This window comes from Barbatula barbatula (assembly GCF_947034865.1).
Source record: "Barbatula barbatula genome assembly, chromosome: 3".
In the NCBI taxonomy this organism is placed as follows: domain Eukaryota; kingdom Metazoa; phylum Chordata; class Actinopteri; order Cypriniformes; family Nemacheilidae; genus Barbatula; species Barbatula barbatula.
Window position 1 is genome coordinate 19,788,912 of NC_136764.1, and position 142,282 is coordinate 19,931,193.

At 37.9% G+C, this 142,282-nt stretch overlaps 12 protein-coding genes across 28 annotated transcripts; 5 read left to right on the forward strand and 7 right to left on the reverse strand.

Moving 5' to 3' along the window:
• Positions 1-304: 304 nt before the first annotated feature.
• Positions 305-23,873, reverse strand: glis1a (GLIS family zinc finger 1a). The gene is made up of 9 exons (XM_079451647.1): positions 23,285-23,873; positions 15,343-16,377; positions 9,675-9,836; positions 7,524-7,634; positions 6,688-6,832; positions 5,341-5,452; positions 1,674-1,795; positions 967-1,074; positions 305-889 (listed from the first exon to the last, which is right to left on the reverse strand). Exons 2-9 carry the CDS (start codon positions 16,234-16,236, stop codon positions 780-782), a joined length of 1,764 nt encoding a protein of 587 aa, XP_079307773.1. The 5' UTR covers positions 16,237-16,377; positions 23,285-23,873; the 3' UTR covers positions 305-779.
• Positions 23,845-30,133, reverse strand: ndc1 (NDC1 transmembrane nucleoporin). 3 transcript variants are annotated; one of them, XM_079451643.1, is made up of 18 exons: positions 29,952-30,133; positions 29,564-29,684; positions 29,345-29,446; positions 29,044-29,218; positions 28,587-28,716; positions 28,309-28,417; positions 28,171-28,222; positions 27,937-28,069; positions 27,745-27,837; positions 27,546-27,627; positions 27,150-27,314; positions 26,774-27,034; positions 26,138-26,250; positions 25,887-25,937; positions 25,380-25,443; positions 25,191-25,291; positions 24,767-24,927; positions 23,845-24,601 (listed from the first exon to the last, which is right to left on the reverse strand). In XM_079451643.1, the coding sequence occupies exons 1-18, from the start codon at positions 29,988-29,990 to the stop codon at positions 24,538-24,540; spliced, it is 2,016 nt and encodes a 671-aa protein (XP_079307769.1). In that variant the 5' UTR covers positions 29,991-30,133; the 3' UTR covers positions 23,845-24,537. The 3 variants fall into 3 exon arrangements, with proteins under 3 accessions (XP_079307769.1, XP_079307770.1, XP_079307771.1); XM_079451644.1 differs by having other exon boundaries at positions 24,018-24,601; positions 28,309-28,393; positions 29,952-30,082; XM_079451645.1 differs by lacking the exon at positions 28,309-28,417 and having other exon boundaries at positions 24,018-24,601; positions 28,171-28,208; positions 29,952-30,067.
• Positions 30,134-30,304: 171 nt separating this feature from the next.
• yipf1 (Yip1 domain family, member 1) lies at positions 30,305-35,398 on the reverse strand. The gene is made up of 9 exons (XM_079451793.1): positions 34,939-35,398; positions 34,808-34,857; positions 34,614-34,735; positions 34,459-34,539; positions 34,102-34,189; positions 33,909-34,025; positions 33,518-33,684; positions 33,211-33,393; positions 30,305-32,838 (listed from the first exon to the last, which is right to left on the reverse strand). Exons 2-9 carry the CDS (start codon positions 34,839-34,841, stop codon positions 32,743-32,745), a joined length of 888 nt encoding a protein of 295 aa, XP_079307919.1. The 5' UTR covers positions 34,842-34,857; positions 34,939-35,398; the 3' UTR covers positions 30,305-32,742.
• LOC306891500 (uncharacterized protein) lies at positions 30,548-31,294 on the reverse strand (the record flags this gene model as incomplete). Its single annotated transcript, XM_079451794.1, has 1 exon — positions 30,548-31,294. One exon carries the CDS (start codon positions 31,292-31,294, stop codon positions 30,548-30,550), a length of 747 nt encoding a protein of 248 aa, XP_079307920.1.
• A 20-nt stretch (positions 35,399-35,418) lies between the features above and the next one.
• lrrc42 (leucine rich repeat containing 42) lies at positions 35,419-37,865 on the forward strand. Its single transcript, XM_079451795.1, has 7 exons — positions 35,419-36,014; positions 36,127-36,258; positions 36,338-36,456; positions 36,586-36,671; positions 36,779-36,892; positions 36,999-37,077; positions 37,208-37,865. Exons 1-7 carry the CDS (start codon positions 35,602-35,604, stop codon positions 37,489-37,491), a joined length of 1,227 nt encoding a protein of 408 aa, XP_079307921.1. The 5' UTR covers positions 35,419-35,601; the 3' UTR covers positions 37,492-37,865.
• Positions 37,513-41,547, reverse strand: tmem59 (transmembrane protein 59). 2 transcript variants are annotated; one of them, XM_079451797.1, is made up of 8 exons: positions 41,294-41,547; positions 40,987-41,092; positions 40,794-40,888; positions 40,544-40,696; positions 40,367-40,442; positions 40,033-40,159; positions 39,838-39,955; positions 37,513-38,582 (listed from the first exon to the last, which is right to left on the reverse strand). In XM_079451797.1, exons 1-8 carry the CDS (start codon positions 41,447-41,449, stop codon positions 38,424-38,426), a joined length of 990 nt encoding a protein of 329 aa, XP_079307923.1. In that variant the 5' UTR covers positions 41,450-41,547; the 3' UTR covers positions 37,513-38,423. The 2 variants fall into 2 exon arrangements, with proteins under 2 accessions (XP_079307923.1, XP_079307922.1); XM_079451796.1 differs by having other exon boundaries at positions 37,682-38,582; positions 40,033-40,162.
• Positions 41,548-41,709: 162 nt separating this feature from the next.
• u2surp (U2 snRNP-associated SURP domain containing) lies at positions 41,710-51,786 on the reverse strand. Of its 5 annotated transcripts, none has more exons than XM_079453243.1 (26): positions 51,422-51,786; positions 50,442-50,540; positions 50,115-50,226; positions 49,818-49,939; positions 49,670-49,737; positions 49,499-49,587; positions 49,304-49,339; positions 49,100-49,182; positions 48,848-49,013; positions 48,549-48,760; positions 47,889-47,932; positions 46,663-46,767; positions 46,471-46,537; positions 46,215-46,396; positions 45,936-46,098; positions 45,776-45,855; positions 45,588-45,675; positions 45,350-45,496; positions 45,064-45,244; positions 44,633-44,707; positions 44,441-44,504; positions 44,170-44,326; positions 43,979-44,089; positions 43,779-43,900; positions 42,294-42,461; positions 41,710-42,198 (listed from the first exon to the last, which is right to left on the reverse strand). In XM_079453243.1, exons 1-26 carry the CDS (start codon positions 51,464-51,466, stop codon positions 42,060-42,062), a joined length of 2,925 nt encoding a protein of 974 aa, XP_079309369.1. In that variant the 5' UTR covers positions 51,467-51,786; the 3' UTR covers positions 41,710-42,059. The 5 variants fall into 5 exon arrangements, with proteins under 5 accessions (XP_079309369.1, XP_079309370.1, XP_079309371.1 ...); XM_079453244.1 differs by having other exon boundaries at positions 45,359-45,496; positions 51,422-51,759; XM_079453245.1 differs by lacking the exon at positions 47,889-47,932 and having other exon boundaries at positions 51,422-51,522.
• A 2,209-nt stretch (positions 51,787-53,995) lies between these two features.
• Positions 53,996-57,361, forward strand: ttpa (tocopherol (alpha) transfer protein). Its single transcript, XM_079453248.1, has 5 exons — positions 53,996-54,359; positions 55,456-55,609; positions 55,694-55,887; positions 55,957-56,067; positions 56,172-57,361. The coding sequence occupies exons 1-5, from the start codon at positions 54,165-54,167 to the stop codon at positions 56,379-56,381; spliced, it is 864 nt and encodes a 287-aa protein (XP_079309374.1). The 5' UTR covers positions 53,996-54,164; the 3' UTR covers positions 56,382-57,361.
• Positions 57,362-58,532: 1,171 nt separating this feature from the next.
• Positions 58,533-76,179, forward strand: asph (aspartate beta-hydroxylase). 5 transcript variants are annotated; one of them, XM_079453202.1, is made up of 12 exons: positions 58,533-58,767; positions 63,830-63,985; positions 64,609-64,653; positions 65,204-65,272; positions 71,010-71,078; positions 72,533-72,595; positions 72,869-72,924; positions 73,072-73,200; positions 73,255-73,747; positions 73,984-74,028; positions 74,132-74,173; positions 74,274-76,175. In XM_079453202.1, exons 1-12 carry the CDS (start codon positions 58,566-58,568, stop codon positions 74,279-74,281), a joined length of 1,377 nt encoding a protein of 458 aa, XP_079309328.1. In that variant the 5' UTR covers positions 58,533-58,565; the 3' UTR covers positions 74,282-76,175. The 5 variants fall into 5 exon arrangements, with proteins under 5 accessions (XP_079309328.1, XP_079309329.1, XP_079309327.1 ...); XM_079453203.1 differs by having other exon boundaries at positions 73,093-73,200; XM_079453201.1 differs by having other exon boundaries at positions 72,869-73,200.
• Positions 67,835-70,671, forward strand: LOC306892456 (uncharacterized protein; the record flags this gene model as incomplete). Its single annotated transcript, XM_079453582.1, has 3 exons — positions 67,835-67,844; positions 67,990-68,019; positions 69,540-70,671. 3 exons carry the CDS (start codon positions 67,835-67,837, stop codon positions 69,977-69,979), a joined length of 480 nt encoding a protein of 159 aa, XP_079309708.1. The 3' UTR covers positions 69,980-70,671.
• Positions 76,180-77,260: 1,081 nt separating the features above from the next.
• On the forward strand, positions 77,261-84,205 carry impa1 (inositol monophosphatase 1). Its single transcript, XM_079453533.1, has 9 exons — positions 77,261-77,733; positions 78,541-78,612; positions 78,689-78,822; positions 78,934-79,038; positions 79,966-80,011; positions 82,815-82,923; positions 83,007-83,115; positions 83,207-83,358; positions 83,508-84,205. Exons 2-9 carry the CDS (start codon positions 78,550-78,552, stop codon positions 83,636-83,638), a joined length of 849 nt encoding a protein of 282 aa, XP_079309659.1. The 5' UTR covers positions 77,261-77,733; positions 78,541-78,549; the 3' UTR covers positions 83,639-84,205.
• On the reverse strand, positions 83,966-92,278 carry LOC306892420 (uncharacterized protein). 6 transcript variants are annotated; one of them, XM_079453526.1, is made up of 22 exons: positions 92,031-92,272; positions 91,167-91,257; positions 90,934-90,999; positions 90,482-90,648; positions 90,251-90,390; positions 90,072-90,163; positions 89,361-89,531; positions 89,164-89,268; positions 88,712-88,800; positions 88,555-88,645; positions 87,731-87,762; positions 87,396-87,608; positions 87,123-87,302; positions 86,348-86,446; positions 86,180-86,269; positions 85,932-86,046; positions 85,729-85,847; positions 85,515-85,628; positions 85,345-85,408; positions 84,974-85,067; positions 84,694-84,862; positions 83,966-84,526 (listed from the first exon to the last, which is right to left on the reverse strand). In XM_079453526.1, exons 1-22 carry the CDS (start codon positions 92,073-92,075, stop codon positions 84,356-84,358), a joined length of 2,517 nt encoding a protein of 838 aa, XP_079309652.1. In that variant the 5' UTR covers positions 92,076-92,272; the 3' UTR covers positions 83,966-84,355. The 6 variants fall into 6 exon arrangements, with proteins under 6 accessions (XP_079309652.1, XP_079309651.1, XP_079309650.1 ...); XM_079453525.1 differs by having other exon boundaries at positions 87,396-87,578; positions 87,671-87,762; XM_079453524.1 differs by having other exon boundaries at positions 87,671-87,762.
• Between the last annotated feature and the right edge of the window lie 50,004 nt (positions 92,279-142,282).

A 142,282-nucleotide genomic window follows, 5' to 3' on the forward strand; every position in this document is an offset into this window, starting at 1 on the left:
CTGTTCAAAACTTGTAGCCTATATGGTTGTTTCTTCTATGTTACACAGAATATATTTTGATAAAATATCAGTTGTTTTGTGACTATACAAAATTTTTTTTATAGTGTTATCAACATTTTTGAAACCATCGTCTGTGTTCTTCAGAAAGAATGTCTTACAGTTTTCGAATGAGTATGTGAGTAAATACTGAAATAATTTTCAATTATGGCAAACAATCACAATGAAGCATTAATTCATGTATTAGTTTATGCACCAGATCATGATTATTTGTGACCAATAAAAAAGAACCGAATAAATCCATATTCAATAACTGCATGCTCTATGTAATTTATTTATTTGACAGATGACCAAATGGTGCCACCATGTGATGTGTTACTGGAATCACATATATGAACAAATACAAAAAAGTATATAACAAATGGTGTCATGTGACCACCTCAATGTAAACAGCATCTCTCATCAACACCATAGGCACATTTAACACAGAAAAGTACAGTGTCTATGCAGAAAACAAGCTGCAGCATCAGTACCGAAGCAGGGGAATTTCAGCACCGCCATCATTCACGGAGACTTATCTCTGACTGCTTGAGGAATCTCAGAAAGAGGAATGGCCCCAACACAGTGATGAGTGCATTCATGTGCAGATTACTGTTTAGAGAACCTTCATACAGGTTCACTTACTCAAGGACCCCTGCCTTCATGTACCCCCCACTTTACAAATCACTCCTACGCTGCTGTTTCCAGGTAAAGCTGATCAAAGCTGGTGCTTACTTCTCTGGCTACAGAGAGCAGATCTGACTGAGGCAACGGTCATAGATGCCAACCGGAACAGAGCAGGGAGGGGGGTGATTTCCACAAGCTGCCCAGGGGTCCTGGGTCAGACCGTAGCCTGCCAACAGAGAGAAAAGTTGCAGAATTGGACCAGGAATGGAGGTGAGGAGCTGATGTGAGATGACTGACACTTACCAGATGAGTTTACACAAGTAAAAGCAAATCCATTTTGGTCAAAATTGTGCTGGTCCTCTCTTCCGTTAATGGAAATGTGCTCGGGCCGATTACAAGAGGCCTGAAAATCTAGCCAAAGAGACAAACATGGAGAATTAGCTAAACACAATAAACTGTTTTATTTGAGCAACGCTTGATATTAGTTGATTTTATTATGTGGCTGCGAAACCAAATTTACACATCCTTATTTTCCCAATAAAAATATCTTTTTTTACATGAAATCACATCAATATTTAATTAAAGGATTTCTGGACCATCCTTAAATTCTCATTGTGTTTACAAAGGGATCTAAACATCTCCTTTCCAGCCCAGTTCTGGTTAACATGCACATGGATCTGATTAAATGATTTCGAGCTGTCGTTGAACACTGATTTAATAGAGCCAGATTTAAATCATTACCACTTGTTATTATAATTTAACCACGTAGACAATAGGAAACTAGCAAAGGCAACCATAAATTTTTAACGGCAACAATGGCTCCCTTCATGAAACACTCTCTGTGTTCCCGTAAGAGAAGACCTTAACAGGAACAGCACCTCCGTCTTACTTTATAAAGTTAATGCATATTCCAACATTAGTGCCAACCGGTTGGTTTTCTGGAATATATTCCAGAAAACAAACTGGGAATGCCATCACCAATTATTTCTTTTTCAAAACGCTTTACTTACCTTGGTGATTTAGTGGTACTTCATTAAACATTTGGTTGAGTTTTTGATGTGGGCTTTCAGAGACAGACTGTAGTTCATTGGTACCGCTAACCATGTTGAATCCACAAACCAACTGAGAAATGCTGAAAGAACAAAGCAATTGACTTAAAATTAGAAAACAATTGTATCTATAATAAACATGCCAAATGTAGAGCATTGTTCAGATTATGGAAGAACACACATAGGCTATTTATCAAATGTTTATCCACTGTACGGGGAAATGATCTGCCATTTGTTTATAGGTAAATGTACTCTATGATCAAAACCCTCACAATAAGATATGGCGTCACACTCAAAAGAATAAAACTTCACGCGGATATTTAACTACATTATTCTCGTTATGTAGAAATCAATGCAAGAATCTATTCTTCCAAATGTTTCCAAAACATGGCTATATCCTCATGGGGGGAACCACACAACACTCACAGCTAGGCCGTGAAAGAGCCATGGTGATACACTTCATGTGGAGTCCAGCATTCAGACTGATGACATGGTTCCAGTGGCCTGAGGGAGTTTGGCCTAAATTAGTTCACTGTTACTTGTAAACAAGATGCTCTTGTCAATATGACTCACATCCTTTCAAAAGATTCTACACCACAGTGCCGACCAACCAGCTACAAAATGCTATTTAAGAACAATCTGCCCTTTACTTTCTCCACCTCCTATAACGTAGACATTATATGGTATGTGACAAAAAACCCGAAAAGATAATGCATGAAGACGGGGGAATAGAGGGAAATGAAGAAGGTAGAAATATGTCCTTAGTACAGTGTGATTAAAAACATACAAGGTGTGATTATATTTGCAAGCTATTTAAACAAACAAATAAACAAAAATATATATTTAATAAAAAGTACTTATTTTAAACAACTTTTTGGGCTTTTTTTTTATCAAGTGACATGATGTTTTAAATGATACTCTATATACTGAAATATTTATTGCTCTGCTTTGCTATCTGGAAGCCAATTATATTGAGTTTACTCAAATGAAAACTTTGAAAACGTTTCCGTTCATTGAAATCAAATCAAATATTGACCTAAAAATTATTGGAAGAACTGAACTTAAAGAAATTTTTAAATATTCCATAAAAAATAAACTGAAATAAGTTTAAAGCTTTAAAATTATAATAATAAACAAAACCTCAAATAAAAATTTATTAATCTCATGTAGCAACATAAAAAAATTGTTTATTAGTTAAAATGTTCAAACGTAAGAATTCAGCTTAACAATCCAGAGCTGACTTTTCAGCTCAGAGTTTGGTAAAGTAAGCTGAATTATACAGTCATCATATGCCTTGGGTACGATGTCAGACTTCAATGGCCTCAGCAGTACCGCATGAGCAGAATAAGTGTTGTGTGTGGGAGCCCTGCAGATCCGCCTTGTGTGTTGAACTGATGGCTGTGTCCCGTAGAGCGACTGTCAGCACAAAACTCAGAAAACAGCTACACTTGATATTTGCCGTTATAGCCTCTCTATAAGCACAGTCCAGCAGCCAGCTGCCAGCACAGCCCACGGGCAGGAATGAGAAGAATCTTTCATGCTGCCTTTAAAAATCCCATATCACACTGATTCTCTGCTGGATTGACAGTGTGTTATTTTTAGCTAGACGAGTGAAAGACTTGTTCGAGGATGGTAAGGTTTCCGGTCATGCTCAAGAAGCTCACTAAAAAATGAATAGAATGGCCACCTTTTGTAGATCTGATGGTCGTGTATACATAAGTACACAGGTGGAAGAAAAATTAGCATTACTACCAAGCACAAACCCATTGGTCAACATAATGTGACTGTTAAAATTGCTCCTAAAAATACTAAATGTTTAAAAGATGTTGAACAAGTTTTGCAATGCAATGAAAATGGAACCAATACTAGGCTGCAATGATTCATATAATCAACAAGAAATAGCCTATGGTCTTGGATCAAAGCCATTTAAAAAAGTTGTTTACAAATCTGTGGAATGAGCTTTTACAGTCACGATTAAGGTCTTACGTATACAAATGACACTAATGCCACAAAGATAAAGAGCTTTCATGAGCGTGTCTGATTATACAGCATAATATACGGTCTCAGTCCAAGCATGCAACATCTCCAAAACGCACCTCAATGTGTCAAATCCTCATTCCAAACGATTACACAATGAGAGTTTATTTCATTACTTATGAGAAGTTGATGCTTGACATGATCATTAAAACAACATCTCTAGATTAGGTAAAAATATATTTAAATGTAAAGTGTTCATTTTGTGTGCTACGATGACTATTGGGATTTGAAAATCGCAAAAGACAAGAACAACTGCCAAATGAACAAATGTAAAATCAAATTTATATACGAGGTCTTTACTCATTTTCCAAATAAAACAAAAGGATGTATGCAATTGTTTGAGTGTATACTAACAGAAAATGCCAAAGAACTCAACAAATGATACCCTTGCCACACAAATAACCCAAAGCTATCTATTGTAGTGTTATTTCAAAAGAAAACTCATATACACACATTAAGATTTTGAAATAACAATAATACAGAGCAATCAAAGCATCTTAAATAGTTCATGCAATGAGGTCAGATTGTGACGCCAAGGTTTAGGAAAGATAATTTAGTCAAAAACCGTGTAAAATCTTTCAGAATTAATTTGGGAGAAATTGGCTTTCCGCTCATGTTGACTTTATTTTGGCGTCACAAACCTCTTTCAATGTTTCTGTCACATAGTGAAACTTAAGATAGCTGAACATTGGCAGCATGTTGCAGTCTTAAGTCAGATTTGCTGATATGGTGTTATTTGGTGAAACATTTCATGTTTACTGCCACATTACTTGGTGTTTGTCACATCACTTCAATAGTGATTGCTGTATACATAACGCAAATTATCACATCTAGTGAGCTCAAAAAGTCGGAGATTACATGATTAGATTGAATATCATGGATTGAATTTTAAACATCTTATATGTATTTGATAATTAAAACAAAATCTAAAATTTGTGTTTATTTTCAATTCATATTTTTGGTATGCTGATGATAATATCTTAATATTAATATTTGTTCTTTTACTAAAAGAACTAATATTTTCCCTAGTGGCCTAATACTTGTAGACTTATTGCCCCCTATATAACATGTTCGGTAAAGAATTAGATCATATAAACAAATTTGCAAGAAAACATCTTAATGATAAAATCAAAACCTTCTCAATCTGCAAATATCTGCACAACAGTGAAACAGTAATGACAACAATAAAGGTCATGGCTTGACTGTGTGTTTTAAAAAGACTCACGCAAATGCTCAATGATAATATTTTTCAAATTAAAAAACATGTGTTGCTTCATAATGTCATAATGACACTGGCCTTGCTCTTTTCATAAGTCTCATGTGTTTCTAAATGCTCTGACTTAGGCAAATATGTGCATGGCAGATGGACTTTTTCATCCAGTGACAAATAGTCAATTAGCCACAAGTAAAATTGTTGCCACATGCATCAAACAAGCAAACGGCTTTGTTTTATGCAGTCTGTTTGAGAAAAAATATACGTTTCGGAACCTTCCCAAGTTTTTCCGAATTCAGTCAACAGCTGTCAAACTTGGATGTCCTGCCAGAGATTTGGATTGCAACACTTATCATAATAGTCACGTAATAAACTCACCTCGGCCGATTGATCTGGTTGTGACGCTCCATGTTACAGTGTCTGTTTGACTGTTCCAGAACGATGGATCTTGCTTTGTTTCCGCTGCCGGATTCATTGTCCTCTGAATATGCTGTAAACCCAGAAAAGCACAAATTACTTTTTTATTTCATTCTCTCTAAATTGGAGTTGTAGTTTTCAGTTCAAGAAATACATTATTCATTGATCAAATTAAATTTAGTCTGCTTTTAAATTTGATGCACCATAGCATGAACTACATTCAAACATGGTGTAACATTTTAATTTCTGATCCTCCTAGACATTCAAATCAGCTTAAAAATGAGTAACACAGACAGTGATGCCCGCTCAAGTTATTATACCTCTCACAGAAATGATTGAAACTGAAACACTGAGCTGTTTGTTTCTCATTCTGCAGAATTAGAGCGCTGAAATATCTGTGGCTTCTGTCTGCCTGCCACATCTCTCAGAAAAGCAGCGAGCCGTCTGAGACAATTAGTGCTGACAGCACTCCTGGATTTACACTTCAGGTGTCGGTTAGTTGCCTTGCAACATCTGACAGCTTCTTGACTCAGTCACAAGCATTTGAAGGCAAAGTGTGTAGAATGGAAAGATTCTGGAGAGTGTGAGGGACATGCGTGGAATGGCCGCTTGGCCGCGGAAGGTGCCCCCCGTGACCGAGCAAACACTGAGCTTTTGAGCGTGTCGGAACGGCTGATGTCAGAAATAGTACGTAGTGCAAATCATGGGTATAGGGAAATAAAGGGAGTGGACGGAGTCGCTTGTCTGAGCACCAGCATCTGTAATGTTTCATGTTTGATGCTTATACACATATTAAATTCAAGTTAAGGTTAAGTTGATCTTAAAGGTCCAATGTGAATTTTTTGGGAGGATCTGTTGACAGAAATGCAATATAATACACATAGCTTTGTGTTCAGAGGTGTGTAAAGACCTTCAACAATGAAGCGTTATGTTTTTATGACCCTGGAATGAGTTTTTTCTATGTACATTCCCTTGCATGGAATTCACCATGTTGTTTTTTGTACAGTAGCCCGAAACAGACCAACTGCTCTACAGAGCACGTTTCGTAAATAGGTAATCTCCTTTGGCAAAGAAGTGAAAACGTGACGACATCTTAGTCGTTTGAGAGCTGCCATAGTGCTTTTAAAGGGAGTAGGAGCAGTGGAGTGGGCCGCTCACTCCACTAGATGCCGCTACATTTCAAACACTGGACCTTTATTTGTCATTCCTTCTTTGTGACAAATTGATGTCAAAAGTTTCACAGGCCTCCTATTGTAGTCAGCAATTCAGTGAGGTTAGACCCAAAGCCCCATATGAGAGTGTGCTTACCAGTGAAGCTTTCCTGGTGAATGTTAGTGAGAGAGCCAGAACACCTGTGGTCTGGGCTGTGTACAGCAGGAATAGAGCCATGGAGATGCTGCAGGCCAAGGCACACATCCACAAGTTCCTGCTCCACCTTATTGCGTAGATGGCCCTGTCAAAGCACACAACACATACAAATACACAAAATATCTTCATTGATGTCCTGCTATGACAAAGAGGACGCCACAACCTTTCCTGAAGCTCAACTGGTAGGGCGTAGTCTTTACCACACCAAGCTTATGGGTATGTATTCCTAAAAAAAATTAACTTTAATAATAGATGCGTTGGATATGAGGCATCCACCAAAAACATCCAGTAAATGTAAACCCGCTGCTCATAACACATTTTTCCCAGCAGGTACAGCTTGACTGAAAACACATCAGAGTCTCATTGAGGCTGCAACAACTTTCTGTTGTTAATTCGTCTTCGCATTCATTGAAGCATGTTTGCTATTTGCATGTCACATCTGGCCTCTTGAGGAAACAGAACTGCGCTGCTTATTAACTGTATTACGGGAACACATGTGTTCTTGCTTAGAATGCCAAAGCCAGGGGTATACACAAAGATCTCCTTCATCCTCCTTTGTTCACAGAGCAATAAAGCCCATAAAACAATAGGCCTTTTCATCAAGGATCATGGGGATGAAGATTACTGATGAAGTTAATGTATCAAACAATGTGACTTCATTTATCAGCTTATCTAATTAGATGCATATCGTGGGGGGTTTATTTCAGAGCATTAAGGTTTTGAGTAGAGCTGAAGTTGTTTCATCTGTAAAACTAACATACACTTAAAATTGTTACCTTGTCCTGTGTCTGCAGGGCTTTTCCGGAGTGGGATTTGACGTGTTTGCGCAGGGAACTGGGGTCCGTGTAGCGTTTGGTGCAACCTGGGAGCTGACATGCATATGGTTTCTGAATAAAGAAAAAATGTACAACAAAAGAGATGTTCAAAAGTTTCGTTTGTAACCTTGTATCTCCATTTGTTATGAATAATTTTTTTTAGAAAGGGTTTTGCATATTTTTAACCAATAAAAAGTGCTGCAAAGAGCTCGTCAACATTGACAACACTGTGTTTAGTTATTGGAAAATGCAGTGTCTTTTTCCTCGTAAAATGGCAGTTTTGGAGAGTTTTCAGTCTGTCAGCGACGATTTGTTTATTTAAAAGCAACGAGCCTACGAATTAAAGTATAAGATACAAAATACCATTTGAAAGTTTAGAATTATTACAAAAGTAAAAAGTCTGTATATTGATTTTTGTAGACAAACAAGAGAACCAAGATATTGTCTCAAAAAGCATTATTTGAACAGTAAAATGAATAAAATCAGTAAGTTTTATATACCTCCACTGCCCTCCATTGTACCTCCATCAAACACAACTCTTCATTTAAACTGAAGCGTTTAATTTTCTTTAAGAATACAAAAACTATAAACAGAATAATGCATCATGTTATGAAAATGCAGAAATAAGGGACTCTCTAAACTCCAAGTGCGTGCACAGTACGAAAAGTGTATTTCTGGTCAAAACCTGAGGTTTTCAGATGTTTCGCATAGCTACATCAAACAAATCCTCCACAGGATGTGACACAGGTGCAGAGTGATACACAAAAAAGATTTTGTAAATATTAGGAAATTGTTGCATCTGTCCAGTCCAAATATTAAACACACATGTCATCCTGAGCTACACAAATTCTGAAAACAATAATTAATGATGATGTGCCTCTAGCAACATACTTTGGACATCATATGTTTCAGCTGCACGTTCAGAAAGTATGATGGTCAAAAGTGAGGAAAAAAGAGAAGCTTTATTGGACTTAGATCTACACTTTCCCAAGATCACACACAATGGGGATTAAACCATTGTTTATATTAATAACACAAGTGACATTATGATAACATCCATGTACATGACTTACACAGATGTGTTCATGTTTGTGCAGTCTTAATACATTTAGCATTATAATCAAAACCTTGTGGACAGCATTGAACGAAACCTCCCTGCTTAAATAAATCCGTTCTGTTGACTTAAGTGTGCTGAGGAAACCGATATGGCCGGTGGACTCTTAGTTACACAGTATTGCAGATTGGCATAAGAGCCACAGTGGCAGAGATGTGAAGCCAGACTGGTAGCTGGTGGACTAGTGTTTCTCTCATTAAAATGAAAAGAGATCTCTCTGCAATGCTACACTAATTCCTAACTCTGAACGTAGTGTAAATAAAACCCTGTTATTTTAGGGGTCTACTTTTTCTGGAAAAAGGGACGAGTAAGCATTCCCTGCTTATTTGTTTTCATTAGTTGTGCTTTGGTTGATACATACCCTTATGCCTCAGAGTGGGAAAACAGAGGCAAAGATGAAAATCAAGAAAAAAACTAAGAAAGAACTTGTCAAGTGTGTTGAGTAGCCACTTCTTTCAGTGGACTTTTATAATAATGGATAGGACCTTTTGCGGGTTGCAGATATTATAAAGTTCACATATAGCCTACAGAATACATTGGGATCCTAATTAAAAACTAAAGAAATTGGTTTCTGTAAAGGTTTAAAAACTTTATGTCAAACCCACAATATGTGAGATTTTGCTTCTATTTTTAGGTTGCAAATAATACATACTAAAATTTTGCCTTGACCATATTTACTTTTTATTACTAAGTTCAACGTTCAGATTTTCTTGTTTCATTTTTAAACCATGCTAGAATGATTTGAATCAATGGGTGCATGCCAAAGGAAGATATATACCAAATACTAGGCAATACAAGACATTTTAAATATCATATGAATATTTTAGTCTACCTTTTTATTCAAATGGTTGACAACATACATTTTTATGTAAAATGAATTAATTCTGAAATATGTTACATTTGAAAGTATTCATATTTTCAATATCGGTGTATCTACAAGCTTTTACTGATAGCTTTAGTTTTTTAACCTGAAGGACAGAAAGAATGGCCATACATACAGTGTCCAAGTGTGTGCGCTGGTGTTTGGCCCGATCGCTGGAATTGCTGAAGGCTTTCATACAGCCGGGATGTTGACATATGTAAGGCTTCTCTCCAGTGTGGCTGCGTAGGTGGATCTTTAAGTTCTCCAGACGGGAAAATGCTTTGTTGCATCCCTCAAACTATGAAGAAACAAACACACATAATCATATGAATATAGAGTCCTTGCAACAGCACAAAACTATAAAATCTCCGTATTCAACACTACAGAAGCACATACACATGCAAATTATGACATAGGATCAAAGCATGCCACTTTGCACACGTACAAGTTAAAGAAACTGCAGTAAATGAGAAACAGAAAATGTCAATAATGGTTTGCGGGAAATATTCATTCATTATTGTGATTCCAGTGCCTTAGTGAAGAATTCAGTCACCACAAATGTAAAAATGCAAGCAGTGTTTGATAGAGAGTTAATGAGAAAGTGGTTAAAAAGGTCATGAAAGCATTATATTGCCATTTTAATACTAGATACGATGCCAAATTTAGAACAGAAAAGTTTTTTATGTACAGTTATGTTTGTTAAGATTTTAAAAGCGTACATCTTTTAAAGTGCCTGAAAACATATGGCAAAGTTTTTCTATAGGAACAAATGATTGTGACATGACATTAATGGGATAATTCTGCCATAATTTATTACTTCTTTCTTTCCAAATTTTAAATATGAAGAATATTCACTTAATTTCTTGCTAAGTGGATGAGGACCAGGGGCTAAACGTAAGTAATAAGAAAATTAGAAATACACTTTTTTTAACGCTATGGTCACTTTCGTTGTATAATAAAGAGCTATAACACTTCCATTGTGTTGCAAAGATGAAAGTCAAAGCAGTTTTCTAAAGGGTTAGTAAATGATGACAGAATTTTCATCTGTGACTAAACAGTTCTTTCATCTGAAAAATGTGTTGTGAGACTATAGATGACAAGCCACAAAAACTGACATCATCCTCTTGTTGTAAATCACAATAAGTGTCAGTTCATGCACATTTTAGGCCTCTTCTGAAGATGTGCAAATAGGTACACATGCGCATGCCACTCCACACAGTTTATTAAACAGAGCATGTACAAAGCTGCTTCCTGTTAGAATGCCTTTGCTAAGATGTTTGAGTTGGACACAGGCCAGCAAGGGAGTCAGTTATAAGACCAGCAGATTCAAGGTGACAGCAGCAGTCATGCAGACTTTTGCTTGGAGCAATTCTGTAAAATTATAAAACACATTTTGTCGTTCACAGGTGTGATGTCATGATGAGGTTATATGAAAAATGAACAGGGTTTCATTGAGCATCTTTTATGTCACTGCATTTATAACTTTAACATTTAGACTGTGTATGCATTTATGTTTATATTTATCCATGTAGCTGATGCTTTAATCCCAAATGACTAACAAATGCACATTTGAGCAGACTATTACAGCACATAATGAAGCGAGTGTTGCAGATCAGAAAGAACTGTAACATATTCTGGTCAAACATTTGTAGATCAAGTGTTTTTATCCCCATATGTACGTACTGCAGATTAGTAAAAATCCAAACTGTGTAAATGAAAAAACAATCTGTTTTAAAAGTATGTGATGTCGATAATATGATAATGTGTGATCATTATCTCACCATCTTGTCACTTCAAACATGTCTGACTTTCTTTCTTTTACAAAACACAAAAGAAGATCATCTGAAAATTGTTGGAAACTGAACAGCAACAGTACCCATTCACTTCTATTGTAAGGACACAAAACCAATGCAGGTGAAGGGGGACCAGCGCTGTTCGGGTTCACAACATTCTTCAAAATATCTTCTTTTGTAGTCTGCAGAAGAAAGAAAGTCATACAGATTTGAAATGACAAGAGGGTCAGTAAGTAATGACAGCATGTTCACTTTAAAATTTATTTTATATTTTCTTAAAAATATTTACAAATGTTAAATTATAATGTTATAAATGGATTTGTATCAATTTATTTAAGTAAACACTTACATGTTTTTTATATAAATTAATATTAGTTATTATATTGGTAACATGTAGGTTTAAAGCGCTATGTTTTATATTAAATTAAACAACAGAATCTGCATAATGAGACAATACCAGAAATGTCCTTAACTGTACATTAACATTATAGAAGACAATTTTACTTTCTTACACTAAAAATGTGAATTATTAGATTTGTAGAAAGGGCTCAGTAGGGCTGATACTGTTGCGTTTAAGCAGATTCTATCTCTTCTCTACACTCTTTCTTCTAACAATATGGCTGTTTACATAAAAAACTTTCAAAATTACATTTACTATCTATCTAGTTTTGATTGATGGACATTCATCTGTCGGGTTCAGCCTGCAAGTTCATTGTTCAAATAGTGAAGATGTTTTTCAACAGGATGCCAGTGAAGAGCCACACATGTATTTGATATCTTACCAAATGATCATCCTCTGGGACCCGTTTCAATAAGGAGGTTCAAGCAACACTGAGTTAAAATATGAACTCTGAGTTGATTTACTCAGATAACCGCTACTCTGAGTTTTCTGTTTCAGAACAGCTGGTTTCAATCAGTTCAATCCACTCTGAGTAAGTTTACTCGAGGTTACGCGTGTTCACTGCGGCTTTAAAAAGCCATCATCAATTGAGCGAAGATAACACGATTCACCATGGCAACGCCACGTGACAAAAAGCGCTCCGTTTATTTCTCGCCAGTCGAATTGGAGGCACTATATATCTATCTATATATATATATATATCTATATATATATACACACATATAAACATATATACCTACGACTTTTGTCATGTAGGTGCAATCCTTCTGCAATAAAAAGAACATGGCAGCAGCTGAGAATAAAATATAAAAACATCATTCAGTCCGATGAGTTTAAATGCTCTTGGTAGTAGGATGCCTGACTGGGAAATGTTTGATATATTTAATAAACTGGCCTTGAAAGTTTTGAGTATATGAGAACCGAGCACTGTGGCTGTAGAAGACAAAAAACTGGCCATGCTTGCCCCTGCTCCAGCTATGTCTAATGGGGGCCAGCTAGAGATGCTCTAGCGACGGATGCAATAGGGACTGCGGTCGTTAGGCTCGTGGTTAGAGCGCCCGTCCCTCGTTCGGACCGACGGCAGTTCGAAGCCAGAACAGAACGGGGCGAGTGGGACCTTTTAAATGTGTACCCAATCACATTGGGAAATCCTAAAGGGTATTTGAATTATTAGAGTTGGCAGCAAGAGCACATTTATTTGATCAGCTTATTCAGAAAGACGTTCACCATTCACCTGCAATCTTATGAAACTCCTCTTTGATGGCTCTCACAGGAAACTTAACACACATGTATATAAAGTGCTTGAGAGCGATTCACACTTTTCTTACTGCTCTGCATACAGTTGCCTTGCTAACGTGTTCTGCATCCCCGGTGTTATAAAGAAAGCTTCCATTAGTAAAGAAACGTAAAGCCATACAGAGAATCTGCTCAGATGTAAGAGCGCAGCCACGACGAGTGAGGTTTGTGATGTAAGGATGAAGCAGAGTGTGGATATATTTAATGGACTGTAAAGAAAAACTGTATCGCTCAAATAACAAATCCTCCGGATATGATAAAACATCCAAACGTGGCTTCACCATATATTCTCTCCCGACGTAAATGTAACTCTCTCTGAATGAATGCAGCTTCCTCGTCTACGGGTTCCTGAATAAACGGACATTTAATGTCTGTGTTACGAACTTGTGTGCGATTAAGGAAAACGATTGAAAAAACTAACGGCGAAGGCAATTTCAACACCGCTCGTGCTTCTAAAAGGGGCGGAGATTGTAACAAACCTCGGGTTAGTGGAATAAAACCTGCTCCTGACCAGGTTAGGTTCACAGAGTAGGTTACTATGGTTACTCACTCTAAGTATAAGATACCTTGATTTCTGAAACAGGCTTGACTTACCCCGCGGTCACGGGTTTGATATACCTCGCGTTCTGAAACTGAAAACCCAGAGTATCCCGTTTTCTGGGGTTAACTTACTCTGAGTTTGCACTTACCCTGCTTTCTGAAACGGGTCCCTGGTCACCACAGTTTAGAGAGAAAAATAAAACAAAAATAAAAACACTAAACAGCAAATAGATTAAATTATATCCCCTGGCTATCTGACATCACTAAAAGGAAACACGTTTCTTATGCGGTTCATTGTGAAGAAAATAAATAACAGCTTTATCAAAGGATTCAATTAATATGGTTTTAGGACACTGTTATCCATGCCTACAATAATATCTTTACGCATGTAATGTATTTATATCTGTTAACAGGAAAATCATTATATAACTGTATGTGTATTATATTTCCATGTTTACAAATCTCAAACATAGATCAAAACGGATGAAACATTGGGATTTATGGTTATTATAACTAAGCACTGGGCATAACTAAGCATAACAGAAAGTTCTGAAGTGTAAGAATCCTTCTTCACAGTTGTCATGGAAAGATTTTATTCAATTTATCATTGCACATTATCAATCTCCATGAAGCCTATTCTCACAAATAGAATTTGCAACTATAAACAACTTTCACATTTCTTAATCTCCAAAATCTGCACTGGATTTTTTGGGAGTTGGAGAGAAATTGAATCCACATGTCAGTCTCTCTCTATTACAAACTCTTACATCATAGAATTGGCAAAGCTTAAACTAAAAGTCTCATCCCGGTTGTTAATCCTTGTTGATTTATTGGAGCAGTATGTAATAATTAAACATAAAGTGTAATGCATGTAAATGCCTGTTTATTGTGGCAAATGCCTCCAAATATCGCATAAAACTTTATAGAATTATAAATATTACAATTATATTATTAAACATAAAAGAGTTACTAAAAAATGAAACAATAAATATAAAAACTATCAAATCGAATAAGAAAATTCTGTATACCTGGCCACCATTGACTATCATAGCAAAATATTTTGAAGAATGTATGAAAGTAAACAATGGCAATATTGCACATTTTCCTGCTATGGTAGTCAATGGTGGTCAAGAACTGTTTGGTAACAAGCATTCCTCCATACCTTTCTTTGTGTCCATTAGAAAAAAGTAAATCTAAACAACTTGTTTTGGGGGGTGAACTATCCTTTCAAATATATTTTAATTGTTAAATACAGCCAATTCATGAAAAACTATATTCTTATCATATTGTGTAAATTTGATGATGGATGATCTGTATCTGAACGTATTAAAGGTCCAGTCAGTGAAATAAAGCGACAAGGTTGCGAATTGCAACCAAACGCTCACGCCACCCCTCCCTTTCGAAAAACCCTAGGACGGCTGACAGAACATGGCGAATTACATGCAATGGGACCCGCGGTGTAGATAGAAGTATCTGTAGATAGAAATTACCTCATTCTAAGGAAATAAAAACATAGCGCTTCACCGTGTAAGCTCTTTATACACCTCTGAAGGTATAGCCAAAAACTACACACTGGACCTTTAAGTTAAATCGCTTCATTACATTTGAGTTAATTCAACTCCAATTGTATTTCCAATTGTCTCACAAAGCTTATTTTATTCTACTTAAAAATTAAAGCCGCTTTGAATTTTTTTCACTGTGGGGGGTTCCAAGCAAAATTTATTTAGCTTTGTATTGATAATGGACAAAATTTTGGATATGAAAGTTGAACTCACCATGCACTTGTTTGGTTTCTCACCAGAATGGACTCTCATGTGAATGAGCAGCTTGTATCGAGCATTAAAAGGTTTGTGTCGACGGACACATCCGGCCCAGAAGCAAGTAAAGTCCTCTCCTTTCCTCTGGTCTATGTGAACCTTCTCTATGTGTCTCACTAGTTCTTCTTTCTGCCCATAAGTAGCCCTACAATCCATCCACTGACATGGCTGTCCATCACTTTGATACCCATTAATTATACCATCTCCAATAAACCTCCTAGGTCCCAAAGCATTCTTGCATTGCTGTAGTGTAGAAAGTTCTTTAGCATCTCTATTGTGAACATTAAAGTGCTGAGTTCCCTCCTTATCTTTGTTTGAGTCAGTGCAGAGATACTGAAGCAGCTTTTCTTTGTTTTCGAAGTGCAGATGCTTCTTAGTCATATTCTTGCAAATATGATATTTAGAAACATGTTCTAACTGGCCCTCAGTTGGACCACAGAGAGTGGAAAGAGATGGAGATGTCAGCTGAAACTCCGACATGGAGCCAGATGAATGGCTTGAAGTAGGAGAAGAGAAAGATGGAGAAAAGGTGCAAAAAGACGAAGAAGAGGAGAATAATAAGGAGGACAATGTATCGGGGTCATGATGTATGTTACTTCCAACTGAGGATGTGTCGCTTTTTACTCCACTGATATACGACACAATGGCTCTATCTATGGAACAGACCAAGTCAAGATCGTCTGCTGCTACTGAGACTGGCGACTCAAAAGAGCTGCACATCTTCAGGTCTTCTCCGTGAATCTCTTGATTTAAATGCTGGTTTACACACGACAGGTATTCCTCATCATTGCCTTTAACAGGACCACAGTGTTCCAACTGTGCAACTGCCGGACTGAGCCGAGTAGGTCTCATAACGTTCTTTGAGTTTCTTTCCTATACAAATGGAATTGTTGGAGCACATCCCCTTAAACCTTCATTGTAAAATCACTTTCTGTAGGCTTGGGTCTCTCCAATGTTTTTTCAATAGTGCATCTGTGGTCATCTCCAAAGTACCTGCAAATAAACATTAGATTAGAATATGGACGATAACATTGATCCTGTTTACACCTGGCAAGTAGTTTTTAAGTGATCCTTTTACAAATCATAAGTGGGAAACCCATGTGTAAGTATTCTTTGTAGATGAACTGTCCCTTTCAGTGAATATTAACAAGTTCAATCTTTAATGCACTGGAACACCTCTCACGTCACCACACCTGGCAGTGTCCTCCATACTGTAGCTGTTGAAAGCCTGCAGACCGCTGAGGTCAGAATGACTGCACATGGTTGAATGCATTAGTATTGCATTTTCACTGCCACTTTATGTTTTGCTTCTCTTTAGGTGTGCAGGTAGCAATGTTCAGACACAGCGGCCCAGTGAAGATGAACAGAGACACATTTGTGCCCTGGCAGATTGGTTGGAAGCTCTGGCAGTAGTGGATGCAGAGATCTGGTACTAAAGGCAAAGTTTTCTAATGTACCACATCCTTCAGCTAATGAGAAGCAGGCCTGTAACAGTGAGGACGGGCTCTTCAAAAGCACCTTCTGTCCAACAGGCACACTACTGTGCTACTTTAACACTCCACACACATTTATTTAAGTGATCTAGTGATGTGCTGCCATGATGGTTTGGTAAACTTATTTAAAGTTGAGAAAGATTTCTTAAAAGCCATGATATAGCTGCTGCGTTGACTGCATGCATCAAAAAAGCTAAACATTGACCAGAACAGGACTGGAATATTAAGAAAATTATATTTTCTCCATAAGTTTTTAATACTATTGTGAATAAAGATAACTATATAATAGAAAGGAAAATGTATCTCTGCTACATAAGAGGTTTTACATACACTATAGAAATTACAGTATAACTGGCAGCAGGTAACTTATTGTAGATTTACGTATTTTACTAGCAACAGTTTGTTCAAAATGATAATTAAAGATCTTTATCCTTACAGAAAAACACTTTAAACCCCAATTAGACAAAAACAGAATTTATGTGGATTCAGGTTCCCAGAATGCTGTGCACGAATATGTTATTTTATCGTTATTTTCTGCAAAGATAAAGGCTTGTTAATGTTTAATATTCATTTATCTTTGAGCAAACCGCTGCAAATAATTTACATAAATATAAATCTACAGTAAGTTACTAGCAACTAGCTGCATAACTACAGCAAAAACATTTACAGTGTAGAGAAGTTACGTTATGTATAGCTTTAAGATTCTTGGTAAAAAGATTGCTTTAAAACATGCATCTTCAGCTTGCAAACCAGTTTTCTCAAGATTGGACAGAGAAATGGTGAAAATCTGCCACCTTGAATCAAACACGATATTAAACACTTCAACTTAAACATTTTGGAATGACACTGAAAGACAAAACGTTATCACTTAACATTAGTGAACTAACAATAAGCCATTTGAGTTTAATGTTGGTTAATGTAATTTTCTAATATTTTAAATATTAATGTTAGTTAATATAAATATTTGTGTAAGTTCATTGCGCATCAATTGATGTTAATAGTTTCAACTGTTGATTTAAAAAATGTCAATGCTGAAATGAACATGAATTATTAAATGCTGTAGTAGCATTGTTGATTGTTGGTTCATGTTAGCTAATGCATTAACTAGTGTTAAAAAATACTGTATAACCTTATTGTAAAGTGGTATTGAAATAACCTGCCAAAAACTTGCGTTGACAAATTCATATAAGAAACTCATATGCTTCCATTTAAAGAAGTATTTTCCTATTTAATACCAGCACAATTTACTGAACACAGCTGCGTAATTTAAGGCTGGGAAATGAGCACTTGTTAAGCAGTAAAAACTTATTTCTTCATTTAAAATTTATTAGAAACTTACAAAGCACTTCTTGTCAAGAACAAGTACACAGCAAGGTCATAATTTTAAGAGTGGCATCTCACGGCATATTTAGATTTATTAAACAAATGAAAATTACATGCTTTTCTTTCTTTGTGTTATGCTGTGTAATTCATCATCAGCCCAAATTGTGATAAGCATGTTTATCATCTGAATGGCAACGAATAAAGAACATAAGTGAACCTGCATTGTAATTACCCAAATTTATTAGCTGGCAGCTGTTAACTGTGAACTGCATTGAAGGAAAAACTAAATGAATTGTTGTGTTTTCGGGTTGAAAAGTATTGTGTCATTTTCAACACTGCCACTTTCAACAAGCCAGAAATCTTTGAAGTGTGTTCAAGTTTAAAGTCCATTCGAAGCCAAACTAGCAGAAATACAGTTATGCATTCGACAGGCGTTTATACCCGAACATACAGTGCATTCAGCCCATTATAATCAGTATGCAGTTGACTCAGAATCAAACTTGTGATCTTGGTATTCTCTACTGACAGACCTACATTTACATTTAGTCATTTAGCAGACGCTTTTATCCAAAGCGACTTACAAATGAGGTGAACAATGGAAGCAATTGAAACAACGTAAGGACATGTATACTGTGCTAGCGTTGTATACTGTGCTAGGCTTTAATGGACTAGTTTGAAGCACTTATGTATTTTGTTGCTTATGTTGTTATAATTGCTTCCAATGTTTCCTCATCTGTAAGTCGCTTTGGATAAAAGCGTCTGCCAAATGAGTAAATGTAAATGTAAAAATTGCAATAAAACAGATCTCATATAGCCGACCAAAGTATACTGAGCTAAGTGTCTTTTTTTTGAAAGAGTAGAAAAGAGATAGAAGTCAGAACTGATCGGTCAGGTGCTGACAGACGAGATGTGTTTTTAGCAGATTCTTAAAGATAGCTGCAGCATCATGTGAGAGCGATTTTTTACCTTTTTTGGGATGGTACCACAAGACGTCATTTCACATTTCAACAGAAGGATTATCCATCACTCTTCATTGGCTATAAAGCAAGATTGACTGTAAAGCACTTACAAAGTATTGTATATCTTCGTATGAATCCAACTTAAATTGTAGTATCATCATAACAAATAATGAATCAAGCATTTATTAAAATGAATTTAAATTCTAATTTGTAGCTACTTGTTTCCTTCTAATAAAAAGAAATAACACATTGCATCAAAAATAAAGAACAGATACAGATTTTTTTTATACTTCATACTTAATTTTGTTCTCTTTTCATGAAATACCATAAAATCTAAGTGGTCTTAAACACTATCCAGACACATTTCCTCTTGAGCCATTAGAGATTTATGCCATAAAGACAAAAAATTGATTATGATGTTGTGTTGACATACTCATTCACTGAAACACTGAAAAAAAACAGCTTATAGGATTTACTTTATTTTTAAATTAGTACATTTTACTTTAAAAAAACTGTGTGCAAAACTTGATGTAAGTTATATTAATTTTGCAAACAGTTTTTTAAAGTAAAATGTTCGTAAACAAAAAATAATAAAGCCTATTAGATGTTTTTTTACTACGTTACTCAAATTAATTTTCGTCAAAACCCGTTGAATACCACACTCTGCCTGGTCTGAAATATCTTGCTGAAAGTAAATGTAGGAGCATGATACACGCAGAGTTTTTCATCCGAACTCTTCATTTGGACCGGAGTCGATTACATCTTGCCAATTGGTCTATATGGTATATTCTATACATACAGAATGTATTCAATAGCCAACAGTATGTCATTGGTAGTCAAAAAAGCTCCAAAAATAACAGTAAATTGTCTGTGTCCATTGGCCTTATTGTGGCAACAAGACAAATAAAATGTTCTTTATACAGTTACAAAAGACATCTGGATACATAGACTTGTGTCTCATAGAAGACATCGACACACAATAAAAAAAGATCCTAGCTTATCATATTACCGACTGGTGTTATTAGGCATTGATGAAAGGACGCATTACGGAACGACTACGTCAGACCACACTGCCACTTCCAAACATTTATAAGCAAGTGCATATCTGTGAGAACACTCAGCTGAACTCCGAAACCAGAACATTCCACCGAAATGACAGTGGTTGAATCCAAACCACCAGACATGGACAGAGCTTCTCCACAAAATGTGGTGGGTAGACAGTATGTGGAGCTGGTACTTCTGCATACTACCCATCTGCCAATGGCTTGGCGTTGAAGCAGATTATACCTCTATAAAATACACCCTGTTAATTGGTTATGACTTGAATTTTATATTTCAATAAAAATATTCTGGTTCTGGTTAAAAAACGACTATGATTACCGAGTTGCAAAATGAAATGTTTAAATTAGGAGCAACCCGAGATGTCACAGGGAATAAACAGACGACAGCCGATTTCATTTGAGTCACAATTTGTTTGCTTTGCATGTATAGTGTAACATCTTTAGCCACACTGAGCCATGTACAGTACTAACAGTAGCCAAGCGTCTCTGTTAAAGCTCCTTCGGTTAGAAAAAGCTCCTATGTTTCCAATCAGGCTTCCAAACCTCAACTCCTTCACCCTTTCTGAATGTAAATAAAGCTTTAAACGTAAATGTGTGCTTGAGACGTGTAAAAGGAGACACAGTTTCACCTATTAAATACGCCACACAAATAAAACCTGAATGATTAAGACCTAGAAGTGAAGCGTTTCTGGGATGGTACATTGGTGTTTTTGGGAACCTCACAGGAAAAATATTTAATGATCCCCACATCTTATTGGTCTTAGATCATATTTCCAAGCATTCCATGAAAGTAAATGGAATCCTGGCTTTTAAGTATACGTGAGGCAAGAATCACTGTGACATTCAATCCCCAGTCAACAGGAAGCAAGTCCTGCTTTACTGTCACTGTCAACACCATCATTATCACATTCAATTAACTTTAAGAGTGAAAACAAACCACAGCAATACACATAACATCAGTAGTACAATGCTTTTAAGCATAATGGATTCAACAGACACTGAAGCATTTGTTTACAGGAAGATTTTTAGAATATTAATCGGCTGATGAAATATTTAACTGCAGTGATTTATAGCCCCAAAACAATGCTGGCTTACAATATGCAAAGTGTAATGGAACACTGTGGCATCACTAACTTTATTATGTATTATCATCACAGGACACTAATGGACACTCGAACATGAAGAATTTAGCTTTTTTAGACATTAAAAACAGCACTATTGAAAAATGTAATGTAACAGTAATAGGTTGTGTTAGTGGTGTATTTGTTAAAGAAATATTATCTATGATAGCTTTGAATTCTCATCATCTTAGCTATCGCAAGGTCTATCATCAAGAATCTGTGATTAGCTGTTTATCAATATCAATATCAACCTCTGGTCAACCTCTTAGGTAAAAACTTTATTGTATTAAAATAAAATGAATGTTCAGCTCTTCAGACCAAACAATCAGAGGAGAAAAATAATATACTGAAATATGCTAATTTGGTATACCTCAAGTTCAAACACTGAGACACAAATGAATCTGTTCAGAATTTAACAATTTACACGGATAAGAAACATTTTTTAAAGAAAGGATGACCAGGGTCATCTGAGGTGTACCGTAATGGCCACTTCAAGCTAGGATAAGGTTGCAGGGAGTGCACTCTAAAAATGGTTTGTTAAAAACACAAAATGTCTTTCTTGTGTTAACTGGACACATCTGTGTGTTATTTCTGGAGCAACACAAATTTTGTTGGTTTCAAGTCAACTTTTGATGATACTTTTGAATATTCGATATCATATTCAGTATCATAAGTTAATTTTTCTAAGTAACAAAATGTTCTTATAGCTTAAAACAACCACGCAAGGCTATGGATTTCTGCAGATATCTGTTGTCAGTGTTATTGTCTGCAAACATTAAGCTCACCATTGATGCTCTGGCAACACGGTGCTTAAACTGAATAAACTTAGGAACTTAGATAAATAAACAATGTATTTCACCAAGCAAAACTGAAGCATAATATGCAGGGTCTGGTCTTCATGTTGAAACAAGAATTAATAAAAAAATATTGCATCAAGAAGATCTTTTTCCTTAATTGTATTTATATGTTTAAGATTTAAACAGATTATTATCATAAACCCATGATGACTTTAATCAGGCATTTATCTAAATAACATTTAGCTACTCGGATCCAAACAAGACACATATTATAATATTTACTCACTTTATTTGTAAACATCTGCTCCAAAGACTGATTATAAAATATGCTCAACAGCAAAAAAGAAAAAACACAAATTAATAAAACAATACACAAGGAAACAGGCTAAGGTGTTATTTTTCCAATTGAAACAAACTAAAGCTAATTTTGTTGGGGGAAAATGTGTCCAAAAACTAAACCATCTTGTCTGAACATCTCAACCGAACAAAATAGCCGATGGCCGCGCAGGAACATTGCTGTACTTTCTTCATTATAAGCACGTTTCTCTGAATTGCTTGTTAAACTCAGAACAATGATGAAGAACTAGACTAGATATGAAATATGCTCACAATAACCTTATCTTCTGTGCCAGATTCCCCACAAACCCTTTCAACAAATCGTTCTGTCTGCAATGTTTGTGTTTTAAATAATATCGCATTATGTTTCCTGAAATCTAACCCAGTCAAACTTAACTTTATAAATCAACTGGAAGATGACCAAGAGCAAAATCTCATGTGTCCTTCCTTAGCAAGAACATAAAATTAACTGGTGAACGATTTCCAAGACTTGCAACCGAGGCGCATATTCTATCACCACAAAGTTGGACGTGCATAGCTCAAAAAAAGGAAAATTGTCCTGTTCAGTTTTCATTTCTAAATGTATGTTTCATACAGCAAATGACTTAACATTTAACAAACTAACCATTTGACTACACACTTTATTCATCAGAGCAGGCTACAGAATGATGGAACGGTCATCATCACATAACCAACCAAAGTATAAAAACAGATTAAAGACATCATTTCACAATTCAACTTTATAGTTGTATTTTCTGTGTTATCTATATTCGATTGAGATAAACGTGATATGTCAGTAGGCCTACTCACCAAAGATTGAATAAAACTGCCAGTCTCTCTTCCTCCTCAGCTGCAGGACCAAAACTGCTGTCCATCCTTCTCACAGTGCAAGAGCCAAACCCATTTAACCAGACAAACCTCACAACAAACGAGAAAAGTTCCGCCTTCTCGCACTTTAAAATGCAAACCGGTCATCTAATGCATAAACCGGCTTCATAGCCGAGTAACACAATTGTCCTCATCACTTGAAGGATATTTACGTTGTGAACTTAAAGCTGCAGTAACTTTGACAAAGATACGTTAAAGTTTCCACACAACGAAAATAAACAAGGAATTTCAAGCAACAGAAACCACAAATTAACAATTGTTTGCGAGGTATTTGTAAACTACATGACGCTATAAAGATGGTTAATGCACCTTGACAACATGGTTAATTTCAGTAAACACTTACAGATCTATCGAATTACGAAGCTGTGTGACCTGACAAAAACGTACCGTTACATGTTTCACATTACGCATGATATAAATATGTAGCTGAGATTAAGCACCGAATATAATGTGTTATTGTGTAAAGTCACGTTAGAGATTTAACTCAATTTTGTATTCATGATATTACGTCAAATATGTATACGCACGTAGGCGTCAAACCGTTGCGCAACGCTGTCACGTACACTACATTCAGAATACAAACAGCGACATCTGTCGTATATTCATGGTACTGCTAACTTAACACTGTTAAGAACTACATTTACACAAAGATATTATAGAAAAGTTTATTTATTTTTATGAAGGCTTCCAAAAGCTGACATTTAAACAAATAATGCAAATACGGTCGTGGCAAACTGAATAATCTGAAGGAATTGCTGTGCCTGATTAATAACCTGAAATACAATTAGGGTGCTATTAAAAACAACTCAAATATGAACACAGAAACAACCCCAACTTCTTTTTAAGGGGCATAATAGTTTAAATATAGTCCAATGCAGAGTGACGATATTTTTTAACCATTTCCCCACCATAATATCAAACAGTCTTAAAGCCTCATAAAACAAATGACCATTCCATTGTACTAGCATAAGATGTAAAAATGAATATAACTGGGATTTCATCGTGCAGCACCAGACTGTAAAGCAAAATATTTGATAAGGCCTTGAGTGAAGTACAGTGCTAACCCTCCACATAAGTCGGATCTTTAAAAGATGCATCCAGTGATGTCTCGCTTTCTTCTACTGACCAGCACACACAAATCCAAGGTCATCTGTGATAAAGTTGAGGCTTGTGCACTATTCTTTAAATTCCAAAAACTGTTGAAGTCTTTTTCGATGTTCTGTTGATATTTTCACAGCACTAAAAAAGCAAATGCACAATAAGATTATGGGTAAACAAAAACATGACAGTACATATGGCAAAGAAAAATGATAAAAAGAGTGTCTATCCCGTGAATTTCTATTCAAGTTCAGAATTTTTATGTTTATTGTTCCGAAATGCATTACTCTTATTGTATTGACTTACTTCAGGTGCTCTCCAAAAGTGGTGGTTATCCTGTAGATAGCAGTTTTAAGTGCCGCTCGTAGAGCAAACCTTAGAGTTTTATAGGTGGAGTCACCCATACTGCAGGCAGTCTTTACAGGCTTACTGGAGGCATGCGGAAGTTTGAAGTGTTTATCAACAGCCTACAATTAGTATATTAATTGACATGTATCAGTACAGTTTGAAATAATTATGATTTGACAAGAGAATTTCCATTAGATTCCAGGTATCTTCCAAAATATTGCTAGGGAAGATTTATATGCGCATAGCAAAGATCTATTCTTAGTAAATTCAATTCAAGAAGAAATGTTTCTGACAAGACAAACAATGATTATAATGTGACTCTCAGGCAAAGAATCAATGACATTTCCAGGCTTTCCAGCAGAAACCTCTCTTAGTGCCTTACCTCTAGCAGGACTACCAAGAAACTGAGAATGCTGGGCAAAGTGGTCTGCACCACTCCAAACTGGTCCTCAGAAAAAGAGGCTGCCACCAGATGTGATAGTCCTTTAAACATAAACAAAACAAAGATTAATATATACACATGGACTCAATTATTCATGCATCTCCTTTACATTAATTATACTCCTCTAACCTTGAAGAGCCCAGATTTGAGCTTGACTATCAGCAAACAGAGCTTGGCTAGAGGCTTCAGGAAGCTGTTCAAAAGAAGAAAATTTCAATTTAATGTTTCAAAGCCCGGTTTAGGGTTTCAAACAACAGGTTTATACAGAACTAAGATACTGTAATTGATTTTAAATGGTTAGGAAAAAGTGACTACAATGGAAAAAATGAAAAGTTCACATACAGTTTCTCTAATAACTTCATAGCTAAAATAAAATGCAACATGAATAGATGGTGGATGATTGAATCACTTTGTATAAAGTGAAAATGAAGTCTGGATTTAATTTCTATTTAAAACTGTATGTAAACTGGTACACAAAACTGTAATCGAACACTACAAACCAATCAGATCCACCCAGACGGACAAAAACATGGATATCTACACATGCATTAATGATTTGCCTCATTGCTAATCTTCTATGGCAGCATGCAGATTTAAACAGATCATTCAAGTAATGCATGCTTACGGTGATCTTACCTTGTTAAATAAATACACTATCAGCACCCGCTTTGCCAAAAAGCTTTTAACCTGAGCACAACAATAGAGAATATCACAGGAACATGAGTTAACCGCTCTCTAGGCCATTGAAATGTGAACTGGTCTTTTTTCCTACAACAACGAACCGGACACTCTAAAGCTTGGCAGTTTGTGTTCCTATGGATACACACACTTGGAAACCAACCAAAAATAATGGATTCATTTACGGTTCTGCTAGGATTTGATGTTACCTGCTCTCTTCTGTTCTGGACCCACTGGGTCAGGAAGCTGGGCTTCTGATTGGCTGGAGGAGGACTAGGAAGAGTAGCAGGAGAGGGAGGAGGACTGCCATTGGTCTGTGACTCTGTCCAAAAAAGATTAGAAAGTGACATGAACGGGTCAAAACGTATTAATCTTTGCAGCGTAAACACTACCTTACGGCCTAGTCACTGTCTATTTTGCTGGTAATTTTAAAGGGATATTTCAAAGGGCAAAAATATTTTCCCATGTTTTTCTCACCCTCTTGGAACTTCAAATAGTTGACACCCATTCCCTACCATTTTATCGCTTGGATGTAAATGATATGTGGTATTAGAACTTCAACTGCATTTTTCTTCAAGAAGAAAGTCATATTCAGTCAGATACTGTAAGGGGGAGTTAAACATGGGGAAAGTTTGTTTTGCCTCTGAAATATCCCTTTAATAAATTCTGACAAAAAAAGTGCTTCTTTTCTTTGTTCTTTATTGAATCTTTTCTAATATTTACACTTATAACAATACTTGTAACAATACCAATGCATCAAAATTGATTTGGAATTAAATCTTTCATGGGGTCATTTAAATCATTTGATCCAGTCCAAAATGACAACATTCTTCTATCTGTCTTACCAGTGGAGGCACTCCACAGTTTGGGTCCTCTCCTCATGATATGAGGGCTCTGCACAGAGCCGAACCAGGGAGACTGGGGATCCTGTTGACCAGCCAGGCGACGAATAGCAGGTGAGGAGAAAGGGCTATCCAGATCTGGGGTGAAAGGAGCCGTCAGAGGGCCGTGCATCCCTCCCACTGACGACTTAAGAAAGACAGATCCAGGTGTCCTGAGTGGCATATTGGGTCGAGGTGTCTCAGGCATGTCCTCGGCTGATATGACTACAGACAGGGAAAACCAGCTAGATCAATCAGCAGTTCAGAGGTTACAAAGGCTAACTAAATTTATGCCCAGTATCAGATGTGCCCTTGCTGGATGCTATGTAGGTGCCTGTACCTGAGCTGCCTGAAGAGCCAGATTTGGTGTCACTGCTGACAGACTGAGACTTGATTCTGCCGTTAGAGGCAACGGCATCCTGATGAGCCACTAGTCTCTGTGTGAGCTCACTCAACAGAGACATACATTCCTTACTGATCGCATTCCAGTTATGTGGGTGACCGCCTACATATACAAGGTACATTATATTTACAGTGATGACAATGAATAAAGGTGTATTTTAGCAGTGGAGACAAAATATTCAATGAGGCAAGATTGACATCCCATTAGGTGAAATTTAGCTATAGTCATTTGATAATCAGAGGAGTGCCATGTTTCAACAAGCAAGAATAACATGTTTCGAGTTGGCTAATTGGACAGTGGCTTAATGCTATATATAAGCAAGTATGTTTGTACCTGGCTGACTCAGACTGAAAACTTCCTGCCTGCGTGAAGGAGAGTGTTGCGATAAGAGAGCCAAGTCCTGAAGAGCCAAAACCTGCAAAAAAACAAGCATGAGCAAATATTAAGACTAATTTTGACCTGGCACTGAAGCAAATGATCTGTAATAACAGCCGAATCTATTTTGCTGGGAAAAAACTAAATGGCAACAAACCTTCATGACTAAAGTGTTCTTCTCAGACAGAACTTTGGGCAGACACTGTTCTGCATCCTCAGTAAATAAAGACTGTACTGGGAAACTGTAGGCCTGGTAATACATAACCATTAATCAGGGTAATTGGCAACACAAATTCTATAGTAAGCTCACTGCTTTCTATCTCAGAATGAAAGAAATCCATTTAAAAACCTCAGTGACGTAGATCCTGAACAGAAGGACAGTGATGTACCAAGTCAGGTACAAGAAAGTGCCACTAATCGACAGGTGGTAGAGAAGGGAGAAATCTAACAGTCCAGTCAATGAATCCAAAGGTTGAAGAGAACTATGAGAGTTTAAAAAGGTACGTTAAATATACAGATTCATCAATATAATTGTTTTATGCAGACATTATAATATTTCACAGACTAAATTGATAAATCTGACCTGTCTATCTGCAGATTAAATGTGCTAGAGATCCAAGTCTTGGGAAGATACCCTAAAAATATGGACAGCATTCAAGATCATCATTTTGCAAGAAAGATTAGCGTCAACTGAATGTATGCGATAACTTCTGGAACTCACCAAAAAATAAATAAAGCACAGTGAAATTCCTGGCTGAATACAAGGCTTGAATAACACTGCACTTCACCACCATGGTAAGAGAGCCCTTAAACCGGAGGTAATTGTATTGCTTCAAAGTCAATGTGGGAGGGACAAGGGGGTTTTCATTAATGACTTATTCATGCAAGCATTAAACATTCAGTTCACATTCATTCTTAACTAATCGCAGCGTAATTCTTAACTGATACTTGACAGTATGACATGTTTAGGAAAACTAAAATGAATAGCGAAGTACTTACTTGTATGGGTTGAAAGGACACATAGTACATATTTTGAACCACTCCCAAAAAACTATGACTGTAACCGATGAAGGCCCCAGCCAGGATTAGAAAGAGATGATACTCATTCAAACAGGTTATGAGCTCACCGCTATAAAAGAAAACATAAAATAAAGAAGTGTTATTAATTATACATTGTTAGAAAGCATAGAACACATCGAATCTGTCAGTAAACACTATATGGCAGGTGAAGAGTGCTGAAGTAATTTGACCTACATGCGGGCAAGACTGACCCACAAGCAATTTTGGGATAAGATTACTGACAAGAGTTAATTAAAATGATTTAAGACAACCGCATATGTCATTTCCTTCGAGAATGTCCAAAATGCAAGTCATGTTATGTGATCTTTTGTTGAACAGTTAGTGTATGTGGGACAACAAAATCAGGCCATGTCATGAACAAATGTACATATCACACCTCTCACTTAGCTTGCAGGAACTTCCTATAGTGCTATAACGTCCACCAATGATTACAGAGGCACACCACATCATCAACATGCCCATGGTGCAGTACACCAAAGAATGGACACATTGCCGCGGGTGAAGGACTGTCCCCAGGAGAGCCACACGGGAACAAGGAATGGAAGGAACCACTAAAAGATACACAACAAGTTTTGTAATCAGTATACCACACAATAAAGCACAAACAGCATATCAGATTTTTGTTCCGTTTGTCCATAAATGACAAATCTATGTAGTTGTCTCTCCAGTTGACTTACAAGTGTAGAACTCCAGGTTGAAAAATCCGGTCGCCAGAACCACTCCACACAGGACAACGAGAGAAAAGATGGTGCTTGGGGCTGTCAGTAGACTTATGCATTCTGAAAGCCATGTTTCAGTTATTGAATAAAGAAATGACAGCTCTATAAATAGTATGGATTTGTCAACAACTGATGATAGCAGCCATTAAAGTTTGTTCTTGAGATCATTCATCTTACCTACAACCCACTGGATGGGATGAAACAGACAAAATCTACTTAGGAATAGAAAAAGCGCAGTTGTCAGAGGTAAAAGGATAACTGTCCACGCGATGCTCGCCACTGCCCTCCATATTACAACCTGTCCGAATAAGACGAGTTAGACCATACATATTTTAGACATGTGATTTTTAACGATGCAAAAACATTTATTATTTTACAACAATCTGATATAAAAATAGTAAAGTAATTAAAAAGTGCATTAATTTGCATACAAATTGTTCTCTGCATAACTGAAAACCACAATAATGATGTTCAGAAAGTCTTGAACTAACGTTACTAAACCGTTCGCCGACTCTTCACACACTTCCCCAAACCATCGTTGATAGTTTAATTAACAAGTGCTTACCTTTCTTATGAACCAACAATTCTGTTTAAGGGAAAACATGTTGTCATATTTGGTCAGTCATTCATTACTTTTGTAAAATCCATATCAACATGGAAAAAGTAAGCACAAGACCCGCGCCACAGATTCGAAGGACCTCGTAAGGACCATTGCGGGTGTGTCTACCTTATTGCCTGATTAAAATCACATTTACATTTCGTGAGCTGAACCAAGTTATTTGCTTTCTTTCTACTGTCCTATGTTAATAATTACAAACATATTGTTTGAATGATGAATGAATAGAACTTAATATAATCTAATACGTTACAATTAAACATCAAATTGATGACCTTCTTATTCAAGAGATGATAGAATGAACAATGAATGGATTATTTTAATGTTAAACACGAGTAACTCATTATACATAGCTTATGTACATTGCATCAAACATTTATTTATAAAAGTACAGTAATAATGTGAGTAGCTACACAAAATAAACAACTCTGAGAAATCCTTTAATGCTGCAATATGAATGTAAAATGATTGTACACCTAGATTATGCATAAAGAGACAAACGTGTATCGTCCAGGCAAACACTAAAATAATGAATTAAATAATTCTTAGTTGTGTATTCCTTTCGCCCCGTTCTGAATCAAAGCATTTTTCTCTCGATGGGTGACGTTTGTTAACGTGATGCTGCGTCTCTCCAAGTTGGTTCTGCTTTTATCCATGTCCCGACGCGTCTTGGTCTCAAATGCATTTGTGGGTAATATCTGTGTTGAATTTATAGACATGTCAGTCTGGACGCCTTTATGCACCACCGGCTTTTGCCCGGGTCTCTGGGGTATCGCGGGCAAGGACAGCTGTTCGCGTTGAGCCTTCTTGTCCTCCCATAACTTCAACAGACGTCGCTGATTATTTGTCATGTCTTTCAGGTTTTGTTGCAGTGAATGTACTTGGTCTTCCAGTAGTGTCTTTGAAGTCACCGTGTTGGCCAGTTCAGACGTCAGTTCATCAATAGTCAAACTTAACTTCCCAGCCTTTTCAACAAGCGAGCTGCATTCACGCTCTTTCTCGTGCAGATCATTTATTACGTCCTTGGTCGTTTTGCCGAAAAATTTCGGACTCGACTCTAACCCGATTTCAGCCCTCAGAGTCTTCGCGTGCTTACGAAGCTCCTTGTTGTCCAGAGTTAGTTGCTTCAGTTTCGGCTTGAGCGCTTCGGTCGATCTCATTCTCGACTCGTATTGTCTCAGTTTTTCCCTCATCGCGTTCTCGCGCTGCAAAGCATCGTCCCTTTCCCTTCGGCACTTTTCTAAAAGCTTCAGCGTTTCGTACTTGGATACCTTTTCCCCTTTCCCAGCCATGTTTTATTTGCTCATTCAAATGCAACGCTGAAAATGCGAATGCGTCCTTGATACAGGTTGGGATAAGGGCTCCTCAATCAAGTTTTCCATTTGTAGTCAAATCAGGCAACTCGTAAAATAATACTGCCAACAGATGCATAAGAGTCCCCAAATAAATTTGCTTTATTTGTAATCCACTGTGCAATGACAAACTGCGCCACAGTGACTTCTGAGACGGATCTGACATGTCTCCGCAAAGGTTATAGGTTTGGGAGTGAACATCAGTGTAACTCTAAGCTAAGGCTAGAATGACCATTAATTAGGACACACCACACACTGGCACAGTTTCAAGTGACACAAAATTTGTTAATTTGGAAAATGCAGCCGAGCCGTTTCATAAAGACAGTGCCAACTTGAATAACATTTTTCTTTCAATTTCATTTTAATGAATGTGATTAATAAAAGGTTTAAAGTGCACTGGTGATGGTAGACAGAGATATATGAAACGTTTGCACTGTATCAGATCCCGGCATCAAAGACAAGATAAAATCTATCTATGACAATAAACCTTTGTTGGTGCATCCTGAATGAAATTATACTCTCTACCAAAACCACGTGGTGTCACTATCAATGCCACCATTAATCACTGAGACAATGAGATCTGGAAAAAACCTTGTACGGTTAGCCTATGTTCAACATTTCGGTGTCGAAATTTGTTCCACAGTTTGTTGATTTCTGCGCTCTAACTGTGGCTGTCAGCTTCATTAAAACTTAAGTAGGTAATCAATCAATGTGTCTATTCTTAATTACGCTCATTTACATTATTATTCCGTCACTTCATCCTGATGCAGTTTCTTGTACTTTAAAACATGCCAAATACAAGTACACGTTTCAAAGTGTTAGAAATAGGAGATGGACCCTCTTGAAAACAATCTCAAGCTCAATTATCACATAAATATTTAAAACACCTCTATCTTTTACTTGGTGACAGTACAGTAACATGTGTCTTAACCTCAGTCGAACAAACTGCAAATCAGAAAAATGCTGCAAATGATTATATGCTCACAAACAAAACAATGTTCAAATTAGGGCTAAACCTTAACATCTTTAAACACATATTAGAAAATGTAGGGATATCCAAACAATTCACACGTTCATTATCAAGATACCTGATTCTGTCTAATAAGGCAACAGGAGAGGCTACAATTACAGAAGAATAACCATTGCAGGAGCAGAGATTATGTACAGGAAGTCTTGTCTTATGTTAACGTGGAAACACCATCACAGTTTCAATGTCTTATTTTCACATCAGTACAGCTAATAATAAAAAGATAGTTGTCTTATCTAGACCAGCGCCCGCATGTTCATTTTTGTGCTAAATTGCCTTATACTACACATAAACAGCACAAGTCCAAGTACATAGAGAGTGCTACACCAATAAATAATTTTTTTTCAATGGCCTCTATAGTTTAATTTGCTTTTGTGAATAACAAAGTGCTGGTCGCGCTGAACGAGCCTTTATGATCATCGGTTGATTCCGTCTCGTAGGTACTGAAAAAACATGCCTGTGTGAAAGAAAAGAAGGAGAGCACAAATCTTTCAGACAGCACTTTTTGTTCTTTAAACTCCGCTAACACGGCATTCTCTAATTGAATCAATGTAATTGATGGCACGTGATAGCCATAAGGATATGGTTCTGCTCACAGACTGGCAAGAATACCATGAACATAATCCTCTAATGGGAAAACACATCTGACACCAGCAAGTCTGATCCATTAACACCGCAATAAGCAGTGCACAAAATTGTGATGTTAAACATGTACAACATCAGATGCAAAAAAGTGTAACTTGATTTAGATGCTCAGGTTGAATTGTTAATGTCTGAATGCTAAATGATGAACACAGTAATTTATAACGCATAAAGTTTCTTAACGTACCTTGCAACCAACTGCAAGAAGGACGTGTAGAATCACAATGGTGGACATAACTGCAATGTTAATCCTTGGTTTATCATCTCTGGTGGCAGGCCAGAATGTCATTACCAGCACGGACCCTGAGAGACACAAAGCTACCACAATGGAGCACCACCTCAACCCTTCACTTGGTATTATCCACAGTATCTGTTTTCACAAACAGGTTAGTAAGATGTAACTTCAGTGTAATGACAAGAGAATTTCAATTCAATTTTATCGGTGCATATATTCATCATTATGCACAGAATAAGTATTGGTGAAAATTACTCACCACAGCAGGAATATAAATAGAGAGTGAGTATCCATACACACAGACTATCTGCAGGAACGAGTAGGACACAAGACTTGTGGTCTTTCTATTCCGCCAGGTAAGAAAACTCCACAAAGCTAATGGCACTAACCATGCATAGCTGTAGATTGCTGTAGCCGCCATGGTTACTTGGAAATGATGACATAAATGGTTCTTACATTTTTTAAATAACAATATTATTATATTTTAACTTGTGTTCACATAAAAAAATGTAATAACATCCCTCACTCTTTTATTTGCAATATAAATACAGATACAAATGTTTATATTATTATACAACGCTTATTTTATTTATAGCATTTGTATGAGCTTAAAAACTATGTTAAATGTATTAAGAAAAACATATGTTTACCTTTCCTGAAGTCTGGCACATATTTGTATTCTGGCTGACCCTGGTGCTTGAGAAAACTGGACATGTTTCCACTAATAGCGATGGCAAAAACAAGAGTTGCACAAATCCAGAAAGGTCCTACAACAAAAGAGATCAACGCATTTACCTTTTCAAAATCGCTATTCTTCATTTTCTCAAATAATGTCATACTCACCATACAGGTCCGGCTTACTCCGTAAATAGACCTCAACAAAGTTTTTTCCAGGCCATGGTAAAATCGAACCAACTATTCTGTTCTTTACCTATGCACAAATAAACCGAATTTAACAAATACATTTTTAAGTCTTGTCTTGCATGTAGTTATCATTATCACAATATTACACAACATTCACAGTTTATATGTGGGAATTGTGGTGGATTAAAAGAACATGAAAAAAACTCACAAATCTTAATGATCACATTACTGACACATCCGATACTGCACATCCGATATATATACATGTTTGCTTTAAATGTTTACATTAATTGTAGTGTGATTGGTGACTGGGGCAGTAAAGTTCAAGTGGTTTACCTGATGACTGTCCACATCAAATAACATTTGGTAGTACTCAAATGTCCAGAAAGGTGCACTTTTCCTTTGATCAGACAGAAACTGTATGAAAAAGCAAAACATGATTGGAGTTCACCTGCTATTTGGAAAAATGTATATCAATGTGATTAATTTACCTCAGTTTTGTCATCTTCGTTCAAAGGATCAGTTTCGTCCTCTAGAAAGTCAGTTTCAGCCCTTCGTTGTTTTCGAGAATGAATGGGATCATCAATCGTCACTGTTGTGTCATCATCAAATTCTGAAAAAAATCGAATATCTTATTTGAGATCAAATTATTTCAGATAATGGTTGATAAAGATCAGTAACTTGCCTTGAAACTCAAGGTGAAAATCACTGCGCGCCATCACAAATGTACGTGTTCTGTCAATAAAAGCATCATATACCCGTTAGCCAAGAAATACGACTTGTATTCAGTACGATTTATTAAAGCTGAGGATTTACCACTGTACACGGTGTCCTGGTCATGTGTACTGCATGTATGAGAGAAGTTGTTGACAGTCGGACGTATGCGGATATCATCAATCACCCAACACAAAACAACACTGCAGTTTGTTGACAATTGTTTTGTAAGTATAGAAAAGTATTAAATTACTTTACACGCATTTAACTACAGTCAAAAGACTAAAATATCGCCAGTTACAACATCGTTGTGGTCCACTCACTAACGGAAAGGATTTACAACTTTGTTTTAAATGTGCGAACTTAAAACGCGGAAATAAGCTTAAAAAAGTATATAATAAAAGTCTTAAATTACTCAAAAATATTTCTTAGGTGGTTAATGATTATATATATGTCTACGGTTTTGAAAACAGGTTAGCGATAGAGAAAACTGAATAAAATTGACTGTTACTATCTATCGAATAATTCTAACAATTGTGAAAAATTAAACCGTTTTGAATGTGATTTATGTCTTTATGTAAAGACTTTTATTTTGGTATGTCGCCTGTTGACGTTTCTCTCGGCTTTCGCGACGCTTTTAAAATCCATTATTTCTTTTTTACTTGACTACATTCTTGTGATTATACCCTTTAATCAAATAGCCAAGTCAACATTTAAGATAATAATTCATAGTTTATTCACTGAGCTGAGAGCCTGTACTTAAGGATGTACTTAAACAATGACTATGGAGCTGTTTATGTGCGAGAGAAAGGAGAGCTGCGTTGTGTAAACGCAGATGCTCCGCAGCAGCACAGACTCTCCTTTAAACTGTGCATTGACACTTTACCACCAGCTGGCGATGGAAAGAGAAGCGATCATTTCATCTTTACCTACAACGAAGAGGGAAGTCTGCGGTACACGGTTAAATCTTTGTTTGATATATCGTTGCAGTTCATTGCTGATCACATTGAGCATGTCGATTCACTGGTCGGTTTTCCTGAGCAAATGGCTGATAAATTGTTCGCGGCGGCTGAAGAGAGACACAAGTTCACCGACCCTCAAACTGCCCCCAGAGCACTGCAGCTTTTCTGTGAAGCCTACGAAGGACTGGTGCTAAAATCACTATGTTTGAGAAATAGGTACGAACTTGAAATGACAAGCAAAACAAATGTGTCAATCTAGTGATCTGCTTACACATAGGCTAAATAGTCTATATAATGCCACGATGAGAAATCTCTTATTTTTTCTCAGGCATCTTTTGATATCTGAAAGATTGGGAGAGATAAGACAGTTTCATAGTCTGGAAAGCCTAGACCTCTATGGATGCAGATTAGGTGACAGTCATGACATTTTAAAATACATAACCTCTGAGGCTCTGGCTAGGTAAGAGCGCTGTTCTTTTACCGTGTACATTCAATTATACAATAGCAGATTTATTTATTGCATATTCTTGTTTCTGCAGTCTAGTGAAGCTTTTCATGGGTGCAAACCGCCTTTCTGATGCAGGCGTGCAGAGATTGACTGTACCAATCAGGGTCATGAAGAAAGGCCTTGGTAACTTGCAGCTTCTAGACCTCTCTGGTATGTTTGTGACAGATTTACAGTCAAAAATCTACATATTACATAAAAAAATAACAGGTGTCTAAAACCAGGTTGAATTTAGAGTTAATGGTAACTTACACTTTTGCACCACTATTGATGTTGAAACAGAGAATCCCATCACAGAGAAAGGTCTTGGATATCTAACATGCTTTCCATTGCTTAAAAAACTAGACATATCAAGGACAAATGTAAAGGTAACACAATTAAACATGTAACATATAGTTAATATATAGTTAAATAGTTTAATTACCTTTCTGCTGGTTTCTTGGAAGTTTTAATAGAGTTCTTAAATCTCTCTTAGCTTAACGTGACATTGAAAGGATTCTTCAGAAGAAAAATGGGAATGGTTCTCTCAGAAACGCCTTTAAAGGAGTTTACTCACTCTGAATGCAATACAGAGGGCTGGGCTGAACAGGTAACGTACACACACGAAAAATCCATATCTGTGTATTGTTGCTCATGTAAAGATTTAATGTAAAGGGGCTCCCTCCGCTCTAAATTGTATTAAAATCTTCAATAAGGTCATAAACCAATGGGAAATCACAGCTTCAGAAGTACCAAAGAAAGAAGACCAGCCAAAAACAAATGCTCTGCGTTTCTGTGAGATAATCTTTTTTGTATATTTCGCATTATAACAAATGTTGAATTGTGTTGATAATACTTCAGCTATCAAAACTCCAAACATGAGTGTTTTATTCTTCTTAATTTGGGTTATTATATTTGTTTTTAGATGGAAGGGAAAAGTTTGTTAGTGAGACATTAAACTCCTTGTCTGGGACAAATGATGTCAAAAATGAAGACAAAGTGCTGGTTCACTTTTATAAGCTTGATCCATGTGTTGGCATTTCTTCAGTAGAACACAACACACATTCCACAACTGTTGCTTCTGTACAGAAGGGCAAGAAGAGGAGACTGTCAGGGGAGGAAGAACAACAAAGGATAATTCCTCTCGCAAAGCGCCAGTCTCTGTCAACTTTATCTGCTGAGGACTTGGATCTGTTAAATAGTTACTAAGTGACAACAGGCATCCTAAATATGTGTCAACAATGCATTCCTCTATGAGGAAAAAGACATTGAAATGCTTTTAATTTGCATTTTTCACAATTAAAATTGTTTTCTGTAATTCCTGTCAAGGCTTCATTGGTGTCTTAGGGTCAACATAGTCATACACAATACAAATTCATTTTGAGAAGTCACTTGTTATGTGCACTGTGAATATACATTAGTTGTGTCCAGATAAATTGAGATGGTCTTCAGAAGCCCATGTTAAAGTTCTGAAGTGTGTTACAAGATATAAACTGTAACAACCTCAGCATTTGTACATAATAGCTCTGTTGCCTTGATGTGTCTACAAGTATCATCCGTTTTGTCCATTCTGAACAAATGACAAAACACTTGTGCTGTTGAAAAAACTTATCAATTACATTGTTTACAGGACACCGAACAGATTTTTTTAAGGTTGTTTATTAACAGTATTAAGAAAAATTGTGAAACATTCTCATTTACATCCCCTGAAATTGACTTTGCTATGATTTTATGACCGTTCAAGATTTTTTGCACACACCATAACTTTAAGAGTAATAAGTACCTTTAACAGAAATCAAAATATTAAAATGTTTTACCGTTTTACCAACACAAATCACAAGCTGTTAATGATTATACCAAAAATAATCTTTACAAAAGGGTTGTAAACACTCAAGGAAAACTGAGATCCTACAGAGGCTTCATTCTGACGTAATGCCTCTAAAGTGCCAAAACAGACTAAATATTTCCCAATAGTCCACGCCTTTCAAATTTAAAAAAGGAGAAACATAATCCATAGTAGTGAGTTTGAAACAATAATCACACTTTTGACTGAGGAGACCAGATATCTATTTATAAGACTTATTCATAAGCATAAAGACCCCCCATTTCCAGACATTTCTCCTCTGTGGTTTCAGTGGTCTTTAAATGTTAGACCGATCCAGGTTGACCTTTGATGGAAGGGGTCCTGCTTCCTGCTCCCCCTCCTCTCCAGGAGATCTTATAATGACCAGAGATGACTGCAAATAAGGGACCAGTTTCTGATCCTTCATGTACTCCATGTCCCCATTTATGCTTAGTTTCTGTTGAAACAAAGGTGAAAAATCCCAGATCAGACATTGTCTTTCAGGTGAATTTCTTAATGGCTAGCTACAATAGCATCACAAATACTGTATATTCTCTTAAATGTCAAGATGGATCACCACAAAATACATAAATTATATATATGATACAAATATACAATTTTAAAGCATACTTTAAAATGTATGAATTTCATTGCTTTATTTAAGGGTGCGTTCATATTTGAAGTTTGGTTCTTTTGGTCTGGACAAAAAAATAAATAAGAGTTACCTCAATTGGGTTAACATTCTTATTTGTGGTGTCAACAGTCATGAATGGATAAATACTGCAGCATCAAACTGACTGCATAAATATACTATGTGGTCACTTTAAATACCCAAATACCCTGTTGTTCCGCATCCAGAAAAAAATGACGCCTCGCAAATCCTTTTTGGCTGTTTTAAGTTTCCTAAGACATTACTTGCTCAAATAAATAAAGAATTCAAAGGATTGTTTACACTGAGTTTCTGTGAGCTTGTGAAATGAGGCAAGCGCTGTTCAGTTTTTAATTGGGTGTCCGTTGCTAAGGGTCTGTTCATATCATTCTATCATTCAAACCCCAGGTTGTGTTTAAAGCAGTCAAAACAGCACCAGGAATTCGCCTGTTACAGATCTTATAATCACTCCTTTATATTACCAAATCACTTGAATTTCGGGCAGCATATTGCCTTTGGTCCGTGTGCGTTCATATTTCAATCGAACAGTGCCAGAGTTCGTTCGACCGAGACTCTTTTCAACAGTCTCGGCCTGCTTATTTGGTGTGCACCGGGGTTTGGGTGGCAACTTTCACACTTCCACAAATAAACGGTAAACCGAACAAATCGCACCAGAGTTCGTTTGAACCAAACATGGCATATATGAACACACCATAAGTATCAAATCAAGTGGTGTTGACACTTTTAAAGCCAATTTTTCAGAGAAAAGTAAATTAAATCATAAAATAATAATATATAAATCAATAAACCATTCAAAATTGATACAAAAACTATTGGACACTTTATGGTTGTTCAATGGTGGTAATTAAAAAGAATTTGACTACATATACCCATTTAAAATCGAAACTCATTTTGGTGCCCCTGTTAACACACATAGTAGCAGATATACCCAGTGAATGGATCATCTATTCAATTGATTTTTGCTTAGTTGGCAATTTCTTTCACAGCTATATGGGGTGTAAATCCCCTCTATGACAAAGTTGGTAAGCGAGATGCGTTTTACCTCAGCAGGAACATACTGCTCAACAGCAGTGGACACTGTGGCACAACAAATCCAGATTAAAACCAACACAGACAGAACCAAAGTGGTAGTCAGAATCCAGCCAGGCAGCCAAGGGTTCCTAAAAAAGATCATATGAATATTTAAGAAAAATCCCAGAACAATAGGACTTACTATACAGATAAAGAAGTGACCAACCTTGAGAAACAGCTCAAAAGATTGTAGTCATCGTCAGGGTTTCTTTTATCAGCGAACATGTCTCTGTCTCTCTCTTGAATGAAGGTCATTGCATAGTCTTTATAAACAGGGTTGTTTATTTCCTGAGCTACTTTAAAAACACAATGGGACCAGTATCAATGTTTTAGAGATTGAAACAGTATTTTTATGTTGATAAAAGTGCTGTCTACACCACTTCTGGCACCAACTAAATTAAACAAATAATTATGACAGTTTCCTGAACACACCATTATTATGTATAACATCTGAAAATGATTGACCCAGAACAAACGAGAAGCAGAAGTGATGTGCTTACAGGTGCTCTGTTGCTCTGTCTCTATTGATTCGCTCTGAAATTCCAGCTGAGGGATAAACTGAACTTGCGGCCCAGACTGATAAGAAAAACATCAAACGTAATCAGTTGCAGTCATGCATGCATCACTGCAGTCATACATCCCTAAGAATACATCAGCATCTTATAAACAAACATTACCTGTAAAATGAATACTTTGCCATCATCTGCCTGTAGATAAAATGTCCATGATGAGGTGATAAAGCTGTGGGCTTGGCTCATCATGTCTTCCCAAAAACCTCTCACCAAAGTCAGCGGGTATAGAAGATGGATTTTGGGCATCATAGTCAACAACTTCCCATGCAAAACAAAAGAAAAAACGTATATGTGGGAATTGGGAAGAAGCGTTTACTGGGTTGTACAGAAGAGTCAAAGGCTTTGTTCACAATACCTCTTCCATTCTTTGCTCTGCAAATGGGAGTTGACTCTGACACCCAAGATTGCACGCATACTGTTCTTCTGACTGGGTGTAGGCCTCGCGACACGCTGCGGGAAGATAAAGAGACGGAAGTGTTTATAAAACAATTACAATTATAATGGACTTTGAGAGACAAACGACTTCACACGGGCAACACTGATATTACCCGACTCGCATTCTGATTTGGTTTCGTTGAGATCCTTGCTGTCACCCACGAACTGACAAATGGAGAAGAGACGACATCCTCTTTGACAAGCGTACAGAGCCTCTTCCTACCAAAACAAACAGGCCAAAAATAAACATACGACTGCACTTTCCATGCTACCACCGTCAGTTCACGTTATTAACTCTCTGCAATATCTCTTACAAATACATAAAACAACTCCACAGCGTTAATACGTTTGCATTGTCGTAATGAAAAACAGCTGGTTGAATGTTTGTATATATCGGTATTCGGTAAAGCTCACGCTTACCCGCGGATAAGTGTGCAAACTGTAGGTCATTTGACATGTTTTATGGCAAGACGCCGTGTTTCCCAAAACACCATCAAACACATCGGAAGATCCAGAGGTGCTTACAATTACGCAGAAATAGCTCATAAAAATCACGCAGGACCGTACAGCGCTCATTTTTGTGAAATAAACGTCGTGTAAAGACGCTTCCTTGTTTGTGGACTGTGGCGCTGTGAAGATATCGCGAGATTTGCAGGGCAAATTCTCTGCGCGTGCGCTGTGACGTCTCTCAACGCAAACCTGGTTTTAAAAATAAATCCATTGCAAAACAAAATAATTTGCAAACATCGATTTGATATCGTCATCGCGATTACGTATTTCAAATAACATGCATTGTTATGTCTGCAAGTGCAAAAAATATTAGAAGGTCAGAGCCATCACGTACAACGGTCTTTATTGAAAAGCAAATATCTATACAACTGAAACGTACACTATTTTAATTTAAGTCAGTTTCAAGGGATCTAAAAACCATGACAAAAATAAGACAATTGTTTTCACCTTGATGGGGGACTTAACCCTCAATGCAGCCATTCTTTTCTCAACATCAAAGGAAGTTCCTAAATGACATTATAAAACACCCAATAGATTACCCTTGAGAACACGTTTTTTTTGTGCCAATGCTTCAAAAAGAGGGTGCGAAAGAGAGAATGTCTCCCACAGTGATTTACAGGACAAAATTGAGGCACAAAAGAACACGCAGACATATTCTTTATAAAAGCCAGTAGTCTCAGTGTTTGCTTTTTTTGGATTTCTTGTGAGAGCGGTGAGGCGATCGTGACGGAGATCTTGATTTCTTTGAGGATTTTTTGGGTGTTCTCGACCTGGACCTGCGTGACCTTCTGGGCGTTCTTGGCGGTGAAGGAGACCTAAAATGATAAATAAAACCGATTAACATCTCCGTCTGGCAACAATTCTGTGGAGACACAAAAAACTGGAACTATGAGGAAAAGGATGTGTATACCGTTTTGATGATTTGCGGTTACTGTCTCTAGGAGAGTCTTTATAGGAAGATCTAGAGCTGTCTTTCGTATTGGATCTTTCAGAGCGCTCGGAGCGTGGTGATGGCGACCTGCCACGTCTACTGCTGCTACTTCGGGTGGGGCTGGGTGAGGGGCTGTGTCTTCGTTTTCTGAGGGGAGGGAGAGGAATAACAGACAGTGTTGCTGCATTAATACTAACGCAAGTTAAACGACTATATAGTACACACATTTACTGTAGTGCTGTAGGGCAAACAGGATCCGCGGGGTCCTCGGTGGAACTACAAGGGGTCCGTGTCCTTGCGGGCAACTTTTTTTAAGTAAGGCACGGGTACAGAAATATTACAAAAAATGTTCATTGAAGCTCCCGCATATTGCAATTTTAACCTGCGTGCGGACAAAAAACATCCATTCAGGCAGCAGAAGCAAGTTAACCTTACATTTCATTCTCATATATTTCGGAACTTATGTACACATTTGTTAAACCTGTAAACGGCTAATTTGACAGGCAAATGACACGCACCGCTTCTGCATTGTAAACTCAATCAATGAAACATCAATGAAACATGCACCGTGTACTTATGGGCATGTCAAACAAGTTGCCCCAAAAATAAAATTTTTAGTCTGATATGATGCTCTGCAAAAAAAAAAACTAGTTTATTTTTTTGCAGAAAGACAACGGAGCTCAGAATTATAAAATAGCGGTGTGTTCTGCAACACAGAGAAGCGGAAGAAAATATAAGAATTACACTTAATAAAACGGCCTGCTTTTACAACAGAATGCATAAGCCTCTACCTTTAATAGACTTTGCGCCATTAACCAGGGTCAGTCATTGCATTGAAGCCTTAATAAAAACTACGGATCAGGACAAAGAAAAATGTCCTAATACAGTGAAACTGAAAGTGTTCCTAGATGTTCTGCACCACAGACAAGAATGTAAAAAATGCAATGCAAATACACGTGATACAATAAAAGTGGAATATAAGTAAGTACATTGAATTTCATGTGAGTGTAAGAGAAAGCCAGCAAATCTGTAAAATCAGATTTTACCTATATAGTAACCAATATTTGATTTTATATTTGTAATATATATTTATATTTTTTTATTTTATTAAACAGTATAAAAAATAACTAGCCATTCTAACACGCACTGTGAGTCAGTTACGTCACCTATATGTTTCTTTGCTCACAGCTGATTGGTCAAACTTCAGTCTAAGATCTCGAATCCGGAACATAGCCTGCCCCGGAGCAGGTTAGCCATGCAGCGTAAGATACCATGGCGACGAACACCGAATAAAACCGAGCTACTTTCATGGTACCTAAAACCCAGGGTTGGCACAAACTAAACTGAAACATAGCTGGCTAGCCACCTAAACCAGCTTCAAGGTACAGGCCCCAGGTGTATATTTGCTTAACACAATCTTAGATGGTCTTCAGAGTTTTACAGATTTATTTTATTTACTCTTACTTTTCTTTTCTGCTTGGTGTGGAGTCTCCTTTGTCCTTTTCTTTGTGTGACACATCAGATTTCTCTTTGTCTTTCCTCTCTTTTTCTTTCTCTTTGTCTTTTTCCGTTTCTTTCTCCTTCTCCTGAACAAGACAAAAATTGTGGCTTTAAACAACATAAAAGTGAGAACAATAAGATTCCACAATATAGCTGCTACTAACCCTCTGTAGTAACTTGTCCCGATAAAGCTCTACTTGTTCTTGAATACTCTGTCCAGACTTTTTGGGTCGTTTTCCAGATTCAAGTTCATCTTGAAACTTCATGACTTTAAGCTGCAACCGGAAAGAAAATAAAATGTATAATCTTAAAAAATGTTAATCTTTTGTTTAGTTTAACAAGAATTTAGATATACCTCAATTTCTCGTAGTTTGGCACGTTTCTCCTCACTCGTCTCAGAAAACTTTGCAGACTTTAAATCATATTCTTCTTTAATAGGATTAGAATAGGACTGCTGCTCTGCAGAGCTTGAGTTCTTCAGAGAGTCTTTGCTCTCGGTTTCATGTGTTGTTCTGTGACAAAATATTTCCAAAGTGAATTAAGTCAATAGAACATGACATGTTTTTTTTGCCGATATAGAAATTATCAAGAAGGTGTCACTCAAACATATAGTTCAAAGAACTAACCTCTCTTTACTTTTCTCAGATTCTTCAGGCAAATCAAAGACCTCCCATTTTGATGTGGTCACAGCTAAAAATAGAGGAATATCAGTTTTCTGGCTAAAAATAGAGGATGATACATTTTCTGGAAACAAAATCCATGAAAAAGAAACTAAAATGTTAATTATGTGATGAACATCATAAGGAGTCAGGACTAACCTTGAGCTTCCAAAGCAGAACCATCCACCGCTTCCCATTTTGATGGGGCTACCTTAAAACCTGGCTTTTGCTCCACTGAAAGAGAAAAAATGAATGTCAAGAACACATGCGGTTTCACTAATGAGGCGAAACAAGGATTCCAGACATTTTATATGGATTTCTTTGGTACATTTCTATTTGCAGCTTACACATAAATCTTTTGAATTAACATTTACATTAAGGCATTTGGCAGACGCTTTTATCCAAAGCGACTTACATAGCATTATCCTATACATTCATACATAGGTATCTGCAATGCCTTGGGATCCAACCCACAACCTTGAGTTGTTAACGCAATGCTCTTACCACTGAGCTATAGGAAAGCTGTTTCTATTATCGTGGCTCTTCAGTCATAGTATGAATGGAAGTATTTGTATTTTTAGCAATCTTACAAGGAACACCATCCAGATCATCATCCACTCCCTTGATAGGCTCTCCATCCAGGTCGTCAAGAGGTGCACCATCAATTTGCGCTCCATCAATGGGTGTCCCATCAACATCATCCAGAGGAGCACCATCCACATCCTCTTCCACAATAGGAGCACCATCGATGTCGATACTGGTCTCCAATTGCTGAATAAAACAAAACATCCATATTTAGTCTATGAATAGACCATTTTTGACTAATACTTGGATGTTACTATTCCAATTATATGAACGAAGTAAGCCATTACCTACCACACTAACCTCTGGAATCAACTCTACAATCTCCTTTTCTGGCTCAAGACTGACAAGTCCCAGGAAAATGTTCTGAAGTTTAATCAGGAAAGGATCAGGATACACTGTCCAGTCCTCCCATGCACGGAAACAGGACATTACTCTTTGCTGTAGAGATAAAAATAAACAAGTTATGAAATTCTACATAATGATAGAAAAAAATGTCAAATAGTAGTGTAACAACACTAGGAAGTCGCACCTTGAAATGCTCCGATTGTAAGTGGCCTTGTATTGTCTTATATGTAGCATTGAGGTCAGAAAATATCTGACCCAGTTTTGTTTCAAAGCTGTAAAAGGATGACAGATGATCACATAAAATAACCGAAATCTATCAACATTACTGTGTACTTGGAAAAATACTAAATCTAATAAAATCATGACACTTACAATTTTCTGTAGTAAGAGGCATTCGCAACTTTTGCAGAAGAGTTATACAACACATCCGACACCAAATATAACCTAGCAATCTGAAGACAAAAAAATTATCTGAGCAAAAATGTATGCACAAAAAGTGTGTGACAATACTAACTCTCTTGCACAGTCTTACCTTCTTTGGCAGCGGGGTTTTAAGTATGGACAAAGACTCAGCTATGCATTCCACAATCTCCTCTGCTGCATCAGCATGTGTGAGGCAGAAGAGCATGGCTTCAGCAATGCCACTCTTCCTTGGTGTAAGACCTCGAAGGATCTCCTCGAGTCTATCCCTTTCACTGCAACAGAAAACTATTCAGTACATACACTCAAAAGCCTGGTAGCCACACAGTAACTGAGTAGTTAATGTCTCCATGAAATTAACCACAAAACAAACATGTGTTGATATGCATACTCGTCTTTTAAGGAGCCCTTCTTGCTAGATTCTTCATCATCACCGTCATCAATATCCTCAGCATCTTCTTCACGTTCTTCAGTAGCGCCGTGTAAATACGGGTTGAGGGGAGGTGGTCGCCACATAGATCCATTCTTAAACATCCTGAAGTCCTCAGTTTTCCATTTTGTTGGAGAATCGCCCTACGCATAAACCTTGTGTTTGTAAAAACTGGACTTTCTTTTCTAGAAAGTAGAACATAAGTAAAAGCACTAACCTGTAATATTGTGTACAACTTCCACCGGTAATAGACATGAGCCGGACCTTGATTTTCAAATAAAAATCTGTCAAACCCATAAAACAATGTTTCGTTACAGACCACTCTCAGAGGACCAGCACAGATCATAAAAAAAGTTAACAAAATCGACTTTTGACTCATTGACTTTATTGAATAAATAGAATTCCCCACCTGTAGAGTGGATTGTTAATCTCTCGGTTCATGATCATGGCCTCAAACATGGGTCCCTCACGCACCACAAACTCGATCATTCGATGGATTAGAGAGAGCAAATTCCTACAAGAAAAAAACAGTTAAAGCGAAACAGATTCAGCGCCATCACCTAAACAGCTCCTACTCCTACAAAATGACATCTGATGAAATGCATCATAACATTTTTGCCCTGAATCAACAGACATGCTTTTTTGAGCTTTTAAGATTTAAAACTGACTTGCAGTGTGACAGCTTGTAACAATCAAAGCATGTAAACCCTCTCTATGTCTAGAAAATCTAAGCCATCGTGACTTATAACTGGACCATCCGACACCCCTAAATGTGATGTTATGTGACCTATTTTGTTTTTGGAAAATAGATAATCGTGAATAGGGAGGGACAAAAATCATGTAAGCACTTCTAAAGTCAGTTAAGGGATTGGGTCAATAATTGGGGTCCCTGATCTGACTTGTGAAGTGGTCGATAAATCAACAGATGATGTTTCTCTAATGTACTGAAACACAAATCACAAGCATTGGAGCCGATCATACCGATGTCAGGCAATCATTGTGTATACTTTCCCCAATCCATCCCGTGACGCTTTTCTGGTCCCTCGCAGCTGCAGACAGTTCAACTTGTGCTGCTCACCAAGGCCAATGTCAAAGGTCACTGAGACTATGGGGATTGGGTGTCGCTTTTGAAGCATGCTACTGTGGCAGTTGAAGTGAGCAATAGCCAGAGGGGTGGTCTATCAGTAACTGAGACTAAGTAATGGTGTTTTCTGTAATGTTTTAGTTGGTTAATTAGTAGCTGTGTAATGAATCACGGCTGATGAACTTTATCGGATTACACCTTAACACCACCAAACTGTCAGCTATACCTTACCACAGACATGTATGATGACGGTCTATATAAATAACATCAGTCATTTGGTAAAGAGACAAGGTTCTTAAACACAGAGAATTCTTATTCTTATGCTAATTTTGCCACCCGGAAAGCATAACATAGAACCTTTGTAGACGAGTTCAAAAAATATATGCATTTTGTATAGTTAGTAGATCATTTCCTGGTTTTCATGCAAGGCCTCAACTATTGCTCACCCAAACCAGCCTCTGGTAGCATGCATATGTCCAATCATTCAAACTACAGAGATGGGATAAGTTCTCTACAATTCATAAGAATTTGGAAAAAAGAAAAGCATGTACCTTTCTGTTGGGATAACCACTTTGACTATGGCTTGCGACAGAGTCTGGATATGAAGTCACATCAGATAATAAACATAGAATATATGTGAGTATTGTTAAAAAGAAACAAGCATAATACTAAATGCAACATAATATACTCCTACAACAAACAAACGTGTTCTATCGTGTCGGTTTTAAAACTTGACTGAACACATACCCTAGCGGAAAATAAAACAAAAAGCTACAAGATATGCATCAATAATATATTTGTACACATTTTTCTAAATGATCCTCTTTACAAACGCAAACATATTTCTTTCAACAAACAGTATCAAAATGCATTGCGTCGTCTTAACCTAACTTTGAATAGCACCAAAGCCTACAATACGCATTGTCCAATGAGTAATCTATACTTAAAAGACTTACCCGTACAATCAGCATGGTACATATGTAATTTATATTATTTTACAAATATGGTTAAATTTAGCAAAACTACACAATTCTAAAAACACAGACCTTAAGCACAATGGAGAGAAAAATAAAAAATAAAACAATAGGTGATGCACTTAATCCCCAAATAAAATTACAATATATTGAAACATTACTAGAAAAGTCTGTACTCCTAACTTCATTTTTTATCATGCTAAAGGAAATATTTTTGTCCCACATGTGCCAAGTTACCTTCTCAAACTCCTCTTTGCTCTTGGGAGGTGGAGGCATAGGAGCATTGGTGTTCTTTAGCCTTTCTTTGGGCTGGGCGTTAAAGGGCAGTCCAGAGGGTGGAGGCGGGAGGGTGTGCTCCATCATAGAAGGCGGAATGTATATAGGGTGAGGAGGAATTGGTACACCTTTGCCCCATCCCAGTTTCATTTCAAAATCCATAATCATTTTTCCTGAAATAAACAACATTTCCAGACTTGATCAATGACTTTATTCAAATAATAAGAGCTAACAGAATTAATGGCTGGGTAGACATTTACCATTTAAATGCTTAAGTGCACGTTCAGCATCTCGTCTCGTCATGAAGGCTACAAAACCACAGTTCCTCTCCCTGGCCCTCTCCTCATCAGTTCTGGGCCACATAATTTTCACACTGGCTAATGGACCATAGCGACCAAATTCCTGACAGAGCATCTCCTCATTCATCTGTTACATAGAGAGCAAATATCAGAATGGGACACTATAATAGAGATAGATAATTAACCAAACAAAAATATAACATATGAATTTACCTGAGGATTTATGTTCCCTAAATAAAGATTTGTAGTTGTTGGATCACCAACATCATGTGAACCAGGAGCTGAATCATCCAAAACTGAAAAGAAAAACAACTGTTCTGATTGGCAAATCAATTTTTATCACCTTTGCACCACAAGGAGTCACAAACCCCAAATTGGTTACATAATTGCATTACACAGTATATAAAACAAAATTACCACTGGACGGACGGTTTCTTCGTGAAGAACCATCCGCTAAAAGAAGCAGAAAAGCCATCATTACGGAATATACGCTGATGGGGTGGCCATGATATGCAGGAGCAGAAGAATCCTGACTGGGTCTATCTCCAATGAGTGAAAAGATGGGGATACAGGGGAAAACCCTACTACAATCTATGCGTCAAAACAACTTACACGATCGTCGTCCTTCCGCTGGGAGAACCGGCTCAAAACGACTGACTCTGCCCTTCAACCTGTGACGTTCATCACGTTCCTCCTGTATCCTGCAAAACAATGAAGGATTAAATTACGCTCTTATATATGTTGAAGGTGCTATTGTCTGTTAATAACAGATAAAACACCAACTGTTTTAGTTCCTCCTTGAAGAGTTCAAGGTTGCTCTTTTTCTTTTCCTTTTCTCCCTTCTTTGATGCCTAGGCAGAGAACAGAGATGATTGGCTATTAAAAAAACACAAACTTTTTAAAAGTTTAAATAAAAATATAAAACACGTACATTGCGTTTGTCTATTGATAAAAACTGTTGGGGAGTTTCCAAAGGTAAAAACGTTTTTGTCTCCGAAACTCTTGACTTCGGTTTGTAAAGCTTTCCTTTCTTCTCATCAGCCGCTGCCTCCTCTATAACAGAATAAAATAACATACTATTATTGACAACTATGCTGGACAAATTAGTACAAGTATTCACACCATTTGTCATTTGAAATCAGTAGATTTCAACCACGATTCCTAGACACATCTGATAAAACAAACCAACTATATAGTCATTGCAGGAACTTGCAAAGGACAGACATACCTTTAGTAGCATTGGCAATGCCACCACGGACAAAAGTCTTCACTTTTCCTTCTCCGCCCTCAAAGGCAGCAAGAAATTCCTCATAGATCTCTGCAGCTGCTCTTTCATCCTCCTATAAAAACACAGATTGCCTTAATCATACAGCAAAGCGCAATGAAGTTGAACTTGTCTTATAATATAATGGACATATTTAGTTCAGTTGCAGATTGGAAAGCAACGACATGAATGTCTTCAAACAACGAACAGACATCAATGCATGTCAAGTCAGTAATATCGGGCTGCTTCATGAATGTTTTGGGACAGCAGAAACTGATCTCAAGTACTCACCTTCTTCTTTATTTCATCTTGCTCTTTCTTACTTAGTGTTCTTTTTGCAACCGCCATCTTGCCGATACTAAAGGCCTTTAATTTACTTTCCAATAAAGCCTGGATGAAGATATGAAAGTCATTAATTATTACACTAATTAATACTGTAGAAGTAATACACTAATACACTAAGTAATACTGTAGATAAACGAAAGGCCCACAAAATAAGAAAACTCCAAGAAAAGAAAGTAAGGTAGCCATTGACAAGGATTGATATAATACACATTTAGAAAAGGGATCCCAAAGGGACACAACAGTAGGTGTAGACATTTATAAATATTATTCTTCAGACACTTAGAATAAGAGCGTCTGCTGAATGAATAAGTGTAACCCAAACTATGGTACAGTCGGACAGATAATGGAGCTGATGTGGCTACAGTAGCGATTTATATTTTATGGCACCGCATCATAGTTTCAGTTGACAACGTTCACGTGGCTAGCAACATTAGCGAACATGACCATATTAGCTTATCAGAGCAAATAGTTTAATAAATGGAGAAAATAAGTATTCTCAATTGAATTATTTTAATACTTTTAAACGGTGTGCCAATCAATTCTACATCACTATATTATCTAGAAGTCTACAATCATTTCTGTACGTGCTTGTGTTAGCTTTGTTAACGCAAACCTAATACAGCAGCGACACGTATCATGCCTTTTGGTGGAGTCACATATAAAGCATTGAGATATGTATGAAAAAATGATCAAATACAACATAAAAGAGTTGGATTTTAGTCTGATTCAATTAATGTAATGTTAAAACGTGCAGCCGCCGGATATCTAGCTAACTAGCCTGCTAATGAGTTAGCATCACAATATATTTCGCATGTCACAAAGCAACACACTACTTTATTAAACATAAAGTTGTTGCATACTCGTCTTCACGAGTAAGCAAGGTTTACTTAAACGTTATTGATTTAAAGTAAAACGCAATAAAATACCTTTGAGCTGGCTTTCTGCGCCCCGCCTGGCGTTTTGTCCGCCATTTTGCCCTACACTGTGCAAGCGCATGAGGCGCGTTCACATGCTTCTCGTGCTGAATGAACGAGTCAATATGACGCCTTGCTTTCACAAGCGTGCGTCCCAGCAAAGTCTTTAGCTTTTGGAGTTAAATCGAAAACCATATAGTACCGAGTGAATGCATGAAATGTGTAACACAGTACATTTGTTTTATGTAGCTAATGCGAAGTGTCACTGGACGCCGATAAACGTGGTTTGGATGCCATCTGCCGTACGAAATCCTTGCTTGAATTTCCCAAAACACACCTGTTATGCGGGTGAGCGCATATCACTTTGTAAATTAATTGTCAATGAATTATTATTCAAAGACCTAGCCACACTCTCAGCGAGGATCCGGGCTCTGGGTGCGTAAAAGATTAAAAAATATGAATTCGTATTACGTACAAGAATTGCTCATTTAGGTAAGTTACACAAATCATCACGAATGAGAATTTTTAGCTAAGCATTTGTTCGTAGTTTTATCTTCAGCGCTCCACTGTGAATAATATAATTATAATTTTGCAAGACAAACATTTAATAATAACAAATCATTACACATTTCATAACAATAAATTCAGACAAATGCAGATGTTTATAACGATTTTATCATGCAAAAGGATATGTAGCCTTTGCATCATATAAAAGAAGCAGTGTCTTACAACTAAGAAGGTCACTCCAAGCAAGCTGTTTCATTTGATTGACAGATATATTTATTTAAGGTAACATTGTCAATTATTAGACAAGTTTGTAAATACACATCATTATGCAGACTTTCTTAGGATTCTTATATTATTTAGCCACAAAAACAATATTGTAAAATATTTTACTATTCTGATATGTTGTTTAATATCCTAAAGGCTACTGCATTACTGTGAATTAAGTAATAGGCTACGGGTGTCTATGGCTAAACAAGAGCTTGTATTTTCTTAGTTTATTGTTGCTTTGCAGTAGCCTAACATTTGTGCAATGTGCTGTGATAAGAAAAGCTGAGAATACAACGTGTAACTTGAATGGGTCTCATTGTAAATATTAAAGCAGGCAATTAATTTCAGTCATAAGCACAAGCAGGCAACTTAAAACGTGTTGAAGAAATGGATCCGCTGTTGGCATTCACCGCGTGCCTTAATTGAAATACATTAAATCAAGGTCCACCGTGAACACGGACAGCGTGAGCCTAAAAGGCAAATAAAGCTTTTTATACTACATGCACCACAGTCGACAGGCAAAACAAACATGATTCTACCATCAGGTGTATTTTTTTCTCAAAAGGACACTTGAGATATTCATATATTAATATCATATTCTATAGCGAGGACGCGTAGTTCATATCAGATGACAACGGAATCCCGTGTTCTGACTCCGAGTCTGCGGGGCAAAGCGCAATTAAATCGGAGGAGAGGTGATGTAATCGCTTCGAAGAATGCCTGCACACTGCACATCCATCAAATACAGTCAGGCATCTCTGCAACCTGTAAAACATCGAAAACATAACAGTTAAACAATGATGCCAACAAGGCCTGTTCGACATTGACAGTTCACGTCGAGCATCAGGCAACACTGATATACAGTATAGCCTAAATAAGAACCAAATATGCTTCATAGCATCAAAAGACAACAAATTATCCCCGTGTCTTATTATAACCAGGCGCTCGAATACAGAAAACAAACAAATCGATTTAACGTACGCCTGCTGTCGGTAAATCCGCATCATGACCGTGACTGCATATCATCCTATACTAGGATGGATGAAACGGATTCAATATCTACGTTCATTTCAGGATTTGAAGTCGGCGTACATACCTCTGTGAAGTCATGCAAACTTGATAATATCGCCGCTAATATTGCAGCCTTAAAATGAATTGTGAGCCAGTGGACAGCCTAAAGATGGAAACTGCGCCGAACGCTGCATTACGATGGGAGCGTGTGACGTCACCATGCAGACGTTCTTGCGTCCTCGAGTTCTGAGCTTTCAGAGTCAGCAATGATACGTGCCTATCAATCGAGGCTCCTTAATGGCATTATTAGCATGCCACGAATCGATTGAAGAAAAAAGTGCCATCACGTATCAAAAGTGAGAATTTGATGATGAGTTTTGAGATGAAACAACGCAACAGTAAAAACAGTTTTTTTTACATCTTTTATGGGGACATTCCATAGACGTAATGATTTTTTACTGTACAGGTGTGTACCCTAAACCTAACCATTAGAGAAAACCTTCATCCATTTTAGGTTTTCTAAAAAATATTATTCTGTGTGATTTAGCCTATGTTTCTTAATGCTGACCAAACAAGGACAAGGATTTTGAATATTGACATCGTTGTGGGGATACATATAACATACATACCGGGTTTATCAGGTCCACGCACGCACGCACACGCACTACTCTCACATCCTATCTCAGGAAGATAATTCAACGGTTCACCCTCGTTGACTTCCTAACATCTGGAGGAATGACCACGAGCGCATTCCTCACGTCACACAGAAATCTGGACCCAGTGCTGCAAAGAGAGACAGATGTCTACCAAACTGGCTCGGTTAATGTTTGACGAAACGGCATATATGTACAAAGGTGAAAAAAATAGGCTACATTAGTGATGACATGATTTGTGCGGCTCTTTCCCTGCCCCTCTTACGTAAGCTGCTGGTCTAAGAGGAGAACATGCAACTCGATCGGGTCACGCAGACATGAAGTCTGCCGAAGTCGAAAACATTGAAGACTTAAATAGTTTGTCAATTGATTCCAGTCGGATTGAAGTGTACTTGGCAAAGTTGAAACAAAAAGCAAAGGCAGAAGCGAGCATTCGACACTTGGATTTGCCCAAAACGTTTTTGATACGCTTTCTGAGGGCGAGAGACTTTGATGTTGAACTGGCGCTCAAGGTTTGTAGCATTGCTTTGCTCTAACTGTGAATTAGCCGAACTCCAGCGAACGGATGCACCGCTACTTTTTAACTCTTTGCTGATATAGGATAGGATTCGAAAGCCACAGCGAGATTTGCCACACAAAGGAATGTAGTCATAGTGTGTAATGTTGAGTATATTCTAGACTTGGCTGAAAACCGAAACAATGTGTTTTTTACCTTTGGTTCTGATTGACTAACCATACGTTCTGCTGTTGTTAAATAATTAAATAAGTTATCATGTTAATATTACATTCTTGCGTTTAAAAATAACGAAAAAAGGGTGACACTTTACAATAAGGTGCTATTAGGTAACATGAGTAAATTTACTGCATTAGCCAACTTCAGCTAACAATTCACAATTTAGTTATGAATCCTTGTGAATGTTGGTTCATGTCGATACAGTTATTCATGTTAGTTCATGGTGCATTACCTAATATCGACAGTGACAATTTGATTTTAATCATGTGTTAGTAAATGGTGTATAAGTATTGATCATTGTTTGTTCATGTTAGCTTATGCATCAATTTATTGTTAACAAATAGCACATTATTATCTACTGTCAGTTCATTAAAGATATTGCTTTATTAATGTATAAACAATTGCAGAAATCTTGATCTCAAAATATAGTTATGTGTTTTATATTTAGCCAAAATTTGAAGAACACCAATTTTAACCCCACATTACAAGATGTTAGATATATCTCACAGTCTGTCCTTTGGCATCCAAAGCCAAAAATAGGTGATATTTGTATTCATCTTTTCTTTTGGCATCAAGCATGCATTGTAAACATACTGTACTGTAATTCATCTCCAGTCCAGCCAAATAAGATTTTCAGGTAACTTCAAAGTTATTGTCCAGACATTTGATTTTACAGGATTGCACACATACTGTATACTTGCTCACATTGCACGATGCCAACCAGTATCATTCTTGTTTGCATCATGTGTGTCAGGACCATTCTGATACAATTCTCTTGAAAAGCTATAAACTGATTTTACATATAAATCGTAATGAGAATACTATAGCCTATTTTGCCTATATTCTGGAAAATGTCTTGTGTCTCCTATACACAGCTTTTGATTAACTATCACAAATGGAGACGAGAATGTCCTGAAATTACTGCTGATTTGCACCCATCATCCATCATAGGACTTCTCCAAAACAATTACCATGGAGTTCTGAAATCACGAGATGACGCTGGAAGCCGAGTTTTAATCTACAGGATTGGCAAGTACACATAAAATATTTTTTTAAATGTTGTTTTTGCTACTAAAATGTTAAATATCCCACATTTTCAATCACTGTTTCCAGGTCAGTGGAACACCAAAGAATTCACAGCTTATGAGGTTTTTCGTGTGAGCCTCATAACATCAGAGTTGATTGTTCAAGAATGCGAGACTCAAAAAAATGGACTTAAAGTTATATTTGATCTCCAAGGCTGGTGCTTTGCTCACGCTCTGCAGACCAATCCTTCTTTGGCAAAAAAGATATCATCTGTACTTACAGTAAGTATATATTCAAAGGTGATGTTCTCTTTAGATCATGTGAATAAAATGTCTGCTTTACTGTCATAGGACTCGTTTCCATTGAAAGTCCGTGGCATCCATTTGATAAATGAGCCCATTTTTTTCCGTCCGGTCTTTGCCATGATTCGCCCATTCCTGCCAGACAAAATCAAACAACGGGTCAGTCCTATTTACGTACATGTATATCAGACATTGAAGAGAATTCACATTAGTTTATAACATCTGTGTTGATGCTATTAACACTGCTGTACTTTTCTTAATAGATTCATATGCATGGTAGTTCATATGCCCAGAGTCTCTGTGGATGTTTTCCAAAAGCTATCCTCCCTCCTGAATATGGTGGAACAGGACCCTGCTTAGAGGAAGTTTGTCAAGAATGGACGGAGTACATCATGCAGTCTGAAGACTATCTACATATGGTCTCTACAGACATAGGTGGAGGAGGTACTTCACAAAGTTCTGCTAATGAATGATTACAGCGAAGGCTCTTGTTTTTGTAAAACTTTGCACCTAATATTTCTAGGAAAATGGGGTAGCTTTTAAAAGTTTTTTATATTCCAGACTGGAAAGGCCACTTTCAGAGTCAATAGTGACATTCCCGTAATTACTTATTTTAACGGAGTCATACATTTTTTTTAATTCTATGTCTTACAGATATTGCAAGTATTTTATATACCTCAGAAGATAAAAATCAAGAGATGTCTATTTGCACAAGCTGTTTTCATTGGAATATTAATCGTGAATAACACAACCTGTAATGTTAACTGAAATATAATAGTGCCTTTGCTACCTTCACTTCAGAATTACCAGTGTAGATTTCCATAACAATGGACATTACTCAGGAATAAAAATTTTGTGCTTAGCGTAAATTAAGCAAAACTGCTATTTGTTGCAGTTTAAAGTGGTCATACTGACTTAAAAAAGTAAATGAATCAGATGTAAATAAAATACAAAACAATAACTGCATTCTAAATAAACAACTTGACACATGCACTTATTGGTCAACGCCAGGAAATGTGCGAATGAAGCTACACTTTGTCCTAATGCCTTTTGTTCACTCTTGAGCAAATATAATCAGAGACTGGTGACCTTATACTTGATCTCTTTGTGTTTACACAAAGCTTTGCTTGAATTTCCGAAACACTACATGTATTTTAACTTTTTACTGCATATCTGTTTACATGTGTTTAAGAAATTGACTGTTTTACATTACTGTACATTGTCATAGTACAAAATAGCTACGCATACACAACGTGTGGCTTAAATAAACAACCAAACAATTGCAACAGTAATCATGTGTATTTACTGTAGATCTTTATTTAGAGATTATGTTCTCTAAAGCTGATGTGAATTGAGCTCACCAAAACCAACATCTGCTTTACTACTTTAGGATTCATTTCCTTTTATTTGATATGAGCTATGATTTCAAATTATAATAAAATATTAAACATTGAAATAAGAACATTTATTTTGTTTTCAACCTGAGAACATACTAAAACCAAATCAAACGTTAGCGAATCTACTGCTCCTGAAAACAATTACTTAAGCACGCCCTCTGCTGGTGTAGGTCACAGATTGCAAAACTAGATGTGAACCACATAGTGTGGATTCAAGATAAACGCAAATGTATGCTTAAAATTACGTACATTATATAGTGAAACTAATTTAAATAAAACGTCACTCTCACACGTCTGGCAAATGTCAAAACAGATGTGCGGGATGTGACCATATGGCCTCCTTCCTTCACCATTCAGTCTCAACACCTCAATCTAACACATTGTGATGGTTGTTTTAAAGAAACATTTGTTGAGAAACAATTGCTGCACATCTTCATTTCTTATTTAAAACGGATGTGATTAATATTGAACACAAAAGTTCAACTAGATGATCTCATGAAGATTATTTCTTAAAGTTCTTATCAGTATTATTGGAACCACATTGTCTGCATGTTTTGAATAGTTTTGGTCCGACCAAACAAGTATAGTTAAGATATAAGTATGCTGATATTTATTTGATGTATCCTCCATATAATATTTAAGGAAACGCAATTTTAATTCAACAGTGTAAGACAAAACAAGCGTTGTAATTATTTAAAGTGCTTCTAAATAAGTACAAACACTGGAAACAATTTGATATGTTCAGTCCCTCGTGAACTTTAGGATGAGGTGGACAACGGAAGGGGGGCGGGGCGCAACATATAGATTTGACTGAGTCAGGAGAACATTTTGTACAAAGAACAAAAGCCTATCTTGAAACTTCAATACATCTCCACAACAGATGAAACTTTATTAAAGTCAAAGTTGAACGGGAAGGTGGAATAAAATGCCCTCTAATTCACTTTAAATAACACATTTGAGACGAATACTTCTTAAACATGATGTTACAAATTGCAACTTTTGTAAACACTGTATTAGTCGTACAAAACACGCTTATTCGACCATTAAAAACTAATTTAATCATATTTTTATAGAAAACCAGACATGGAATTATCTCGCGATAAGTGCAATCTTCCATCTTGCCACGTTCCAGTGCTGGCAAAAACGGGGGAAGTACGGGGCGGTCCTGCTTCACAGGTATCCACACGATTGAATAAAGTCGCTGGGATCTGCTCGACGATTGGATGACGTTTTAATTTTCTCCGCCCACATTGCGATAGTATGGATATCACTGGTCGAACGCTCAGTCACTCAAAAGGGGAAGGGTTGCCATGGACTTCAGCGTATGAAGGCATAGGGATTTGGTTTTGCAGGGACGCATCAGACCTGAGACGATTCATTCAATTTCGACAGCAGAAGATAATCAACGAACCGATAATTGCAATGGCTCCGAAGAAATCTGCAAAGGGAAACACCAAAAAAGGTTCGTAAGTTGAATTTTTTTCCCAAAGACACGCGTTACATCACTATCCTTTTGCAGAGGGCCTTCAAGTTGATCGGGCGGCGGGTGCCAGGAATGATTTTGTTGATCTCATTTAAATTGCTCGTTGCATTTGGGTTGAGGCTATAAACCACAAACAGCCCATAGAAAATTACATTGCGTGTTCGAAATATATCTCAAGTGTGGTATGTTGACGAAAATCGTACCATGTAAACTAACAGTTACCAAAGTTGCGCTACATTATAACTAGTTTACGTGCGTTTACGTACAAGTTACGCCACACATTTGCTTCAGTCAGAAGCGTCGCGCCTGTTTGCGTGAACGTTAGACCGCATTCCGTTACTCTATACGACCTGATGTAATCATTTGTTTTTGTTAATTCAGACGGCAACTCGCTGTTGACCTATATTTCTAATGTTTGCTCATGCTAGAGTATTAGTTGCTCAGCGAGATCTTCTAACTGCTCACGTGTCAATGTTGGTGGAGTGTGGGAGGGGTTACACGTTGCCTCTGGGGTCCCATATTTCCCAATGGATTTATAAGACCACTTTCCTTTTCCTTCTGCATAACTTAGGTTTGTAGGACTTAAAACAGTTATGAAATTCAACTAGAGCGTTATGTAAGAGCGATATGCTTTTTAAAACTAACGTGGATAAAGCCTTATGTAATAAAGGCCGAGAGGGCATCTGAATGCGTTTTACCACGTAATGTTACCGTGATAGAAACGGGATGAAGTGCCTGCTTGCTATGCTATGTGAAGAAAGACCATCTGCAAAAATGTATTCTCACTTTAACTCCTATTTTTTCGGTTCTGCAAGTCATTCCAGTTTTCTCCAGTCATTCCAGCCATTAACTGGTTTCTTGTATGTAACGCTAATGCAATAGCCGCGCCTCTGTCTACGGTTCTGCAAGAGTTAACTAAATTCAGTTGTTCACAAAGCCTCCACCTTTTATTCAATTACTTTTTAGGGATTTTTCTGATGCACAGAATATCTGGCAGGACGCCACAGAAATGGTAAAGAAATGAGTCCGCCATGGGTGGTTTGCTTTAAATAACCTTGCATGTTTTGAATCTGATGCATTTATACTAGTTTTAGTTGTATTGTCTGTAAATAAAGTTGAATGTGTGTCACAAACATGAATGCATGTTCACAACAAATTTGAAGATTGTTTTTTTTCAATGCTTTCATCAAACAACCAGATGTTCATAAATAAAAAATAGATATATAACATTATGGTGTACCTATTAATGTTTGTAACTTAGACTTTGTGATCTGCTTGGGATTACGAAAACTCTTGTGAAATGGTTGCAATGAATACTTTTGTGCCATGCCCGTTGTACGCTAGGGGCTTTTATACCACAAATTCACATTGGTAATGCATTCAGTGAGAATGTGTGCTTGTTATTCCGGATTCCAGGCAGGGTTCATTGCTGATAAGATCACACAATGGGTTAAGCGTTTCAACCCCCAGATTGAAACTGTGTAGGTATGTCTGAAGAAGAGCATTTCAAAGCAAACATTATGTACCTACAAAGCCAATTCATGAGCTACAAAAGATGTTTGTTACACAGCATTGCACAGTAGATCAAGTAAATAAATGGGGGAGGTGTTGACCGGGACACAATGAAAAGCCATCTGACTACCTGTGGATTTTAAGATGAGTCGAGCATGTGTGACTTAAGGGGTGTGTCTTGTTGACGCAGTCCGATAACAGTGGTAATGTAGGTCAAACTGTACTGGGACCCGTTTCAGAAAGCAGGGTAAGAGCAAACTCAGTGTAAGTTAACCCCAGAAAACGGGATACTCTGGGTTTTCAGTTTCAGAACGCGAGGTATATCAAACCCGTGACCGCGGGGTAAGTCAACCCCGTTTCAGAAATCAAGGTATCTTATACTTAGAGTGAGTAACCATAGTAACCTACTCTGTGAACCTAACCTGGTCGGGAGCAGGTTTTATTCCACTAACCCGAGGTTTGTTACAATCTCCGCCCCTTTTCGAAGCGCGAGCGGTGTTGAAATTGCCTTCGCCGTTTGTTTTTTCATTCGTTTTCCTTAATCGCGCACAAGTTCGTAACACAGACATTAAATGTCCGTTTATTCAGTACCCGTAGATGAGGAAGCTGCATTCATTCAGAGAGAGTTACATTTACGTCGGGAGAGAATATATGGTGAAGCCACGTTTGGATGTTTTATCATATCCGGAGGATTCTTTATTTGAGAGGCACAGTTTTTCTTTACAGTCCATTAAATATATTCACACTCTGCTTCATCCTTACATCACAAACCTCACTCGTCGTGGCTGCACTCTTACATCTGAGCAGATTCTCTGTTACGTTTCTTTGCTAACGGAAGCTTTCTTTATAACACCGGGGATGCAGAACACGTTAGCAAGGCAACTGTATGCAGAGCAGTAAGAAAAGTGTGTATCGCTCTCAAGCACTTTATATACATTTGTGTTAAGTTTCCTGTGAGAGCCATCAAAGAGGAGTTTCATAGGATTGCAGGTGAATGGTGAACGTCTTTCTGAATAAGCTGATCAAATAAATGTGCTCTTGCTGCCACCTCTAATAATTCAAATACCCTTTAGGATTTCCCAATGTGATTGGGTGCACATTTAAAAGGTCCCACTCGCCCCGCTCTGCGCGGGCTTCGAACTGCCGTCGGTCAGAACGAGGGACCGGCGCTCTAACCACGAGCCTAACGACCGCAGTCCCTATTACGTCTGTCGCTAGAGCATCTCTAGCTGGCCTCCGTTACACATAGCTGGAGCAGGGGCAAGCATGGCCAGTTTTTTGTCTTCTATAGCCACAGTGCTCGGTTCTCATATCCTCATAACTTTCAAGGCCAGTTTATTAAATATATCAAACATTTCCCAGTCAGGCATCCTACCAGCAAGAGCATTTAAACTCACCGGACTGAATGATGTTTTTATATTTCATTTCCAGCTGCTGCCACGTTCTTTTTATTGCAGAAGGATTGCACCTACATGACAAAAAATCGTAGGTATATATGTTTATACATATACGATATACATAATATATATATATATATATATAGTTCCTCCAATTCGACTGGCGAGAAATAAACGGAGCGTTTTTTGTCACGTGGCGTTGCCATGGTGAATCGTGTTATCTTCGCTCAATTGATGATGGCTTTTTAAAGCCGCGGTGAACACGAGTAACCTCGGGTGAACTTACTCAGAGTGGATTTAACTGATTGAAACCAGCTGTTCTGAAACAGAAAACTCAGAGTAGCGATTATCTGAGTAAATCAACTCAGAGTTCATATTTTAACTCAGTGTTGCTTGAACCTCCTTATTGAAACGGGTCCCTGATGCTGGTATTTTGTATGTTTTTATTCTCTGCTAATGTTTGTTTAATGTCACATGAGGTTTTCACGATTTTGTAAAGCTTCTTTTGACAAAGGCAAGCTGAAGCCGCTTTTTTCATGTTTATTGTTTCAACAAGACGTTAGTGGGCCCTGTCCTTGTATGGGAACGACAAGCCGTTTGGCAGGGAGTCACTCAAAGTTTGTTGTGGAGTTGAGTTTACACATAACAAGAAAATACAATTGCAGTTACGCATTACAATTGAGGCCTGTTCATTTTTTTTAGATGGTAATTGGTGACCAATCAGCTTTTTCAGTTCTGTTTGTGTGGCTTGTAGCAGGATGGAGCGAGAGCTACCCCCTACCCTTTCATATGAGTGCTTGAGATTTTCTGGCTTTCATGTGGACCGTTTCTAAAAATAATCCATTTGCTGGTCGAGTTCCATATTATGTTCCGGCTCAATTCACCAGGAACAAAAGCAGGAGGGCTGCAGTTGTAGAGAGGTTTGGGGTAGGATCGGGGTAAAATACGCTCTCTTATTCCACACTTCATTTTATGGGATGGGGGAGCCACAGGCAGAGGTCAAGGTGGTGAATGAAGAAACAGGTTTGTATGTGTTTGCATTGATATAACCTTCAGGATGAAAGATGACATTTCATTAAGCGTGGGGGTGTGAGATAAAGCCTTAACACTTAAATTTACACTATTTTTCATTTTGAATAAGTTTAGGACTCCATTCAATTTCTTATTTAATTTGCATTGTGTGTTTAAGAACACCCGAAACTTGATGATGTTCTTGCGGCTGGATGAGTCTTCTTTTGAAATCTGTTTGTCAAAAAATGTTTTTGTCTTGAGGGTGTTTGCGAGACTGTTTGTATAGCTGTAACTGTTTACTGTAAAGTTTGTTCAGGTTCATGCTGTGCTTGCATGAGTTGCTTGTGTGGTTTGACCTAGAGAACGCAGCGGACAAAACACCTGTTCATTCTTCCCACCAGAGCTCTAAATGCAGATGTATTTATACCAGGGTTCCAAGGGGAGCGTCAGCAGCCTCAGAATAACTGTACTCTTTTGGCCTTGCTGTTTTGTCACCTTGAAATGACTATAGACGTGATTTGAGATGCAATATTTAAAAATGTTACACGGATCATGCTTTTTAAAAATGTAAACAAATTGGTTGGTCCAGATTAGCTTTATGCAATAAACAGCAAATCCAATAAAATATGGTGGAATATTCTTATTCACGCATTAATAAAAAGTAATCCCACTTTAAAGGCATGGGTTTATTGTATGCATGTATTGCTTATTGATGTGTGTATAATATGTTATAATGGTGCACTGAACTGGTTGTGTTAAAGGGATAGTTCACCAAAAAATGAGAATTCTTGCAACATTTATTCACCATCTTGTCATTTTAAACGCTTGTGACTCTTTCTTCAACAGAACACAAAAGAAGATATTTTGAAGAAAGTTGGTAACTAACTGCACCAATTAACTTCTATTATATGGACACAAAACAAATGGAAGTGAATGGGTGCCGTCACTGTTCGGTTAACAACTTTCTTCAAAATATCTTCTTTTGTATTCTGTGGATGATTAGTCATGCAGATTTGAAATGACAAGAGGGTGAGTACACGATGAAAAAGATGTGTCAGAGTTAATCTGTGTTTGCTTTTATTTTTGCATTGTGTGTAACCTCTGTCTTTATCGTCATACAGATGCCAAGCCACCGCAGGCGAATAAGAATGGCAAGAAGGCAGAAGTTGCAGGAGGAACCTCTTTTTTCACCTGGTTCATGGTGCTGGCTCTCCTGGGCGTCTGGACCTCGGTAGCTGTGGTGTATTTTGACCTAGTTGACTATCAAGGTGTCATCGGTGAGTCCTCTATTAGATTACACGTTGAGATCTCTTTCACATAGGGATGCACTGATAGGGTTTTTAATGCCTTTTTTAACAAACAACTGATTCGGATGCTGAGATGTGCCACTTTCTCTATTATTTAACATTCTGTCATTAAAATAGATCACTCTTTTGATCATGTTTTAAATAAGAAAAGAAGCAATAAGGTATGCTAGCTGGTTTACTTCTGCAGTATCAAATTATTTTCATTGAACATGGATTGAATCCAGTTATCATTCAACAGGTGGCACAAAGTAAGATTTGAAATCGTTTCGACATAATTTTTCAGCAAATATTTCTTGATAACAACATAAATGCAAGTCCAATATGAGATATTCTTGTAACTCATTTACAGATAATTCTAGTGCTTTATATATATAGCATATTTTTTGTCCCACTTAAGTATTTATTATTTTTGTTATATTGACCTTTTCCCCCCTATAGCTGATATGCAGATGGTTTGATAAAAAACAGCTTGTAAAATATCGTTGTGCATCTCTGAATGTATACAATAGGTCTGCAAAAGCAGTGTATTCATGTGATATTTTATTATACTTTAATGTAATTCTTTTAATAACTGGACTTAATTTTGCATGCAGCCAAAGCAAAGGACTTGCGCTATAATCTTTCAGAGGTATTACAAGGTATGGAATCTAAAGCATTATTTGGGTTCACCTTCATAAATCTCATTTCATTAATAGATGCTTTCATTCTCAACTGGTGTTTTTGGTATCCTTTTAATACTGAAAATGGGTAGTTGACACATCATTTGCATGTGCCCTATGGTATGAATTTAGGGAAAAAACATCTTTCTTTTCATAAATATTTATAATCTATTATTATTATTATTATTGGTGCCGCACATATGTCAACTACCCATATATCATAATGTATACAGTATCACCGAACACTTGTATTAACCTATGTCATTTGTAACATTATGGTATTATTGAAACTGTACAGACTTGTCACTTGCTGACATACCTAGTTTTTGGGCAAATAAACTCAGGTTTTGTTCGGACATATGGGAAAAATCATATAACTGAAATACAATATTTACAAACTTGATCCAATCAGGTTTCCATTAAAATCAAGCAAAATATGTAATATTAATTATTTAGTGACCTGTGGAGGAAATTGTGTTTTTGGAAACGTATATGATGCAATTAAAATTAATTTTAATTACTTTACTAGGTAAACTTGTATCATATGATGCCGATGGGGATGGAGATTTTGATGTGGAAGACGCCAAAGTTCTACTAGGCAAGTGCACTAATTTCAATTACTTTATTGCAAGAATTAAATTTGTTGCATGGCTGACTTTGGTTTACTTTCGTGGAAAATTGAAATGAAATCGGACCAATGCACGTGCATGGGACTTCATCATGCTATTGTTATCATCATTTTGTTTTGCCCACACCCTTTTATTGATATAAGTAATAAAAGATCTTGCATGAGTTTTTGAATAAGACCACATTGACAATATTAAAAGAACTTGTTTGCTACTGGGTAAGAAAATAAAGAGATTACGTTCATCCAAAACTGTTCCATTGACGCTTTCCACGCATGTTTCTTTTTCTTCGTCATGTTCTGTACCTTTGCGTCTTCAGATTATTTTAAAGCATCTTTAGCCCCTGGATCTTTATCTACTAAACCTTTCAAACCACATCTACTCTTTCTCTGTTTTCCTGCTCTCCCACTGTTCTCTCTTTCCCCCTCTCTCCTTATTTTCCCGTCTGCGTAGGGCTGACCAAAGATGGCAGCAAAGAAAACTCAGACTCTCTTGAGGAAGTGCTCGATATGTTAGCAGAAGAGGGCACTGATTGGTTTCAAGGTTTCTTCACATTCCTGTATGACGTTATGAGTCCTTTTGAAACGCTAGAGGATGAAGAAACCGAGGCAGCAGCGGAGGATGTTGCTGGCGCGTCACAGACTGAAGGGGTTCAGGGCCAAAAGACATGCGTTATTTTAGGCCTTCAGAATCAATAGTTTTCTACCGCGATCGCGTCAGAAGCACCTTATTAGAGGTGGACTTGCTCCCTAGACGTCTTGAGTTCTTTTGCAAAGACTTGAGAAATGTTTTGTTTGTAAGATTACCAACAGGCATTTTTGGGAACCTGTGAACTCTATGATGTCATTATGAACATTTACACCTTTGTAAATATGTAGATTGTGCTTTGACAACGGCTAAATATATTGACCTATTTCTTATGACCTCAGTGCTTTAAGTTATGCCAATTGAACATATATCTGCTGCTTGCCTCAGTTCTCTTATCACAAACAACATAGTAAATATGAATTCAGTATGTATATTTAAGTTTTTCTTCCAGTTTAGCATTGTGCATGTAACGACATACCACTTTAAATTTTCTTTGTGTCTTTGGGCTGTAAATAGTTTATTTTGGGGAGTTTGAGTAATTTTAATCCTCAGGAATTCAGTGTTGTGTCTTTTTTGGTAGTGCTAAACACAGAAAATTACGTAGAGTAATAAGGTACTGTGGTCTTAATCAGGGGTTACAGGGTGGGGGGGCGGGGGGGGGGTCGCAAGATGATTTCCAGAAATAATTTTGTATTATTATTATAAATAGCGTATGTAATCAATAAGTCTAACAAAATACAAAAATATGAGTTAAGTTAAAAATAAAACCATGCAAATAATAAGCCATCAGCCTTAGGAATTTCCTCCCCACTCGATCATGACCCCATAGGTGATTACATCAGCAACCGCATTAGGTTAGGTGCAGCAAGTCCATTTAAAGCATCACGTCAAACAGTCCCATGTGCACGCAGATTATTTTTCAGGCTTTAAGTTTAGGATATTTGTATTTGTCAAAATGAAACGTTGATTAAAATCCACCAAAGACAATGCAGGAAGGCCAACGTCCTCAGGTATGAAAAGAGGCACATCCATCAGCACCCGAATCAGTTTGATGAAATTCGACCATCTGTAGAAAGAGTTTATATATAACATGTTAGACTGTGGTCTTTTGTGTTGTCATTATTCGTGTGTCTGGGTAGACCTTGAAGGGGCACGTGCACATTTGAGCGCAAAGTTTGTATACTTTAACCACCTCCGAGGATAGTGGTGGCATCGAATCACTGGCACTGTTATTTTGGGGGTCGCGAGTTTGGATCCCCTGGTCTTCGTTATGAATCCTCTATGCAAGAACTAGTTCAAAAGCCCAGTCTTCTGCAGGAGTCTTCTCCTGAACCCCAGAGTTCTGTAACCGTCAACAACCGGGTCCTACCTGCCAGTCGAAAGAACCTGCAATGGTGTGCCTACTAAATGTATTGTAGTGTTTATATATATAGGTTCTGTACTACCAGGCCTACAGGAGCATACGTTTCAATACTGTAAATGTAAACTCTTCGCAAACTTTTTCCTACACGCCTCAGGAATGATTTAAGATAATGACTGTGCTTCATGACTTTGTGTTCTTATGCTTAACTGTCACTTCACACAGTTTATTTGCAAAATACATTGTCAATAATTTAAAATATTGTTATGTAGCTTTTTAGCAGGAGTTGGAGAGTTATTACTAAAATGTTCTATTCGGCTTAAGATTGAGAGATGTCGGTACTTGGACTGATTGCACCTTCCAACCTTTTTTTACATTACTTTCTTCTCTGGGGTCATTTTGATTATTATTCAGATTTTCTTAAATGCACTTTGGCTTTTATCTGTGTTTATTATATGTGCTCACATGTTGATATCCGTTTGGTTTTTTAAGCATTATATGTCTTGTAATTGCAGTTTGTTCGTATTAGAAGTTTTTTTATCATTATAAAAACCTTTATAATGAACATTAATTTTTTTAATCAAATATGGAATCAGGTTCGACATGGGTGGATTAACCTGACAATATCATCTTCACACATTCTTTTGACACTCACAAATGCAAAGGCAGGGCTTGCAAGCTTCGACTTGTTTTGGGTAGCAAACGTTGACTTATTTTGACATTCTGTCTCATTCACACCAGATGAAAAGAAAGATGTTTCCAGGAGAAAAGGTATCTTTCACACTTGATCATCGTGCATGGCTCAGACTAGCCTCTAGTGTGTTTTGAGAATTTATCAGGGACTTTTAAGGCCATGTTCACATTTGACTTATTTTTTTGACGCTGCTAGCATCTGTGTTTTACATTATAATCCTATGGAGTAAACTGTGTTAAGTCCTGAGCGCTGCTTTAAAAGCCAGCGTCTTTTTCTGCAGCTCCAAGTGTCTTTTGAAGTTTAAAAAAGTTCAACTTTTCAGAGAAAAAAAATGCCCTACGTGAAGCGCCTTTTTCACAACTTTCCAATGACAGAGACCTGTGGTATCCATGACAACATGCAAGGAACGTGATTGGTCGAGAAGGCTCAAGATTGATAAAATGAAATCACCATTTGGAGAATAGTTTATTGATAATTCATTTTAATTAAGTTTCACTTTCAATAACTATCAGACACACAATAAATTCCTATATGCAGTGTTAATTAAATAAGACTATCAAATTCTAGCAGCCCCCCCGGCCAGGCAAACAGTGCAAAACAGTATGCAAACGGTGGCGAGGAACCCAAAACTCCATTGGAGGGAAACCAGGCCTAACCAGGGGATTCCAGTTCCCCTCTGGCAAAAACTGCTGCCTCTGCACAAGCTCGACAGTGCTTGCACAACAAGGCAAAATAAAAAAAGGTTAATTTAAAATTATCATTAATAATCTAATAGTGGCTGACGTTTTGTAGAGTTGCCACGTCCTTCGTCCAGCATTTGTCAGGTCTGGGAATGGATTACGCCCTGCCCGCTCCGGTAACCTTGGACTGCGTCCTGCCCGCTCTAGTAACCTTGGAACAACGAGACAAGACTGGCTGAGAGTAGAGTACTGTTCTGCACTCTTTGATGCAACAAATGCATCAGTTGTTATTGGAAGTGTCCCTGGTTCCGGTTGATCTAACTAGTGCAGCCTAGATCTTTGAAATATATATATTATGATAGTGTAGTGTATGCAAGATTAAAAAGATGCGTCTTTAGTCTAGATTTAAACTGACAGAGTGTGTCTGCTGCTATTAGCCGGCTGCTATTTATAACCACAATGTTTGCGAGTGTTTTTTTACTAGAAAAGCGCTAGTGTCAAGTGTGAACATGACCTAAGTTGATTTTTAAATTTAAGCTGTACTGGATTTGCATGGAGCTGACATAACAGTTAATATATGTCAAGCTACATTGTGACCTGTTTAACTGAGGAGTGTTTAATAATAATTGATATATTTGCAGTTACTGCTCTTGAACCTGCATGTGTTTAGACACTGATTTTGCAAACAAAGAACTACAAACTAATGTAGTTTCTCACTATATGTTTGTAAAAATATTATTCCTCTTCTAAGCCGTTTACAGATACTACTAGAGATTTGTTGACTTTTCATAAAGATGCTGAATCACAAATTGCAAATGAGTGTGCTCTAAATCCTGTTACTTACAATCCTAAATGCGTGGCTTGACGTGTGAGTGGTGTTATAACTTAGTTACAGTGATTACGTGGTCACTCCCCAGAGCTTTCCTCAGCCAAAGATGTTGGGTTGAAGCTAAGGGAAGCTCTAAAGCAACAGATCACCATCATCCATGAGAGGGTGGAGGCCAGGAAGATAGCCAAAATGGCACTGGCAGAGGTTAGAAGCATCCTAGCCAAAGAGGAAGAAGAGAGGACCTTGAGCCGAATAAGGGAGGAGTCAGAAGCCAAGGCCTGGGAGAGAGCTGAGGCACGGCTGAAAGAGGAAGAAGAGAGAATAGAGAAGGAGGATGTGAAAAAGGCCATGGAAAGGATTAGAAAAGAGAAAGAAGAAAGGGAGAAAATGGCGAAAAAGACAAAGAGGGTGGAAAAGCCAGATGCGGAGAAGGCTCATGACAAGCCTGTTGAGGAGGAAAATAAAAAGGATGAAAAAGATGGTAAAGTCAAAGAACCCAAGATGATTGCTATTAAAAAGAAATTATAAGAGCTGGTAAATGTTTTTATTCAGTTTAACGGTTTGTGTAAGTTGCGTTAACATCTGGCTGAACTGGATCTCAGTCCTTATACCTACTTGAGCAGGACGTCCTTATTTTCTTAGTGATGGTTCAGCCAAAAATTTTAATTTTGTCAGTTACTCACCCGTTTGTCCTTTCAAACATGTGTGACTTACTTTCCTCCATAGAACACAAAAGAAGATATTTTGAAGAATTTTGTTAACTGGCCCCCTTTCACTTGAATTGGTTTTGTGTCCATACAATAGAAGTGAATGGGGACCAGTACTGTTCAGTTACCGACTGTCTTCAAAATATTTCTGTTCTGTGACGGAAATAAAATCATAAAGGTGTGAAATGTCATCATTTACTTATCCTCTTGTCAAAATTTAAATTTTTTGGTGAACCATCACTAAGTGGCATGCTGTGAAAAGTTTATGGAGCGTTTGTGTGGCCAAAGCCAACGAGGTGCTAGTCACAGATCGCCATGTGGAAATACTTTAATTCCTCTTAATATTTTCTTTATTAGAAGGTAGAATCCTAGTTGAATCTAAATTCTAGTTCTAGTGTTATGATTTCAACCTTAAAAGGTTCTGATGTTGTTTATGTCAAAAAGGTAGTGTTACTTTATGGACAAGAAGCTTCGTGTTTTGTCAATAAACTATGAATAAAAAAAAGTTTTTTAGTGCTTTGTGTGTTTTTCTTTGTGATGTAAAAACAACAAAGAATATTGAATATCATGTGCTGTTATTTCATGCTTCAAAACAGTACTTCTTTCACAAGACTTTCATCTAAATCTACAAATAATCACTTTTCCTCTTACTTCTCCTATTGGTCTGTTGAAAATCTCAAATGCGTACCTTTTTGTCTCAGAGACGAAGAATAGGAAAGTTTCCTAGTGTAACCTAAAGTCTATAGTGTGACACAAAAGTAAACCAAAGGCCATTCGGCCCACATGCTTGTTACCTGTGATTGTATTCCACACATGCCTCATGTATGCACATCCACATGTGAAACCCTCAGGACTGACGGAAAAGCCCAGCATTGTGACCGGTGAATCAGTCGCCGATAAACCTGAACCTGCGGAAGAAGGTAAAGTGAACTCGCGTACAGGATCTGTATATATATAAAACCCATGTTTGTTGGATAAACGCTGTGTGAAGACTGTTTCACAATCAGATTTCTATTATTTATTTAAAATGGACATATAGCATATACAGCCGCAGAAAATAACAAGAGACCATTCTGAAGTTTCTTTTCGAATAAGCATTTCTAGATATATTGTCCAAAAGAAGGTCCAGTGTTTGTTGAATTTGAACAAAGTCAAACCTCCAAGTCATCCAACAGCAATGCGAAAAACTGCCATAAAATACATGTACAAAGATTACTGTTGTAGAACTTGATTTCTTTCCAGTATTTGAGGTCTGAAAAAATACAGAGCATCTTTTCTGGTATTTGACCTGTTTCTACAATTTTCATTTTCTGCACATAAAAACAATATTTTTATTTGAAATCTAGGAGAAATGTTTGTTCGTAGTTCACAGAATAACATGAAAATTAGCATTTTTCAAAAGTACCAACAAACATGGTCTATACATGTTTTTTATACAAACATACAGCCACGGAAAAACGAGTAAGATTGGACTTTACGGATCATTAACATCACTCATGTGTAGCACTTACATTCTTTGTAGTCCCTGATAGTCACCTTTTGGTGTTGGAAACATAAGAACTTTCGTACCGGGTACATAGCAATGATAAGCCAGTCTTACCAAATACAATTGTTGTGTATTCCTCACATAAAAATGATCATATTTTCCTGCAGGAACAGACGTGAATGACTAATCTTGTCCATTAAGATCTTGGTTCCACTTTAAATTACATTATATATCCATGTAAAATACTAGTAACTACATTTTTTTAATATAGGTTAGGGGTTCAGGGTGTTAGTACAGTATTTGGAATGAGACTATAAAATAAAGTGCTACTAAAATCTTTGTTTCGCTGGTAAAAGTGTGTGTACACATGCTTGTACAAAGGCTATTAATTCAGAATAATGGATGCTGATTTTCTTCAACAAAAATTCAAAAACAAATACACACTGCTTGACTATTATACGAATCTGTTTAGTTATAGGTTCTTCGTTACATTGTGGGGTTATACCATGTACAAAGAAAACGCTGTGACGCGATACATTTAAAATTTTCCAGAGGTTTTGTACTAACCAGCCGTGAAGGGCAGCGCGTCAAGCAACGGCTGTTTTTATTTTAGAAACTATTTGTATTTCTGCAACGTCACAGCTGACAGCTCCGCCCGCACAACATTCTCATTCGATAGAAGTTCTGTACCTTATGAATATTGATCGCATGTGCACTCTTCAACTGCAGCGCGAGCGAGTGTATGGACAGACAAATACTGTGCTGATTGGACAAAAAATTGTTTCTCGCAGGAATCTCATCGTGTCGTGTTTGGTTAGGCGGTGGAAGTCTCAATGCTCAAATAATTTTGGTTGTTTTTAACTGCTTATGTTTCTTGCTCCGCTCCAGAGTCTATTGTGGAGGAAGAGATCCAAGCCACGAAAGCGGAGCATTCTGTTCAGCCGCCACCAGGTAAAACTTTTGTGAAACTGTATAAATATTGTAATTGTCACTATTTGACTCTTAAAAATGATGCCGTAACACAAACCTTTGTTTTAGTTGTAGAGTAGTTGTTGTAGCTTTAGTAATTATTGACACTTGTACAATTTAATAATAAAAAGTAGTATTTAGTAAAACTGTGTGTAGTACTTGGCCCCTACAAACATCCCTAACGTGTTTGTTAATTAAATATATTGGCACCTGCCAAGGGTTTTGTACTCGCAATTAAATTGTTTTCTTCGGCAGAGCCGGAGGCTGTGGAGGAGGAGCCGGCGGCTGTGGAGGAGGAGGAAGAACCCGAGGTTGTGGAGGAAGAACCCGAGGTTGTGGAGGAAGAACCCGAGGTTGTGGAGGAAGAACCCGAGGTTGTGGAGGAAGAACCCGAGGTTGTGGAGGAAGAACCCGAGGTTGTGGAGGAAGAACCCGAGGTTGTGGAGGAAGAACCCGAGGTTGTGGAGGAAGAACCCGAGGTTGTGAAGGAAGAAGCCGAGGTTGAAGAGGAAACTGAGGAGGAGCCTGAGCCATTTGAGGAAAACGAACCACTTGAGGAAGTGGTTGAGGAAGTTATTGCAGAGGAGGCTGCGCCAGTTGAGGAGGCTGCGCCAGTTGAGGAGGCTGCGCCAGTTGAGGAGGCTGCGCCAGTTGAGGAGGCTGCGCCAGTTGAGGAGGCTGCGCCAGTTGAGGAGGCTGCGCCAGTTGAGGAGGCAATTATCCAGGAAGCATTAAAGGAAGCTGAGCCAGTGGAGGAAGCTGTGGAAGAAGCAGAACCAGAAGAAGAGCCAGCAGAGGAACATGAACCAGCAGAGGAACCACCAGAAGAGCCAGTAGAGGAAGTAGTCGAAGTGCCTTCAGAAGAAGAAGAAGAAGAAGAAGAAGAAGCGGAGGACGAGACAGCAACAGAAGAGGACACTGAACAAGTGGAGGAACCAGCAGAGGAGGCAGAACCAATGGAAGATACAGAACGAATGAGTGAAACACAAGAAGAAACAGCTGAGGAGTCTGTCCTTAATGAAGAAACTGTACCAGAAGAAGAATTAATAGAAGAGACACTTCAGGAAGATGAGGAAGTAGAAGAATCCACAGTGGAGGACGCAGAGCTTGAGGAGGAGAATGCAGAAGAACAGGGTACAGTTATTATGTTTTTGTTTGATTTCAAAGGTTAATTAAAAGAACACGTAATGGTAAGATGTCGAAAATGTTTGCAACCGACTAGGTGAGGAACACAGAAAATGCAGGTCATGTGGTAACGTGCACAATATTTTTGTTTTTATTTTGATCTGTGCAAACAAAATGTTCTTTAAAGTGAAACTAGAATTTAATCTTTAGACTTGCTTTAATGTGAAATGTGCTTTTTGTCACAGAGGAAGCAGCTTCTGAGGAAGAACAGACTGAGGAAGACATTGCAGGTTTGTGTTTCATTTTAAATGTTTTTCAACAAAAGGTGGATATCCCTTTATTGTATTGAAAATGTGTTCACTAAGCTGATTTTACTGAATAACCTATTTACAGAGGAAATTACTCAGACAGAAGAACAACCTGAAGAGCCTACAGGTAAAAAGATTTGCCATGTTCATGCAGAGCTAACGGTTGCTGTGTAACGATTAACAAGATACATTTAGATGTATTCAACATTATTCGCTTTGTGTTACAGAAACATAAAGCATGAGGCAGTATGGAGGATGAGGAGAGGCCCAGCATTGCGTGGCATTCCACTGGAACTGTGCAGCTGCCAATTCTCACCTTGAGTCTGTTTTTACTCAAGCCTATTTGTTAATTGATAATGTGGTCTCTTGTGTATAAATACACTTTTTAATGTTTTTGTTTGGTTTGATTTTTCTCCTTTCCCTTGCAGATCCTTATAATAATGACAAAATGTTTTGTGTCCATCCCCTAACTTAGATGTGAAGTAGCCATTTTAAATCAGGGCAAATAGTCAGTGTGTCGTTCCCTATTCTTTGCGTTTAAACACCATCATGTTGCTTTGTAGTTCAGAGATCTTCACATTTTATTCCGAATTTTACTTATCAGCAGGTCTTTGTCAAATCTGTCTTATTGCTTAAATGTGAAGGTACTATGCAAAGCTGCACTGATCTCGCACTATGATTTCATCATTAAGTTTTGTACTACCGGTATGTATTGGGTCTGCATTTCCAATGTTGCATATCAAGGACGAGTTTATGCTAGTAGGTAGATAATTGTCATGTGAAATTTGTGTGGAGCCTTTGGCGTGCATGTGCGTGTTTGTATGTTGGTTTGAAACAATCTTTTGAGCCATTATTCTTATTACTATAATGTTGTGTCATATGTCTTTATTTCTGCTTACTGTTAAGATTTGAGTACCTCTTTGTCTTTTGCCAAGTTCTCACAATGAGCAGAAAACTTTCATTTTTGTCTTTTAGAAAGCAAAACTTAAAAAAAGATTTTTCACTTGGGATTCTGATCTGTGACAGTAATACAGCTAATATGGACCAATATGGTGTACATTCCCTTCATAGGGTGTTCATAGGCTTATATTTGGATGAGCTACAAGCTATTTGTTCCTGGCAGACACTCCAGCTGCTGTGCAGTGTGTGTGTAATAGCCGTACATCATATGTAATGAAGAATGCCCATGTACATTGTGCTTCAAATATGGAGCAAACTATTCTATAAAATACCTTATTTTTCTAGCAGTTAAACCTAGTGGTTCATCAGTCAATACATGCAGATTAATTTGTAAACATCACTGCCTGTGCATTCCATGTGCATGTATGCTGCCCCTTTCAACTGCTGCAGGGTGTCTTGTCATTAGAATATTTCTAGCTAGTTTAGTTTGTATTAACTATTATTGTCAACAGTATTGCCATGGTTATTATAATATGGTATATGTCTAACCTACAATACAGAGTAAATATTTAAGGAATGACTTTGAAGGAAACTCTTGCTCTTGTTTCACTGTGGATAATTTTTTCCTAAAGGTATTGTTTTATGTACACTGTGGTTTTACGGGCCCTGCCAGGATAAATAGTTTGTTTTAGGCTTTCGCAAATGCTGCAAATCAATGGTTTTACTATGGCTGCAATGTTTTTTTTATTACAACACTAGAGGGTGTTTTGACCCTTAACACTTTTGAAGTCAATGTGAATTTTTAAAGTGGTATTAATTTAGCATAATACAAACTTCTTTCTTTTTTATAGAATTTAAGAATTTCTGTTTGTTTTAGGATTTGACGCTTTATAGTTGAATTGAATTTTACAAAAGTGTTAACCTCTAAAAGCCATATGTAAAAGGTTGGATTTAGCAACCTTGATATAGGCCATACTTCAGTGGACCAACACCCCACAATCAGCAATAAAACAAATTATAAAGAGGTCATTTTTACCGTGGTCCATTTACACAGAAGTTTACTGAAGACTTTCTATTCAGAGGTTTACATGAAATCCTGCTGTATAGGCTTACTGGTTTAAGTTATTGAGGTGATTGTGGTTTTAGGGAGTTTTTGGTAACTTTGACACATCTGTAAACTGTAAATGTTTGGAGTGCTGCAATAAAGGTTGGGACAATGATAAAACCACCTTGACCTGTGTTGTTTTGTTCTGCCAATTTCTTAAAACCATTATTCCTTACCGAGGGGAATTATTCATGCAATAACGAGGCCAATGGGCCCATATTAGCCTTAGCCAACGGGTTGCGGTGATTTTGGTAGTGTTGTAATCTTATGCCATACAGGACCGGTGCCCTGAGCATGCATTGGCGGTATCTGCAGTCGTGACCTGATGGTTAGAGAGCCCGACTCGTGACTAGAAGGTTGCTGGTTTGATTCCCAGGGCCGGCGGGTAACGACTGAGGTGCCCTAGAGCAAGGGACCTTACCCCCACCTACCTGGCCCACTACTCTGAGTGTTTGTGTGGAGGCGAATGGGCACAGCATGGGCTGCCAGATGATCACACAGTGTTCTCCCTTGGCTGAGGGTGTCTTGTGATAAAGGGCCGAAACATCCACTCCAATGAGGCTGAGGTGCACCACTGACTATAGGAACCGTACAAAGGGCATTATCAGCAGCACCTCACCAAAAGGCATCTTTCTTCCAGGATAATGGATGTGATGAAAGTGGGACCAGACACTCAACAAACCTCCAGAGGACTTTGATAGATTTATTTAATATCATTTGTTGTAGTATTGGATCCACAGTTGGAGTAGTATCTGGGGATACTAACAAAAAGAAAAGACTCAGAGAAGGCCAAAATTCTCGGCGGTCACTTTATTGAGGATCCATCACAGCTTCAGTAACGTTATGCACACAAAGGCATACTACTGGCACGCAACACACTGCACTTCTTCACAGGCTTTTACAATGCCCCATACACAATGCCTTACAGGACAAATCTCCATATCCACAGACAAAAGTTGTATTTTGGAAAAACTTTCTCACGTGAAGCACAAATGATGGTAGCACAAAATGTCATGACAGCAATGGACCAAAACATGCTTTGCATATAAAAAACTTTACGTTACATTGTATTGCATTTTGACAAATTGCGAACTACGATGAAATTGTAATTGTTGATAGTGTTTTTTTAATACTGTCCCCATCCAGCCTACTTGCGGTCTAAGCCCCTCCCCCATGCCGTTTATAGCGTTAACTCCTCCCATCTGCAGTTCTCCAGGCTGTCTGCAACGATCACTACTTGGCGTTTATCAACAAAGCTCAGCAGACAAGTCGCTTGAATCAATAAATCACATTTACACACGACCAAAGTAGGTTGTTTGTGTACAGTATTGCAAAACTATGAATACATAAATATTAAGAATAAATACGGCTCAGGTTAACAGGCCGGACTGACAGGATCATCAAAAGGATGCTGGCAGAGCGCTCAGCGCAAGGCAAAACCGCGCATGCGCATCAGTAACTTGAGTGAAGAACCGTACAAAACGTAGCATAGGAACCCGTGTTAATTTATCGCCAGTGAACGAAAGGGAGTCGATTTTCTCAGCGTGTTATATGCCTTGGGAGTTGTTTGAAGATAGCTGAATTATTTCGAGCTTTTCTCTTTTGGCTTTGATCTCATTTGGACTTCTTCAAGAACCCGGAAACGCAACGCAGAGGAACAGGCTAGCGGCTTGTGCTCATTTGTAAGAATATTGTGATTTTGTATTGTTTTTAGTTTTAATGTGTAATACAGGTCTGCCCAGAGCATGCTGCATTCTGTTTGACGTTTATGATTGATGCATGTCACAGTAACTGGTTCAGTCAATGTAAAGAGACCTGATCGTAACCTCATCTGCAAAATCTTCAATATTTTGGTTCCGCCTTTGATTTACAGAAAACTAAAGCTGCATAATTAACTGATTTCTTTCAGGCCATAACTGGTTCTTTAAACGTGTCTCATATGAAGGTTCACGTATGTTTACATATGGAATATTGAAAATGATAATAATTTAACACATACTAATACTAGGAACAATGGCTACTACCACTGGTACCAATAAAGTTCATGCTGATAAATGTTATATAGAATGTACAGTAGTTCCCATGTTATTTTTATTATGTGTGACAACTGTAGAAACTTGAGAAGAAACACTTATTTGGTTAAACAATGATAACTTTTGGTAAGATTTTGTTCAAATCAGAGACTCAGTTTGGGTCCTATTTATAGGCAAGGCACTATATAAGGAATTTGCTCAGGGATTAAGAATTTCCAAACCACAGTAGTAGAATCTAACATTTTCAGCAAATACACAAAAAATTGGCTACAGACATTAAAGGCTTTCTCTAACTTACTCTTAAACCCTTGCTACATACTTAGACAGTTTTTCCGGCTGTTCCTGCCTATGAAGAGCATCCTTATTCTCTTCTGAAATCCTGCAGCCTTAAATTGTGTTGTAAATTTATATTGTTACTTTAAGCTGAAACTGATGAGAAGAAATGTTTTATGTCAGATCTGAAAGATGCCTGGCCTTTGGCAGGATGCCATGGACCACGCGGTGACCTTGGCCAGGAAAGCAGGAGAGGTGAGAATGCATTTTTTGCTTGAGTACAATTAACACGTTACTGTTACTAAAAGAACGTTGTCTTTGTTGCCTTCAGATTGTGAGGCATGCTTTGCAGAATGACCTGAAGATCATGTGTAAAAGCTCATCTGTTGATCTGGTGACTAAAACGGACCAGAATGTGGAGCAGCTGATTATTACATCAGTGAAGGAGAAGTTTCCTGAACATAGGTATTGAGCTCTTTATGATCGACGCAGGGTCAAAAGATGTCTAAATCATCTAATACATATTGTGTAGGGCATATAATATAAAGAGAATAGACAAGCTCTGATTTGTTTCAGTTTCATTGGGGAAGAGTCAGTGGCTGCCGGAGAGCCTTGTGTTTTGACTGGCAACCCCACATGGATTATTGACCCTGTGGATGGAACCACAAACTTTGTGCATGGGTAATGTATTCATATTTTATTCCCTGCTTTATCTTTTCAAAGGACTACAAAAGTTGACTATAGAAAAAATTGCTCACACATGATATAACACACCATGACCAATCAGTTTTAAATTTTCACACTGGAAGACCGATAGTAGTGCTGGGCGTTATGACCATGAAAGAGTATTTTCCAGATTTATAGTGGTTTCTGGTTCATGACGGTATTTTTTAACACAATTTTATGCTGATTGAGAGAGGAAATATTGCATTTGAGTGACTTAAAATGGCCTTTTATACTGTCATATGGTGAGTGAATATTTTAGAAAAATGCCACACTGGTGTTATATAGGTTAGCAAGTCCAACAAAAGGATGCTGTTTATAAAGAGGTGGCACTCATGATGAAGTGAAGGAATCAGGATGCATGACAGTTGCAGTCAAAATACAGAACCTCTTACCTGTGCACTGGTGCTCCCAACTTCAAGAGAACGTGCACCCACCCAAAGATTAATATCATCTGTCTGAATAGTTGAATTCAAAATAGTAACAGTTTTACTATTAAAACATGCTTGTGATGTCTGCTGTGTTTACATAGTCACAATGGCTTGATGATTTCCTGAAATCTTATTTTAAAGATATGTGAGAGAAATGCGATCGCGTCACGCTGTCAATCTTCATCATAGCATACAGAAAAGTGATGATACAGTAGTGCCGTGGCATAGAAAGACACAAACTGTGTGAATGGTCGGTCACAATGCAACGGTGTCACGATGCGCCGCATTCCGCACATTGTTTGAGCTACATACACCGGTAATACAGTATATTAAAAATCCATATAATAACAAAAATACACACCGGTATTCGGTATGAATATCGGTGTATACCGCCCCGCACTATCCGATAGCTTTGTAGCATATGGTACATTAAATGATGTGCTCTTTTGTCCAGATATCCATTTGTTGCAATATCCATTGGCTTCGCTGTCAACAAAACGGTAAGCATCATTTGCTTTTAATTGCTCTCTTATTTATGTTAGAGTAACAAATTGACAGCACCGTAACAGATGTTTGCAACCACGTGTCGAATATAAAATCGGAAACTGATGCTTTGCTTTACCCTTTGTCATTGTCACAGACCCTGTGATGAGAGACATTTAGTTTGAATAGACTCTTGTTTTAAGCTGGACTTGGTACATACTTCCACACATACACTACAACTATACATCAAGTTAACACAGAAATGTGTTTGTTGATTGTTATTGCCTGGCACGTTACACTAGGATTTTGGTTTCTTTAGTTAAATATTTAATAAGTTACACCTTAAGAATGGCTTATTGGTGTGAAAAGGAAATCAACACTACAGCAAGTATTTATTTCTAGGTTTGCATTTTAGTTTATTTACATATCCAAACAGTTATACTAACATACAGATTAATCTCGCAATACGATCAGTGAAAACCATGCTCGCCACTATATATATCTATATAGATACTATATAGATGTATATTTCATCCTGACACTAGAAGGTATGGAGGACCGGAAGAGTTGTGTGTAAAGTAACAAAGCATTTCATTGTTTAATAACTAATTCTACGATAAAAATAGGCATTAATACTTTTGTTTACAACTTTATTTATTTATCCAAATATAAATCGGCGAAATTATAAAGTCTTTCATTATTTATTGTTTTAATGGGCAATAAAAAAGTTTGATTATAAAAAGAATTAATAAATGAAATATTAATTCATCAATAAATATTTCCAATTAAAAAGGGACTTAAACTACATAAAACACAAAAACTACATAAAAAATGCATTAAATTACATCTGTGTACTTTAAGTGCATTAATGAATTCCTTTATAAATTGTGGAATTTCAAATGTATTTTTTAAATGCGATTTTGAAAAAAAGGAATAAATAATTGGATTTACAAATTAAACTAAGAATACGAGTTTTAATTCAGTCATTTAAAAGACTATTTCTATTTTTACCATTTCCATTTCCCCACTGCCTTTCCTTTTCCGATTTGCTATTCGATTCGCTTAGATATTTCGTTTTTCCTTTTAGCCTCTCTATTTAACATTTCCCTGACACTTTGAGATGCAAATTAGCTATGGCGAAAGAGATGTAACAAGCTCTCTGATTGGCTAGTTCCTTGTACATCATGTTCAGAGGTATGTTAGACGAGCATTGGAGGAAGAGGGAAGACCTGAGGCATTTTCAAGCTCAAACCGGTGCAACATGTTCCCTGGAAACGGTGTAACTGGGTTTGAGATACGTTTTCTCTTGTTTGGTGGGTGTGTCAAGAATGCCAGCCCGATCAGCAGCAACATGTATATAAACCACCCGGTATTAAAGAAACAGCTTGCACAATGGGTCCAAGTAAAGTTGTTTACAACTGTGTCCGCTGCAATGCGGTATACGCAACAATTGAAAATATTAGAAGACATGTATTTTGCAGTATTTATACCGATTTCATCAGGCTCGTAAAAGAACGCAAAGAATGGACTTCTCAGCTGCCATAGTTCAGTTCTTGCGTCATCACAAAAGGGTGTTCAAACGCACCACCGTTTCCATTTAAAAACGTTTTGTCGGGGCTGAACGCAGCCCTGTTGTTCATTGCACGTGTTACTCAACGTGTTATCAGCGCCTGCTTTTTCTCTAACAGAAATCATAGAAAAGGAAACTTATTGTTAGAACATTCACATTGGACCTGATGGCAGCAGTGCTGCGGTCATTTTGGCGCCAAGTCTATTTTTAATGCACCTAAAGTGACATAAGTTACAGTGCTTATGGCCAAATTGCTTATGGATTCACAAGAAAGGTAACAGTTTTACCATTAAAGCATGTACCTGATGTCTGTTATGTTTTAAACCGCCATTATGACTTTATGAAACCGCAAACACACACCATACAGTAGATGCTACTGTGTACTGTCTATGAGGGCAGGACTAAAAAGTGACCCTGGACATTTTCTCCAAGAGCAGCACACCACACACCCCCTTGCTTTCCGGTTCCCCCGTTCTGCTCATGAGCAGTGGCTCACTGGTGCTGAGGAAAGGAACTGCATCATGCTGTCAATCGAAACTGAGCAAATCCTTATATTAATGTATTCAATCAATTGTATTATCTATATAATCCGGAAAAACCTAAATTCATGTGTTTTAAACAAGATCCGAGCACACTGTTCTAGTGGTACAAGCAGTAAACAACAAACAGGTCTCGCATCATTTTGCACTCAAGTGTTTTTATCCAGATACGGCGGCCAGGGCATTTGAATAAATGAAGGTGCCCTCCAACGGTTTAGTTATAGAGGGGAGTTGGTGTACTATTCAACATGGGAACTAGTAAATATAGTTTTTTTTTTTTGCGGGTATTTATATATATTTAGTACCAGTTGTTTATATAATTTTGTGATTCAGCGATTAACTTGTCCTTTTGCCATTATAATGCATTTATTTCGATTTATTTGGGAGAGGCTTGAGCTATTTCATGGCTCCTCGACGCATTGATCGGGGCTCCTTGAGTGAGTCAGCACCCAAACGCTCCTAAGTTTAGGCCAACTGTTTGGTGTATCCAGACTTTGTAAATATGGATTTGTAAATACTTGTGCAGTTTAATGGGACTAACTGGCACTTGTAAATAAAACCATTTTTTGGTCACTCAGTGTTTTATGCCTCCACTTATGCCTCCAGCTTACCTACAAGTACCAATTTTTAAGTCATCTTGCGTCGTTAGATTGTTATCATGAAATTTGGAAGTTAAGTGCAGCTGTCAAATGAATCATTCCTCTCTTGCAGTTGGAGTTTGGTGTGGTGTACAGCTGCATAGAAGACAAGATGTACACTGCTCAAAAAGGAAAGGGGGCATTTTGTAATGGACAGCCCCTAAAGGTGTCAGACCAAAAAGGTAAGCGGGACACCGCTGATCTGATTGCATTCAGTGTCGACGCTATCTGAATGTCATCTAAGTCTTTTCAAATCACATAATAGATATCAACCAGTCAATCATCGCCACAGAGTTTGGCTCTAATCGAGATCCTGAAGTTGTTGCCAAGATTTTTTCAAGCATGAGGAAAGTCTTGTGTCTGCCAGTCCACGGGTGTGTGTGCTGTTTATTTTCTATACACCTTCATCACTATTCAAAGCTATTTTCACTTAATATCATTTCACACCACATGCATCACTTTCAGGATACGTGGTGTAGGATCTGCTGCCATCAACATGTGTCTGGTGGCCTCTGGTTGTGTGGAGGCTTATTATGAGATTGGGATCCACTGTTGGGACATTGCAGCTGGTGCTGTCATAGTGTCCGAGGCAGGAGGAGTTCTTAAGGATGTTGAAGGTGAGAAATGCTACAGAGTCTACACATAAATATGTTTTACGTAATTTAGAATGTTTCGGTCTCATTTCTCAATTTTGGCCAATGATTATATTTTAAAACATTAATTTGATGTAATATGGTTTGAAGAGGCTTTCCCTAAATGTCCGCAGGTGGACCACTGGACCTGATGTCTAGAAGAGTTGTTGCAGCTAATAATGAAATGATTGCCAAGAGAGTCATTAAAGAGATTGAAGCATTTCCTGCTGTTAGGGATGACGTACCTGTAAACCCTATAAAGTGAACCTCGTCTTTATTCAGTTAGCATTCTGTGATATATTTTGTATCTTATCTAATTTATCATTCTTTTACGGTGTTGGAAAACTGTATTAAATGATAGAGCAATTGTATATTATAAATGTGATCGTGTTTACTTCTTGAACGTCTTCATCTCTGTTTAGATCTGAATGAAAACATTCACTAGCAATATTTACTTGTGTATGTTTGAAATATTTATTTTCTTATCAAAGCATACAGAGCACCAGTATATTTTCTGGCAAAAACAATGAGAGGCAGCTGAGAATATATAACCACATTATTTCACAAATAAAATATCTTCAACAGAAAAAGGTGAGGCTGTTAGAAAATAATGTTTTATATTCACAGTTATTCACACAAGAAAATAATCATCATCAGCAACACTCCTTACAGACAATGCCAAAAAATGGCCATGTGCAAACTTGTGCTCAGTAAAATGCATATACTGTGTAGCAGACTTAATATAAAATTAATATAAAACCAAACGACAGTTATATGTATGAGTTGACCCTCCTTGCCAAGATTCAGAGAATTAAATGTGGTTTTGAAAGGCTGAGTGGAGTGTTTAGTACAATACAGAAGTTTTAAGTGCCTTAGAACCCTTTGTGCTTATATTGAAAAACAGATACAAATTCTGCATCGTTTCCGAATGCAGTTCAGTATATGGAATGAACAGCATATGTCCAGGCCACAGATATGCTCTTCAATCGGTAAGAAGCAGTAGATGCTGGGAGTCCTCAGGAACTGCTCGACTCAAGACTGAGTACCACGGAGCTCCAGCTCCAGGAGGAGAAGAGGGTGAAGGTGTGAGAGTGGCTTTGGTCTTCAGTCCAGAGGGTGTACTGCTGCTCAGAACCACCATCTTTTTTATGATCTGAAAGAATAACACCTAGTTATTCCGCATCTCCACGTTTTCATTACTTGTTTCATGAATACTTTACATACAGTTACACTACATTGACAGCCATATTTTATAAAACAGGATGTGGAAATATAAGCAAAGGTTTACATTAAACAATGACATGATTTGAATCCACAGACCTGTCGTAGCCTGTCCTCGTACCGCTGATCTGCCTCTGAAGGCTGTTGCGCTGGGACTGGTACTTTCCATCGGCACAGCTCTGCCCTTAGCTCAGCACCATTGAACAGTACCAAAGGGTCCAGTGCGTTCTCGTTTATGAGCTCCACCAGACATTCTTTATAATGTAACCTACAAACACGCAGAAAATCTTAGAACATTTCTGGGTTTGCTTTGTTTATATATTAGCGTTTTTTCACTGAATGACAGATAATCAGAGCTTTTGAGAGTCTTGTGCCTTACATGCAGTAACCGCTGTATTCAGGGTCAGATGGTCGTCCACACGGCTCTTCTTTCACAGCTCCTGTTTCTTGGAACTCCATCACACCACAAATACCTATAACAGACAGGTTATAAAATTAAGGCCTATTTCGATGTATCAGCTGATATTTATTCGATTTTATCAATTTGAAACCACTGGCACAATGATTATAGCATGTAAAAGGTTTATACAACAAACCAAAAGCTTATTCCTTTACTGCGTAATGTTTGTGAAACATCTATGTCAAAAATAAGTTCATGTTGTTAATAAGCATGTGACAAATACCAGTATTAAAACCCCAGTGAAAGTCTACATTTATATATAGAAAGGGCAAATATCAAAGTAAATGTACCTTTTGAATGTCCCCCCATTGTACCTTTGCGTCGGAACATCAGAGAATGTGAAACTCCATAGTGCTAAAAAGGTAACAAAGACAAATCATACAGATTTAGAATTACAACGAATTTAGCTTTTCGGGCACACTATTCCTTTAAGACAGATCACAGTAGAGACGGTTCTCACCTGCAGCAGGTTCCGTAGTCTCTCAAGACTCCAATCTCTTAAATGATACAGGCAGTCCCTGGGGTGGTGAGCATGTAAGCCCTTAGCTCCACACTCAGCAGAAAAATTACAGGCCTGCAGAGACACCATTAATAACTCTCATTCTCATTATTTACAATTGATACAGAGATTTATGGTAACTTCAACAGCAGAACTGCAAGAGAGAGAAACTTACAGCTCCCTTTTGAAATGGCTGACTGCAGCCACCGCAGAATTCATGCTGGCACTGAGTGCATTTGAAATGCAAACAACCTCCTCTGGCCAGGAAGAAGCGAAATTTACATTTTGGACAGTCTGTAAGGGACGTGCAAAATGTTACAAAGAATAGACTGGAGCGCTTTAAAGTTCAAGGAGACCTTTGTTTGTCTCATATTGTACCTATTTTGTTCCTGTTCAGCAGCTGCTCCAGCTTTGAGTTCTGATACTGGGGGCTGTTGAGTTGTTCCCACTCTTTGAACTTTTCACAGGAGATTCCTTCATGCTGTGGAGCCCACTAGAAAACAAGCATTATGTTCAAGAACATCCATAAATAAGACATCGTGAGCGCTATCAAAGTTTCAGAAGATTCTCACTAAACCTGAAACCTGTACAAAAACTGATGTGATGTTTGCGGAGAGTTCACCTACAGGTTGTTTGCACTGAAAGCATGTGCTTTTCCGACAGCTTGGGCAGTCCATCCTCAGCCTGTTTGCTTCATGAAGGAGCCCAAAGCAGCACTAAAAAAATAATCAGACACCTTCAAAAAACATGCAGAAGTATGCTGTTGTGGTATATTTCGTCTAATAAATACTTACATGTGCACACCAGCGGAAGTTGGGCATTTCCTGCAGAGCCTGATCTCTGAGCTTACTTTGGAAAAGCTCATGGATCTGAGGGTCTAAATAATACCTGATCTGCAAGCACAAAGAAAATATTATATTCAATTTAGTATATTCAAACTCATCCATTTTCATTGTAGTGTATACATAGTAAAATAAAATAAAGTTTGAGTTTGGCATGCAAAATATCTTTTTACTAATTACAATTTGCGGATTTATTTTTATTGTTGTATTGAATTGACTTAAGATTTTAGTTTAGTTTTTAGTTATTTTCAGTTAAAGTTTTAGTGCCTCATATTGTTAAGGCAACATTTATAAGGTTCATTTATAAGCACCGATACCGGATAGCTGATTATTCAGAGTGATATCTGCCCATACCGATTGTGAAGATTACATTTGTATTTCTTAATTTTCCAAATGTTATTAATTCATATAATGCCTTATAATATTGAACATCAAATTGGTAATGTTTCTCAACATTTTCTATATACAAGTTCATTGCATTTTCCTGTCCTCTTTTGATTGACAGGATATATCATTGGCTGTTTTATGAAAAATTGCTTTTATCGACCTATACAGATTACTAGCCAATATAGCCGTGCGTTTCTAATTTCAATTAACAAAACTTTTAATAGTTAATAGTTTTATGTACTGACAATAACCCTGGCTTAAAATGCTTTCCACTCCCATATCTCCTCTTTCATTCAACCACTTTGTATCAAAGGATAAAAACGGGGTCGAAGCTCCACACCTGTGTGTCGAGTAGACTGAAGTACTCCATAGTGTCCTCCCTTCGGCCTCCTCGCACATCAGGAAGATTACATAGGGGACAGACCGCGTGCACTATACTCTTTTCTTTAATGACAGAGGAGAAGAATTTCTTAAAACAGCTCTCACAGAACGTGCAGGAACAGTGTGTCATGGTGATCATCTGAGGAGAAAGAAATATGTATGTAAAATACATATTTGAAAATATGTCAATACATTTTGATCATATAAAAAATTGCAATGCATTTATTCTCACCCTGTTGACGGATACTTGCTCCTGGCATATAGGGCAGTCATGGGAGAGATATTTCAGAGCAGAGGGGAGGTCTCGGCACGACTGCACAGCTTCCAGCACATCTGTATGGCTAAATTTGCAACCGTCCAGACTCAAGATGCTCTTGAACATTTCCGCTTTCTCACCTTGGACATCACCTGGGATCTGACAGTAGGTTGTGTGTATAGTACAATCCTGTGCAAACGAGTGAATGAGAAGCAAGTGAAAGGAATATTCTGATGTGGACCTTCTCTTACCTCCATATCTTCAAACTTCTTAAGCTGAATAAGAAACTGCTGCTCATTAATTGTAATCACCCTTTCAGGCTGTTTCAAAACATGCGCCGCATCTGGAGAAAACAAGAAAGATCACATAGGTCAACAAGAAAACATTTCATTTCACTTAACCTGTGACCCCTTTCTGAGCACAGATCTGAAAAGAGACATACATATTCATCCTTGTCTGCTCCGGTTTATTTGTGATCACAGGGCCTTTAGTCCAGAAATGTGCATATTGGGCGAAATATATACTGAAACATGACAGACTATATTTCTTTAGACAGACTGATCATTTTAAAGCTCCATCCAACTCTGTCTGTTTCTTTAGCGATCACATTTATGACAGAAGGTGTCTCCTGTGTCCTAAAGTACACCCGACTACACTCGACACATGCAGACAGATGATTTTCTGATTTGTGCTGTGTTTAAATAAATGTCTGATTTACTTGTTTTCAACCTGGACATTAGACATTTTTACAGCCCCATTATGCTAGGATTAATATGAATGTTATCTATTTGATGTTTATTACAACAAAAGATGCTTTTAACAGGTCACATCAATAAAACGTGGAATCTGTACTTCATGTAATGAATACTGATAACCATGATAATTTTGTTCACTATAATTATGATGTGAGATTTTCATGCCGTTACATCACTAATACTGGTCTGTTTTGACAGCAGATTATCTATGGTTATTTTGTGAGTTAGATAGTCAAAAGAATTTACATTTATCGAAATGTCATTTCGATGTCTATGATGAAATCCCACATGGGAATGTGAGAGCTAAAATTGACATTAAAGTCAAAAAGTATATTTTTCTTTTCTCTGATTTAATGAAGGTTATCACTGATGTCCCATACCTCTAGGCTCTCTGAAGAGGACCAAGGCCTGGTCTGGCCGTGCCGCAGGATATTTGACATCCAGCACCTCTCCTCCATCATTCTGCTTTCTCTGTAAATAAATAGTTAGCTTGTTCCTCATCTTGCTTGGAGAGACCCCCACAGGAAGTCTGCTCACCACCAATGTGTGATGATTATCCACTAAGTTTTGCGGAGCCATGGTGTCACTGGCACAATCTTGCCACTGTAGCCCAGCATGAAGAACATCTTTATGAAAGAAGGAAAGTGTCTTTTAATAGAGTGTGACGTCAACATTATTTATATATTATTATTTATATATTTTATATCTTCATCGTTAACTAGAAAGTTGAATGCGTTTTTAAGGTTGTGCTATTTATGTGTTATATAAAAAACGATATTTCCAACCTTTACAAAATGTAAACCTTTGTCTCCATTTCTTGTACTTTCGTAAAAAAAAAACTTTAATAAATGTTACCAAATGTTTTGTGGTGAAAATTTTGGATCAGTAACAACATGAAAGAAAAGAAAATTGAGCCCTGATCAAACAATCTGCATGTTTTGATACTTCACACTCAGTACTGAAAAAATAAGAATGATTTTTTTAATTACCTTTGTCTCTGTTGTCCAGCTGGTACACGTTGACTACTCTTTTCAACTGAAGGCTTTTGAACAGGTCATCTATTTCATGTACATCTGAAGAATTACCCGTCGGAGCTTCAACAGAAAAATATCACAGATAAATCTTAAATATTAATAAAGATCTAAGGATTTTAGTACTCCAAAAATTCAAAGCAAAAACCATTTACCAGAGGCAGGAGAGATGAATGGATTTGTTTGGTGGTTAGTCTCTGAAGCTTGTGCTCCAAATGAGATCCCGAAATCCAGTAACTCCTGTGTGTATGATCTTCTAAACTCACCCATGTCAGTTCCACTGGTCTGCAACAGACTACTGTGGGACTTTGTACTTTTGGGTAAAGCTATCAGAAGAATGGTTATGGTTAGCACAGAAATGAAAATGAAAGTATGCAATATTAACTGATGTCGATAAAGTGTGAAGTGAAGATTACACTATAGACTGTTTCAGCGGCATCAACATAAACAAAAGCTATGTGGCTTAAAGTTAACTTCCAGTAGATCTCTGGTCTTTTGAAAAGAAAACTTTTGTGTAGTTTCAATTTAAATTAATATACGATAAAAATTTTATACAAAATAAATGTTTCCACGTTTACGGATTTGCCATAGTTGGGTAAACTTCTATAGCGGTAATCGGACGACTACCACAATATATTTTTTTGTATTCTCATTTGCTCGAATTGCAAATGAAAAACTTTACTTTGTTTCTTTCATTTAGTTGAAAATAGTGAGAGAGAGTCTGATAACAGCAGTCAAAGTGAAAAATGTATCTCGGGAGACCTATATTTTGCCCCACTCCATGTCTTACAGTTTTACATGCAAGATGTCATGTATATTTTATGAGATTCTGGGGGAAGTATTTAAAACAAATATTCAATGTTTACTGTTGCTGGCATGCTGAGTCACTGGTGAGGTTTTCATTCCATGTTCAGCTGCAGATGAATTTTGCACAAACGTGTTGCCTGCATGCGGCCAGCTGCAGCATAAACAAGAAACACAAGACGCAGGTCGTGGTCATGTTTTCTACTTCTGGTTCTGAACTGTTTAGCAAGCAATCACCAACCTTCCATATGATGTAACAGGACTCGGGTGGACCGGTTCAAGTTGCGAGGAGGCTCTGATTGGGTAAGTGGCAAAAAGGGGAGGTTCACGCTGAAAGGCAGCAATCATTTCCTCCAGAACGATTGACAAGTTTGACCACCCCTGAGAAACAAGCGGCATTCAAATCAAACACAAAAAGGATTCATTTCACAGGAATGCGAAAAAATGTGTTGTAGCCATGAAACTCACGTACAATTTTCCAGTTGCTGAGACAGTGGAGGAGAACACAGCCAGACGCATCCACATTGCTGCTTTTAGCATTGATCACCATAGTGGGTGAGGGGCAGACGAAACATCTGGGTGGGTTTTTGGGATGAGTCTCATGGATCCAAACGCAAATGGGAATGTTGTACTTGTTGCCTTTATGAAAACGTGACATGATTTTATCGGCAAGTTTCACCAAGCCAGCGAGAAACATTGGCTTGAATGAGACTAGTTAGACCTTTTGGCAAGACGTAAAGACTGCAAAAAGCATTTATTTATTATTTATTTATCTTACATATATACTATAAGTATTTGTTTAACATTTTGTTAAAATATTTTTGTATTATTAAAGAACTGAAACAGGAAGTTCTTCTGGACCAGAGTTGTTTACGTCATCCGAAGTTGTCTACAGACTAGAGTAAAGCTTGTAAAACCAGTTACCTTCATATGTTACAGGAACAGTGCCGCCTAAATAAACCAATTTCTTCTTATCATTGTTGGGGTAGACTGTAAAAAAGGAAGAATACTGACCATAAGAAATACACGTGCAAGACATTGTGCAACATTATTAGTTTCAAAAGAGCTTTCATGATTATAAAACAACACCAAAGCATCTGTAAATCACACACACAGACTTCTGCTAAGCTCTCACAGGGTTTCAGAGTGTAACTTACAATAATAGTCCACATACAGATGCAGGTCTGGGTAATCTGTCGACACATGTTTGATGTCATCAAGCACTTCATTGGGGTCACAGTATTTACACTATTGAGAAAAGGTTAAGAAAATGATCAAGAACTGGAGGAAAATAAAAGGCCCTTGTCACAAATAACGTTACAGTACACTTCAGTGTCCCGTATTTTAAGGCATTGAATCCTACAAATCCCCAATTTTCTTTGTTGTGACAACTACATCTTTAAGATAATGTATTAGTTCACATAAAAGTCTAATAAGCAAGTCAAGAGTCTTTTAAAAGCTCCAGTGGCCCGGTTTGTTCCCTATTCGTGTAAACTGCTACACATCAACAGTATTTGGAGACTTAAGGTACGTGCTCGAATATTAATATGGCATTTTAAACTTAACAACCATATTCCAAATTATTAACTAAATTTACAATCACGCGTAAGACAGACAAAACTATCGTAATGCAATTTATTTCTACTACAATAACAAAACCAAGATAAGTCGTCCCAATAGTCAATATAAATACTGATCACATGATATTATTATTATAAAATATATTTAATTACAAAAGAAAAGGGATATTAATTGAAAGAAAATGTACGCTACTAACGACAACAGCGTATGTCGGCGGAATCTATGGTTACCATGGTAATGGTATCATTATGGCACTTATCAGAATCAGTATATCTAACACTGAATGATCTTCACTATGTCATCACGCTGAGTAAAGTTTTGCAGCCGTGGTAAGTCATTCGCTTTATTCCTAATGTTGCATTTCTGTTTATTAGCTTGTTAGCTCATTTATCACACACTGGTGAAGCATAGCTGCCTCGCTCTTGTTTACATGCACGTACCTCGACGAGTGTTTTATATTTCACATCAGCCGTAACACGCGACATGTTCACCCTTTAACCGCAAGTGTTTGCCGTCAAGTAACGTTATATTCAAGATCGTGCAAAATCATATCTGTTGCTTTCTCCATCGCGTAAGTTGACATGAAATACAGGCAGTTTTCGTTTTCTTTTAACCGTGAACGTCAGGACGTGCCGTAGAAGTTGAAATGTGGCTGCAGTGATCCGCCATGTTAAGTGTGGCAAGTTGCAAAGCGCTCTTGTGTTTATTTCCGGCTTTATATTATTTGCGTAATAATGTTTGAAAACACCAAATAATATTTGTGTAAATTGTAAAAATTAACTGCGTCTCAAGAATGAAAAAGAAGGCCGAGCAAATATTAGAAGGGAATAAAGAATAAAGCAGTATGGCGACTTTCAATGTTGCACTTCCTCTTAGCAAACACTAGGCGTCAGTATAATACACACAGTTTGTCCCTTCAGCACCAAAGCTTCAAATGACGAAAGTGTACAGCGCTGATTTATGATCGTGTTTTAGAGTTTATGTATAAGCAACATGCTATTTATATTGACAATATTTTATATATGAAGAGTTTGGTTCTAAAATGAGAAATCAAAATTCGTGTTTTTTTACTTTGCATTCCAATTAATATCAATGAAACTGCAGATTGATTGAACCCATAATAACAAAACATTACAGCTAACTAACACAATAAAACACAATAAAAACATGATACATAATAAAAAACAAATATTCTTAAAAATGGAATTAACATTTGGAACCAAACTCTTCATATATATATATATATATATATATATATATGGACACTCACATTTATTAGATCAACATTGTGACGTTGTGAACAATGTGAAATAATAAGTAAATAAGTTAACAAAATAACACGTTCAATGATCTGACTACCACATATTTGTATTATATTTTGGAAATACAATTTGAGTAAAACCTGGAAATAACTATGGTGCAGGTTGTTCAATAACAAAGAAACATTTTGACTTGCTATGAATAGACAGTATTTAAGTGTATGCATATTTAGATGTCAGTAGCCTAATAAAATATAGCTACACTTGTCATATGGGATATTAACCATGTTATTATATTTTAACCTTAAGTTCTTTTCTAAATAATGCTGAAATGGATCTTCAGGTTTGTCTATGCCAGTTGAATTGCATGCAAATATTAAAGCAAATGTTAGTCCTCCCTTCAATTTTCGTTTTATTTAAAATGTAACTACAGAGAAGAGTTTTCTCAGGTTGTCTTAATACTTTAATACCACACTACATGACAATACTGCACGTTTTAAAATCATGGTAATATTTTTCTAACAAAAGGCTGATCCTCAAATATTACAACCCAAAGGCCTCATGTAGGGGTGATAAAATGACTGATGCCATCTAGAATTAGAGTCCCAGGTATCTGGGAAAAACAATCTTGTGCTGCGCTACCAAGATAACAGACTAATTTTGTGACTCACCCCATCGGTTTATTTTCCGAAACCTATGAGATGACCACGGCACAGTAGTGAGTGGGTGGAAGAGCTGGGCACCGAAAGAAAAGGGATTTATGATGACGAGATGATGATAAGAGAGGCACTGAAACGAATGCAATTGTCAGTCAATTGTGAAGGCACGACCCGGGTTCTGCTCATGACAATATCTACCTGCCATGTGTTATTATGCTGTACTGTGAAGGTGACCCCCAAGAGTATGAGAATACGGTCCTCTTGCTGAAAGTGGGCCAGTGCATCAGGGAAATTCGCATACTGATAGACTTATCTTATCTTGATCTGTTCTTTTTCAGTAGAATATTAGTTCAAAGGTCTTATTCTTGTAGTTATGCCACCAGATGTCTTTCAAATGTGTGCACATTCACCGTATGATTTATTTATCCCATATCCTTATGTCTGTAAATGTACTATAGCTTTGTATTTCAGCACATGTAAAATGTCATGGTGGGGCTACTAACAACATGACAAGGCTATTCTTGACATTATAAAGGTAATCGTTTTCTTTATGTGAATCATCTGGCTGTAACATAACAGCTTTCTCAAACCAAGGTGGGATGGTCTCCCAGGTCAGTCCTCTTTGTACCACTGCCCTACTTCTAGACAATGGAAGCACACTTGGCTGCACTTTCCATGCATTTCACTTTGTTGAGGCAAAAGCAACAGCAGGCCTTTTACCCCCGGAGTGAATTTACCCCAGCTGTGCATTAAGCCCTGCTAGTCTCCATCTCTCATCACATGCACGCACACACGGGCCACCGCAAAGTGCACACACATGGCTTCACAGTCTTTATTGGTTCGGTGATAGGCCGCGCGCAGCTGCCGCGCATACTCGAAGCCAGGCTCAAACAGACCGCCACTGTCTGAGGGCCCGTTCGAAACCTCTCTGAGGTTCAATAATGGCGACGTTACCGACAGCTAAGTCTCTTTGACACATGCAGGGTTTTCCACATGAAAGTGGCTGTGCGTCGCACACTGCTGCCTGGAAAGATATAAAAAGTCCCACAGGCAACAGGGTCGCTTTAAATTAGTAGATGTGCGAGACTTTGTGGGTACAGAGAAGCAAAGCTATATTGGCCCAACCCAAATAGCTGTAATTAAAACACGATGCAGGGTGGAGGGCTTTTGACTGTCAGGGTGGGACTGTGAGGTCAAAGTGATCCAGATGGAAAAGAGGAAAAAGACCACAGACTTCTCTTTATAAGGCTTTCTTAAAACTACACCAAGAATGAGAACTAGAACCGTAACTGTATTGTATTGGCTTCCATAAAAAAACGTGATATTTATTCTAAACCTGTGTGCTGCGGTTTCACTTTTTAATTCAGTTAAATTTTATTTTGATTGGCTGGCAATGTTTTATCATTCAGCAGCTGGAAAAAAATTGCAACAATATTGTTGCTCTGTATTGTTATCATTACAGTTGTGGTGTTCGCATGAATTTAGACTGATTTTCAGTCTTTATAGTTATAGTTATAACTCATGTTTTTGGTGTGAACGGGGCTAATGCACCCTAATGATCATACCATTCATCTTGCCAACGTTCTTGGAAATGGAATTTGCATGGGCAGTGACTAAAAAGGGAACCGCATAAAAAGCCTGAAGAAAAACCCACAAAAATGATGCAGACACGAGTGGTTGTAACGTTTGTTTATGCATGTCTGTGTATATTCAAGGCTATGTCCACATGTGAGATTTTGAAAATGTATACATGTTCTCTACTTTCTCTTTGTGTGTACATACCACAAGGTATTTAAAGTATTTTTGTGCGTTTGAACTAGTCGAAGGCTAAGGAGGGCTTGTCAGATCCACTCCAGCCCGGAGAGGGGGCTCTCTAATGGGGTTTGTCATCTGCTAATGATGGCTCACAGCCGTGAGCCGCCAGAGGTTTAGGGGAGCTTTGCAGAAAGGGAAGAGATCCATAATGATTTGGCATCTCTTAATGAGAGCCAGTGGGCATCCTTGACCAGCGCTCGGTTTGCTTTACTACAGGGAAATGGCAAGAGAGAAACCCCCCACTGGAAAAGAGCAGTCGGCCGTTAACCCCACAGCCTGCCACAGCACATTTAACATCAGCACCTCTGTAAAGCTATCCATCCCTGAATTAACCCTTCAACCATCTGCAAGAGCACATTTAACACTAGCTATGATTTTAGGTCATGGAGACCTGACATTTCAGCCTTAAAACCCCCACAGCAGTTATGTTACTGACGCGAAAATACGAAAATGTTCCACATACGAAATGTTCAACTGTAGGCTGCACTTGTTAGGAAAGGTTGAGTCATAAATTTACATTTAAAACAGACCTGTTCAAAATATGCGATGGCAGGTGTATTTCCCTTTATCCGGGGCTTGTCATGTAAAACTTTGCATTCATGACAGAATTGGGATGAAACAAAAAGCACGTAGTTCTGCATCTAAATTCATAAATTGCTCAAGATTACATCCCTTTTCACAAGCTTGATGTTACATCCTTTTTCTATCTTGAATTCATATTAAATGTTTTTCAATGCAATCATTTGTTAAAGCAAAGGAAGAGTATCTTTTTGTTTTGTGTGATAGTAAAAGTATTACTGAATACAGACACTGAATAGGGCCAAGATGTTAATGGAGGTGCCTGAAAACATTGCATAGTTATTAAAGTTGTTGACTGATGAAGTGCTTACAATGCACAAGTAGAGATGGTGTAACGGAGGCCAACGAGAGAGAGCTGTTTCTAGTAAACCTCACTCCCCGACCAACAGAGACGCTCTAGCGACAGATGCTAAAGGCCGCGGTCTTTATCCACATCGTAACAGCGGCCGTCTCCCATTCAAACCGACGCTGGTGTGAGGCGAGGAGAACCAGTTTCAATAGCAAAGGCGCCAGATAAGCATATTAACAAAAAAATTGCCGCCTTAAATTTTAGGTATACAATCAAATTGTCTTTAAAGGAATACTTCACCCAAAAATGCTACTCACCCCCATGTCAGTTCAAACCGGTTTTACTTTCTTCCGCAAAACACAAAAGAATATATCTTAAAGACTGTTGGTAACCAAACAATAGCGGTAGGCTACTATCCTTTTAAGTCGTTTCAACTTACTTACCAGCTGTGAGTTGCTGTAAGCTTTAACATAACATTTACATATGCAAAATGTACCTGAAAAAAACCTGAGGTTTTTGTATGACAAATTAGGCGGGTTATAAATTGTTGTTTCATTGTCACCTGAGAGTTGAATGAATAAAAGATATTAGACACGGTACAAACTAGGCTGCAGATGATATTGCAGTGTGTTACAGCAAGCTTTCTCACATGGAAACCAATCATAAACTGCTTGAAACTGAAGCCGAGTATCACTACTGTTATATAAAAAAACTGTAGTAAGTAGATATTTACCTTGGTCACTCCCATATGAACATTTGACATTACACACTGGTGAAATTCAAGTTAATTCTGTTGTCCGAGTTCATTGAGTTCCCTTTGCTATGGAGCACTCTTTTGCACTTATTATCTTTGCCAAGCACACCAATAAAACACAAGAAACCATTTTCAATGTTTCAGTCAGTCATTTAACTGATTAATGAGTTTTTTCGCCCACATCAAATGCTGTAAAATAATTGATCAGAATTGTGTTTTTGACAGGGTTTTCACCTATTTTTAAAATTCATAAACAAAATGTCAGATTACAGAAATAGACTTTTGAAAAAGTCATGTGTAAAATAATATGGAAAACTAAATTTGACTTTATTTTCTAACTCCAGCTGCAATATTAGCATTTTTTAAACGTTTTTTCCCAGTGTAGATTTTAGTATTTTTTGTGCAAAAAAATACAATTTACAATTTTTTGTAAAAAGCTAATATTAACCATAGATGTCTATTGCGTTTAATTAGAAAGAGAGAACATCTGTAAAGTATTCTGAATAAATATTGATAGCTTGGTAAAAGCATGCATTCACACCTGTCACCGTGTATGCGACAGCTGTCATTTTAGCACATTCTGCTTTAGGAAAACTGTGAAAGGAGTGTTGAGGCAGATTTGGCCCACATTCCCGTATAGCTGCATTGAGCCACATCATAAATCAGAGGTCGTGCACGCACATCCACAGTATAATATGCAGGATAGCCAGAATAAATATATAGAATTTAAGGATGAATCTCATGTGTTTATTTCATACTTAAAGCAATGTGTTAAAACTGCAGTTAGATAAGAAATTAACAAGACAATTCTACTGACTATGAGAAATAAGTAACACGCTTGAGAAATAAAACGTGGGCACTATTGATATTAATGTTATTATTTATATGTTCAAACTTGTACACTTTTCATGCCCTCAATTTATATGATAAATCACCCTTTTATTAGAGGGTTTGTGTTTGTTATGCTTATGTGATCTCTGCTCCAGTCCCCAAAATCAGATTTACAGTATATCAAAAAAGTATTGTAATCAGCAAAATATCTAGCCATTGAAATGTAGGGAGGTTTGTTTGAATAAAGCTGTTTGGAAAGCCATTGATATTCAAGGTGGATTTATGTTTCATACAAAGTCAAACGTCAACCTGTTAAAGGTAAGTTGAGGTGGGTCAGAGCGAAAAGAATCAACACAGTTTGATCGCCTCAATAATGTTGTAAAGTTTAACAAAATGTGAACCCAGGCAAAGCTATCCAACTCGATGGGTTCCTATAAAGTATTAATGTATTAATGACCTTCTTTTGAAAAGCTCCTATGCAAATTTACCTTGTTCGTCTTATGCTCAGCTTTGCAAGAAAACCACCTTTAGTACTTTATATATACAGTACAGGTTTAAAACTCTAACATTACTTTTTCATATTTTTGCATTTTGAATGTCTCATTACAAATTACGTTACCGGAATAACAATTTCCGTGAAAAGTAAAAACGTGGATGAATTGTAAGAATCTCTTTGAGTATACCTTTTTACTTTGCAGAAAGACTGCAAAAACATGCTGATGATGTGTTATTACGGCATGAGGATAAAGCATCTTTCAAAGAGCATCCTGCATGCTTCAGTGAAAATCTGACCTTTATATGCTTCAATAGCAATCTGATCTTTTGTACAAAAAGTGTTAAAATGGTCATCAGAAATGTTCCTACATTTGATTAGTGATCCGAAAAGTATTCTGATTCTGTGTAAATGAGGGAAAAATTCAATGTGATCTCTACATGTGCAGTCCCAACTGTGGGAATCCCCTTAGAAAAATCCTTACAACCAAATCTATTCTCCTTGGACAGGGTAAGAGGAATATATTGGCTGCTTGGAATCTATTCTAATTCGAGATACTTGGTTTATTGTACGTGGTCAGACAGCTAAACAGAAAGACCATTTAAATTAAAAATACAAAGTGTGGTTCTCATGGTGTAACAGCATTGAGCATCTATATACATTTTTTCCACCACTGTATATTGTATGAGACGTATTTGTAAAATTAAAACGTTAAATCTTTTACTCTGTGAACTAGTGACAAATATTCCGAAATTCCTAATCAAAATGTTGTTTTTGATTTGCATGTAAAGGTCCAGTGTATGAAGTTTAGTGGCATCTAGTGGTGAGGTTGCAAGTTGCAACCAACGGCTCACTCCACCCCTCCCTTTTGAAGCACTACGGTGGCTGACACAGAACTAAAGTGTTGTCACGTTTTTGCTTCTTTGCTGAAGGAGATAACGTATTTAGTAAATGTGCTCTATAGTGCAGTTTGTCCGTTTAGGGCTACTGTAGAAAAAACATGGTGAATCCCATGTAAGGGGACCCGCTATGTATGTAGATAGAAATAGATCATTCTAAGATAATAAAAACATAATGCTTCATTATGTAAGGTCTTTAAAAAAATGCACACATAACCTAAAATACATTTCGTTGCACTGTACTTGTATGTGTGTAATGACAATAAATTGAATCAAATCAAATCAAATCAAATAATTGTTTGCAGATCCTAAATACTGCAAAGAAAACAACTTCATATTCATGTTTAGACAACAGAATCCTAATGTTTTTAAATGTACTAATTGAATATATGATGGAATAAATCAACTTTCCACTGCATCTTTGCATTCTCTCAGTCTTTCACATAGCTGTGGCGCCTCTATATCATTCCTGATGTTTGTTTCTGTTTAAATTTAACAAACACAATACATGCGGAAATAAGTCAAAACCGGAGTGCTCTTTTAATTTTTTCCACAGCTGTATATATTAAAGCGTGAACGACTGCCTAAACTGTACATTCACATCTTGTAAGAAGATCAGAGATCAAAAAAGTTTCTCCATCTCTTCTCTATCTTTTGCTGTTACAAATTATTGCAGCTATTGTACACAATGGCTAGAAGTTGGGCCCCTATTAATACCTTTAGTTTGCTCAACGGTCTTTGGGTTTATTATTTCATTGATCCCTAGCTGGCTTACAGACATGAAATATCCTGGGTTTCCATGGTGACCTACCACCCTCCTTTCTGCGGATCCCCGTGACAGAAAGTGGGCAAGTCAGCAGCCGCAACTTCTGCAAAGTAAAAGAATTACCCCAACCTGAACTGAGGCTCTTCTGTCCCCTAATCCCTTGATTTTGCCAGTCTTTTAGGAGAATAATAGCTATATACGAATTAAATAAATATATCACACCTTCCCTCCCACTGTGAAACCTGAGTGTTAGGTTTATTAATTTAATAAATCTGTCTCTCTCTCGCAGTCTGCTGTGGCAGCGAGTCCTCTGCTGCTCTAAACATCTGTAACCAACCGTTTACTAGAATTAAGACTTTGAACAAGTGCCAACACAATTTCAATATGATATCTCAGTTTCTGCAGGTCTGTTACCCCTCTTCATCTCCTCCCAATAGGATCTTATCATTCCTTGCTGGATTTCATGCTTACATAAAAACATTTGCTTTACCGCATGGTTCACACAGACGGGTAGGCGAGGGAGGTATTCCAGTGGAGGAATATTTCTCTCCTTTGAATACTTTTCATTGTTTTCTTTGTATTTCCTAACCAGTCACAACAATCTCAATGGAATTCGTAACTATATTTACGAGGTGGCTTATTTGTGTAAATTAATACGATTTGTATGTTTAGTAAGATCTGAATTAACCGTGAGATCAGGTTGAACAAGCATAAAACAAGTCATCGTTTGCATCATATCAAGGATTTTATGTTCAGAAGATATACAAAAATGTATCAAAGAAAACCTTCTCTAAATGTTGCACTTTTTAAAAACATAATTTTATAACCAAAGTAACTTTTGGGATTACTGCTGAAAAGGCCATTATGAGTTGGCGCGTTTAGCATTATGAGTTTAAAAGTTTAAAAATGCACTTTAAAATGTTATAACCTAAATTTGAGTCACCAGTGCCGTACCACCCTGTAATTATTCAAGTCCATCCATTCGTTTTTTCTTAATCTCAGATAAACCATGTGAACAGGCTGTTGGCGATTTCCTAGAAAAGTGATGTCACTCTGATAACGCCCGGCCCATGACCGCTCACAGACTCCGCCTTATGAGCATAGATTCCACCTTCTGCCGGAGACATGCTGTTTGCCATTGTCACACAAGAGCAGTTATAGCCAGTGACAAGAATGTCTCGGAAACAACTAAGGTGTGCAGTTGGCGGATGTAAAAACTAACACAGAAGTCGTCATTTACTCTCGACATCTGAGCCTCTGAAGACACTATGTGGATATGTTTTATTTCTCAACGGAATGTGCAGAAGACATCAGGTGAAGTCACTTTACACCTGGATGCTTCCCAAACAAATGTTAGTAAAATGCTGGATTCATAATGGGCCATGTTTTTGTTTTTTATAGATATGATGAGTTTGTCCTGTGTATTGTCACATATAAAAACAATGTGCCGGATGTAAAGACAGGACAGCGTTTGTGCATTCACTCATAGATGGCATGTTTTCGGTTTTCATAGATATTACGCGTTTATCATGTTAAAGGTCACTTATAAGAGCAATGTGCCGGATGTAAAGACGTAACGCATTTGTGCATTCACTCAGAAAACAGCGTGCTCAGTTTTTAAACTAATAACGCGTTTTTTTCATGTACCCTCACTTATACAAAATAATACACACACCAAAGGCAAAAATAGACTTGTAGGGCACAGTATAATAAAAGATCTGTGGTATATTTTGAGCTGAAACCTCAGACACATTCTGTGGACTCCTAATATTTATATAACATTTTTTAAAAGGGCTACACCAGAGGGCCTTTAAGTAGACACTGACGGACCTCAATACTATCTGCAACATTTATCCAACATTGTAACATTGTTAATGTGGCCTGGAACATGTCTGTTTTTGCATTTATCACCTAGGCGGAAACCATCAAGGTTCTTACACGTTGAATCCCTTTGTTCATGCTTTCGGGTCATGAAATCATCTCCGAAATATGAGATAAATCACTTGATTTCAAAGCCACGCACCCACACAATTTCCTGTGCCGTCATATTTTGACAGCTGTGAGACAGAAGATTCTTTGCTACAGGGTTGTCTCTCCCACCTGTAATCAGCATATTCTGTGGAAATCGTGAAAGAAAGGTCCCCCTGTGGGTATTCTGTATTACTAGGCGAAACGGCTTTGTAGATATGTGTGAGGCATGTTCTTCTCAGGTATAACATTTAAATCAATGGAGATTCTTTGCTTGTCTTGCCCGTGGATTCCTTTATGGTTTGATTGTGGCATACACCAGTCCATCACATCTTCCAAAAGCTGTTAGTTGAGCGGAGCTCTTATCATGAGCTTTACATATAAGACGTCCACAGTGTGTGATGGTGAAGCACATCACAGACGTTGTCAAATTCTGCTTCAGAACCAACAACCAAGCAACCAACTTTTTGCCCAAACAACTAGAAACATTAATCACCACAGACACTAGAAGAGAGAAAGGTGTGCTTTTAATTTCTAGCGCACAAGACAGCCTGTCTTGCCCGGTGAAGCGGTTTTGGTTGAAAGGTGATTAAAACTTTTTTCCCCCGTCAACCAAATAGTCTGCCAGGGCTGTCCAGCCTGTTTCCTGAGGCTTGGCCCTGCCCACCTCAGGGAGTGTGCCATAATGAGATTTTACTCGCAGCCCAGCGCCGGGATATGTGTGAGTGGAAATGCTTCATGGAAGGTGAAAACAAGAGCATTATGAATTTCTAATCCCTGATACATTAATCATTCATATTACAAGCCCAGAACACAAAGGCGGGCAGGAGAGCACTCACTTCAAACGCTTCTCTGATATCTCGGTGTGGGTAACCGTTGCATTCTTCAAATGAAGACCAAGTCTTTAAAGGGATACTTCATCCAAAAATGAAAATTCTGTCATCCTTTACTCACCTTCGAGTTGTTCCAAATGTGTATACATTTCTTTGTTCTGATGAACACCGAGAAAGATATTTGGAATAATGCTTATAACCAAACAGATCTCAACAACCATTGACTACCATAGTAGGAAAAAAATGGTAGTCAAAAGTGCCCCAGAACTGTTTGCTGTCCTGTTTTACATTCTTCAAAAAGTCTTCTTTTGTGTTCAACAGAACAAACTAAATTATAAAGAAATGTTTCATAATATGGGTCTTGAGATCTGTTTGGTAATAACATTTGGAAATAACAGGCGCATGCAAGGTAAGGACGGCGAAAGAAGTTAAATAAGAGAGAAATTAATAGGGAGAGGTAACACATCTGTTAGGAATGTGATTCTGTCGGAGGGCGACAGATGCGAGAAGATTTTATTGAGTTATTTTATAACCTCTTTGAAAAAAGGACAGATCAAATAATAATTATATTTCTACCTCAGCCGCAGAACCGATTGTTGTGCAGCGCACATTACTCTGTGAACTTTCCCCACCAACAAAAGAGAATATGATTCACATTCGAAATGGTCTTTAAGCAGCTCTGAGGCATGGCAGCCAACAGTAAACGTGAAGAATGGTGTCGAATCGGGTATATTTAACTTCAAAAATGTATTTCTATGTATTTTGTTTGAATTGTAATGCACAGCGTCTAAAGATATATCCTTCAGACATGGCAGATATAGTACAAATTTTGACAGCCCGCTGGAGAAATGAGGCGGAGACGTGGAAAAATATCGCTGCGGAAGAAAAATGAAGTCAGCAGAGGAATAACAGGCGAACGCGAGTGGACTGAATTATGATTGGTTAAAATTAGATTATGGCTTCTTACTGAAATTAATCTACATTTCTCAGCTGGAACTTGTATCAGAAGTCTGTAAATTTTTCTCCTTTGTCTCTCCATCCCAAAAGTGATTAAGTAGTGTTTTCCTTCAGTTGCAAAACTCCTTTACAAACAAGTTTCTGTTTGTGTTTCTTTCATTGCAGGTTTAATAACCGAATTTGATGACGGGGATAAAAGTCTTCGGAAGTCTAAAACTTTGCAGTTGTCTCAGTGCTTTGACCCTTGAGGTGGATTAATGCAGACATGAGTGTGACTAGGACTACATAGACGATTTGACGATGAAATTAAAACTACTTAACAGTTGACTGATTCTGTGTTCCGGAAGTAAACTTTGGGCCACATAACATTAGTAGGGCTGTCAAAAGATTACATTTTTTCATCTAATTAATCACAATGTTTCTTGAATTAATTTAGATGAGTCACAATCCTAAATATGACTCAAAAATTCACATTTTCTGTGTACTGTTCTCAGAACAGAAAGATAAATGACAAGAAGCACATATTACATTTGTCTCTTCTTTTTTATTAATGACAAATCCAAAAAATAATTTTAATTCTAAACAATTTTGGCAACTTAGCCATTGCTCTTAGCAAATACAGGATAGATGAATGGAACGTTTTTCTTTATGAACAAACAACTTTCACACATCTGCATGTGGCTCTTTTATCTGTTATTTATTCATCTTTTAGCCAGTTGCTAAGGCAAACTAACTGGTTAACATTTTCTGAATGTAAAGCGGACCGTTTCTACTGAACAATATGGCCCGCGACTGAGAAGAGTCGTTCGCATGGAACCGTGGATGCAGGAGTCGCTAGATATTTGCTGGCAAGCCGGGCCAGCTTGTCATGTGCTCCTGAATGAGCAGCCCACCACTGCATGGGGCAGTCCTCCATACTTATGCTTGGCTCTGCTCTGTACCTGTGTATCTCTCTATCAGGTTGAACCTCTTCATCTGATTCTGAATCTGAGCCCATCTGTAGAAGGTGAGTTTTCTTCCTCGGTGGTCCATCTTGAGAAGTCAGCAGAGACCTTCTGGGTGATTGTTCATAAAGCATGCCTCCAAGTGAGGTCCACACCTCTTCCCTTTCACTCTTGGGCAGACTCTTCAAGTGGGCATGTGCTCATATGGCAGAAGTTTAGCCGCAGCGGTCATATTTCGTGCACTGTCAGTCCCTATAGTTGTGATTTTTCCTTCAATTTTCCACTTGTGTGCCACGGTTTGAAACTGTTGAGCACATACCTCTGCAAAGTGACGCTCTTCTGTTTTCATTACTGTTAAAGCAAACGACTTCTGTTTCCAGGTTTTAGTGATGTAATGCGCTGTCACACCCAGATAATTGTTGTTACTCACGGAGGTCCAGTGGTCTCCCGTTAAAGCAACATATTCCGCTGAAGCCAAATCCTCTTCCTTCGTTTTCTTTTTAGCGTCATAAAGTTTGTTGATTTTAGTCATCACTTTGCCTCTCGACAGTGGCTTGTAGAATGCGTCTAAAGTTGCCACTTTCAAAACTTCTGCGAGGCCCGTGTCCTCGACAATATTAATCGGTCTACAGTACTTGGCTATCCATTTGGCAATTGTGTCTGTCAGCTTATCTAACGTAGACTTACTTAATGCCCTGCGTTCGGTGAGGTTTGTCTGATGCATGCCAGGCTTAACATCTGAAGTTGAAGCCCCAACAAATGAATGCTTGCCGTTAAGATGATACTTAAGGCTCGAGGTGCTTCAGTGAAACGAAAAGTCCTTCCTGCAGTGTGAGCAAACCACAACATGTTTGTTTACTGTTCCATCTTTGTTCTTTTTATACTCGAAGTGTCCATCCAGAGGGCCAACGGGTTCTTCGGACACCTCCATCTCCTGAATTATGGGGTTGAATTATGGATAAAACATGGCGAGAATGCGTTAAAAAAAATGTTCGCCGTTAATTATAGAAATTAATCATCTCGCGTTAACGCGTTAATATTGACAGCCCTAAACATTAGTTTAAGTTATTTCCACTGAAATAATCCAGTATCGTCAATATTTGTAAGATAAAAAACACCATTATCAATACCGTGTTAATATTACCGTAAGAATAATATCGTAATAATTCAGCACTCATTTAAACTTTTGCCTTATGAGCCAGAATGGTTACAAATGCTTTTCTCTACCTCATTACATTCATATTTTGTAATTCCTCTGCCAACTATAAAATTATCCACAAAATAAACAGAAAACTTTTTGATGTATAACATTGTTTATTCCTTTAAAAATCTGATATTGCTATAATATCGGTATTGCGATTATAACCATGATAACGGTCACGATCTCGGGGAGAGATCTCAGGGGAGAACCCAAATGCAGGCAGACACAGGGATGAAGGGGTTAAGGGATTTAATGTATAAACAGGAACAAAACAAAATCCCACAATGGGGTAAAAGAACATACAAGAACTGGAGGAGGAGGACTTAACTAACAAGGATTTAACAACACTAGACAAACAACAACAACAGACTAACCAATAACTAAAACTCACTTCAACTCAGGCTCTTGGAATGTCTCAAAGATATGATGCAATCACAGGCACGAGATACAGACACATGAATGCAAAACGAACAAGCACAAGACAATAGACAAGAGGGCATTATATATGGAGACTAACAAAGGAGATAACAATGGGCAGGTGTGGGTAATGAGACACAGGAGGAAAGCTATACTAGGACCGAGAGGTGCGGGGCCAAATGACGAGACTGGAGAGAACGCATATTATGTCCTGATTGACAATAATATGTGTCATGATTCCGCTATCATGTCATGTTTATTCTTTGTCTTGCAGCGGAGTCATGGCATGGCCTTAGGTTTCGTGTGAGAAAGACATGGCTTTGTTTTGATTCTGACTGGCCATGTGCTTTCTCGTGTCTCGTCAGTGTTTCCCGCCCTTTTGTCTCGTTAACCTTCCCTGAGTGTTTCAGTACCCACACCTGCCCATTGTTATCTCCTTTGTTAGTCTCCCTATAAGATGCCCTCTTGTCTATTGTCTTGTGCTGGTTCATTGTGTTTTGTACCTTGTACCTGTATGCTGTACCTGTACCTAAGTATTGTCTTGCCTGTGTACCTGTTTCCTAGTTCCCTGGTTCCTGTTGGATTGTTTGTATGTTTCCTAGTTCCTTGTTTTTATTCCTGGTTGTTTATTTTTGCCCCCCTTGTGGGAAGTATTTGTTTTCACTTTTGGTATTAAGTTTAGTTAGTGTTTTCCCATCGTGGATGTTTGTTTTGCCGTGTTTTATATTAAAGTCTTTGTCAATCCCTTCATCACTGTGTCTGCCTGCACTTGGGTTCTTCCACTACGTTCCCCTTACCGGTTCATGACAAATATGTTTCTCTCCACATAAAACACGTGGGTCTGTCATGATTCTGCCCCTAGACCAGAAAATCAGATTTTGATGCTTGACATTAAAGTGGGCACATTACAAGGTTTAACAATATAAATGTTATTAATGATTATAAATTATAGTATAGCATATGATTTATTCTAGCTAAGAAATTCTGATGAAGTTTGAGTTTGATGAGTTTGCTTCAACTGCTGAAATGACTGCATAGGAAGCGTCCATCAGTTGCACGTTCCCATTACAAGCGCACCAATATCCACCAGATCATTAGCCGCAATAGAAAACAAGAGATTTCGAAAACAAGCAAGAAAACCAAAATTACAAACTACGACTAATAATACACCAAACATTGAAGTGGCGCATCCACAATTTATGAAGTATGCAAAGACTTCCATGCACTCCAAACGCCCCAATCGTATTTTTGCGCCATAAGATGTTTACAGTTTGATGTCTCTGGTTATTGCTGTCTGTCTGATAATCCCTTGAAGGACGGATGATGAGACGTGTTCATCGAAGCCTCTCAGGGTCTGCTAATGCATGCTGATCGCTGCACCTTGACAACTTCTACACAGGACTCTTCTCCTGTGAAGTCTGATTCTATTAGCAGACAATACCGAATGAAAGAAATAGGGGACGGAAATGGTGGGAAAAAAATCAATTACCTTCAGAATCTCTCAGAGGACCCTGTTACACACTGTCGAACGACTCTGAACCAAAAGCTTTCCTTTCTGTGAGTGATGGCTCTTTTGCTCTTCGCTTGTGCAATCTTATTTGCCTGAGTAGGACATTAAGTCGGGTCATTGGATGCAGATGTGTTGTGCAGGAAAGTGGAAAAAGAGAATCTTAGGGGAGGCAAGGTTTTGAAGAACACCGCCTAAACACAACTCGCTCCACATCACACACACATCGTCACCTCATTTCAGCTAGTCACATTGCACAAACACACGCATACACGGATAGAGGCACAGATGCAGAAATCCACACATGCGTTTTCCTGCCACATTGACAGAGCAATGTGTGTTCACAGCTGTTCCGTATGGCTGTCAGTCATTGTGTCAGGCCTCCGAGCTGTCTCATTCATCAGGACTTCCCACGTGGCTCCTCCAGGGATAGTGATGCTTGGTCAACTGTCTTATAGAATTTAGATTGCATAATGTTTGGCTTGACACTCTGTATACTTGCTCTGTTTGTATAGTTGTATAGTTCAACTCTTTTGTGTGCAGTTGTAGAGTTTTTGAACAAAAATATTTAGTAAAAAACAAAAAAAAACATTTATAGACCGTCTATACTATGGACGACCGGAAGAGCTGTGTGTAAAGTAATAAAGCATTTCATTGTTTAATTACTAATTCTACAATACAAATAGGCATTAATACATTTGTTTACAACATTTATTTATTCAAATATAAATAGGCGAAATGATAGTCATTTATTATTTATTGTTTTCATGGGCAATAAAAAGCGTGATTATAAAATAATTAATAAATTAAATATGAATCCATCAATAAATACTTCAAATTAAAAAGGAACTTAAAAACATATGAATTGAATTTGAATATTTGAACATGCGATTTAAGAAACAGGAATAAATAATTGGATTTACTAATGAAACTAGGAATACAAGTTTTAATCAGTCATTTAAAAGACTATTTATTTTACATTTAGTTCAGTATCCTTCATACAAGTTTAAATGGGTTCAACATGATGAAAATAAGTTGAATTCCCTCAATAATTTGGGCATTTAGTACACCTCAAATGTAGGTTAAAAAACAAGAACGGAATTTTATTAGTAAAATTACTCGATTCATTTCATGAAATCTACTACAATGCAGAATCAATATTTACAGTGTGTCGATTATTTTCCAGTTTGGTCATAGCATTCTGTAAGTGCGTGATGTTGTTGAGGGTTTGAGTTTTATCAGGCAGGGGTAAAGGGCAGGGTTGAGTCCAGACAGGGGAAAGCCTGGTGGGAATCTTGGGGAAAGCGAGTTTTTGTTAGCTTGAAGGGGTGACATCGCTGCAGCAGGTTGGAGTGGTTTGTCGAATGGTTGGGAGTTGAGTGCTTGCAGGACTGGTGACTAACAGGCACGGATCCCTAAAGGTAAAAGTCACAAGGGGGGCTGCCAACATAAAGTGACAAGAGGCAGCCCACCCATAAATCTTCTTTTCATTTTAATTAGCCTCAAAAAGCTAAGGAGGGCAGAGGAATGAGAGGGCAACTGGGATGAGCCCCGCTTTCCTCAGGTCCCGCTCATCCCCTCAGAGCTTTCAGCTGCTTTGCATCGCATGTGACTCCTTTGTTGGCCAAGAACTTCCAGACAAATTTATTATCAAACCAAAATAGCACATAAACGGCGAGATTTTTGACACAGAGGAAAATCAGTGAGCTTTGATAAAATGGGAAAATTGTAACAAATAATAAATAATATCACAGGATGTGGTTTGTGAAGTGTTTCATTTAGTATTATTTGCTTCTGTGTCTCTCTTTGTTCAATATTGCAAGTGCAGATGTTTGTTTTTGCTCATGCATGACAATACCGTATGCTTCAAAGGAAGCATTTTAAGAAACAGTTTTTGTAAATATTGACAATAATAAAATGCAGATAAAAACAGAATGAACATTGTAACGAGCAAGGCGGGGTGAGAGCCGTGAGGGAACGGCCGAGGCCGGTGACGCGAGTGATGATGGGTGTCAGCTCTGCGTTTTGCACCGCTCTCGCATCTCTCACGGAGGAGCTCCGGAAGCATAAAAGGAGGAGCGACAGGAGAGTACGACGACAGAGGACCAGGCCTGGAGTTTATGTTTTGTTTTATTTTGTTTGTATGGCCGGCAGTCAACCGTGAGGGAGCTGCCGGCATTTTAAGTTTGTTTTATTGTTTATTTAATTAAAGATTGTTTTACGTTCACCGGTTCCCGCCTCCTTCCTTCCTTTTGTGGATCTTTGTTACAAACAATTTCCAGCAACACCGGTTTTTGGTCTGTAATCATTTGAAACCGTTCTTATGACCAAAGCAAATATCATTCACACTTTTACCTGATGAATAAAATTATAGTCTGACTATGTAAATAGGATCACATATAGAGAAGCTAATTGACTGTTTGCTTTAGAAACCAATCAAAACCAATCAAACAAAGCATTATGAAAGAAATATATGAAAATGCGAATAATTACAGATGAGATGATTTTGATGTTTTTAAACACGTTCCTTAACTCATTCATAATTGTAGAAATATCTCTCTGCATAATGCATCACAACATAAATAGAGTTCAATGTTCCACGCTTTATTCATTTCACCTTTAATATTGCTGCAGAGGAGTATGTTTATTTCAGCAATCAATACTTATATCGTAATATTTGTATACTTAATGACATACTTTTTGTACTTTTTTTTACTTTTAATTGAATTGTTAAGTCAGACTAGGTGCTAGCTTGAATGTCTCTTACTTTTAATCAAAGAAACATTTTTGATATTTAATATTTCATTCTTTCATATTAACAATTGTCTAGGAAATTACCATGTTTTCAAGAAACTTGTATGTTGGTCCCAATAAATTAACAACTAATATGATTTACAGCATACTGTAGATAGTTATTTTCTTTAAGATTTAACTAGATTTATAGTTCTATTGTCTCTAAGTGATTTTATAACATTTTAATGAGTTCTTCTTTATGCATTTTTATTTTCCTGTGCACGGCTCAAACCAAAGTCTGATGAAGATTATAAGTACTTCATTATCTTCAAACTTGTATTGCCTCTCCAAGCTCAATAGATCAAGCTCTGTGATCGCTGAACTCTGTGATTGATCTTTTTTTTTACAGAAAGAATATTGTTTTTGGCATGAAGCAAAGCGGTTGCAATGATACTTGCACACAAACGCTGTTAGTATGTTTTGCCCTGACCTTTCACCTCATAACATTGAACTCAACATGTTGAAACCAAGGTTCTCACAAAACACCTTTTAAAAGAGAAAGTCAAGGGTTATATATTTTATAAATTATAATGACTCATTAGAAGAACCAGAACTGAGTACTACCAAATTTGATTTGGTTATTTATTCAAATTATGACATGAATTTCAAAATGGGAGACATGTTTTGAGATAATGAAGCACTTTAGGGTTTGTAATATAAGGTACGCTAATCCCATCGTTTTGTTTAAGATGTAATGCCTTACAAATCATCATTTAAAGCCGAATATTGAGTTTCGACTCTTTGGATATCAGTATATGTTAAGTAACGTCTTCATAATTTACTATAACTGTGAAATATTTACACTTTGTTAAGAACCAATCCTAACCTTATATTTTAGAGAGGCAAGTACTGTATGTCCTTCAATCAGCCACCAATTTTCTTTCTTTTTTGTCTGGGTTAAATATATATCTAAATTAGATATCTCCTGTAAGTGTTGCAAAAACAGTGGTACATTTTCCCGGGCCTCTAAACAGTGTGCATGTGTGTCGAGAGGGTTTTTTTCTTGGCTCACCCCAGGAGTGCTCAGCTGTAGAACCATGCAGGTGTGACTCAGAGAAACAGTCCTGCTGAGGACCTTTACGGTCTGATCCAGAGCACGGTCTTCGCCAATTTGCTAATCTCACCAATGCCCCCTGGTGCTGTTGCCTGGTAACAGAGCAAGCTTGGCTGCCTCTAATTAGCTGTTTGGGTGAGTCGCATGAGTGACAAGTAGATGCCAAGATAATGCACTTCGGCTCTGCATGCGCCCTGGCGAAGGACACAAATTGCCTTTTTTGTGCCATATCTGTAGAGACTTACTTTGTTTTAATGTGCTTCAATACCGAAAAGAAAAAAAGTTCATGTATAAACAACACAATACTTATATTTTAAAGCATTTTAGAATCTGTCCATTAATACGAATATAATGGATTAAGTCTGATTTCATTGACACGGCAAACTGAAGTCCTCTATTTTTTTCTATGGCTGTATATTGTTTCACTTCTAGTTTACTGGAGTATATATTATATTATATTAAAGTTGCAAAGTTAAGTGTATACAGTAAACACTGGTTCACTCTTATCCTCCAGTATGTAACTGATGGCTACTTGCAATTCAGCACAGAAAGGGTTGGGGGATAATTATCAGAAGTTACAACCTTCACCACTTGAGACCCATTGTGAAGCCACTAAGTGAATGTCTAGAACAGCTATAAATAGCCTGATTGCATTTAATTGCCGGCCAATGGATGTAATGACATTTTTATCTTTCCCTGAACTAAATAACCTGTAATTTTGTACAGCAAATATATTTTGTTCACTTGGGGACGAAATGTATGAAATTGAATTTTATACCTAGACCTGATCTTCCCCCCTCTGCCCTCCTATGTTTGGGGGTGATTATCTCAGAAGAACCCAAACTTAGCCCAAAGTGATCCTCCCTCTTAGATCATTTGCATTGTTGAGTTAAGTTTATGTTAAGTATATGCAACACAAGAAACTAATTCTCAACGGTGACAACGAACTGACAGCTCGGTAAATGCTATGTCATTAACAAACACAAGCCTTTGTGGCACATTCTTTACTTGCTCATGCACAAAAGCATCAGGAGAGAAAGAAAGTGGCCAGACTCAAACTGTGCGCCGTATGATATTCAAATAACGGGGTGGTGCAGCCATGTGCAAAATAACATCAAAGCCTGGCTTCTCTCTCTTGTCTTTCTCCACACCTCTCCCTGTCAATCCCTGCTATATGATAAACTTGAAAAAAGCGGGCGCATAAAATAATAGCAGTTAACTGCTCTTTCCGCTGAGAGTGAAACACAGGGAATGCTGGGAAGCAGCGAATGGAAAACATTTTTTTGCATTGCTTCCATTCAGATAATAGAACAAACGTATCTGGGTCATTTCCAGCATGCATTTACATGATCCGCTGGGACTGTATGCTTAAATGTAATTAGTAAAATAATAAGCCGTTATTAATGATGATCACTTTTGTACTGTACGTGTCATTATAAATAAGCAAATAAAGAATTGTATCTATGGCATGCTGTTATTTAAAGCATCTGCTTTTTAAGTTTTAAGTCATACATTTCAGATTGAACCCATGTGCCATGTTGCTCTACCTTTTTTTGAACATGCATTTACAAGCTTTGTTTTAACTTGACTTTTTTTAAGGAGTTGTGGATGTTGCTATTCCTCCTATGAAAAAGAAGCATTCCTTTTTGTTTCTTTAAATTCTGCAGTGAAAAAAACAAACATGTTCTTGGTTTTATAAATAATAAAGCATGAAGTTGAAGTGCCTGGGCTTGACCGCAGCATTTGTGTGGAGTCAAATCTGAGTTACTGAACTCAAAAAAGGACCCAACTCCTTCTTACCGTTTCTGGAGGATCACAAGAAACATTATCAACACATCTATATATTTCTACACGACTGGACAGGGTAGCCTCCTTTCGGTCAACGACAAACGCTCAGAGATGCCGTTCTTAACATTTGTCGATAAAAATTTCAGGACCAAGGAAGATATCTTCAGAACATTTTTAGATCACACAGCCGAGCAGGAAGACAAGCGAAAGCTTGACACAATGAAAACATGAAAAAAAGGAAGCCGACAAGGAGAGCAGGAGATCTGATGAAGAAGAGGATGGAGAGGTAGACTAGGGAGCAGGTGCACACGCTGGGATGACAGGTGATCCTCCCATCCTCTGTGAAGGAGAGCAGATGGGGGTAGACGCTGGGGACCAACCCCCATTTGATCTGAACCAAACTTTTTGGTCAGAGCAGAGGAGAAGCTGCAAGGAGAATAAAACATTATGTCCTTGTGATTGGTGCATGGATGGGAAATCTCACGATCCTTCGCTGTGTCTGTGAGCCACACAGACAAAGCTGCATTGAAGGGGTCGTATAATACGTCACATTTTTTTCTGTGAGATCTGCTTATGTTTCATAAGCTCTTTCACCATCTTTCTCATAGCATAAGACGTTCATAGTTTGTACATACAAAGGTGTTTTGCATTGATTGTATATTCTTTAACTATTGTATTGTGTCATCCTGACTACTTTGGATGGCAGTCAATTTTGATTTCATATTTACTTGAACAAGTGCTTACATGAAAACATTTCTGCTTTTAAACCTTCTGGCTGAGGCTCTTGTAAGCTTCTTATTGTAAGTGCATAACTGTCAATGCATTTCTGTTTTGTTCTGATGCAAATCTAAATCTCAAAAGAATTGTCTGTGTCAAAGATGCAATCCATAGGTAACACCCTGCACAATTTATTTAAGTTAAGCATTTACATATACACATATTCACATTACCTTGTAGCTATTTTCGGTGTAAGTGAGAAAGCTGCCCAGATAATGAAGGTCAGTAATAACAGTGTCTGTGGGAGGGCCCCATATTCCTTTTCTTTTTGATAGTTGCAGTTTGTTTGATGAATGGTTCTTATTATAATTTAGACATCTGATACATCTGGGGGAGAGAATGTTTTATGCTTCACTTGATCGGTCGAAGGCATCCGCTAGGGGACGAAAAGTGTGCCTTTGTACTCCTAGAAATGTTGGGTCATGGTGTGGGAGGATTGGCTGCCATTTCATAGGCCATGCAATTTAATGGTTTAGTGGACACAAGCTAGAATAGCAAATCTGCCAGATATTTACTTTTGAGTTTAGGCATGAGTTCAACGCTTGCATCTGTTCGGTTAAGATACTGATTTAACCATTTCTTTAAAGTCTTCTAAATACTAAATAACCTCACAGCACTCAAGATTTCCCAAGAAGTCCAAACCATTTCTGAGTTTGGCCATGGTTATGCAATCCTGGCTTCTTCAATAGAGGTTTGCTCCTTTATGTGGTTTAAATATATGCTTCGGACCCCATAAGTGTGTGTTGTACTGCCCACTTGTAACTGGGTCCCGATTACGAGTCATGATACCAGCTGTGTACACCGTCTATCATGCATGGAGAAAACAGGCAAAGCAAAGGTTTGAACTAGTTTCACTTGGATCTTTTCAGCCTCCATTAAACCCATTTTCCTCTTTCTCTTGTCTCTCCATAACCCCCACCAGCATTAACCCCTCCTCCCCTCGACTCTTCCCTCCAGTCATTCCACCATCACGTTTTCTGCTTGGTTATTGGAGCTGAACATGATTCAATCAGAGTTGCTGATGAAGAAAACATTTTTTATTGAAAAGGGAAAAGTGGAAACAAAGGCACGCAGCAAGTGAAAAGGTGGAAAACAATAGCCTGGATTCCAACCGAGGGATGCTTTGAAAGAGAACACAGGGGTTTTCTATACTCACAATTTTTATTTCATAATAAAGCTTAGATTAAAAAGGCCTTATGTTTCTGGTTAACATTATGAAGTCTTATGCATATATTGAGACTGCCTTGTTTTGTTAATTTACTTCAAAGTCAAAGTCATTTTTAATGTCATTTATTTCTTGGCAGGGCAGAAAGAAAAATGAAAATGTAGTTTCCTGGGAAACCTAGATGCAAACCTTCAGCATGTCGAAGTACACGGATAAGCACATCACAGTAGCACATTGTCACAGGTTATAAAAAACAGATGTAAAATGTCTGTCTGTGTTTTCGTTGTGTTCTGGTTTTGCCTGTTCTCCTCCCTCATTAGTTGCCATGTTTGTGAATTAGTTTGCACCTGGTTCTGTTCTCCTTGACTATATTTGTCATTGTATTTAAGTCCCGTATTCTCCTTAGCTCATTGGCCGGTTTTGAGTATAGTTACGTGTGGTTATGTTCCTGTGTTTACTCTCATGTTGCTTCAGTTCCTGGGGTTTTCTGGTGGATTTATTAAAAGATTCCATTTGGATTTACCTCTCCTTATTGTGCAAAATAACTACCTTATTACAATATGGAGGACAACAAATGCATATTATGTGTGTACAAACAAAAGAGAAATTAGTTTTTAATGTGCATGGCGTGTTCTCATTTTGAGAAAAAAGCATCAGGTACACGAATGAGGTTACTTTCACACGTTTTTAGATTCATTATTTTGAACTAGGGCTGTCGTATCGATTAATCACAATTAATTTATTCCAAAATAAATGTTTGTGTTTATATAATGTATATAGTGTGTGTGTGTGGGGGGAGGGGGGGGGGCATATATATGTATATGTACATAAAAGTACACAAACATACAGTGCATGAATGTAGCATTTTTTTCATATATTGATATATACACTCACCTAAAGGATTATTAGGAACACCTGTTCATTTTCTCATTAATGCAATTATCTAATCAACCAATCACATGGCAGTTGCTTCAATGCATTTAGGGGTGTGGTCCTGGTCAAGACAATCTCCTGAACTCCAAACTGAATGTCAGAATGGGAAAGAAAGGTGATTTAAGCAATTTTGAGCGTGGCATGGTTGTTGGTGCCAGACGGGCCAGTCTGAGTATTTCACAATCTGCTCAATTACTGGGATTTTCACGCACAACCATTTCTAGGGTTTACAAAGAATGGTGTGAAAAGGGAAAAACATCCAGTATGCGGCAGTCCTGTGGGCGAAAATGCCTTGTTGATGCTATAGGTCAGAGGAGAATGGGCAGACTGATTCAAGCTGATAGAAGAGCAACTTTGACGGAAATATCCACTCGTTACAACCGAGGTATGCAGCAAAGCATTTGTGAAGCCACAACTCGCACAACCTTGAGGCAGATGGGCTACAACAGCATAAGACCACACCGAATACCACTAATCTCCACTACAAATAGGAAAAAGAGGCTACAATATGCACAAGCTCACCAAAATTGGACAGTTCAAGACTGGAAAAATGTTGCCTGGTCTGATGAGTCTCAATTTCTGTTGAGACATTCAGATGGTAGAGTCAGAATTTGGCGTAAACAGAATGAGAACATGGATCCATCATGCCTTGTTACCACTGTGCAGGCTGCTGGTGGTGGTGTAATGGTGTGGGGGATGTTTCCTTGGCACACTTTAGGCCCCTTAGTGCCAATTGGGCATCGTTTAAATGGCACAGCCTACCAGAGCATTGTTTCTGACCATGTCCATCCCTTTATGACCACCATGTACCCATCTTCTGATGGCTACTTCCAGCAGGATAATGCACCATGTCACAAAGCTCAAATCATTTCAAATTGGTTTCTTGAACATGACAATGAGTTCACTGTACTAAAATGGCCCCCACAGTCACCAGATCTCAACCCAATAGAGCATCTTTGGGATGTGGTGGAATGGGAGCTTCGTGCCCTGGATGTGCATCCCACAAATCTCCATCACCTGCAAGATGCTACTCTATCAATATGGGCCAACATTTCTAAAGAATGCCTTCAGCACCTTGTTGAATCAATGCCACGTAGAATTAAGGCAGTTCTGAAGGCGAAAGGGGGTCAAACACAGTATTAGTATGGTGTTCCTAATAATCCTTTAGGTGAGTGTATACATAACAATATTAAATATATTTAAATATATATATTGATGTAATTATAAGCACGCACATATTATGTAAACACAAACATTTATTTTTGAATTGATTTATTGATTTGACAGCCCTAATTTAAATATGATGTTTCATGGAAAAGATTGTTTATACCATACATTTTAAGAGCACATCTGGGACCTAAGTAAGTTATTCGGTACATACGATCTTCCTGTACTATGTTACAATGTAATTTATGAGAGGCAATTTGTTAACTAATTTCTTTAGAGGTTATATGGGGTAATATCACCATAAATATATTTGCTGATCAGTGAGATCTAACACGAAGGGCAAGAGGCAAGAAGTGACTAAGAATTCATCATCGACGTTTCTTAATGAGGGGCATTAATAAATGAATGGAGGCAGCCGAGTTAAACAATCTCTGTATAATGATACGAAGAGGAAAGAGCTTTCTCACATTCCCATTTGAAAAATTAAAATAAAAAAAACACTATTTTCCTTCAGGCGGCTCAATAAACGTGTTGCTGTCCACCTTGCTCGCTTTTTTAATCAACCTCCCCGTTACCCACTTTCAACAAAGGAGGGTGGATTTAAGAGGGTGCCATCAATGAGCGGCCCTCCCCTACAGCAAGGAGTTTCTGTGGGTGAAGTGCCAAGGTAATTAAGACTCTTCTTGCGGCTCAGGCGCCGCACAACGCCACTGCAGACTTTAGTGGACTCTTCAGTCATCTCAGGAGAAGTGTTGCTGAAGTCAGGAGAACAAATTAATCATGGTCAATGTCAAAAAGAAAGTGCTATAGAAACATCGGTCTTGGCAAACGTTGAGTCTTTAAGTATGGGATATATTTTTTGTTTCCATTCATTTTTATTACCTTGAAGTCATACAGTCATATAAAAATTTCAATGGCAAAAAATTTTTTTTCACATTAAACGCCGGGACATTCAACATCATCTTATAGGAATAAGCTAATTTTAATGACTGCTTACTTTGTTTTCGAAGCACAATAACAGCTCTGCTTTGTTTTAAATTGCTTTTCCAGTTGCAGTGTCTGTATTTAGTGTAAAGAAAGGCTACATTGCCACATTAGTAAGTCTATATGTCATCGAGTAGAGAAACAAGAGTAAGAAACGCTCAGGATCTTTTTTCTCAAGCTGTGGAACGGGCAATTCATGAATTGGGTTCAATACATTTACATTTTGTCATTAAGCCATTTAGCAGACGCTTTTATCCAAAGTGACTTACAGAGAGTTCAGGGAGAAATAAGCGATATGTCATACAGGAGCAATAGTACAGTAGGTGCTAATACAAAGTTACTAGTTTCAACAAAAGCTAGACCAATACACGTTGAATAAAGATAGAGAGAGGGTTCGATTTTTTCACAGAAGAGATGGGTTTTAAGCAGTTTTTCAAACTGGTTCACTGACTTCACAGAAATTCCAGAGTTTTATTTATTCGTATTTGCAGTATAATAAATGTTCAGTTAAACCCTGCTACTTATCACTTATCTACTTATTATGTTTTTGCTTGTACACATGCTGGTAAGATGGTAACTTTGCTTACAGCCATCGACAGCATAAATGACTTTTCGCAAAGTGATGTCCAACTTTGGAAAATGAATGTCTTCACTTTTTCTTCAAATATATTATTAAAGATGTATCGAAAACTTTGAATTCATGTAGTAGTGGTCTGTTTAGAGTAGAAACTGAAGTTAAGCTTTGAGAAGAATTTAAGGACACTTGGCAAAAAATTACACATGCACAACATTTACTTAGTCAAAGCCCAGCAGAACGACTATATAATATTACAACACATGAGTATTGACAAAAAGAATAGTGATAAAATGATAGTCATTGGCTTTTCTGTGGACATTCTTTGCATATTCAAATAATACTTATGTTACCTGTTATGCTGTAGTTTGCCTTCTTGCCACATACGTCTAGTGTTTTGACCATTTTGTACCATGCATTTCACATTTTGACGATTAACTTGAGGGGCATTAACTTTTGGTCACTGCTCTATATGGTTGAATGCATTTATGTTGTAGTAAATGACTGGAACTCACCTTCGCAGCTGTAGACACAACTCTTGGTGCAGTCGAGCACTCAGGTGCAGCATGAGGGAGTGCAATTAATTAAGCTGGGAACAGATGAACCCTGCGTGTATGTGTGTGTGTACAAATATAAGTGTGTATAAGAGTAAAAACACATAGAGGAGTGAGCATTAATAAATGAAATCAGGTTTCTGCACAGGTGTGATCAGATGGACCTCTTTGAGTATGCACTGCCCATATTTATAGCCAATCGTGATATACTGGACAGAGGCTAATGCATAATGTCAAAACCATCCATTAAAAATACTCCACGTGTCTGCTCCACCAAACCTGTCTGATTACAGTTTGTGTCCACAGCATTAAACAGCAGTGGTAAAAGAAAGTACATTGCAAAAATGCTTTGCCGGTAACCTAAAATCTGCTTTATGTGGTAACAGTAAAATGGTTTGATCAACTGTTACACTGTATAGGCCCAAGAAGAAAAATTATAATTATTTTTTGGTCTTACCACACACAGACCTTTCTAATCTGATTGGTCATTAGTACAATATATTACTCACTAGGCACCACGCATTTGAGGATTAAGTAATGTCGGCCTGTTCATCTTAAGTACTTTATCTATATATTGTATTTGATTAACAATAAATAATAAAACATTAAACCTCATATCAATATTTGTCCAGTTATTTACTGATGTGGCAGGGAGCTGCAGGATAGTGTACAGTCAGCTGCTCATTACCTCAAAATAAACCCTGACAGGTTGATAAAAGACTCTTCTGCTCTGGGTTTGGGATCTTGATTGCCCTGTTGGGGTTTATTTCGCAATAAAAACCAGCTGACTGCAAGTTATCCCTTACTTATGTATTGTGTGTATGCCTTTAGGGCAAGACACAGATCAAGAGAACAAAGTGGAGGCAGCATTTGTGTGACATTGTTTTGTTGAAAATTTAAGTAATACATTTAAATTTTAATTTCAGAAGCCGTGTAGAAGTAAAACCCTGATTCTTGAGATATGAGAAACACATGCCCTAAATAAAACAGCAACATTTATATTTGAAATGAATGGAGATAATCATTATAACTGTTTTCCAATTCATATTTCTATGACATTATCACTATCCCTAACACATTTATTTGTATAACTATGAGACAAGATGTGTCTTATATTCATAAAATGAATTACGTGTTTTTTATATAATGTAGTTAGCAGGCTGGTTTAGAACTTCAGTCTTGCTGAGGCTAATAGTTAAGCCTAACAGCTTTGTTGCTTTGGAGAATCTGTCTATGATGGTCTGAAAGTTCTCTTTATGCGTCATGAGAGCTCAGTTGTTTGCAAAGAGAGCTTCTGTGATGAGCCTCTCTAGTGTCTTTGTTTTGCCGGCCAGGCACCGAGGTCGAACAGTAAGCCGTCGAGACTTTACCTGAGATACACGCCCAAGTTCAGGTTTCTCACAGCATGTAGCAAAACTTGGGTGAAGAGCACCGGAGCAAGGACACAGCCTTGCTTCACGCCAATGGAGATTTTTATTTTGTTATTCTGAAGACTTCTCCCGTCATGTCGATGTGATACAGCTGAATTAGTATGGTGAACTTTGCTGGGCTGCCGAGTTTTTTGAGTATGACCCATAGGGTGTCTGTGTTGACAGTGTCTAACGCCTTGGTCAGATCGATGAAGACTATGTACATTTACTATGTAGAGGTTCATGTTCTGTTCCAGGCACTTCTCTGGCAGCTGCATCACGGTGAAGATCATGTCGATGGTGCTGCGATCATGGCGGAAGACACAATGTGACTCAGTCAGGTTCTGTTCAGAGACTGATGTCAGTAGTCTGTCGAGCAATATGCTGGCGAGGATCATCAGCAGAAAGTAAGGGGGCGGAACCAGATTTTGAAGGACCGTAGACTGAGAGAGCTTAAGAACTGCCCTTCTGTTGTTTGTGTCTGCCTAGTCTTGTACTTCTTCCACCTTCTTCTTCCACCACTGATCGTTCATCTTCCTGATTTCTCACTGTGCCTGGGCTTGTAGGGACTTGAACCTCTCTTTTTTAGATGCAGACCATGGGTATTTCTGCCACTCCAGGATTGCTTTGTTCTTTGTGCCCAGCAGGTCTCCGATTGGCACCTTAATTTTCATCGAACCAGTCCTGATGAGTGTGTTCTTTAGGGCTTAACGCCTCCTTAACCCTGAACTGGTTCCATTTCTCAGTTGGGTTTCCATGTTAGTGGTCCATTGGCAGACAGCTGCTCATTCAGCTTGGACTGAAACTTTTGAAGATAGGAAGGGTATTGGAGTCTGACTATAATGAATGCAGAGCATATGACCTTAGCACGCCTTGGGTGGTGAGGGACGATTTTGCGGCTGAACTGTTGCTCTGACTAGCCTGTGGACTATCCAGCATTCTCCTCCTCTCATGGCCCTGGTGACAAGGAAATCTCTGATGTCTTTCTGATGCACAATGATATCTATCAAGTCTATCCTGTGCCAGGATGCATCTAGGGTGCATCCAAATTGTCTTGTACTTGTTCGCCATCCTGAATATAGTGTTTGTGAGGAGAAACTCAAACTCTGCACATTTATTGAGCAGAAGTAGGCCATTGCTGTTTGTCTTTCAAACTTCATGCTTCCCGAGCACTCCTTCCCACCTGGTGTGATCTTGGCCGACGCAAGCATTAAAGTATCCCAATACGAGCTTTTTTTTTAATTATTTTGTGTTTCGTCCGCTTCATGGATGATCTGCCAACAGCGGCTTGCTGGCCAGATGTATGTGGGGAAGGCAATGATTGGGGCACCTTTTCTAGAAAAGGGTGAGAAGTGCTGTCCTAGAAAGGGCTACTCAGTCACCCAGGATGCTGCCAAACTTCTCCTCTGCCCCGGGTTTTTGCAGCCGAACAACCACATGTTCATGGGCTGAATACATCAGTGGTAACCTCCACTTGTTGCGTTGCCACTCCCCCATCGCCGTAGGACTTGGTTTTGGCTCACAAACAAACCTTTGCATGAGGCAGATTAAATTGGAAGAACCCGTGCACAGAGGCAGTCCCACTCTCTCAGCATCAGAAGCCTTGGTCCATTGGCATGGAAGTTTGTTACTCCTGGAGACCTCCTCAGCTGCATTAGATGGCCATGTTTTCTTCCGTGCTCTGACATGCCCTTTGCACTCCATGGTGCATTGCTGCTCCGCCTTTCTGACCGTTGAAGCTTACTGGTGCTTTCTTCTGCTCAGTCTGCCAAGAGCAGTCGCCACATGCTGGGTGAGCAAAGCCCTGAATCACAGAAGGTCAGTGACCCAGCAAGCTACAGCTACTGGGAGCCACAGGTGAGAGTTGAGTGACAGGTGGGAACCAAAGGTGAGGGAGTTGCCCTCAGACAGGGCACGTCAAGCCCCCCACCAGAGGTGCAGCCCCTCCCCATATACCCATATATGTATTCTTTATATAGACATTATATATAAATAAACTTAACTATGGTATAAACTATGGTACTTTTTTATTTAACATATTTTTCTGGTATTTTTGAAATGCAGTAAAAACTTTAAATTTCAGAAATAACCTGAACAAGTTTGGTGTAAAATGCTTCACATTTTATTTTACCGTATTTTTCTGGTGCCCCAGCAATTGGAATATTATTCTTTTTAACTGGTATTTTTACAGTGTAAATACAAATAAGTCAAGATGTAGGATTCCCGCATTATCTAAATGCAGCAATTGGTTACAGAAAAGACCAGACCTGACAAAGAACAGGGGAAATGTAGCTGCTTAAATTCACTAGACTTAAACAATCAGGAAAAGGAATCAAAAACAAAACAGAACTACAAATCTAACGATCTTTATAATAAAAGTGCTATGACAAACATATCAATTCCCCAAAAACAATTCAAGTACATAGTTCCAAGAAAATGTCTAGATGCATAAACCTTTTTTGCACAAAGTTTTTTTGTCGCCTGTTTTCTCCCTTTATTCAAGAATCAACAGAACAGATGTTTTTTAGTTGGTCATAATAACATCGTTGGGTAAGACCATTACAGTATATGACAGAAGGAACCAAACAGTCAGATGGTATTTTCTTATTTCACGCAGTGTGGGGGGTGTAGTAATAAGTGAGATTCTTGGCGTCTGTATATGTGTGTCTGTCTGACTCCTCACCTCCAGAGGCGTGTCATATAACTTCTTGACATTTGTCTCAGGTTGAGCTCCTGTGAAGGTCCTCTGCTGGCTCGACTATCTCTCACTCATCTTCTACCACCTACCGCATCTCTCTCAGGATCACAGAGGATGTATGCAGATTTCTTGTTATTTATGAAACAGAACAGGGTCCCATTCAGCATCAAAGCCTTTTGTCAGCACTTCTTTCTCATTCTTTCTTCTCCTCCCACATCGCAATGCAACGTTCCAGTAACTTTAGGTGAAGTACTACACACCATGCAGAAATGTTAGAAAGCATTTTGTTTAAACCTCACCCAAATCTTTAATTATACAACAGTTATTGTATCTCCAGTTCTTTCATTTGATTGGGTAAGTGCCCTTTCAAGATATGTATTTTTCCTGTTTTTTAATTTGTAATGGGTTATAATACCATATCATTATTTGAAACCCACTATTATCCTTTTAAATGTGTGCAAAGAAGTTAGTTGCTGTGATTGCCAATTAAAATATCTTGTTGTATAAAATAACTCATACTAGGCTCTTTTGTTTCTCGACAACACATTTTAAGTTATAAAGTCATATTATATGGCACTGTCCTCAGTTTCAGACTGTGTTTTTTATTCAAATACGGTTTCGCAGTGTAGCTTTCAGCATTGAGCACCTGACACTTACATCACTGGCCTTCTGCCATGATGTAATTTATAAAATGGTGCACGGCCCCTAATTGTGACACTTTAAAAAATAATATCTGCCACGGTTTTCACCGCTGTCAATTAAAGGCACATTTAAAACAAATGTTTAAAATAAATAATATATACAGCCCACAGCGCACTCTTAAGACAGAACTACAATGCCATAGTTTATGCTCAGTACAAATCAATTCAGATTTTACCATCATCACTCCAGAAAGCAGAATTGAACGTTTTTCTGCATCAGCTGCTTTTTGGAGTTTCTATGTAAAACAGTATCTACAAATCCTGTGTGCTGTAATATTTACGGTAAGACACAAAACCGCTGATGGCGGTTTCACTGGAGAATGGTTTTGAACCCGGAGCCGTGAGGCCTTATACACTAACATACTGAATCATAGGATCGAGACTGCATAACATCCCTGTTAATGCGACTACCTTGTTACTGTGGCGCATACGTCCCTCTTTTTAGAAATGCACTCAAGAGCTGCTTATAATTAACATCAGCACATTTTGCCACCATTGATGGCATAGAGAAAAATAATTACCCGCAGATCAATTTATGTGTCATTCCAATTAATAAGAGGTGCGGCAATAACTGGCTGTCTGTATCCTTACCCGTATTCTCCTATCCGGTTTAATTAAGAGAATGTGCTTGCCGCAGTTTCCAGCGTGTCATAAGTCACACGTGTACATGACAAGGGCTTGACAGCCGGTGGCCTCTGCTGTGGTTAACATGGATTAATAGGCACCTAAGCACACGTGTTGTGAGGAACACTGCAAATCACACGGAGCACCCTGTTGAAAAGACCATCGTCACCAAACCAATTCAGCAGAATTGATTATAAACTGCAAATGACACAGCGCTCGCTGTTTAAATAAATGAAAACGATTATAAACTCTGTTTCCAGAAATACAGAAAGATATCTCACATTGACAGCTGTCAACAGTGAAATACTGGGAAAATGGGTTCTCCAGAGTCGCTTAAGTGACAGTATAACACTTGGCAGTCTTCCAATGTGCAAAACTCACTACCAGACATGAACTACTGAGAGAGCTACCCGGGAGAATTTAAGGTGGTAACACATTATATTACGGCAGCAAGGTGTGAATCTTCACAGACGCACACATTCACATGTGATTAAACTGAATGCACAGTTGGTGGGTCAGCAGCTGCAGAAGACCAGCATCTGTGAAGAAGGTGAGGAGATGCAGGACAGTGATATGATGTTTGTATCTTCTGTGCAGCTTATGGAAATCATCCATGATCTCACAAAGGTACAAATGTCGCGCTACTGAATATTCTACCGCTCAGCGATCGCGATGACATTTCACACGCAGGGACTTTGTTCCTTGTGTATCTCACGATCCGCTCAGATGATCCCAGTTCAATTCTCGCGTGTTATTGTTGCTCAATTTACACATTTAGTCTTGATGATTAGCAGCACTGTCGCTGGCACTTTCATACATTTGTGATCTGCCGACATGTTATTTATAGTTTGTAGATATGCATGTAAATATGGTCAAAAGGAAAGATTAAGAGATCATAGAATACTGATAGCATGTCACAAAGAAGTGTATAGGAAAACTGAGCCGATACAGATATCTCTAGATTCTGATATGTGGAAATGAACACCTGCATACAGATATAAAACACCCAACACAACCACTGCAAAAACGGTGGCTAATGTTGGCTAATTTCGCGGTCACACTATTGTGCTTTCAAATTTCTGTCATGAGAGGTCACGTTGTGACGTTTTGATATTGGTCTCACGCATTCACAAATTCACAGAGTTCACCAAACTTGAACTTTGCCATGCAGCGAACTGTGTTTCTGGTCTGATGCATTCGCATGCGTATGAATGTAAGTCAAGGGAATGAAAAAAAAATAATTCTTATGAATTCTCATCAGTGATGTTCGTTTTAGGGACAGGTTGGGGAGGGGCTTGAGTGTTGCTTTTTTCTAGCAATCGTACGTTTTTGTTCGATTCACAACACAACAAATTCATACAAATTAGCCACCTCGTGAAATAGCAACAAATTCCCCTGAGATCAGGTTGAAATATCACTTGTGTGTATTTTGCAACATATGTATTTTAATGCTTCAACATCTGCCGTTATCACATGTGACATAGATCACTTCTATATTTAGGCAGTATATATGAGCAAGAGTCCTGAATATCATCATGACTGTGATTTGGCCTCTGGAAAAGGTTTGATATTATTTTCACGCAACGGCTGCATAAAGCTTATATTGAATTTCTCACATGGAAATGAAAACGCTCTAAAAGAAGCCAAAGCAGCATCAAGCGACGTGTGTCGCTGAGCAACAGCCTGTTTGGAAGTGTAATCATCTTTTATAACAAATATGAGAAACAGAAGACGCTCATTATAAAACAATGATTTCTAAATGCAAATTGAAGCATTACATGAATAACATCGACTCGTGTGGGAAACGCTTTAAAAGCATGTCACAGTAGACAGCATCACAGCATTAAGGAGGAACCAATATTAAAAACTTGCCAATGCCTCCGGGAGGAAAATGTCCTTCAGTCAAGTCATATGATCAGTTGCTGGACCTTGACAAGTTTGCATCCAACAGTGATCACATTTATACACACTCTGACAAACTCTATCACCGTAACCTCGAGGTCCACACCGAGGAAAGGAACTAGAGAACATCACAGGCAGGGAATGCAATGAAACGTCTGCCTTGAAACGGCAATGTTCTGTCAGAGAGCGACACGTCTCCTTCTCTCCGTACCTCTAGCCTCGTCTGTTTTCTCTAGCTCTCGTTGCTCTTTTGCGGTATATCCTACCCAAGAGTCGGCTGTCCTTCAAACTTATCAACGGGCAGCACCGCTGTGAGGGAGGTAATTAAAAGTCAGCTGTATATCTGGGGAGAGATAAGTGCACGGCGAGCAACTTGTAAAATTGTGGGGTCGGGATAATGAGGGGTTGGGGACTGTTGGGCTGGTTTTAATCAGAGGGACATTCACAGCTAATTGGAGATGAGCTGAACTAGCTCGTCTTGGAGAGACGCATCAACATGCCGCAGCTCACTTTCCCTAAGGATGCGTGGGGACGTCGGTAGCCTCCCTGCCCTTTCTTCTATCTTAATTGCCATATTGAGTTATGTTAATCATTTTCTTTTCTTGTTAAAAGGTAGTTTTTCCCAACTAATTCAAAGTTGGCAGATGCTGCGCTGGGTGTCTCGGGCTTCCGGACGGGCGAGAAAATATGGCTAATGTTTCGCAGCCTCTGTGACGGAGGCACAATAACACAGCGGCGGAGTCGGAGTCGATTGGCCCTAATGAGAAAGCCGAGGACGGATAATAAACAAAACTGCAAAATGCAAATAACTGACTCAGATCTTAGTCAATTAGTTACAAAAGCGGGGCTTTGGTTTCTCCTGTTATTTTTATGCTTGTCCCTGTGCTGTGCTGGTAAGGTAAATCTTATGGGCGATACAGCTGAAAAGGCAGTTTTCTCAATGTAAAACATACATACAGTGGCATTATTTCTCTGAATAACTTACAGTTTATTCGTTTTCTTTCTATTTCACGGATAAATTAAACCCACGTAACACACCCCGCTGTAATTGTTCCTATGAATCACAAGTGCTTCATTGGGAGTGTGGAGGCTAGAATCAATGCACCTTTTCCATGGTCAGAAGACAGATCTTTGTGTGAGCCGAGGGAATGTTTGGCGAGCTAGCGGGCCGTCCATGATCAGTCTGCAGTTCACCTTGCCCACGGCCTGACAAATAAACATCACCCTTATTATTCTGACAAATGTCCTTTGTCATTTCTCTGACACACGCTCATTCTGCACGCAGAGCACGATAGATAGTGTTTGAAAACATGTTGCTACATGTCACCCGGGTTTGGTTGTTAGGAACAAGATGGATTGACTCATGTACTGTGTGAATTAATCTGGTATGCAAATAGACGCAAGTCTCCGGCGGTCAAATTAAATTAAGGTGCACTCAAGCGCTTCACTGGCTCTTCTTCGTTCCATTGGTCTTTTACTTTATACTGACATCTATTGGTGAGGATGAATGGTTAATTCTTTAAAGTTGATTATTTCTTTTTGTTTAATTTCTTCTTTTTTCATTGTAGCTATTCTATATATTTTTTTACATTCCCATATACTTATACTAGGTGCTTTTAAACAAGTGCCACTTAACCACAAATAATTCTTGATACTGTATATAACTTACATTTGAAAAGAGCTACAAGGAAAAGTTTTTTTTTCATTTATACAAATACATATAGTGTTTTGTTTGTATATAGTTTATTTTATTACAGATTTTAGTTTTCTGTTTTATTTTAGGTTTAGTAATGTTAGCTTTTATATTTTTAGTCTTCGTGTTAAGTTTTGTTTAATTTTAGCAATTTTGTTATGTGCTTATGTCATTTCGTTATTTGCTTTTTTCATGTTTTTAAATTGCTTACATTTTATTTCAGTTTTTATTTAAGGACCCGTGATCCGGAAGCTGCAACCATTTTAACTTCCATATTCTTTCGCATTTCCGAGTGAAACAGAATTTCGAATTAGTTGTGGCTTACTATATCACTGTGATTTGATTGGATGTATACATTTTTTAAATGCCACTGAGAGCAGACCTACAGTTGAAGGGGAGGAGTTGGATTTTCATTACCAGAGCCGTTAAATATAAGAGTTATGACATTCCATCTCGCCGCCATGTGGTCACGTGGTTCATGGAGCCCTCAATAGTTCCAAACAAATCCGTGCTTTAAACCTATTTAAACGGATTTCAGCGGGACGAATAACTGCAACTGTATTTGCATAAATTTGCCTCAATATTAGCACAATGTTTACACCGATTACTACGCTGACAAGATTTATAGCAGCATTTTATCTTGGGAGTAATATGAATATAAGATCAGTCTTTGTGTTTAAACATTTAATTTCAACTGCCAACTGGCTAAAATGTTAAAACATGCAGTTATTTCACATTGTACAGCAAATGTGTTCATACACTTCAGTGCTGTGTTTGGACGCTCCATGACGCGAGTCAATTCCATTCTCCCTATGAAGGTCTCTGTGAGTGTCGTAACTCTCATATTCAACGACTCTGGTTACTACATAGCGGAAATGTATTTTCCATTTTTAGTTATGTACTATGTTTATTTTGTTTAATGTATTGGATGTTTAGGCTTTGTAAGCATGTAGTCATGACCTTTACATGGGATGTCCATAAGGGGCTCCATATAGAAAAAATACCCTTTACCTGAACCGCGATTTATCTTATTTGAACATTTATCTTTTGTATTTTAATAAAGAATAGAAAATAGATAACAAGTGATTGTAGCTATTACATTTTGTGCTTTACACAAATTTCTTTTGTACATATTTTTTTGCAGCATTAATGGCTACATGGGATGTTTTGTGTCTTTGTCAAAGAAAAAAACCAACAACTGAGTGTGCCAAGTGAAACAGGTAAACAGTAATTCTCTTTGGCAAAAACAAAGGAAAGGTCATTAGATAAAAGTGACAAACGTTCCCATGCTGTCCTCAGACTGGTGTGTTTTGCCGCTTAAATCTCCCGAGCAGATTATTTAAACTCACTGTACTGCATTGATGTTTAATTTCCTCTCATTAGAACTATCTCAATGTCTGTCTGCTGCAGTGCTTTATTTGACTGCAGGCAGTGTTTGATTGGATAGAGTGTCGTGCCAAAATTGCCATTCATTAGTAAACAAACTATTTACCCTCAGCACACAAAAGACACCACTTAAAGCCACAGCCGATGGCATGAATCAAAATCTGATCGGGTGGATCTATCAAAAGCACATTGGCTTCCTTTAATCAGTGGTGTTTTCAGTGCGAAAGCAATGACGCCTTTACACACTTCACCACTGGTAATTAAAATAAACAGACTGCACACAAACACAAGCACGGACAGAAAAGCTGCGACAGCTGAGCTCTGCCTAAATGCGCATGAGTGCCATCTTCAGCGTCTTCGCTTATAAAGCTAAATGAGCTGCCGAATGTATTACTTTCTAGGCATAAAATGTAAACAAGCATTAAAAATATGCATTTTTGTTACGCAGGTCAGCTGTTTTCTGACCCGGGCTGATTTAAAATACGCCACATTTAAAAATGATAAATGCACTGACCTTAACTCACACTACTCGAAATTACCCCCAATAATACGTTTGAAGGCTTTAAACAAATGCCTCGTTGCTTTGAATGCGTTCAATACCGGCTGGAAAATATTTTTCACAAAACTACAGCAATCAGCGACGTTGTACTACAGGGCCATAATTCTCGGTCAGAAACAAGCGTTTTAGTTGAAAGCACACAACCTGTCATCTAATCTCAACCAGTCGACGCTGATTTAATTCCTGTTCCATCAACCGCACGCTGGAAGCTGACTGACAATCAAAATCAATGGGACCTACTTGTAAAGTCAACATCGGTTTTCACTGCCTACAGATGTTTTATTAATTTTTTTCTGCCATTTGTTATGCACCAAACAGGCCGAAGGAGCCAATGACTGGAGTGTACAGTGCGTTTCAACGTATTATTCAGTTTACACGAACCTAAGTTACTTTATATTGCTCTGAAACCTCAGTCCAGGAGCATGCTCTGTCTTAACCGACTCGTTGGCTTTTGTTTATTTGGAGCAACATTACGGTAGGTCAAATGTGTCTTGGTCTATTAACCCGAGAGTCAGACGTTCATTTCTCCGAAAATCTGTTAAGTAACAGTTCAGTGATTTCGAGCGTCTCTGCTCTAAGAATCTGTCATGTCTGAGCCGATAGGAGCTTGCAACTGTTTATTGTGAGTGAGAGCAAAACGTGGAAAGATTTCGAGGGAGACTGGGGGAAATCGACAGTCTATTTTGTGTCGTTGGATGAGCGTCACTACGATAGTGATGATATTCGTTTGTATAATTTTATAATATTTTGATTGTATCATTCGGACTGTGTGGTATTTGCGTGCAATGCCAACACGTGCTCTGGATTAGTAACTCTTCTTGTGAGGCGAACAAAAAATACACAACTAGTTTATAGAACTAGTTGTGCAATATCACACAAACAAGTGTGCTCGGCCTGCAGCCTCATGCCGGTGGAAGTCATTCTGTTTTTTAAATCATTGCATTTTTGCTGATGTGATACTGCCTCAATTAAAAACAAATAATGGACGATGAAACTCCCTTAGAGGGAAATGATATGGGTTATATGCATATGCAGTATAAATATGCATAGAGCACAACTGCAAACTATCCATAATAAATGACAGACATCCTGACCCCTGATAAGAATGCAAAGCATACCTTCTAATTTTATTGTCTCAAAGAATTTGCAGGTCAGTTTGGACTTTGGTGTCATGTAACTGAATTAGACTCAATAATGATTAATTAATAGACATTACACATGGACGAGAACTTCATTATTCCAATGCCACCTAAACATCACCTATTACTTGCAAATTACATCATTAATCTTTCATAAACATGCTATGGGAGTTTCCGAAAGGGCATCATTGACATTTACAAAGATTCCTCTAGGAATTGCTAGGGTGCAGGAGTTTAGATTTGGATGTGAATTTAAATTCGCTCATACATACCACCCCAATTATTATGGAATATCATGCGTTTCTGTTCTCTAAATAAGTCTATTCATTATGTATAATCTTACAGATAAATATTCTTAGCACAAAACACAGTGGCGTTAAACCACCAGGAGGTTTTTAATTACTTATGTTGGTATGTTTTTTTTTTCGTTTTAAGAACAGCCTGGATTTTTATCATGTCAAGGGTTAATTACACAGGTAAAATAGAAATATACAAATTAATACAATTAGCACACCAGTCTTACTGTTTTAATGACACCCGGGAATAATGAACCGGACAGATCCTAATGAGGTGGGTGTTGAGTGAATTCCTATGTGATTAGGTCAGTTTTTAATGAGACATATGTTAAAAATCCATGTCACAAAAACATTTTTATTAATTAAAACATCCTTTTTGAGAGTGTAGCTATCACAGTCTAAATGGTTTTTGAAACTTGGACAACGGAAGTCAATTTGGGCCAGTGCTGTTCACAGAAGTCAAAAAGAAGTTAAAAATGACAAGAGGGTGAGTTAAAGATTAAATAATTTTCTTTTTCGAATTACTGTTACTCAGCGTGTGTATCATAAAAATGCATGACGTTTATGAACTAATTGTAATTATAACTTCTCTTGAAAGGTTTTTTAGTGGCAATAACCAAGCCTGAATTACCATGCGTATATGAAACCCACATACCCTATTTCAGTCTGGCAACGCACTGCTCATTCCAAGTGCAGTACTAGCTGTAATCAGCATTGTGTGAAACCAGAGGAGGCCTGCTCGAGCTAGCCCTGTGTCCTGTTCCCCATGGCTGAGGGAAGGGCTGGGGAGGCGTCATTAGCATGTTGATTGCACAGAACACTGGTTAAGCAGCCACTGAACCATAATGAAACCTGGTTATGATGAAGGCACTGCGCAGCCCGGTCCAGAGCTGATCCACAGATCTGTTGACCCGCTCCCTGAAACCTTATCAAAGACAGACCCGTCATCAACTCCCCCATCATTCCCTACACTGCTCTCACTCACGTTACTTCTGCTAGCTGTCAGTAGACGTTACACTCTGGAAAGTGAAACCGTTGAAAAAACTTGCTCATTTTAAAGCCAAGCAACATTAATGCAATGTGGATTATTTGAGAATCTGGAAAGGAATTGTTGGCGCATCAAACAGAGACATGATAAGAAGCAACTGTGACACACTTTGTTTATTTACAATTGCCTCAGCCAGATTATTTGTTCTGACACATCTTTGCCAGGAGAGACGTATATTAAAATGCACAAAAATGTCTTTGCAAAGGTGAGACAAGTCACCAGGATAAGTTGTAAATGACTATAATCACACTTCTGATCGCTGACAGCTTCTTGGCAGGGGCTTCGTATTAAACGACTACAGAGGCTTTTGTTTTATAGTCACTGTAATACCAGGATGCATCGCAAATCCATCAATCAGACTTAAGCGAGGAGGAACCGATCTTTTCCTCCCCAAAAAGTTAACAGTCAGGTTATGAAAGTCGATTGAAAGAAAAACTGGTATTTGAATTCAACAATGAGAACCTAATTTTAATTTACAGGAGAACCGTATGAAGCTAGCATGAGGCATCATTACCATGACTCACAATTTAATACTGCAATTTTCTTTTATTTAAGCAGATCACAGGACTTCGGATGAATACTGGATAGAATCAAGCACTGTTATTCAGTGTTACATAGCAACAGAAGCAGGAACACTGAAAAATAGAAATGCAACGAGCTACCGCACTTTTCTCCAAATATTGTAAATGGAAAGAAATCTTGTCACTTTGTACGATGTAACAGCAGTGGTTTACTTTAAAGTGGTCATGTGAAATGCTTAATCTTCTGGCGTCTTAATTAAAATTCACTTTCTAAATTTCACTGTTTTATCTTACTGTGGATACAACAATGCAGACATGTTTCCTTTCTACCGCTAAGCTGCAATTAACACAAAGTAAATCTAAAAGCATCCAGCGCTATTCAAGATTGCAGTCATTGAACTGGATTCTTTCTTATAAAGCTGTGCAGGAAATAAAGATCGGCGGCGAGATATCAAAGAGGATGCCTACTGTGAAGGCTGCATGAATTATTTTTTCAATTATTACCATGGCGAGGCTTGGCTCCGATTTCCCTATTGTTTAATTTACAGTAACAGCCAGGAGTCCATTGAGACATCAAATCTCCCTGAGAAGACATGTAAAGTGTAGTCTTATTTTTAACATGCACTTTTCTCGCATAATTTCTTCAATTTAATTCCTTTTTTTATGGGACTGCAGGGAGGTAATCTAATGAATAACTTTTCCTTTAATCAAGGTAACAGTTACTTTAAGTATGACATCACTTTTCATACTTAATTTACATGGTTATCAAAGGTGAGATGATAAAAATATAATGCCTCTTTTACAGTAGACAGCAACATAAGGGTTGGAGAGAAGGGTGAGGATGCCCCAAAATGAAGCTCATACTGTCGTCATCTGTAATATATTTTTTAAACAGAGTTTATGCGGGTAAACTATTATTACTGTTGAAATTGGAGGCAAGAATAATATTCTGTGTATGTCATTGGCGCTGCTGCTGAGTGGCCGTAGTCCCCATGTGGCACAGAACCGGAGTCAAATGTATTATTACTATCACACAGCATGTCCTTTCCCTTGTACTTTAGCTGATCCTTGGCCTGTATTTGCATTGCAAATTCTGCTCTTGTCTCTCTCTCGGCTCCTGTGTGATAAATCAGCTGAAGCAGATGGTCTTTAATTCCACTGTCGAGTTACTTGCTTGTTTGGAAGCTCTTTCTCATTCAAGACCTGCGCTCTAACTTTCACGAGACAGGCTGCAGTTAAGATGCACGGATGGGTACAGTCTTTATTTTGGTACTCTTTGAGCGAAAGGAACAGGTGGCAACAAAATTACCAAAAAACATAACAAAAAGTGACACAATTTACTTATGTGAAAGCTTTTATACTGATTTTCCTAACTGAATTGAATGGTTCTGTAAAGTCCATAAGATGACAAAAAAGCACGTTCGGCGAAAAAATGATAAAACATGTACTCTTTAGAAATAAATCAATATACAAGAGCTAAAAAGTAGCATCTGCTAAATAAATAACTTTAAATATATATAACTGCATAAATATAAATAATTGAACAAATCAAGAAAAAAACTAATGCTGTAAATGAATTATAAACATAAGTAGACAGAGTTGGTGGAGCTCATCCAGAGCTTTTGTACAAAGCGAGAATTAGAATTACTAAGAAAGAAAGAAAAATGTAACATTCATCTCAACATGAAAGACTCCAAGCAAAACGAAAGGCTGTACAAGAAATCTATCAAGAACATCCATAAGAACATCTTGGTTTCAGAGGAAATTTCAACCTGCAAAACGGCAAGAGAGACAAGACGACGTTAAACATTCATTCTGAACCACTGCAGAAACAGGGAAGATTTATTATGACACCGGGGGACAGACACAAAGACGGAGCACTTCTGTATTTCGCATGGATCAAAAAGCAAGAGCTGAAATCAGTCTAGGGAGGTCTGGATTATGTATTGGAGCATTGTTGTGATACCTTATCGCTCTGACACATTCCCTCAAAGTAAACACTTTGCCAGGCTTTTAGTGCACTTCCCTCAGTGCTAGTGTGCTGTAATTGCACAGTAGACTTCCCAAAGTCAGAACTCCGGTTCCGCTCCCACTATGTCATTGTCTCAAAGTTCTGTCACATTACTTTCAACATGACAGTTTGATTTTTGCATCCATGTCTTTCAGATGGAGGAACAGGGCAGCATGTGTGAGAAAATGTGCAGTGTGTTTTGTTGATTGAATGTGATGTACAGAAGCAGCAGTGGAAGGTGCATTGACTTCCTGAGCAGCGCATTGGTTTCGCTTAGTGGAAGTGAAGCGAAGCTATTCGGCTGAGTGAGCAAAGTTCTATTGGGGAGTGTCATTTTGGGTAGACGATAGTACTACTATAGGCAGAGCATGCAGTTATCTAGGGCCTCAGGCCTGGAGATGAGGCCTCCATAACTGAAACATGTCTCCAACTTCGACGCACATAACATCAAACTACTGCAAGAGTGTTTGGAAAGCATGTACGCAGCAGTCTACTTGACATGCAACCCATGTCCCTGCATATCTCTTTTACAGTCATTGGCGTTGTTTGTCAAAACATCATAATGTAAAATTATTTTTACACATTTTAAAATGCTTGCCCATTTAAGCTTTCTTTCGATTTCTCATTCAAAATGCGCGCACATGTACTGAAGACGCCAGTTCTCATACGGTGCAAGGTTACTAACAAGTTCTCTGTCACATCTTTTTGCGCATCTTATTTTAGTTAGGCTACTACTGTGAAATACAGATTTAAGGGAAAAACACATGAAAACAGTCTGTTATGTCAAAAATTTAATAAAATTGTATCTAGAGTCATTTCAAATCGAAACAGACTTGTTAAAATTGATACATTTTTACAGTGTAATAAAATACTTTATTTATTCTAAAAGGTGGAGGGGATGGGGTGCTGTGAACGTCCTCCAAAATACATTTTGCCTAGGGCCTCCAAATGTTTAGAACTGGCCCTGACTATGGTGTTATTTACAGCCACGGACATTATTAAAAGACCATTTAATGTCATTTAAGCAGCATTTCTAGATGTATTGTGGCCATTCCAGTCCAGTGTCTGTTGAATTTCAGTAAAATGAAACCGCAGGAATTAAATAAAGGCATGATAGCAATGCAAAAGAGGTATGGAAAACATTGAGAGCATCTTTTCTGTTATTTTGACCTGTTTCTTCAGTTTCGATTTTCTGCAAAAACAAATGCAAATAGAAATAATAGTTTTATTATAAAATTTGGGAGAAATATTGTTGATCATTTTACCCACACACATCCCTACAAAAGTACATTTAGAAAAACTTAAAATAATTTTATTCTACGTCTGTAGGCATAGACAAACTATTAAAACGTTGTAAAGTGTTTTATGTCCTTTTTGGGGTACAGCACCCTTTAAGTGTTTGTTTTATATTAAGAACAACATATACATCTTTGACAATGTGTCCGTTTGTGTGCCACAGAAGAACCAAATTAACCCTTTCACGTACAGCTGTCAGTGGACAGCTTTCCAAAAATCCATTTGTGGTGTATATGTGGGTTTCGATGGCAAATTTGCATGGAACCACTACAGAGGACATCCTATACATGTCATGCAGTGACAAGACATATTGTATGTGGAATTGTTTTTCTTTACTTGACAGCAGGAAGGTCGCCAGAATGGGGCCATCGAGGGAAATATAGAGAACAGTTATTTTCTAGAGATACAGAGAATTATAATAATACAATATCTCTTTACTTAAAAATAAAAATGCATACAGTTAACTCAAGTGGAGATATAATTAGATTTTATTAAAATATGCCTGTGGTTGTCCACAATTTACACATGAAAGGGTTAAAGTGGGTTTGGAAGGTGTTTGCAAAAAACAGGTTTAGACTGAAACAGTTCATAGACACATGAGACATCCTGTCATCCTGAATTACTACACTGTCACAGCCCCACTGTCTCTTCTCATTTCCCTGTTATTGAATCTTGTTCAGCCAGTTCTAAAAATGAATTACCTTCACATATGCAACTGCAATGATGAAGAGCTGAACTGGTCCCAGGCTGAGGGACACAGAAAATCATGCATCTCTCCAATGGGGTTTGGAAAATGTTTGTAGACATCAGCAAAACAACTTGCAACATGTCACTGGACCTGCCATGCTGGTTTAATGTCATAAACGCTGACATTTTCTCCTCGGGGTAAAAGGGGATGACATGTTATTTCCCCTGAAATAATGTCGAAGATGTCTCATTTTGAAGCAACTGGCAGAATATTGCTGGCCTGTAACCGGCATGCGTTTAAGGCAAATATACCCATAATACCCATAAAGCACTTGTTATGTAATGGATCGCAATTGTTTTATTTTCATGATGGGCTTCATACAGCCGAGGCCAAAATAAAGACTCCAGAGAGGATGTTTTGTTTCGCTACAATATTGTGTTCGCTCACTTCAGACAGCCGCTGGAGTGTTGCTCTCACCTTATGCGTGTAGAAACTTGGCCCACGAGGTAAAACAGGAGCCCAGAAGGCTGTTAATTATTCATTTTCGAGTCACCGGCTTCTCTGTGACATATTAAGTTATTAAAATCATATTATTCATTTTCATCTGCGGTGAATATGTATACATGTTGCCTGAGGGGGGAGAAACTACTTTATAATTTTTTTTCCTCTTAATTAAGATAACAGAAAGAAAGAGCTGAATTCTGTATTGTGGCCACAGAATATTTATTCTTCCCCAGAATGAAATATTAATGCCATTTTTTTAATACATGTTCAAAAAAATGCCCTGAATGTTTGACCTGGTATAGGAAAAAAAAGAGATTGTTTGGGAAATGCTCGAAGGGCTTCTTTGGAATGAGGGTGTGATTTTTAGAGCGGTATACTCATAGTTATGAAATTTTAATCCACTTCCAAACTCTCTGTTGGTGAAGGTTTATTTATTAGCCAAGGGTCATGCACAAAAACACTGTGGGTCACTCTCAGGTTGGTGCCCCAGAGTCTACAAGGCTCAACCCTTGTGTACTGCTCACAAGAAAAGATGCATTAAGAATAAATAACAGGGTCAAGTAAGCTGGCAGCAGGTTGGATTTTAGCAAAAGAAACGCTAGATGGTTGGCAGAGCTTTCACACAATACTTCTGGCGTCTAAGAATCTCATGGTGAAGTGTAAGTGCTGCCTTTATCCACGTTTTAGACCGCCTTAGGCTGAAGAGCAGTTTTAGCTTGCCTGTCAATACTCTGTCCATCTCAAGAGAGGCAAATAGATTGAGGTCTTCTAGGCCTCCTCAGTCAAGTAGTGTCATCAAAGAGTTATCGCTAAAATCTCTCCCTTTTACTTCTCTTTTAAGAGATTTATTTCATTTTCACATTTCCACTTTTCGATCGTCCTGCCTCCACATGCACTGGATGTGCCTTTCACTTTGGCTGACTTTTAAGTTTGAATCTATTATGCCCCAAAACTCTATACAGTACTGTGATGGGAGTGTGTGGTATCACACGCCAGTATTTGGTTCAGGAGCGTCAAGGTTTGGCTGTTAGCATGAACCCATTCCCGCTGGTGAAAGCTATCATCTGCTTCCAAAACGCATTTTCCCTCATTGAAGGTCATTCAAAATTTGCAGTGAATTCAGATTAACACACCTATCTCAGCATCAGACGAATGGCACCCACACAACGCCATGTTTTCTATGCTTTTTACAGAAAATTGTGTGATCTTCCCATTTGTAAGCGACTTGAGTAAAGTAAATGAATGTACATGAATGCTTTCATATAAATGTGAAACCGAACTCGTGGGCCACAAAACTCATAAAAACTAAAAAACAACATCTCTAAGCTGACACAAGAGAAGATCTGCTTCTCATTTCCTAACTATAAAATGGCTGAAGAAAAACGAGAAGCATCTGCTACACCATAACATCGGAACAGTGAGATTAGACCCTTAGGCACTATCATCAGCATTGGTTTGGTTTAGGCAACATTACCGCTTTTAAAACACAAACTATGGTTCCTTATGCTACCATTAAAATCGTGTTTGTTTTTCAAGCCATTGTCCAATTTAGAGATTAAACTTGACCCCAAATCTCATACAACGACGACTGAAATATAGACTCTGGTCACTCATTGGATGTAACAAAGGCATCACAGTCATTTTCATCACTGTCCCCTGTGATTTAGAATTAACTCCCTTATCCTTGGCCCAGAGGAATGGCATGTATATTCAGCCTTCGAGTGAAATAGATAAATGTTCTCCAAGTCAATGCCCACTCACCCTCCACCATCTTTACTTTACGTGGTGGCGCTGCCGTGGCAACCAAACCTCCTGCTGTTTCCTCAAAATCTGAGGAGGAAGCTGACGAGAGTGGCTGATCAGGAAGCTTTTTTTTAACGGTCTTAAAAATGTTTAATTCAGATCTCAGGATATTACTTAAAATCCGTTGGTTGTTGACATATCAATAAATGAGAAATGTAATATTCGTCTTAATTTGTCCCTTGGGTAATAAGCGGCCTGAATAATTGCTTATTTGAAACATGCTAAGACTGATTATAAGATAACCGGGCAGATTATGATCACTGAGGAAGTAATTGTCTTTCGCCACGCATTTTGTTATTCAGACATCTGTTGCGACTTGGCTCCTCCAGCATGCTTGCGTCATCGGCGTATGTCTTGGATTTTGTTGTATTGAACTTGATAGCAATTGTGTTTATATTCATAAGGAGCCGGCTGCTACTCTATCTGGACACGTGTGTGTGTTTATGTGTCTTCTCTTTCTCTCGTGCTGAAGGCTACATCAAATCTCCTGTTAATGTGATCCCTGTCTCCGTTTGATTGACAGGCCCACCTGTCCCTGAAGAGCGGGGAGATACGACACCTTGGCGAAGTGATTTAAGAAGCGCAAAACAGACTCTGTCATTATGTGGTCTTCAGATGAAGGTCAAAAACACTGTTGGCGCCCCGGTTCGTCTCGTAATTCGCACCCCTTACCACTGTGAAAGGCAATGTAAGATATTCATGACAAAGGGCTGGTACTGAATGCTTCGCTAAACACCACAATTAAGATCTAATTTACTTAACTCGACCTTGGCGCTTTGTAATGCTATAAACAGTTACCTGCTTTCAATTTTCCAGCCCATACAAGGCGTTAAAGAAACTCTCAAGCACCTCATTATTTGAATATTAAAAGTGCATTATGTATGCAATAAAAGCAAGAGCGGAGCTACTTTAATCAGGTTTGGTTAAGCTCTTCTAGGAGGTATTCATCAGAAAAAATACTTTCCTTCAGCTAGCCGCTAATATGGAAGTATCAAATGAATGTGAGCCGTCTCTGCAATGTTATTAGCCGTATAGCACTGGGATTGCCCGTACCTGAGAGTTCATATGGTAAGATTTTAATGCTCGATTAATTCAAAGATAGATCCGTCAAAGGATGTTTTTTATGGTTTTATATTGAAGAAAGTCATTGGATCTAAAGAGAAAAGTGACAAATTTTACATATTGCCTTGTCACTTTGCATTCTGGCACATTTTTCACATTCACGGCGTGAGTCATGCAAACATTTTTGGGTTCTACATTTGTTAGCAATGTCACCCTGTTGTCTTCCCCCTGAAGCTAGCTCAGAGGGTTCTGTGCAAGAGTCGTTTCGTTTCAGACCTCTATCTTTAACGCAGATCGTGAGAGTGTGGTGCATGATGTTCACTGACAATTTCATTTTACATAATGCAAATGAAACACCGAGCGGACAGAAAAAGGATACGACGTGTGTGTTCACTCCCGTACAGCACACACGCAGACACGCACAGACACGCACCACTTCACGCCATTGACTTTCTGCCAGCACATTTTGCTGCCACTGCAGGACTTGACATTTAATGATCTTTAGACAGAATGATGTCACATTTATCAGTCTTCATCAGAGCAGACAGATCCCAAATCCCCGGTGTAAAAACAGGCTGGAGGAGCACAAACACACACAGACATGCAAGTCACACACTCTTTCTTCCCTTCTTCCTTGCATGCATATAAATACAAAGTCACACAAAATTAGATACATTATATCCATGGTCATCTTAAAGGGACAGTGCACCCAAAATGAACATCCTGTCATCATTTACTCAAATATTTTGAAGAATTTTGGTAACTGTACAACAGCAGTACCCATTCAGTCCTTTTGCATGGACACAAAACCAGTCAATGGGTCAATGGGTGTCACCGTTGTTTGGTGACCAATATTTTTCAAATCATCTTCTTTTATGTTCTGCAGAAAATCATAAAGGTTTGAAATGACAAATTCAATTTTTGGTAGAACTATGCCTTTACTGGGCATATGCAGTTAAGTTACACTGACCATTTCCTTTCATAGCTAAAATGTAACATCAGCGCCTCGCTTTCTATATTTATTCAGCAACGAAAGAAGAGATTTACAATAACAGGCAGATATTTCATGGTTACAAAGCATCCACACCATTACGGCAATCGTTTTTTTTTTCGCCAGCATCAAATTCATCACACCCTGTAAATGATGATGCTCATAAACAGGGACATCAAGCGGACGGCAATGAGTTTGTACATTATCACGCACATAATCTGGTCATTGAAATGGAATGTTCGACCGGAAGCTTATGCCCCTTTAATTATGTCTGAGTAAAACATCACATGCATTGATCTCCTCAAGTGATTCATCTATTAGGAAATAAAGTCGTAAAAAGAGTCTTGCATTAACGATCTGGCAGGGGATAATAGTTTAGATTGATTGGACCGACAGACCAG

What these genes read in the sequence shown, in the direction of transcription:
- glis1a (XM_079451647.1), bottom strand. Translation starts at nt 16,236, where the DNA reads ATGAGACCTACTCGGCTCAGTCCGGCAGTTGCACAGTTGGAACACTGT. An exon ending in AACCAGATCAATCGGCCGAG is followed by an intron (nt 1,796 to 5,340) that starts GTGAGTTTATTA and finishes TTGTTCTTTCAG; the next exon opens with CATTTCTCAGTTGGTTTGTG. An exon ending in TACTTGTGTAAACTCATCTG is followed by an intron (nt 890 to 966) that starts GTAAGTGTCAGT and finishes CTCTGTTGGCAG; the next exon opens with GCTACGGTCTGACCCAGGAC.
- ndc1 (XM_079451643.1), bottom strand. Translation starts at nt 29,990, where the DNA reads ATGTTTTCCCTTAAACAGAATTGTTGGTTCATAAGAAAG. An exon ending in TCCAGAACAGAAGAGAGCAG is followed by an intron (nt 25,938 to 26,137) that starts GTAACATCAAAT and finishes TGTTGTGCTCAG; the next exon opens with GTTAAAAGCTTTTTGGCAAA. An exon ending in ACTTTTGGAGAGCACCTGAA is followed by an intron (nt 24,602 to 24,766) that starts GTAAGTCAATAC and finishes TTGCTTTTTTAG; the next exon opens with TGCTGTGAAAATATCAACAG.
- yipf1 (XM_079451793.1), bottom strand. Translation starts at nt 34,841, where the DNA reads ATGGCGCGCAGTGATTTTCACCTTGAGTTTCAAG. An exon ending in ACGAAGATGACAAAACTGAG is followed by an intron (nt 34,540 to 34,613) that starts GTAAATTAATCA and finishes TTTTTCATACAG; the next exon opens with TTTCTGTCTGATCAAAGGAA. An exon ending in GAGTAAGCCGGACCTGTATG is followed by an intron (nt 34,026 to 34,101) that starts GTGAGTATGACA and finishes CTTTTGTTGTAG; the next exon opens with GACCTTTCTGGATTTGTGCA.
- lrrc42 (XM_079451795.1), top strand. Translation starts at nt 35,602, where the DNA reads ATGTACTTAAACAATGACTATGGAGCTGTTTATGTGCGAGAGAAAGGA. An exon ending in CAGAGGGCTGGGCTGAACAG is followed by an intron (nt 36,893 to 36,998) that starts GTAACGTACACA and finishes ATCTTCAATAAG; the next exon opens with GTCATAAACCAATGGGAAAT. An exon ending in AACAAATGCTCTGCGTTTCT is followed by an intron (nt 37,078 to 37,207) that starts GTGAGATAATCT and finishes ATTTGTTTTTAG; the next exon opens with ATGGAAGGGAAAAGTTTGTT.
- tmem59 (XM_079451796.1), bottom strand. Translation starts at nt 41,449, where the DNA reads ATGAGCGCTGTACGGTCCTGCGTGATTTTTATGAGCTATTTCTGCGTA. An exon ending in GCAAAGTATTCATTTTACAG is followed by an intron (nt 40,443 to 40,543) that starts GTAATGTTTGTT and finishes TTTTCTTATCAG; the next exon opens with TCTGGGCCGCAAGTTCAGTT. An exon ending in CTTTTGAGCTGTTTCTCAAG is followed by an intron (nt 39,956 to 40,032) that starts GTTGGTCACTTC and finishes GATCTTTTTTAG; the next exon opens with GAACCCTTGGCTGCCTGGCT.
- u2surp (XM_079453243.1), bottom strand. Translation starts at nt 51,466, where the DNA reads ATGGCGGACAAAACGCCAGGCGGGGCGCAGAAAGCCAGCTCAAAG. An exon ending in CGCAGAAAGCCAGCTCAAAG is followed by an intron (nt 50,541 to 51,421) that starts GTATTTTATTGC and finishes ATCTTCATCCAG; the next exon opens with GCTTTATTGGAAAGTAAATT. An exon ending in TCTGAGAAAAGTAAAGAGAG is followed by an intron (nt 44,327 to 44,440) that starts GTTAGTTCTTTG and finishes ATTTTGTCACAG; the next exon opens with AACAACACATGAAACCGAGA.
- ttpa (XM_079453248.1), top strand. Translation starts at nt 54,165, where the DNA reads ATGAAGTCTGCCGAAGTCGAAAACATTGAAGACTTAAATAGTTTGTCA. An exon ending in ATGTTGAACTGGCGCTCAAG is followed by an intron (nt 54,360 to 55,455) that starts GTTTGTAGCATT and finishes TCCTATACACAG; the next exon opens with CTTTTGATTAACTATCACAA. An exon ending in AGATATCATCTGTACTTACA is followed by an intron (nt 55,888 to 55,956) that starts GTAAGTATATAT and finishes TTACTGTCATAG; the next exon opens with GACTCGTTTCCATTGAAAGT.
- asph (XM_079453199.1), top strand. Translation starts at nt 58,566, where the DNA reads ATGGATATCACTGGTCGAACGCTCAGTCACTCAAAAGGGGAAGGGTTG. An exon ending in ACCTGAACCTGCGGAAGAAG is followed by an intron (nt 71,079 to 72,532) that starts GTAAAGTGAACT and finishes GCTCCGCTCCAG; the next exon opens with AGTCTATTGTGGAGGAAGAG. An exon ending in GGAGAATGCAGAAGAACAGG is followed by an intron (nt 73,748 to 73,983) that starts GTACAGTTATTA and finishes TTTTTGTCACAG; the next exon opens with AGGAAGCAGCTTCTGAGGAA.
- impa1 (XM_079453533.1), top strand. Translation starts at nt 78,550, where the DNA reads ATGCCTGGCCTTTGGCAGGATGCCATGGACCACGCGGTGACCTTGGCC. An exon ending in TGGCCAGGAAAGCAGGAGAG is followed by an intron (nt 78,613 to 78,688) that starts GTGAGAATGCAT and finishes TGTTGCCTTCAG; the next exon opens with ATTGTGAGGCATGCTTTGCA. An exon ending in AGTTCTTAAGGATGTTGAAG is followed by an intron (nt 83,359 to 83,507) that starts GTGAGAAATGCT and finishes AAATGTCCGCAG; the next exon opens with GTGGACCACTGGACCTGATG.
- LOC306892420 (XM_079453521.1), bottom strand. Translation starts at nt 92,075, where the DNA reads ATGTCGCGTGTTACGGCTGATGTGAAATATAAAACACTCGTCGAG. An exon ending in GCTTTCAGTGCAAACAACCT is followed by an intron (nt 86,047 to 86,179) that starts GTAGGTGAACTC and finishes CTTGTTTTCTAG; the next exon opens with TGGGCTCCACAGCATGAAGG. An exon ending in GCTGAACAGGAACAAAATAG is followed by an intron (nt 85,848 to 85,931) that starts GTACAATATGAG and finishes CGTCCCTTACAG; the next exon opens with ACTGTCCAAAATGTAAATTT.